This window comes from Tasmannia lanceolata, unplaced genomic scaffold (assembly GCF_043159265.1).
Source record: "Tasmannia lanceolata isolate RefF3 unplaced genomic scaffold, GAP_Taslan_0.1 ptg000003l, whole genome shotgun sequence".
NCBI classification, from domain to species: Eukaryota; Viridiplantae; Streptophyta; class Magnoliopsida; order Canellales; family Winteraceae; genus Tasmannia; species Tasmannia lanceolata.
Genome location: NW_027518680.1, coordinates 39,386,776 through 39,530,954, shown reverse-complemented (window position 1 = coordinate 39,530,954; position 144,179 = coordinate 39,386,776). Strand labels below are relative to the sequence as shown.

At 39.2% G+C, this 144,179-nt stretch overlaps 3 protein-coding genes and 1 long non-coding RNA gene across 5 annotated transcripts; 2 read left to right on the top strand and 2 right to left on the bottom strand.

Annotated features, from left to right (window-relative positions):
• Positions 1 to 25,795: 25,795 nt before the first annotated feature.
• Positions 25,796 to 27,135, bottom strand: LOC143862290 (glycosyltransferase BC10-like). The gene has a single exon (XM_077373311.1). The coding sequence runs from the start codon at positions 27,041 to 27,043 to the stop codon at positions 25,901 to 25,903; it is 1,143 nt and encodes a 380-aa protein (XP_077229426.1). The 5' UTR covers positions 27,044 to 27,135; the 3' UTR covers positions 25,796 to 25,900.
• Positions 27,136 to 66,287: 39,152 nt separating this feature from the next.
• LOC143854489 (uncharacterized) lies at positions 66,288 to 107,156 on the top strand. Of its 2 annotated transcripts, XR_013237536.1 has the most exons (6): positions 66,288 to 66,652; positions 66,887 to 67,043; positions 67,150 to 67,264; positions 67,576 to 67,690; positions 75,368 to 75,434; positions 106,701 to 107,156. It is a non-coding gene; the product is annotated as an uncharacterized LOC143854489 (long non-coding RNA). The 2 variants fall into 2 exon arrangements; XR_013237532.1 differs by lacking the exon at positions 75,368 to 75,434 and having other exon boundaries at positions 66,291 to 66,652.
• Positions 107,157 to 107,313: 157 nt separating this feature from the next.
• Positions 107,314 to 109,384, bottom strand: LOC143854479 (early nodulin-like protein 11). Its single transcript, XM_077364482.1, has 2 exons — positions 109,068 to 109,384; positions 107,314 to 108,094 (listed from the first exon to the last, which is right to left on the bottom strand). Exons 1-2 carry the CDS (start codon positions 109,249 to 109,251, stop codon positions 107,490 to 107,492), a joined length of 789 nt encoding a protein of 262 aa, XP_077220597.1. The 5' UTR covers positions 109,252 to 109,384; the 3' UTR covers positions 107,314 to 107,489.
• A 12,197-nt stretch (positions 109,385 to 121,581) lies between these two features.
• Positions 121,582 to 122,187, top strand: LOC143869763 (uncharacterized). The gene has a single exon (XM_077376321.1). It carries the CDS (start codon positions 121,582 to 121,584, stop codon positions 122,185 to 122,187), a length of 606 nt encoding a protein of 201 aa, XP_077232436.1.
• The last annotated feature ends 21,992 nt before the right edge of the window (positions 122,188 to 144,179 follow it).

Below are 144,179 nucleotides of genomic sequence, written 5' to 3'. Positions count from 1 at the left end.
AAAGATTCAGAGAGTTTGGGACTCACAATCAACAAGTGCATAGTGTTCGAAAGGTAAATCGCAGCACTAAAGTAGTACGAAATTACGTACCTTGAATGACGAATATATATCCCTTCAACAATTTCTAAGGCACAATACTTATCCCAAACAATGGCATTCATATCAATATATAGGCTTAGGATAGTGGCCAAAGCAATGGTTAAGACCTCCCAAAATTAAGAAACATACTTCAAAATTTTCAATGGGTTCGGAAGTCCGACACTATTCATAGGACGCCCGCAGCACTATTCATCGGACACCATGCACTATTCATCGGACGCCTCTGTACACTTTTGGGTTCTCGGTTTACTATTCATCGGACGCCCGAAACACTACTCATGACCGCTTTTTGCAAAAAATCCAGATTCTTTCCGATTTTCCCAAAACTTCAACGGACCATAACTTTTTCGTTTTAGCTCCGATTTGCGCATGGTCGGTTCCGTTGGACTTGTATCAACGAGAAAAATCCATCTAAATCAATTCTACACCCCGAATCGCTATGAATAATTAATGTAAAATAATCTAATCTTTTAGGCTAAGCTTTCTAAAACTAATATTCTATGACATAATGGCCAGTCTTGGGTTCGTTAGGGATCGAAGGCGATACCAAACCCATGGAATCAAAGATCAGTCAAAGGGTTCTTATTCCAAGTCATATCGATCACAAATCATATCTTTTAAATACTTTAATCCTTATTTTAGTGTTCTTAACATGTTAAATCTTATGTAGAACACAAATCTTACCTTGATTCGCGTTCTCTCTTCGTGAATCGCGTTCTTCCTCTCTTTCTCCTCGTAGACCTTCTCTTAGGGCTACAAAGACGGTTTAGGGTTCTTAATCTCTCTTAAAGTTGTATTTATAGGCTTTTCTAAAGAAGCCCTAATTCTAATACAACTCTAATGACAAAATTACCCTTGATTCTCAAGGGGGACGAATTTTAAAGGGAGGGATATTTTGGGTATTTACAATCATAGCTAAGACAAAAATGCAAATCCCATGTTATTGTCTCATTGCCATAGTTTGAGACCTCAATCGTCATCCTTCCAATTCAGCCTCTTGAATGTTTTATCGTCTCCTTTATCATCTTCATAATTCCAAGTACCTCTCTAAAGCAAACTGTCCTAAATTACCCATAATTCATGAGTGAAAGTCAATTTTGTTCACTCCTTCTCAAGTGTGCATTTGACAAAGTTGCTCGGGCCGACTGATGGCCTTAGGATGATCAAGTCTTCGATGCACTTCCTCAGCTATGGATTCTGCTACAACACCTGCAGGAGATGCTTCTGCATCACTTTCCCCTTCTTTGGAGGAATTCGACCTCGAGTTCCCGTACCCTTGTGTATGGAAACCCCATCGGGATAAAAAAAATGAGGACAATCTGGTCTCGATTATTGTGATTCCTCCCTTTGCAATTCTCCTCATTTACTCTCGATTATTGTGATTCCTCCCTTTGTAATTGTCCTCATTTACTCTTCCATGTCTTTCATCTTCTTCTTGATAAGAGACAGTATGTATGAAAGACCCCATCACCAACAACTGGGTATCAATGTGTAGAACATATGAGGTAAAAGGCTTGTGGTTCTCTTGAATGGGATATACTTTGTAGAATTACTCGTGAGGCATGCTAGAATCTATGGGTAGCAACCTTAGAGCTTCACACTTTGTTATTTCAGCCCCATCATTAAGAAATCCATGATAAAAGGCTTCCGCTTTGATGGCGCCCAAAATCCGACTGCACGTACTAACTTGGTCAAGCCTGTGATCCTGCGCTCACAGAAAAAGCGTCAATGGGCCGGGAGTTGTGGCTCCGGGAGGCCACTTCGACACTCAAGTCAGAGATGGGCAACACAGACAAGGGACGATGAACAGGAAGAGGGCCAGGACAAGTTACCGGACCGGTGAAGGGAAGAAAACTGGATTCGATCCTTTTACTTGAGTGTGTTGACACCCTTTTATAGGGGAGGAGACCCACGATGTCCATGGCGCCAATCGTGCCTTTGATTTTGTCCACATAGGGCGTGAAGGGCGGCGGTTGTAATCGTGAGGATGTGATTCCCTGGAATTCTGGGCGGCGATGGGGCGTCGTGGTCGTGGCGGGAACTTTTTGAATTTGTATAGAGCACATTGGGCGTAACGGTTACCCGGATTAGTCGCTTGACGGCGGGATTTTCGCTGTCGTGTCTGATGCTTTTTTAGCATCGGTACCAGTCTTGGAGAAAGTCATAGGTGGTTTGTTGAAGTGTGGATCGGATGAGACGATTGAGTCGGTACCGATAGTTCCTTTATATGAGTTTATGTTGAACCAGTTGTGCACCATGGTTCGGTGTGAGGGTCGGTACAGGGTATCCGATTTTACACCTAACATGTTGCCCCCTACTTTCTTGTCCCGTTATGAGGGTCAAGGAAGTAGTTGAGTTTTTAAAAGGTTGCCCAGTACTGACCTCTGACTTCGGGCCAGGGTGGAGGAGCTGGAAGGAAAGAATGAGGCTCTGGAAGCCCGGTTGCGAGAGACATCCAAAGGCTATACGAGGGTCGGTTCCACATCTCCTGGCCCCGAGGCTCCTCCAGAGGAAGATCCGTTGGAAGAAGATCCTGAAGAAAACCCTGAGGAGGATCGGAGGAGGACCTAACCATGTGATTGTGCCATCGTCATCAGTATAATCCCGATAACGGCACCACAAGAATCAAGCTTCCTTCCGGAGAAAAGAAGATTTTGCCTAGTGGGTGCTGTGGCATGAGGGAGCGAGATGGCGATGCTGAGGTCCAACACTCCGCGTAGGTCGGTGGAGCCTTAGGCGAATTAATTTTCTTTGATTTACTGTAGCTCGGTAGGGTTCTAATTGTGTAGAGTTTCCTTTGCTTTTTGTAACTGGCCTAGAAGTCCTCATTTTGTAAAGGTTTCTTCATAAATAAAAGATAACTTTTTGTAATTTAGACCGTCTTTTCCTTGAGCGCTCTTTGTTCATCAATCGGGTCCGAGATGCGGACGAAGTTATCTTTAGTGTGTGTGGATCTTCGGTACCATGTAAACATGTTGCGATGAATGTTGGTTCCGTATCATACACTTGGTTTTGGTGTTTCTGTCGAACGTCGCTGAATGATCTTCACGAGCTTCGGTGCCGGGGGGCATTCTACGTTTATAATTATTGGGTGCAGATTGAAGTGTCATCCAGAGGTCCTTTGAAGGGACAGGTGGGAGATTCGTGACTCTTCAATTCTAGCATAACTGCGGTTTGGCGCCATGAGTCATGATGGCGAAACGGCGCATTTATGGCCCCAATAAACTTGTGCGAGTTACGGAGTGTCAAACTGTGGTTCATCTCAGTGGGACATGACCCTTTGGTTTCCCGTCCAAGGGTCTATAAAAGCCCACCTATTTCATTTGCTTTTTTTACTTTTTCTTTCTCTATTTTCCGGCGAAGCCTTCTGAGTTTTCCGGTGAAAACGTTCTCTTTTCAGACCGGTTCCCCTCGTTCTCCTTTTACCGGCGGTTTATTTTGAGTTTTCCTTGACTTAGGAGAGTTCGTTCGTCACTGGGAGGAGTCCATTCATCGTCAAGGGGGGTTTCCCTATTCCGGCGAGCTTTCTCGCTTTTCTCACTGGTTCGTCTCCTCCAGTGGGTTTTTCGGCCATCTTTTCCTTTCTCCGGTGCTTCTTCTTCCCCAATTTTGCATTTCCTTTCGTTACTTCCTTTTATCTTCAATCATGTCTGAGGGAACCAATTCCCAAAACCCACCGAGGAGTCTGTTAGGCTAGCAGAGTCATCTTCCTCCCCTAATGCTCCATTGGAGGAAGAGGAGGATGAAAGTATCTAGGTAGCGTCCTGCAGGAAGAGGCGTAAGGTGAGGGAAAAGAAAGATAAGGAGGTTGTTCCTGAGAAAGTGGGAGTGAAAAAAGGGAAGGAGGCCGCCCCTGTTTTGAGGAAAGTAGGGCCTGCTAGGAAGAATGCGGTATCTCGTAGAAAGGCGGTACCGAGCTCACAGACTGCCCTAGGGAGGGCGGTGGGTCGGGTGCCACACCTCCTCACGAACCACTTGAGGCAGAAGAGTCGATACCGATCAATCCTCCGATGATAGCGGCTCTGTCGGTGGATAAGAATGATTCCAGGCTGCAACCGATGGAAGTCCAGGCCCAACGCCTTATGCAAGAATTAGAGGACCTTCATGAGCCTGTCGTACCCCACGAAGTAGCATTCCGCCCAGATGAGGCCATGGAGACTAATGGAGTTCTCAAGTCTTCTGACCTTACACGTATCAGGAGCAAGAGTCAAATTTCTGAGGAGTACCACATTCGGCTCCCGACTCCTGATGAGCGGGTCTGTTGTTGTTCGGTGGAGGGAGAGACAGCCTTTTACCATGAAGTCTTCGAGGCCGGCATTCGGTTTCCTCTCCCAGAGATCATGATATCATCACTCTTCGACTTTTTCGGGTTAGCCCCGACCTAAGTTTTCCCGAATGGGTGGAGAGGTTTGTTGGGTTATGTGGCCAAGAGCAAGATGGTAAAGGCCCCGATGTCCCTTGATATCATCTGCAAGTGATTTGGCTACATGCCTCATCAAGACCATGAACATGTCTATTTGCTTCTTATTACTATATTTACTTAGGCATGTATTTGTTTATCCAATGGGAGAAAAGGTTTTTAACAAAAAAAAGGGGGGGGGGAGGATTTTCACCTGTTTTATCTTTTTCCAACCTTTTTTATGTGACTAAAGGGGAGAAGAATTGTTAATTGATTATGGATATGCACATCTGCTCACCCTTTCAATCTCACTTAGTATTCCATGAATTTGTTTCCTCTAGTCACCATGATAGCACTACCTATGCTTATCTTGTGCTCATTGTTCTAAGGCTTCAATTAGTGCATAAATATCTTAATCATCTTAATTATGATAAGCATATATTGAGGGGGAAGCACAATTTGCATAATTGTTTTATTAAGGGGGAACCTCTAACCCCATAATCAATTTAGGTTTGTCATTATCAAAAAGGGGGAGAATGTAAGCCCGATGATACATCCCTCTCTTGTTTTTATGATCAACTAACCCAAATTGATGATAGTCTACTAATGGTTTCTCTCTAGTGTTGTGTTTTAGACAGGTTATGTTCATATCAACACTTGAAGTAAGAACTGGGCTAGTCTTGGAGAAAGTCAAGTCTTAGTGGTCAACCTTCAAGCCGGATGGTCTATCAAAGAATCAAATGAACCACAAGCGCAAGAACAAGGTTAAAGACTATCTCAAGATAAGAAGAGGTTCATGCAAGAGCCCAAGAAAATTGAAGATCAAGAATACTCAAGGTTCATATAGTTTAGAATGCATTGGAGTCCTCTTGGCATTTAGTGTTTGCATGAGTTAGTATTTTCAAAACTCTTTGAAACTTATCTTTACAACTCATAAAAGGTATTTGAAAACACATGTACAAAGCCCAAAGACCATGGCTCAAAGTCCCTGTAGACACCCCATTTTGACCGTGCCCTAAATCTCTCTTGTTTGAGCAAGACCCCATCAAATCAATGAGGTAGGGTCCCAAATTTCACCCTAAGCTAGCTTAGAGTCCCAGGAAGGTCCCTACAAAATTTCGTCAAAATCCGAGAACGTTTGCCTAGCGAACGAGCCGAGAGAGGACCGTAGTGTAAACCAAAAAGGGGGGTGGATTATCTTGGATGGGGCCTAACCTAGGCCGAATGGGAGAAAGGTTACGGGCGCGCCATATCAATTTTCCGCGTGCTTATCAAATTGTAGTGCCATTATCAATTTTCCATATTCCCTATAAATAAATAAAAAATTCTTTGACAGAGGCGGATTTCCAGATCTGAGAAAAGAGAGAGAAACCCATTTTCTCCGATCGTCTTCTCTAGCCGGATTTTCGCCGGATTCCAGCCATTTTCTGTCAGATTCTCCTTCTATTCTTCATCTTCATTTCAGCCATTTCATTTTCCCCTATGGTAAAGCCTAGATCCAATCTTTGTGATCTAAAATCCGGCAGATCTCCACTTCGATTTCCATCTCCAACCGGATCCGATTCATCTCTTCCACTTAGCCACCACTCCCCTCCCCCATCTATAAAAGCCAAGAGCATTCGAGAAGAAGGATTTTTTTTTCTCGTTGGCTAAAATCAGAGAGTGAGAGAAAATTCCCAATTTCAAACCCTCATTCGAAACCCTAGTCCTTTTTCCGAACGGAATTTCTCAGATTCCGACGTGTTTTCCATCAAATCTGTTTGCTATCATCATCTTCATCTCTTCTTTTACATTTTGGGGATTTGGAACAAACGAACACAGAGAAGTTAAGGTTTTAGCAGAGAGATTTGAGTAGATGAGGAGGAATTGAGAGTAGAGAGAAAGGATCTTTGGTCTCCTTCTCCGGTGGCTACACCGGAATCCTAACCTCTGTCATTCTTGCTCCGTTTGACCAGATCCATTCTCTATCATTGTTCTTTATTAATTTTGCAAAATTCATAGATTCGACTTTGCCGGAGCTCCGATCTTTTTTATTTCCAATAAATCTGGACAGAAATTCCAGTTTATTTTATCCTTCCGGCAAGTTATTTCTTCTTCGGGAATCCTCTGCAATTTCCGGTCATTCATATTCGCCATCCACCAGCTTCAACAAGGAGAATCGCATTTTATTTCGAGTTTCAATTCTGCAAAGGTAAATTTCTTCTCTGGCGCTGTTTATATTCTTCTTTGGTAATGAACAACATGTGCTTTCTCTTGAATTTGTGGCTTAATTTTAGGTAAATGATAGTAGCCTAATGAGGAAGATAACTAAGGCTTCATTTACATCAACTGAATTCATTTGTTAATTGCTCAGAAGGCCATTTATCAACCAATTCTTTGTATATGAGAGCAGCCCTTATACGAATTAACTGAACAAAACGGAAATTAATTAGGGGATGATATGTGTGGCTGGCCACATGTAAAGATTGGCTAATAAATGCCTTCTCTAAAAAAAATTTAGTAAAACTTGAATATAATGCTCAGTTTTTAGATGAAAAGTGCTTGAAAGATTGGATATAGAATTTGAAATGAAGAAATGAAGTTTCATGTAATGGATGGCAGGGGAATGATATTAGCATAATCATGTCTAATTATCTACCCGGTTTAAGCTTGCCTTATATAATTGCTACCCATTGATTCAGTTCAATAGCACACAAGTGTTGTTTGTTTCACTTTTAGTCAGAAAGCTATAGCGGCAACCATGATGCCTAGGCTTCTGAGGGTTGTTTGGATCAGACTCACTGGATTTCATGAAAAGGCCTCTTAGGCACCGTTTTCTGATAGGGGGTTTATATGTAACCTTATCAGATGGAGCTATGCTGAATTTTTTCCTTGAACTGTTGAATAGAATTGAGTTGTTGATGCTCTGAATGTTACTGTTAGTGTATGCCATAATGGTTGGTGATTGACTCTTGGGATGATTTGATCTTCTCTTGGAGCTCCCCTCCTTGTCGCTGGTCTCCTTAGATTTTCCATCCTCGTTGAGCTTGTAGCCCCTATGAATATGCACCGAGCCTTCTCTGTTTAGGGCTTCAGATCCTGCAATCATGGATACTCCTTTATTTTCACCTGTTAGAGTTATAACAGTTATTGCTTGTTCGTCCAGAGGCTGCTTTGGGTGCCCTGTGGACAAACTTTGAAATACCTTCCCTGATATCCTTCTACAGAATGGGTGCTTTTTCCTCTTGAGACATTGAAGCTCTCGGTTGCGTTTCACTGTCTGTATATCTTTCCTTTCGGCTGGTGAAAATTTTGTCATTTTCAGCTGACCTTCGGTTCTTGCTTTTGGATTTGATTCCATTGCAAGAAGCTTGGGGTCCGCATTTTCCTTTGGCTCTTCATACCCTCCCAGCGCTTCTTGGGCAGATGTAGATGCAACTAGTGGTGTGGAGCCTGATAACTGTATTGGCTCCATCTCCACCTTAGCCGGCTGAGAAATTGGTTCTGTTGGGAGACTGCCCCGCATTTCTGATCGTGTTTATGCCTCTGGCAAAGTTTCTGCCTTAGGCTGAGGTTCTTGAAACACTGGCTGAGATGATATAGGCTGAGGCTGAGTTTCCTTAGGAGAGGCTGGTTTGAGTTGAGGGGCAGATGGCCTAGATGGTGATGGGAGTTGAGAGTTTCTCTGACTAGATGGTTGTGACAGAGAAGCTGTTGGAGGTGGTGATTGGGGCTGAGGTACAATTTGATTTGCTGGTTCTGATTGAGAGCCTGTGCTTAATGGAGATGGTGGCTGAGATGCCGTTTGAGTCGACTGAGAGGCATTACGAGATGGAGATGGTGGCTGAGATGCCGTTTGAGTCGACTGAGAGGCATTACGAGATGGAGATGGTGGCTGAGATGCTGTTCAAGTTATGGGGTTACAACTGAAAGGGCGATGAAGGCGTTAGCCCAAGCCCATCATTAGGGGACTTGCTCAGTCCAAGTAGCACTCCCCTCTTCTTTTCAAAAGACTTGACCAGTCTTTTATATGTGTATCCCTTAGACATTAAGTTTCCTTCTATCATTACAAGGGCAATGAAAGAGACATCTTGAGCCCACGTAGGAGGCTTGCTTAGCAGATAGTCAATACCCTTTAGGGAGACAAGCTATGTCTCAATAGAGAGTCATGTTCTTTAAGAGACAGGCTTTTGTCTCATTAGTGAGTCACACGTAGGAGGCTTGCTTAGCCTCATCATTAGAAACTCTCTTCTTAGTTGAAGACCAACTTGGTCTGGTAGTTGTCCTAATCCTTTCATCATTGCAGGGGCAATGATAATGATACTTGGAGCCCACCTCTCTTTTAGGAGACTTGCCTAGTCTCATTAGCACCGTTCCTTATCTTGCCTTTCTCTAAAAACATGCCTTGTTTAGATAGCACCCCCTTTTAGAGTCGCTAGTCTAAAAGAATCAGTCTTTTAGCATAGGAGTCTGTCCTTAGCCAGAGAGTCATTGTTTCAGGAGTCAGTCCTATCTCATAGGAGTTAGATTTCCGTTCAACCTCACGTCAAGTCATGTGATTTTTATCCGCTCCTGCAAGGTATAAGATGTTGTCCAACCCTTGCAGAGTTGTAATTCTGTTCTTTTCCCCCCGCAAAGCATAGGATGATGTCTAACCTTTGCAAGATATTCAGGAGTTTGTCCTACCCTTATGATGATAGGAATTTGTCCTCTTGAGTCAAAAGCACTTGAAAACAACAAAATTACTAAAAATATCTGAAAAACCAAAAATCTCAAAAATCTTAAGTCATTCGGAGTAGTTAGGAAAATCTATTCCGAACTACGTTGGCTTGATCCTCTTCCACGAGGTACGTAGTGCAGCTTGGGATTCACATCCCAAGTCCAGCCAAACCTTTAAAAAATAAACAATTTTAAATCTTCCAAAAATATAAAAATTCTTCAAAACCATTTCAAAAAAATCTTCCCCTAGAGTTAGAAGTCTGTCCTAGATATTTGGGGTGTTTTAGAGTTAGGAGTCTGTCATGATTTGTTGATATGGTGTGTCATGTCGTGTGAGTGTCCCTAGAGTTAGGAGGCCTCGAATCGATCGGTTAGATATTTAGTCGAACCGATGGCTAGACTAGGAAGCATATAGTCAGCCCATGGTCTTCTTTAGGATGCACAGCGTAGTTACACATAAGATGTAGGACCTACCTGCATTAGCTTAAGGCTAATCAACTTGCATTAGTTATGGCATATAGAGAGTCCTGAAAATTACAATTCACCTGAACTTAAGCAATCGTGTAAAAAGCTTTAAAAATCAGTCGAGTCTAGTGGATCGAGTCTAGGATAGCGGTTCTAGATGGTTAGGCATCGTAGTTAGAATAGGTCATCAAACTACGTTGACTCAGATTCTTCCCGAGGCTGGGATACGTAGAGCAGCTGGGATGGAAGGCCATCTTGGTCCGAGTCAAGTCCTGCATTAGAGTTTTAGGATTCGTCTTATCCAGTCATGTTTAGAGTTGATTTGTGTTTGTGTGTTTTGCTGTGTTTTCTTACTTTCATGTACAGATCCTATACTTTTAGCTGCAGCATGCATGTGTTTGCACACCAGAACTTAGACACCAGTTAGGTATGACATTCATAACCTAGCTATTCTTAGGCGACACTTCTTTCATTTCTTTTATGTATGCTTATTATTCATCTCCGAGATATGCATGATCAGATAGACGTCTTCTCGGAGATATTCGTTCCCATTTTATATGACTTTCACCCAAAACTCTTCAAAATTATTAAGTAAATGGCATAAGAAACCAGGTGTTTGCACTTGGGCGGACGAGGTGCTCTTCGGACCTTCCAAATTCGTAACCAGACACGAACCATCTTTTATATCTCTGGTTATCCGTTGCAACAGAGCATAGTATGGGATCCTGGGCCCACTTCCTTGGATGCGACTCTTCTTTGTTTAAGGTACTCCTCGAATCTGGGTTAGTCCCCGAATCGAGAGGTATCTCACCTTTTATCGCCACTCATGCTGTGAGAGGCACTTCTTTTGAGAGTTCCTTAGTAGAGCTCTCCATTCACGTGGATAATCCTGAGACTTCATGTGGGGCCCGTCCCCTGCCTCTCTCAGATCGAGGTCCACAGTCCCTTAGATCAAACTTTTAAAACTAAGTTTTTAACATAGAGCCGGTCGACAGGGCTAGGCCGGGCGACCGCGGAAGGCTTGCTGGTGTGGGACCTGATCCCTTGAGAGGGGGCGCAGCCCGCCTCCCTATTGGTTTCTCATACCCACACGAATGGCGTGTGCCTTTTTATTATTAATATAAGTCATCTTTTCTGTAAACTTGGAATCACTAAAGCAATCCGAATTTCACAAAAAAAAAATAACTAGAGTCGCCACCTAGGTAAGAGACCTAAGACCCATAAGTGACACTGCAATGATCTGCGATCCCAGAGGTCTAGATTCGTTACCTGATTATGAGAATGGAAGGTATGGTGGATTACCACCATATGCACCATTCTCGCCCGGTAATCTGGTCTTCAATTCTGAAGGTTAACTCACTTAAATCTCTTTTAAAAGGCTCATTTAAACTCTCTTGATGGGCAAACTATGGGATATGCATCCTAAATGATCTAATTTCAATGTGGTTCCTAGATGCGTCTTTTGAATATCTTAAATTGGTTTGATTCGATCTAGGTGAAAGTACTCCTAGAATCTAATTTTGGAAAAAAATCCTATGTGATTTGATCAATTTAATTTAGGGCTTGAAAATGATAAAGAAATAAACAAAATAAAACCCTAAAAACCCTACTGAAGGTTGACTCGTGCTTGGTTGTTGTCCAAGCATCCAAGCTGCCTACGTACCCAAGCTTCACTGGGATCATAGTCAACGTAGTTCGGTGGCCTAAACTAAGCTACATGCCTTAGACGTCTAAGACACTGATCTAAACTGGACTGACTGTTTTAACAGTTTTCAAGACATTATTTAATTCTTGTTTAAGTTTTACTATCTTAGGACTTCATCTAAGATGCTATATGGTCTTATCTAAGTACAAAACAACCCTTAGACTAATCCAGGTGGGCCCTACATCCTAGGTTAATTAGGTTTGTCCTATAGGAGAAAAGGGTTAACTAGTGTAACTAAATATATGGCCCAATTGCTATCAATAACAATCGACCATGATGAGGCTGGACTCCTAACTCTAGAACACCCTAAAACCTAGATTGTGACGTAAGGATTCCTAAAGAGGGCTCTAAAGGTTCCTACGAGATAATACTGTAATCCAACGGTTCCAAAATGACTTAAACATTGATTAATCCAACTCAATTTATTAAGTTACTGATTTTTGGTTCTCTTAAGGGTTCCTAATGTCTAAAATTTAAGAAAAACCTAAGGCTCTAAGGGTTAACAAGTTTCTTGCTTAGGTTGCACTCATGGAAGGAAATCGTGCTTTCTACACTTATACAATTTGGCATATAAGGTATAATATCTTGTTGCCTCGTATATTATCAAGATTTTTGTGGACAACGACCTCGGAGCCAACAACATATTATAACTTAGATACTTAAACCGTACAGGATAGATCGCAATTGGTAAACGATTATGAGTACAACCTATGCACCTAAAAGACCAGAAAAGCAAATTTTAAAAGGAAGCTGTAGAATTTTAAGGTTTATGTTTAAGTGCCTTATGGATTAGATGCATATTGAGAAATTAAGATGTTCTGAAAATTTTTGTGACTTTTGGATTTAAATTGGCTTTTTAATGAATTTATCAATTTCAGACCAGATTGTGATTTTACAAAGAACACATACCAATTCTATTCCCAATCGACTCCAAATTTCATAGAAATTCAATAATGACAAAGTCTGACATTCAGGAAATTGTTATGATTTTTGGAATTAAAATAAATCTTTTATAAGGTTTTTTCTAAATCTGACCAGGTAGTAAATTTACAAAGCAACATATATAAATCATATTCCAAATCAATCTAAAATTTTACAACCACAAGATATTAATATTATAAGCCTACTGTAAAACTTTCATCGATTGTTATTACGATTTACCACCAATTAAAAATCAAACAAAATCTATCAATTTTGAAAGAAAACCAAAAACACATATCAATTCTAATTCTAAAATCATGAAAAATTCACAAAATATCAAATATGAATCATTTTTTTTCCAAATTTCAGAATTAGAAGATCAGAATTTAATAGAAAAAATCAAATTTTATTGGAAAGATAGCCACTTTATGCGCAAAACGAAGTTGTGATTTTAAAACAATGAAGGAAATTGATTTTTAGAAATTTTCTTCCACAAAAACTGTTAAATAATTATAATATATTATTCTGGAATGTTTCGTGATTTTTCAAGCTCATTTAATATTTATTCGAATTAAAACAGACCTTAAATCAATTAAAAATCATATTAAATAAATTCAAACAATCACAAAAAATTTTGAGTGATCTGGAAATAGTAAAAAACTACTGGACCCAAATTTGACCTGTTGTCCTATAGATTTAATTTTTTTCATCAAAAATCACTCTTTTATAGGCAATTGCTTGAAGAGCGATATCGGCGTCAAAACGAGCCAATCTTGGCTGGAAATTTAAATTTCCAGAAGTTTTTAATTATTTTTTAATCTCAGAAAGAATCTGATTTGAAGAAAACTATTGATTCAAACCACTTGCTTTCAAAATCGGATTCAAACCCATATCGAAAGAGCTTTAAAAGAAAATTGATTTTTAAATCATAGAAAATTAATTTTCCAATAAAAATCTGAATTTAAAAAGAATATGATTCATATTAGATCAAGTCAAAATTTTATCCAAAAATACATCCATATGCATCATCTATGAAAGAAAACCCAAAAACCTAAACTTAGCATGCTTTTTCTAGTTCCTAGTTTTCAAGGGAGACTAATATTAACCGTTGATCGCTTTTTCTTGTCTCTAGGGCTGGTAATCCAAGATATACGCCTTGACCAGCCCTTAATGCACCGTAGGAAACCCGAAGATCGAAGAATAATTTCCAATATGTTGTGTGTTGAAGAAGAAGAAGAGAAATCCAATAGCACTTTGTGTAGAACACTTGGGGAAGAAAAACCAAAGCACTCACAAAGGGGGAAACGAATTTCCTTGGGAGAGAGAAGAGTGGGACAAATTTTCAAGACCCCTCCAAGGGTTGGGTTGGTTGTTTATATATAAAAAGTTAGGTTTGAAAAAGGAATAGTAATTCTCAACGTGAGAGCTCTTTCCTTTTGCTAGTTTTCAATTTTGTTCTTTTGCTTTCTTTCTCTTTAGTTACTAAATTAGATTAGCTTCTAATTAGGATTACTTGCAAAGCAAGGCATGCCATTTTGCATAAGGTAGATCTTTCAAGACTCTTCTAGAAGCTCTCACACAATTAAAATAATATATATATGAAAGATTCCCGTGGCGGTTTAAATTTTGAAAATAAAAAAGGACGCCCGATAAGGGTTCGGCCAACCACGCCGGTCTGGCAAAAGAGGCATTAAGACCTGTGCAGGGTAGGTATTCCTACCCAGTTTATTACGATTTTTCCCCTAAACGGTCCTAAACGAACTTAGGCTATTTAAACATCATCAAAGACCTTCTTTTACACCTTTTGAGCATTGATTATTGAAACCCTAGAGCTTTCTTCTTTGAAAATCAAAAGGAATCTTCTTCAAACCTCTTGTGCATTAACACTTGCATTCATTTCTTGTCAAGAGGGTCCCAAGAGCATTTATTTTCAATCATTTGGAGATTGTGTGAGCTTGAGAGTTGTATTCGCCTTAAAAAGGCTTGAGAGCTTTGTTTTTCTTTTTCTTCCTTGTATTTGGAGTTGTGCTAGAAGCATTGTCTTTCTTCAAGGCACTGTGCAACGAAGAAGAGCGTCCTCAGTGGCGGATTGTAGAACAAGGGTGTGTCCCCTTGTGGAGGTGGAGTGTGCTTGTAACGCTTTGTGAGGCAGCGTTGAGGAGTCTCACCGTAATGGAGAAAATCCCAAGGAAAGACCAAGTACTTAGGTAGTGGAGTAGGTCAAGTTGTGACCGAACCACCATAAATCGTCGTGTAGTCTCCTTGCTCCCTCTTTCTTCCATTTTGGTGTGATTGGTAATCTCTTTCCATTTTCTACTTTGATTATAATTTGAACAAGGGTTATAACTAATTAGGTAAATCTCATTTGCCCTAGTTATTTAAGAAGAAAATTTTAAAAACACCAATTCACCCCCGTCTTGGTTGTTGCCCTTTGGGATTTCAGTAACCACAGCCGTTTGACTCGATTGTCACTTTTGTAGGATTTTTGCAAAATATCCCACGCTGTCTCTACATTCGGTATTTTTCCAAATATCGATTCTTCTATGGCTTGAAGAATCGCGTACAGTGCTTTCTAATCCTTTTTCCACTTCTCCACCAATGAATCTTTCTCCTCCTTTTTCAGTGCTTCAAATACTTCTTGATTGGCCACTTCGGTGTAATCATTCTCCACCAAATTCCATATATCTTGAGATTTAAAGAATACCTTCAATTAGACAGACCAATAGTCATAATTTTTCCCTTTCAGCTTTAGGAGTTGCAATTGGATCGAAGGGGTTAGGATGATCCTATGGAGCTGATTTTTGGTACACCCCCTATCTATCATAAGGCCTTTAAAATGAATGCTTTGGATCACCTAACAAAGTGGGCCCCCATGTGATTGGGGAGCTTAAGCGCACCATAGGTTTGGTGCACTTAAGCTCACCAACAGCTTTCTCATATATATATATATATATATATATATATATATATATATATATATATATATATATATATATACAGAGAGAGAGGAAAGTGATCCTGAGCTCGAGCTGAGATAAGCTTATCTGAGCTCGAGCTCAAAAACAGTGGCCCCACATTTTTGGGGTGATCCAAAGCATTCATTTGGAAGGCCCTTCCATGGATAGGGTGTGTGCCAAAAATCATCCCTTTAGGATCATCCTAACCCTGCCATTTGTGGAGGGGAAAATGGGCAGAAGCATGGACACACAGTGTTTGTCCATTTTCCCCTCCGCCTTTGATTGGGTTAGGATGATCCTATTGATCTGTGGTGCACACCCTATCCATGGAAGAGGCTTCCAAATGAATGCTTTGGATGTCCCCAAAAATGTGGGGCCACATGTGTTTTTGACCTCGAGCTCAAGAACACTTTCCTCATATATATAAAGCCAGCGATTGGTCTCTTTTTGTGGACCCCGCAAAGGTGGACCCGCCATAATGTTTTCATGAAGTTCTTTGTGGATTGGTGTTTGATGTATTTTGCTAGATACAAAATATGATACATGTTTGATCTATGTCTAGCAAGGTTTGATGTGTTAGATCTTCTAGTTGTGGATGCTAAGTGCATATGTGTGTTCTTGCACTTAGATGGATTTTTCTAAAAGATTCTCAATAAAGCACAAAATATAGTCTAATGAGAATACAAAAGTGATTTACTTTTAGACTATAGCATGGAAATGATGTGATCGTTAAGAGCATAAGAGTATGGATATCCTTTTCAAAAAAAAATAAGAGTATGGATACACCTTTAATAAACAAGTGCAAATATATGTATCCAAGTTCATGAATTCAAGTGATGTTTCATTTATGCTCAAACAGTCTAGATACAAGGAGTTTAACATTTGAGCCATAGTATATAGAGAGAAGATTCATATGATATAGCAATTAATGCACAACCCCATATATTATTAATTTAAACAATAAATTAAGTGGGAAATTTTGGAACCCAAATCAATTTGGTTCCAACCAAGTTTGTGTGTGGGAGTATGTCTTTTCTTATCTACACAAACTTGTTTGATTTCACAAATCTAAGTCTACACCTGGATTTGTGATGCCCTAATCTACCACAATATGAACATGAATAAGCATGACAAGATGAAGAGCAACTAGAACCACAAGAATACATATCTGAACATATATGTTGGTCTTTATTTTCTTGTAATCTTTGGTTCTTTAATGAGAGTTCTTCATTTATTAATTTTATCTCATTCATTTAACTTTCAAAGCAATTTGTTTGTTGAGATAAATTAGCTTTTAATTTTTCTTCATTTTCACAAACAAGTGTGTATTTTTCATTTAAATCTTTATTTGTGTTTGCAAGGCTTTCCTTTTCTTTTCCAAGGATATTGCACTGTTTAATTAAGTCATCATTTTTGTTTATCAAAATTTTGCTCAAATGACTTAATTTTTCATTTCTTTTTAAACTTTCATTAACTTTCGATTTTAAATTTTCAATTTGCTTTTCTAAATCGGAAATTGAATGTTTGAAATAATTTTCCTTTGCAAAAGATTTTTGTAAAGTCTCTTTTTGTTCAAAAGCAATATTTTTTTCATTTGAAGAGAGACTATCATTTTTCTCATAAAAGTTTTCAAGATTAGTCCAAATATCTTTTGCATTTGTACATGATGAAATTTTATCAGAAGCATTAGAACATAATCCACAACATATTATAATAATAGCTTTTGAATTTAACAAAAATAATTTTGTATCATTTTAAGTGCATTTTCTTAGTATAGAAAATCCCCTTTCAATGACATCTAAGATGTCAAAGTCTATGGATTTGAGATAGGCAAACATTTTTACTTTCTAAGCCCTATAATTTGTTCCATCAAAGAATTGAGGAATTAAAGTGGATTGTCCAAACTCAAAATTCATTTGGATTGTCAAGGATCTTTATCTCTTGTAGATTTTGAATTTAAAAATATCTTTAAGAGCCTAAGCTTTGATACCAAATGAAATACGGGTGTGACAAGCCAAGAGGGGGGTGAATTGGTCAATTAAAAATTTTGGGCTTACTTTAGCATACATTCACTAACCCTTGTTAAGTTTAAACATAAACACAAATAGGGTTAGAGATTACCAATCACCAATGTGCAAGAGAAGAAGGAGAAGAGAGGCAACCACAAGGAACACACAATTTATAGTGGTTCGGTCTATCACAAGACCTACTCCACTCTTCCAAGTTTACCTCCTTGGGTTTCCACTAAAACATAAGATTCTTCAACGGCCGAATCTCAAAGCCGTACACCAACTTCTCCAATAAAGAGATCACACCCTTTCTGCATGAAGCCTTGCGAGGGCACACTCCCTCTTAAAATGATTCACCTTTCTTAGCGGGCCGAATCGGAGACCCTAAAAAATAACTGAAGAATTAAAAGATAAGAACTCTTAATGCCTCTAGATTAGGCGGATTACAACTTTGAAAGCTCACAAACTCTCCAAGGAGTGGATAAAAATGTAAAGCCTATAGAGATCCTCTTGAAAGAATGTAAAAATACAAGTTCAAAGAGGTTTAACCTTTCATATAAAAGTTAAGTTCAAGAAGATAGGATTTTTTCTTGGAAAATGTTGTTTATAAAGGTTTTTTATAGTGTATATATAGCCCACAAGGAAATATGACCGTTTGGGGATAAAACTGAAAAATATAGGGTTCAAAAAGTCAACCTGCGCAAGCCCCAATGGCTCTATTTCCAGGTCGCGGCGGTCTCCCGCCCTTATCAGGCTCTCTATTTGAATTTCAAATTTTATACCGGTGTGGTCGACCGGTCCTATGGTGGTCGCCCGGCGAGGGCAATCTGTTTGAATAAAAATTCGGCTCAAAAACACTATCGCGGTCGACCGGACCCAGCGCGGTCGTCCGCCAAGCCCAGCCTGGATGTTTTCTGGATTTCCAGGAAACAAGTCTATGGTCGTCGGGCACACCCCGGTCGACCGGCCCAATAAATTTCGAGATGCCCTGGAATTCCAGGTAGCATCCCGCGGTCACCCGGCATAGCCCGGTCGACTGGCCCTGAGTAAAATTCTATTTTTAACTTTAAGATCCATGGGCTTTGGGCTTTGGTCTTTGGGCTTTAGTTCTAGGTTTTCAAACACATTTTTGGGTGTGTTGATGGTTTTCAAAGATGTAAAAGGTTATGTATAAAAACCATTTGAAAACCATTTGAAAACCTTTTGAAAGTGCATTTAAATATAAAATCAAGAGGACTCTAAATACATTCTAAAAATGATACCGTTGAGTCTTCTTGGAATGTATTCGCTCCTTTGCACTTCCTTGGACTTCTTTGGCTTGAGTGAACATCTTCAAGTTGATATGGTTCATGTGACTTCTCCTCCAATCTTCAATGCATGTTGAATGGTACATGAGGTGTCACCATGGCATGTTCAACTCCAAGCTTCTTCTTGACACTTGCTAGATAACTTGAGAGATCTTTATCTTGAGCTTCTTAACTTGATCATCTCCAAATGGTGATGACTCCTATGTAGGTGCAAGTTCTTTTATCATGCATGAGTGTATCCACAAGCCATGTGTTGAGATGAGTTGTGTAATGGCGATTATGAGATGGAATTCCTGTATATGACACAATACCTCAAAGCAACACATTAGTCCATAAAAGCTAATCAATTTGGTTTGCTAGCATCAAAATAAGAAGGTAAGGTGAATGATTAACCCATGGGAACCCTTGGGTTTACAACCAATCATATTGGTTTCGGCAACAAAAACTTGCGACATACCTTGAACAAGCTTGTCGCCCTACTTGCAAGCTAAGTAGCTCCTGCAGTTCCACTTCCAATGTCCAGGCTTGCCACAATGGAAGCGTGCATCGTTGCCTTTGGTTGACTTTTTTCTTGAAAGTTTTCTTATTCTTAACCACTGGAACCTTTTTCTTGGAGGTTTGGCCTTTTCCCCTTCTTTCCCCTTCCTCTTCTTAGCTGAAGGTACATTATCTTCAGCTAAGAAGACACTCTTCTTATTTACCTTCTTCAGGTCTTCAGTTGACTGGAATTGGTTTAACAGCTCAGTCAATGTCATTGTTAACTTGTTCATATGATAAGTCATCACAAACTCATTGAATGAGCCTCGTAGGGAAGCAAGAACAATGTCTATATGCGTTTTTACATCCATGATGGCCCCCAAGATGTCGAGTTCATTAAGAAAACCCATCATCTTTAACATATGGTCCCTAACCGCCTCAACCATCTTAGTGGATAGAAGGCTTTTTATCGCAATCAGCCTGGCTGTGCGATTCTGCTCTCCAAATAATTCTTTTAGATTAAGCATTATTTCTATGGTTGTAGCCATTCCAACATGTTGTTGTTGCAGCACATTGGACATGGAGCCAAGGATATAACACTTAGCCATTTGATTATCATCAGTCCATTTCTGCCTCCTATCCCTTTCAACCTGTGGGGCATCGACAATAGGCTCTTCAGGTTCAGCAGTGGTAAGAACCCAGTAAACTTTCGCAGTTGTTAAAACCAGCGTCAAATTTCTTTTCCAGTCTATATAATTTGGGCCAGTCAACTTATTATCTTCTAGGATCCTAGCTAGTGGATTGAAGGAAGCCATTGATCTACATACAATAAAATAAAAAACATACATAAGTAACACAACCACATTTGAGTTCATTTAATTCATGACATATTTCGATCGGATCTAAGTTTTCGATCTACGATGGTACCACCCATTGTATGTCTCATTCACGGGTCCCTCAACCCCGTGAATCAAGAGAAATCAATGATTTCTCCAATGGGTATCGGAAACTTATCCAAATCTTTTGAATAAGTGGATTCTTCTAATCCATTATGTCTCACATCCGATTTACGTTTTGGCCTCCAAGCATCGCCTCCAATCCATTATGTCTCACACCCTTTGCTTGGTTAAGTTAGACCCACTGCCTCAGAAAACCATGCAAATCTACAAAGGCTTCTGCTTTGGCATGTGACCTTTGCATCTTCACACATTCCCTTTATCCCCATGGGAATCTAATGGTTACTCTAGCTAAGGGAATAGAATCGGCTTCTGCTTTGGCATGTGACCGTTCTATCCTCTTAACTAGCCAGCCATCAGATGGCTATGGAAGGCCATGGAATCTAATTGTTTCAATTTGGATTCCATTATCAACTTAATATATTTAAGAGGAAATTCTTATAGTGGGAGAGTGATAACAACATGTCATGCATGTTTCAACATAAGTAACCATCCAATGGAAACAAAAACATACATAAGAAAAACAAACCATCCACAAACCATTCATCACATGAATACAACCATCAAACCATAAACTCAATTTGGTATTTGGGTTCTAGGGAACTCCCACTAACCTTATTTGAATAAGGGTATCCCCAGAACTCAACGGTACCAAACCGAGGGTGAATTTTGGGCAACTTAGTGCTTTCGCACTAGGGATATTCGCCGACCTCAAGGAGAATCATCCAAAGGGGCAAAACTTAGATATATGCCTTATCATATAAGGCCATGTACATCAGCAACATTGATGTATAATTCCGTCCTTGGTCGAATCAAGAGCCGTCATCATCTGCCAGACCATCTGAAGCATCTCCATGCCACAGTTGATTTGATCCGTCTGTCAGCCTCCAAATCAACGATCTAATCGTCAACTGAGCTTATTTGAACATGAAATAAACTACCCTAGTGTCCTACACTAGCCTAGATAATCTATACATCATGATCAAATCTCCATAGGAAATCGGTTATTCGAACAACTACCCAGAGGGAGTATAACAATTAAATAAAATCAAAATTAATACATTGCGGATAATATGTAGAACAAACCACGAATGTAAATAATTAATATCCACATCAGCACATAAAACATAAAATAAACTCATGCTTCTAGTGCACAATTTGAGGTCCAAACTCCCTTTCTGCCCAATATTCACCTTAAGCGATTATTTCGCACTTTTAATAGGTTGAATAATTTTTAATTAATACACAACGATCCTGATTTCCTTTAGAATCATCATAAAACAATTTTATATGATCTGATAGGAAAAACCAAAATCTGTCCTGTACCGGGGACATAATCCGGATAGCATGACCTTTCGAATAATTTTGAGTGGGATTCAATTATCCGAAAGACCTATCATGGTTCTGATCTTGCTACAAACTCCCCAATACATTGTTTGAAAAATCCATGCCTGGGTTATAGGTTTTTCAAACTTGTTTGAGGAGAAAATCAAAAACCCATTTCAATTTTCGCACCAAATTTCAACAATTCCAACAAATTACATGTAACTTGAAAAATTCATATCTCCTAATCCGCCCGTCGGATTTTAATGATTCTTGATGCGTTGGATTCGTATTCGAGTGTACTATCCAACCATGTAAAGCGATCATCAGGAAAAATCCAGCAAGTAGATCATATTCGTTGTTTTCTAAAAATAGTCATATGTCTATTAAAGTCACATAACGACTAGGAACCTCGGATAGCAGGGATAAACGTCTGGGCTCACAGCGGGTAACCGCATGATCTATCTTTGGTTCGTTAGCTTCCTAATCTATTCCCTAGTTCGCTCTGATACCATTTGTTAGAAGGGTCGTATAACCCTCGGGCAAAATCGTTATGCGCAGCGGAATCAAATCGGATAGTATAATAATTATTTTTCAATTTCGCCCTTAGCCCAGGATTTCTAGGAACTAGATTATATTTAGGTGATAAAATAAATAGATAAAATCATACCTCTAAAGAAGTTATCACGAAGAAGATCGTCTGCTTGATCTACTCCCCGAATCGCCACGAACGAACTTTTCGCCGCGGACACCGCAACTTGATTCGATGGGATCCTTTCGATCTTCACATAAAGAATAGAATAATATTTATTCTATTTCAATAACTGATCTAAATCAGCCCTTATTTTGAATTGGGAATCTAAGATATTGATGGAGCTTTTGATCTCAAGTTATGTCTTTCAATGGAAGCTAGTTTTTGAACTGGAGAAGAAAAACAAGAGTGAGAAAGAGATGGACGTTTTTACTATTGTATGGAGGAACAAAAATTTTCACTCTCCCAAAATTTATTGGACGTTCCAATCTATGTAGTGTTTTTATAGAAATTCTATTTCTTGAATTTTAAATCCTAAAATCTCTCTCCTTTTATTTTATTTATAATACAAAACAAGTTTTATAAAAACAACTTTTGCAAAACCAAATGTCCAACAAGAGTTGGACGTTTTCTCCCCTTTGTAAAAGGTTGGAATAAGAGTTCTATAGATAGTAGACTCAATAACTTAATTCCAAAGATCTCTCTCTTGCTCTTTATCTTAAAACTAGTTTCCTTTTCCAAATAGATTTTCTCATATTAATAGATATATATTAACATGGGAGTTGTTTCAATAATTTTGGAAACCTTAATGGGACGTTTAGCAAAGTATCCCACTAAAGAAAATTCGTCCCATGTGGGACCCACATATAAAACTCCTTTTATATGAAATCTTATAGAAATATTAAAATAATATTTTCCCAATATTGGACGAAAGTCCACATGTTTCGGGGCACCTCTAACAGAACACTTGCATGGTCATTCTCTGGCATGGGTCTGTAACTATCGTAACAGGGAGCTCAATAGGCCCCTCAACCCTGACTAGGTCTCCAGTGAATCCATAGAGGGACCAATCAATTGCACTTGGATGGTCTTATCTAAGGCTCATCTTTTTAAATGCCTCATGGTACAGGACATTGATCGAACTTCCTTTATCAGTAAGAACTCTTTTGACATTGAAGTTCATTCTCACTACCATGGCATTATCTGGGCTAGATTAACATCATCATAGTCTTCATCAAAGAAAGAGATTATCAAGCCACTTCTGGGAGGGTTGATCTTCGGCTTCTTGCTCGGGTCGTGCATCGAGTTAATGTATAAAATAGCTCATGAAGCAATCAAAGAGCTGCCCTACTTCTCTTGCGTACCGTGCCCTTTATCTATCAAGTTCTTTCACACTAGGGTAGGGCGCTCAAGTGCACCTGATTGGCGTATGCCTTCCACCCAGCTTTAGTGGGGCGTCTGACTGCTGGTCCTCTGGTAATGGTTGTAATGACTCCGGCAAGAGTTGGTCGTTGCCTCTCTTACCGAGGTTCCAGAGTATGCCTGGGCTGGTCCTCTTCTCCAGCGCAACTTGGGCACCGGCGTTCATCTCTTGGAGTTTGGCAATTGTCTCTAGGAGGATTTTGTAGATATCTTTCGAGGTATCCCTCTCTATTAGCTTCTCAATTTCCTGCTTGAGGTGCCAAGACTCATTTGTGGTGTGGCAGCGGTCCTAGTAGAACCGACAATACTTGCTTGTATCGTGTTTATTATTGTTGTTGCTCATCATCCTTTTCAGCCATTGGAGGAGTTTTTGATCAGCGATTTCTAAGAGAATGATAGATACAAAAGTATTATGAGGGGTGTAACTTTCAAACCGAGGAACCGATCTTCGGTTATTGGTCGAAGATTGGTTGTCGTAGCAACGCTGCTTGCTTTGCCCATTGGCCGGGTTAGATTTATCTTGCCCTTTCTGCTTGTATCCTATCCGGGAAAGTTAACGTCTTTCTCCATAGCAAGAGCTTCTTTCGCCTGGGCGTACTTATTTGCTCGATCCAACAAATCTCTTACAGTTTTCTGCGGCTCTAGGGCCAAGGATAACTTTAAGTCACGATTACAAACCCCCATCTTCATTGCAGCCATAGCAATTGATTGCTCGACATCCGCAATTCGGGATAGCTCGGCAATGAACCAGCTTCTCTAAGATTCTCCTTTTTCATACTTAACTTCCATAAGGGAATCAGTGGGCTTATGCTAAGGTTTATTATTGGCAAAGTAGCTGACAAATTATTGCTCGAGCTCTTGAAAGGAGCAGATGGAGCCCGGTCGTAACCTCGAGTACCAGCTACTGGCATACTTCTTTAACAAGGAGGAGAAAGCCTTAATATGACATCGTATGAGACATCATAGAAGGTCATACTTTGATGGTAGTTCTGGAGATACTCAAGAGGATCCGTGGTACCGTCGAAGAATATCAGCTGTGATATCTTGAAGTCCGGCTGCATCTGTGCGGCCATAACTTCTGGAGTAAACAGAGAATCAGCTTCAGCTTCCCATTCATCAAGGAGATCCCTATCCTTGGGTTTGTTGATCTTCTACTGCATCTCTTGAATTTGGCGTTGAAGATTGTCGATAACCAGTTCAACTGGAGCTGTATCTACTGTGGCTTGGCTCGCAGCAACGGGATTGGAAACCACACCCTGATTCTGCACTTGAGCTACGACAGGACTAGAGGCTGACGCCGATGTTGGGAGACACCTCGGCGGCCTCAAGCTTATTGGGCTCCTTTCGGTAGGTGCCTAGTCTTCATGCTGAATAACCGGCACAGGGGGAGCCTCGGCTACATGTGGTCATGGATGTCTAGCCAACAGGGACGTGTTGGCGGCAGCATTGGCAGTGAAGACCAGGAGCATGCCAGTGAGGTCGGCCACATGCTTTAATAAATCAGTGAATTGCTCCATAGGTCAGGAGGGGGATTGAGTACCTGATGATAGAGACTCCTCCATGTGAGGGAGGTGGGCATCCCCTGCCGGAGGGGTCTGAACAAACCGGAGTTCTGAAAAGCTTGTTGACTCATAGTGACCACCATGCTGCTTGGACGTTAAGATTCCGACCCTTCAAATTATGTCTTGAAGGTACCATGGACGACGGCAATCTGTTAGTGCCGAAATCTGCTCCTATGGATGATACTCTGGAGGAGCTTTGATCGGTGCTCATCCTGTGCTGAAAGAAAACGCGTTAGGGCATCCCGAAGTTGGGAGTTCAGGAGACCACTTCGATGCTCCAGTCAAAAATTAGCACAACAGGAGATCCAAGAAGCATTAGAGCAAAGTAACAGAACTAAAGAATTGTAGTGGACTGAATGAGATGCGTACTTTTGAGCGTGGAGGTCTATTTATAGTAGAGGAGACCAAGGTAGTGTGGTATACTTGCCCATATGGGAGTGTTTCCTTATTGGTCGACTTCCCTATGGAATAGATTTCCAAGTTTATCTAAACAGGAACCAGTTTCCTCGTGGGAACTAGTTTCTATATTGGACCACCGAACTTCTAGGAAAGTTGTCGTGCTAGGTCTGGTATTTCCCTTAGGCACTTTCCATTTTATTCGGGGTTGCTATATGTGGAGATCAAAGAATCCTTCTTGCCCTTGTTATCCAAGAGACAAGTTCGATTTCTTACTTGGTTGAGGTGCCACGCACCTGCTATATGTGGAGATCAAAGAATCCTTCTTGCCCTTGTTATCCAAGAGACAAGTTCGATTTCTTACTTGGTTGAGGTGCCACGCACCCGAATTCTAGTAGGAGGAAGGATTTTACCCCTAACACCACCCTTGATAGTTAATCCGACAAAAGCATCTTAAAAAGTTGTTGCTGTTGGATCAAATATCAAGGGTGAGATGATGTATAGGATTTTGTTGGCCCACTCATCACATAATTTCTCCTAACTCTAAGGTGAGATAGAGTGCTTGGGTTAAAATCAAGGTTCTAGATCACTCTGGATCTCTTTGATTTATTGATTTAGTATAGTAATTACAGCATCCTTAATTACACAATGATCCCCTTTTCCCATATCTCATCAATCCCTGAAAATAACGTCATCCGCGATTTCCATCAACTTTTCGAGACCCTCCGGCGAAAATTTCCTCGCAAACAGAAACGGGTATTCCTCCGTCAAATTACTCCCTCCATCGCCATATCTCGGCCGATCTCCCCGGAGCGAACGAATAAGCTCCGGTCCCACCTGGGACTCATTGTAAGTGCGAGGATGTCCCCCATGGGTCCCTCTCCAATCCACATGTGTAAGCGTGGCAGGTACACACGAGAGAGGGTCCCGCATGCTCAAAAGCGTCGGAAAATAATGCTCTTCAGGATAACAAGTGGAGTCACTTTTACAGGGCAAATTAAATTTCCGCCACAGCCGTGTGTCGTTCACCACCAACATTGCGTGCCTACGTGCGAGCACAAAGAATTGTGACCCCACTCGGAAACTCTGGATCGGAACTTCGGGGAGCATAGTGTCCTCCCCTCGAGCTATGTACCGGGCCTTTATTCCAGGCTCGTCTTTAAGGATCTCTATGAAACTTTTTTTTGAACGGATGAGGATTTTGTATGTGAAGGGGAAGGAGTGGAGTGGGATGCATGTGGGAGAGAGGAGGGCGAACATAGAGTTTGAAGGGTCGTGGAGGAGGGCGTTGGCGAGGAGGCGGCGAGCGGCGGAGATTAGAGAAGGGTGGGATCGGAGTGTGGGTTTGGAAGGGATTGTGCGGTTTGAGAAGATACCCGTGAAGGGAGAGTTTTGAGGGTTGGATGGATCGGAGTGTATGTAGATGTTGAAGAGATTATTAGGGTTTGGGATGTGGGTTTGGGGATTTGATTGGTTTGGGAAGAAGTAGCGTTGCCAGAGAGGGGTGAAAGGGAGAGAGGAGGTGGTGAGAAACATGAAGGCAATTTTATTTGGGGTGGATGGAATTGGGTTTGGGTTTACATGAGAAGCTAGATGGAAAAGTTGAGCATCGTCTTGTGGTAGAGGACGGATGAAGGGGGTAGTTTTATTCTTGTTTTTGTCATTGGGAAAAGGGAGCGTTGATAGGCTTTTGTTACTGTTGCTGTTAGGGTTACAGATAGTGGTGATTGTTGTGGAGCTGACTGAGAAAAAGAGAGCGACAGGAAGGCAGAGGAGGAGGGCGCAACAAAGGGAAAATGGTGTAGGAGAGAGCATCTTGTCTTTTCTATGCCAGAGAGAGAGAGAAAGAGAGAGAGAGAGAGAGAGGGAGTGGGTTTTTAGCTGGAAAGCTCACCCCTTTACTTGTGTTAGTAAAAGGTTTCGGTTATAGTGTCACGCGAAGAATATGTGACGGAAGTTTGGCTTTTTGTACTAAATACTATCGATACTTGATGTAGCACGCTGCTTATATATCTTATTTACTGTGGCCCGGTTGACTCGGTGACTAAAATCGCCATCGTCGCTCCTCATGTTGAAACAATAAGAAGCGAAGAATTTCTTAAACTAAACGATAGTGTTATTGTTTGGGGTAAAATCCGTCCATCCAATGAACTCTTGACAGGTGGCCTCTACACCGAACTTAAAAAGTGCAGTGCCCCATAAGGGAGGTCGAATCCCATGAGGCGTTCTCAATTATATAAAGAAAACCGAGTCCCAAAAGGGAGCTTGAGGATCTCCAAGGTAAACATGGAAACCGACTCCTTACGGAAGTCGACCAATTAGGAATGACCCCAATACAAGTAAGTCCAAAGCTATAAATCTAACATCTAAGATCCCTGGATATTATTACTGCTCCTTTGCTATTTGGATTTCTCTTGTTGTACCGATTTCTTAGCTGAGCGTCGGAGGGTCTTCCTGGAGTCCAAGCTCCGAGACCTCTAATGTGTGTTCTTTGAGTGCAGGACTTGCACAGATCGAAGTTCAATCCAAGCTCATTCGACAAAGGTGGATTTGGCTCCGCCCAGGGGATCCTTCGATTTTCTTTAATAGGAGAACTCCTTCTGAACAAGATGATGACTAGGAGCCAGCAAACTCGGCAGGGATCTACCTCAGCAAGAGCACCTCTGACGAATCAATATCAACTCTTACAAATCGAGGTAACTGACCTTGCAATCCGAGCTATCGTCGATCTTCAACGCCAAATCCAAGAGATTCGGCAGAAGATCAGTGAACCGAAAGAAAAAGACCGCTTGGATGAGTGGGAAGCCGAAGCCTACCAGCCGTTCACCCCATAAATCAAGGTTGCATAGGTCCCATCGACCTTCAAGATGCCACATCTTGATTCCTATAATGGCACCACCGACCCCTTGGAATAGCTCCGAACTTTTCGAAGGACTATGCTCTTCCATGGAGCATCCGACGATATCATGTGCCAGGCATTCTCCTCGATGCTAAAGAAGTCCGCCAATAGCTAGTACTCTAGATCGTAGTTGGGCTCCATCTCCTCCTTCCAAGAGCTCGGTCGCGAATTCGTCGCCTATTTCGAAAAAAATTGTCCTCGCCATAAGAGCACCGATGCCCTCATGGCCCTCAACAGAAGGGAAAGGCGAATCCCTCAGGGAGTACGTCGGCCATGTAGACACCCCAATTTTTCCCAAGATCGGACTAACGATAGGTTGCCATGATGATGACTCTGACGATGATCATTCCGGCTCGATCCGTACTCTTAAGCCAAGAAGGTGAAAAAATCATTTATGAGCATGAAAACGGATAAATCCCGATGTCTTCTAGGCCATCCATTACCCTAGAAACCCAAATAGCCTTAGATTAGCCCTATAAATTCCCAGAAAGTCATAGAAAGCTGCTTAGAAATTCCAAGGGTATCCTTGGAAATTCCCGAAAACATCCTAATTCCTATCACTCAAAACCCTCTGTAGACACCCCCATTTTGCTACGCTTTAAAAAGCAAAAGATTCGGTAGTATCATCGAGTTTTGAATCCGTATTCAACATTAGATTAGGCATCCATGCATTTTAGGGTAGATTTCATTTTATTAGAAGAATTTTGAAGTTGATTCGCGATCCTAAAGGTCTCTAGGGGGTTCCTTTGGCCTCTGGAAGATAAAAGTTCAAGTTTCCAAGCAAATGAAAAAAACTTGCTATTTTTAGAATTTTCAGGGTTTCCCTTATTTTTGCCTATTTTGCACTGCAGGGGTATTTTGGTCATTCCCGATGTGTCGTTTGACCCCCGAGTTATATTTGAGAAATCTTGAGTCCGTTCATAAATTTTTGAAAATCTGCTATTTTTATAATTTCTCAGGGTTTTCCCTAATCTCGCCAAATTCTAGCATCTCGGGGTAATTTGGTCTTTTCCTGTGTAATTCTTTTGATCCCCGAAATATGTCTGAGAGATTATGAATGATTTCCTGAATTTTGAAAAACCTGCTAAATTTAGAATATCTCAGAAGTTTCGCTTAATTTGGAAATTCTAAGTGTTGAGGGCATTTTTAGTATTTTCAGGGGATACCAAATGATCCTGTTTAATATTGCTCACTGAAAGGACCCAATTTTAAAAGTTTCTATTTTTTAAGTTTGACCACAAAGACTTTCCATTTTTTATTTTTTCCTTTAGATGGGGAATCAATCCGAGTTATTCTGGTCGCATTTGGATGTCTAACAGTCAAATAAGGGCATTTTGATCCGAAAAGTTATTTTCCAAAAAAGATGGTCCGATCATGTGTGAGGGATGCACCATAAATGTCAAATGGGTTGGGTCCATATATAGAATGTTGAATTTAGAAAGATTTTATTGATTTTTTACGGAAAAACCCGAAACCCGTGTGAAATGACCCATTGGGCTAAAGCCCGCAAAGATGGAGCTCATGTGGGTTCACCCATATGGGTCAACCACCATGGTGGGCGGCCCACATGGTTGACCCACATGAGTTGAGCACCCAACCTTGATGATGTCACAATGGTGACATCATATTTGTTAAAAGAAAAATAAAAAGAATAAAAAATAAAAAAAAGGAAAGAAGGAAAAGATGAATGATTGCTTAAAAAGGTTTTCTTCCAAAGAAGCAATGTGGAATGAGAATAGCATGTCTTGATTGACAAGCAATTAAGATTGGAATCAAATCCAATTTGGAAACAAGAAAGAAAGAAAGTAAGAGGGAAAAATTGGAAACAAGCCAAAAAGGGAGCTCTCACATTGGAAATTACTATTTCTCTCTTAACCCTAGCTTTTTTTATATAAAAATCAAAGCAAACAATCCTTAAAAAGGTTGAAAAAAATCCAAATTCGTCATTTTTCTCTCTCCTCCCAAGAAAAAAAAAACCTCTTCTCTCTTGAAGTGTGTTCATATCTCTCAAGGATTCTTCACAAAAGGAATTCTTAAAATTCATTTTCTTCTTCAACAAATCACATATCAATGATCTTTGGGGTGTTCTTTGGGTCTTCTTCATCATATAAAAGGGTGCGACAAAGCGTATACCTCGGATCTACGCACCCTAAAGACAATGAGCGCGATCAACGGTAGGATCTTTATCTTTGTAATATCAAAAGTAGAAAAACATGCTAGGGTTTTACTTTTGATAGATCAAATCAATGAATTTTTCCTTCAAATGCCAGTATGTTATAATATAGATTATAAGTTTTCAAAATTCAAAATTTCACCAAAAAGATAAATTTCCTCCATTTAATAATGATTTTCTTTCGTTTTTTATTCAATATGGATTTAAATCGGATTATCAAAGCAAGTATTAGAAAAGGTGGGTTTCTTTAAAAACTGATATTTTCTGGGATTTATATAAAATAAAATACTACTGGAAACTTAATTTCCAATCGCGGTTTGGCCGTTTTAATTTTCATTCTATTTTTCAAACAATAACCCCGAAAGGGGTTATTTCTTGATGAATGAATCCAAAAGTATATCCAACCATGTCCAAAATTTGTAAAATCTTGTTTATAAACCAATGTTTTGATTTCCAATACACCCAAACATTTTTGAATTTTTTTGAATTTGTTTAATCCGGTTTTAAATTATTTTAAATTTTAGCCATTTTTAATAAATATCAGAATGTTTTACAAATTGATGAAACTCTCCAGAATTAATGTTCAATAATAAATTGAATTTCTCATGAAATCTTTTTTTCAAAATTTTTTTTTATTTGTTTTCTAATCGCTTCTTCATTTTACGTGCTGTAATTCGTTTTCGTATTAAATTAGTAAATTTTAGAAATTTTTCTTTACAAAATAGTAACTTTGGTTACTGGAATGTTAGATAAAAATTTTCAATTGGTTTTGCAAAGTTTTAATATGGTTTTGTAATTTATTTTAATAAATGGGTTTCAATTCCTACGAAACAAATTCTCCTTTTCTATTTAAAAATTGATTTTATGGAGGAGATTTAATTTTTAAGTTTTGAAATTTTGATAGAAAATTTTATAATCTATTATATATCTACTGAAATTTTTTATTTGATTTTAGGATACTATTAGGTTTGTTTTTTAAGTAATTCTTTTGTTTCATCCAATTTTTTTGTGAATTGTAATTGACATCAAATCGTAATAAAAGTCAATGAAATTCATACCGTAGTCTAATCTCATGATTATATTTATTCTGTGAAAGTTTGGATTAATTTGAAATTGATATGCTATAAGTTACTGTGTTAATCTATGAACTGATTTGAATTTGAAGAAATTGGAAATGGATATCAAATCTTAATAAAAATTCATATAAGTTTTCCAATAAGCTATAATAATCTAGATCTCTATTCTGTGAAAGTTTGGATTAATTTGAAATTGATATGCTATAAGTTGTTGTGTTAATATATAATCTGATTTAAATTTTGGAAAAATAGAAATTGATATCATATCTTAATGATAATTTATGAAATTATTTCAGTATGCTACAATCATCCATATCTTGTTACTGGAAAAGTTTCAGCTGATTTGGGGTTTGATTGCTTAGGGTTTCTGTGTAATCCTAGCAATCTGGTCTTAATGTTAATAAATCATAATTTAATAGCAAATCAACACAAAAGTCAGTAAAAACCTCAAACAAATCTTAACTTTACATCATGAATTTAATCCCTAACTTGTTTGAAACAGAAACCTTAGGGTTCATAGATCTCTATTGTAAATTAGCTATACCGCGATAGTTTAACTACCGAGATCGCAACCGTAATCGTATACTAATTGCGATTAATCCTGCATAATTGGAGTGCGTAAATTATAGTATGATATTGGCTCCGAGGTCCACTGTCCACGGAAATCCTGAGAAATATGCCAGGCACTAAGATACTATAATTTCCGTGCTAAATTATACAAGTGTTGAGAGCACGATTTCCTTCCATGGTTGCGATTCGAGGCCGAAACTTGCGAACTATAGAGCCTTTGATATTCCTTAGATGTTTAGGAATAAAAAATCCTCAAAAATTGAAAATCATTAAGTTTAACAAATCGAATTAACTCGATCCGCGTCTTAGGAGCCGTTGGATTACGGTCTCCTATCGTATGAACCTTTATGGCCCCTTAGGAACACTTACGTCTTGTTGTGTCCTAGGTTTTAGGGAGTACTAGAGTTCGGAGTCCAGCCTCATCACGGTCGTTTGCTATGGATAGCAACCGTGCCAATAGATCTTTTTACACTAGTCACCCCTTTTTTCCTATAGGACAAGCCTAGTTACCTAGGATGTAGGTTCACCTGCATTAGTCAAAGGGATGTCTTACACTTAGATAGGACCATATAGCATCTTAAATGAAGTCCTAGGATAATAAAATCTTCAACTTGAACTAAATAATTTCTCTTAAACTGTTAAAACAGTAAATCCAGTCTAGATCGGTGTCCTAAATGAGTTAGGCATAAGTAGCTTAGTTCAGGTGCACCGAACTACGATCGACTCTGATTCTAGTGAGGCTGGGATACGTAGGCAACTTGGATACTTGAGTGGCATACCAACCCCGAGTCGGCTCCACACATAAGTGGTGGGGTTTTGTACATTAATCCTTAAATTAAAAGTAATTAAATCACTTAGGACTTTTCATGAAATTAGAATTTTAGGAGAACTTTCACTTAGATTGAATTCAAATAAATTAAGAAAATCAAGATACACATTTAGGAATTACACTGAAATTAGATCTTAGGATGCATGTCATGTAGTTCGCACATTAATATAGAGTTAAATGAGCCATTTAAAAGAAATTCAACAGAATTAACTTTTGGAATTGAAGACCGATTATCGGGCAGGAATGGTGCATGTGGTGGTAACTCCCCATACCTTCCATTCTCGTAACCAGGTAACGAGTCTAGATTTCTGGTCATTTATGGGTCCTAGATCCCTCATCTAGGTGGCGACTCTGTCACTATCTTTTGCGTGGAATTCGGATTGCCTTAGTGATCCCAAGTTCACAGAAAAGATGAATTAAATCACACCTTGTTAGGCTCGGCGGCTTACCCCTGCCCTTATGGGTACTGGGTTGCACGTTTGTTTGCACCCTATGGCTTGGTTGCTGCATGCTTGGTTGGGTAATTAAAATCAATAATAAAAAGCACACGCCATTCGCGTGGGTACGAGAGACCAAGAGAGAGTATAGCGCCTCGCGCGCTCGCGACTCTCTCACGGGATCGGGTCCCACACCCTCCAGATAAATTTATCAGACCTCCAGATAACCATTGAACATCTCCAAATAAGCCCCGAAAAGATTCTCGGCAACACACGAAAAAATTTGAAAAATCCCAGTTAGACCCTAGAAAATCTCGATTAGACCTTAGAAAATCCTTGAAATTCCCGGAGCCAATCTCTAACCAATCATTAGTCCCAAAACACCCTTAGGACCATTAGAAAACCATAGAAAAAATCCCATGTGAAAACTCGAAGAAACTTTTTAATTTGATTTATGTGCCTATAAAAGGACATGTGCGGGCAATGCACTTGGGGGTGGTACCCAATTGCATTTGGTAAGGGAAAATCCTTGTCCCTAGTGCCTTTGAAGCTTGGGAGGATACTGGAGGAGGCCAGAACTTTGTCAAAATCCTCGGCGAAAATTTTCCATTCTAGCGAGTTTGCCAGAGGAGCTCCTCGAGGAGTCGGTGTTGGAAGGGTTGTAAACCCCAGCGAATTCACTACGCACAGCGGAACTAGAAATTGAGTAGAATAAAAACTTTCTCGCCAATTTTGCCCGTTAATACATGAAAATACCTTTGTAGCTCACCGTAATATCAGCCTATGCTTGATCTACTCCTCGAACGGCCACAAACGATCCGATGGCCGCAGACCCGGAAGTAGAAACGATGGATTCCTTTAAATTACGCGAAGGTAAGTTGAAGAACTTTTCTTTAAACATATGTACTGATATATATATATATATATATATATATATATATATATATATATCAGTACATTTGGATGGGAATTTGAATTTTCTTGATGGAGCTTTAGGTTTTCTCAAGACAACTTGAACTAGAATTGAAAAACTATGAGATAAAGAGAGATAGTCTGAGGGAGCACGAATTTTTCAGCCTTTTTTCCGCTCCAAAAATTGCTATGATAGTTTATATAGAGTTGGTTTCCTACTTTAATAAAATCCTAAAGTTTTTCCCACAATTTAACTCAAATTGGGAAAACTAGTTAAGTAGACTTTGAATATTGGAAACCAACATAAAGTGGGAAGCTATGGAGGTTTCCTACTATCATCACGCATGTTCTCAACCTTGGAAAAACGTGCTTTGCTTGGGTTGGGCATTTTTGCATGTGGGGCCCATGCTTATGCAGTTGCATTCCCTCTACAAATCTACTGGCCAAATTTTGACTTCATTTTTTGGACTATTAGATGAACGAATTTGGAATGTCATAAACTACCAAGTTGTATCCCTTTAAAAGTTCTTTGAAACGAGTACTTACATACTCAATTTGGCCAAAAGGTCATAAATTTATGATTGTTTTAGTAAAATGAGTATATAAGCTAAAGACACACTTGTTATTTAGTTTTTCCAATTAAATAAACTTACTTCCTCCCAGCCAATGGGATAAAATCTCTATCCATATTATTCTATAATTCTCAAAATACCCCCAAGTTAAGAATGAACTCTTTGGGTATTCCAAATGTGTCCTACGATGTGTATACAAGGAACTACATAAATATTGTCCCTCGTGTCAAATGCGACGAATCTCATCCGTCTGTGCAATCTAGTAAATGCGGGATCCTTATCCAAATGATATAAATGGGTCATCCGAGTTATGAGTGGGATCGTTGTAGGGATCTGACGGTCGATCCTACAGAACCCAATCATGGGCCCCACTGTGATTTTGCTCGGCAGTAAATAACTACAATCGCATTGGATCAGTGGCCTCCATCGAGACGTAACCCTGAAGATGACCATTAAATCATCATACCCTTAATCACATCTAATATGTACAAGTCCTTTCTCCATTCTTCATCTACTGAGTTGGGTCCTACGGGGGGTGGACAACTGCTACCCCCTGGACCCACTAGTGGTATACCTTCCAGTCAAGCAGTTAGGGCCCGCAAATGCATTTGTAAAATCATCCTAAAAATATATTTTAATAAAATATTTGATAAATCATTTATCAAATCTTCTTGGCCAAGCTATCTTTATGGGCCTAGTGCTCTGACCGAAACTGTAGATTATATCCCCTTAAATTGGGGCGGAGAATTCCATGTCGGGTATCCCTATTAGCCTCGTGGGTTTGTCCAAGACTCTAGTATTACCCTCTGGTGACCATAGAAGACCATGGTTAGATAGACCAAGAATTAAGCCCAAGCCAACAAACCAATATGACCCCTCAGGTCTAAGGACATGTAAAGGGTCCTATCTGGTAGAATAGCCTTACTAACTCCTATCCACAAGCTTTTCTAGTGTGACCCTGTTCGGTGCGCAATCCCTATTGCCGCACCCATTCTTATTTCTTAAGGTCTATACCTAAGTGACTGAGATAAGCCACTCCACAATACGTACATGTAGACAAGACTGGTGCTGGTTATGTACATAAAGAGATGTCCAATCTTGACCCCAACCAGGAACTTTTAAGTCTGCAAAGAACTGGGATACCATATCTCCCTGCTCCTTAGGATCTGTGAATGCTTGAGCATGGTATTCTTACTTTGCTACCTAAGGACCAATATGTGACAAAGAGCAAGCACATGACACATTCAGTCATGTATTACCCATTAGATGTCATGAATTTAAACTTTTATTAATATTAATGCGACAAGATATACGAAATGTATTGGCTTTTAGGGCACTAACTCTAACACTTGGAGTGGCGCCCCCGTTCGTGAGGAGTGTTAGGGATTTCTCAGTCCCAGAGGTAATCGCTTCCTTTTCTCTTTCATTTCTTATTATTGTTTTCATTTTAGTAGCTTTGTAGTTAGAATACTTAGAGGAAATAGATGGAGCTTGGGGCTCCTTAGACCCCAATCCCCACGACAATTTCCCCATTTAGCAATAGCGTAGTTCCTTTACTTTACTCCATCTCTCTTCGCTCTCCATAGCCCTTTTTCAATCATCTGGTCCCTTCAATGGACTACGGAGATTGAAAGTGGACATTTATTGCTCCTAGGGTTTGGCAAAATGTTAAAGACAATGTTAGGGTCCTCTCTTTTAGGATAAGGCTTGATGTTGGTGTAGACACCCAATTTGTCAAGGTGGTACTAACTGAAATAAAAGTAGGCAACCCCAGAGGGGGGGGAATTGGTCAATTAAAACTTTTGCCTTAATTAGATGTGGTATTAAAATTATTTATCAATTTAAACAATTTAAATCTAACCCTTGTTAATCAAGCAACATAATAGAAATGGGGTTTAGATATTACCAATCACCATAGGCAAGAAGAAGGGGAGAAGAAGAGGCACACCACAATGGACAAGAGATTTATAGTGGTTCGGTCTATCAACAAGACCTACTCCACTCTCCAAGTTTTGCTCCTTGGGTACTCCACTAAAGATGAGATTCTCCACAATGGCCAAATCTCCAAGCTGTACACAAACTTTCTCCTCCTCCGAGGGGACAAACCCTCTTTGCTCCGGATTCTCCTTTCTTAACGGGCCGAATCAGAGACTCTCTTACAATCAAGCTTCTCCTTAAGGCCGAAGTGAAAACCCTCTTCTCAATCTTGATTCGCCTTTCATACCGGGCCGAATCGAAGACCCTCAATACAATGAAGAACTAAAATAAAAGAGAAACCCTCAAAGCCTCTTAATAGGCGGATTACAAAGATGATAGCTCTCACAAACTCTCCAAAAGATAAACAAATCAAAGCCCCATGGAGATCCTCTTGTTGAATGTAGATGCAAAAATCAAAGCAAAGAAGAGGATTAACTAAAAACCTTGGATTAGAAAGTTTGGCTCAAATAGATGTAAAATAATCTTGCAAAAGGTTGTTTAGTTAGTCTAGGATAGGGTATGAATAGCCCATTTGAAAATATGACAGTTTTGGGGGTAAAACCGTAAAAAACTGGGTTGAAAAAGTCAAGCCCTGTAAGCCCCAACGACTACTTTTCGAGAACGTCGTGGTCGACAGAGGTATCGCGGTCGCCTGCCCTATTGGGTGCACTCTTTTTTATTTTGAAATTTCTATCGCCGCGGTCGACTGAGCTTATCGCAGTCCCCTCCGAGACTAATCTGGAGTTTTTTAATTTTTGTCCAGATCCCTATCCGCGGTCGCCCGACCCTATGGCGGTCAACCGGCCCGACCATGCTGGATTGTTTCTGGATTTTCAGAAACACATCCGTGGTCGCCTGGGAGGCCCCGGTCGACCGGTCTTGTTTGAAAATTCAAGTTTAAATATAAAAGTTTCAGGGACTTGGGCCATGGTCTTTGGGCTTTTGTCCAAGGTTTTCAAACATGTTTTGGGGAGTGTGGATGGTTTCTAAAGATATAAAATTTATTCTAGTAAACCATTTTGAAAACTTTTGAAAGTGCAAATACATTTAAAAAAAGAGGACTCCAAATACAATCTAAAAAGATAAAACCTTGAGTATTTTTCGATTGCTTGGCTCCTCCACACTTTCTTGGACATCTTGAACTTGCGAGTGAACTCTTCGACTTGATTTGGCTCTTATGACATCCTTCATTCTTCAAATCATGTTGAGTGGTACATGAGGTGTCACCAATGCTTGTTCCACTCCAAGCTTCTACTGGCACTTGCTAGGCATGCTTGTGGGATCTTCATCTTGAGCTCTTGACTTGAATCATCTTCCAAAGATGATGTCTTCAATGTATATGCAAGCTCTTTGGTTCATTTGCATCTTGATCCGTAAGCCATGTGTTGTGATGAGTTGTGTAATGGCGATATGACATGTGAAATTCCTGTATAAGGCACACCACTTCAAAGCAACTCATTAGTCCATAAAGACTAATTAATTTGGATTTACTAGTATCAAAACAAGAAGGAAAAGGTGAATGGCTGAACCCATGGAAACCCTTGGGCTTACATTCTCCCCCCTTTTGATGATGGCAAACTAAATTGATTAGGAGGTAGGAGATATCAACATAATACACAAATAAGCATTCAATGATATAAACATTAGAGCATTGATCCCTCTCACTATATGCACAAGTGAAATGTAACAGTACAGAGCAAGTGGTGCATATAAGCTATTGACTACCTAATCAATTCCAAAATTCTCCCCTTTTTGGCAGCAGCAAAAAGAAAGGTTTTAATAGTTAAAGTTCAAACTATAGTGCCATGAATACTCCTCCCTATCTACTTATCATGGATATGATATATTTAAAGTGAAACATACATGATAAGAACAATCAAACATAGACATGTGAAATAACAGTGTGAAACACTCCTATGTTTGTGGATGGGCATAGGTAAAGGAATGTCAAGATACTATAAAGTACTTCTATTATCCATGAAACTACTGATGATATGACATTTAAGCTCCTCTAATGCTTATCATAAAGAGATTGAAGAAGAAAAATCAAGGATAGTGCATGATAAGCATTTTTTTATCTATACGATTTTCATTTAAAGCACAACAAATGGGGCAATGGACATTGTGAGCATATCACTATAGTCCATATAAACACAAATATAAAACAATTTGGCTCTCCCCCTAAGTATTGGTCATTGGCCTTGGGTAAATCTATAAGACAAGGCATGATAATACAAAATGACTAAGAATATGACAATAAGCGCATAGCCAAAGAAACTTATCATGGAAATTATGTGCAAATGACTTATAATTCACATGATAAGTTTATGAATTCATAGGAAATGAGATTGATCAAGTGAGATGAGGTCCTATGAATGAGTTTCAAAGATTTGCAGGATAAGGCGCAAAGATGGAAACTTATCAATGGCAAATGTGAAGACTATCATGAGGCCATTCAAGATAAGTTTGAAGCCTAAGAAGGATATAACACTGAAGCTCAGGCTAAGGGTACTTGTCATAAATGAGAGATGATCTAAGAACAAAGGCATAGGACAAGACCCAATTACAATACAAATGGAGCAATGGGGCTCCAAATGAGTGTACTTATCATATGTGATGTAGTATACATATCAAACACCATATGAGAAGATAGAAAGACAGATATTACATATAAAGCTCCCCCTTTGTTAGAGACTCATAAAGTGTATGAATCCAAAGAGCTGTCCAAAACAGAGTCACCAAGGGTTTGTGAAGTGAATAGTTGAAAAACAACCCTTGGGCTACATTTACATATTTGCTAAGGATACTCTATTGATATCAAGTGAGGTCGTGAGAAATCCTAGCAGCACATGCTCCCCCTAACTATGTAAATTTAATATATATATATATATATATATATATATATATATATATATATATATCAATTCAAGGCACATATGGCTAATACCATGGTTAAGATGCTGGCAAGAAGCCAAAGTAATTAGATGCATTAATTAATGGTGAGGGTACTGTCTCCTTCTTAACAAGTACGAAGGCTAAAAGCACCAATTGAGTAGCTTTTAACTTTAAGGTTTTACATCTTTACCATGCAGCTAATACCATACAAGGGGTGATATACATAAAGTGCTATACAAATAAAAAACAAAAGCACACTAAGAATAGCAAAATCAAATAAGTTTGATGATGCACACTATCCTAGGACAATCAACTCTATTCTAACGTGGAGACAACTAGTTCTTTTAGGTTTTCCTATAAGGACAAACTAATTTTCAGCTTTAGGGAATGTTCATTTTCATTTTCATGCTCCCTATTAGCTTGTTAGATGTATTTTGATGGATTAAGTTCAATTAAATGATCAAGTGTGATTATCAAAACACATTTTATTTTAATTTTTTCTTTTAAATCCAATTTTATACATTTCTCATTTTTAGCACACTTATGGCTTTTTAGTCATAATCTCATGATTTTAAAGATGTTCACAATCAATGAAATTTATGAGATACAAGTTTGGGTATATGATGAAAATATTTTCAAATAACTCAAACTTATGGTGATCTAGTTTGGGAGTCTTTACTATGATATACATATATCACATGTAATAGGCAAATGTGTGTGTATTTATCACTTTAAATCACATGCCTCTAATTAAGTGGATTTTGATGACATTTCATTTAATGATTCCACTTTAGTTTGAAGTTCACATATCTAGAATGGTTCAAGTTTTAATCATTTTGTGAACTTATCAATGTCATATATGGATAAAATAGATGTTCAAATATGAAACATACTCCATAGTGACAATGTATTTCAATGTGCACACTTAGAGATTTTACTTATATTTTTATTTTTCTAGTGCACATAAGATTGATGTGAAAGGATTTAGATAATCAAAGTTTCTTAATACTTTCCTTCCTCCAATCAAATTTCACTTGTTTGTGAGTTTTAAGTCAATTTTGGAGTTCTTTTCGACAAGTGATTTTCATATCAAAGAATGATCATCTTAAAGCTTTAAGAAATGATTAGTTCAATGATGGGAATATATAGCTTACAAGGATTTCTCACATTGAACCAAGTTTCAATATCCCTTAGATGATCTAAGATTTTTAGGTTCAAAGGGATAAATTTCAATAGTCAAGAGATTTCAAGATTTTCTCATAAATGATATATATCTTGGGCTAATGAATCAACTTATGAATTTCTCATGATAGTAACATTAGTTTTGAAAATTCAATAAGTTTTGTGTTTTGAACCAACCTTGTTTGCCTAAGAAAGTCCAATGATTGATTTTTTACTTAGACTTCATTTTTATGCATTTTCCAACATTTTTCTGATTTTCAATTTTCATTCTATTTCTTTTATGTTTGCTAGAATGACATGATTAATAATTCTAAACTAATGAAATCTAGCACTATCAAGTTTTATTTCATTTGAGTTCAAGTTTCAAGGAATTGGACTTAGAAATCTAGCTTGAACCAAACTAAGGTATTCCTATGAGTCAATTTAGGTACTAAGTGCATGAGAGAGTTTTAAGGGGATACCAAACACTTAGACCAATGAACATGATCATACCAAAACAAGAGTGTGTAATCTATTGTGCACAATAACATGAGTTTATAGAAATTAGTACAATATATCATGTTATCAATGATATGAACAACTAAATATAGATACATATAGATCAACCAAGATAAGTATATTTGTATCTATAGTACATTTTCAAAAAGATGTGATATTTGAGCACAAACATCTAGACATATGATATTCAATCATTAAAACAAGTCTAGTGTGGAATTCAAATGATTTAACATTTTAGCACAAACTAACTAGATGCAAGAGAGTTAATCTACATCTAGCATGCATGATCACAAAAGATATAGCTTTCAAGCGTAAGTGTAAATTAGATACAGAATGTTCCATCACAATTAACTGCAAAGTATCTAGTATCACATATAAATGATATAACACGAAGTACAACCCCTAACTCTACTAGTGATCAAGTAGGGGGTTTTGGAACCCAAACCATCTTGAGCCCAACCAAGTTTGTGTGTTGTAATAAATCTTTTCTAACCCATACAAACTTAGATCTCTTTACAAATCTAAATCTACATTTAGATTTGTAATGTCCAAATCTACCACAATAATTACAAGATGCAAATGAAAAGGTAAATGAGGAGCGAGATAAACTACAAGAGTGTTCACAAACATGTTTGGCTTTGTCTTCTTGTAGTGTATGGTTTTTCAAACCTAGTTCTTCATTTTTTATCTTCATTTCCTCTATTTTCTTTTCCAATTTCTTATTGTTTTTAAATAACTCTTTGCTTCATCTAATACATCTTGATAATCTTTTTCGGATACCAAGAGCTCATTAGAGATAGAGGTAAGAGATTGTTTAAGTTTTTTATTTTAGAAACTTCAAGATTAAGATTATTTTTCAATTTATCACATAATTCTAGAAGTTCGTTAATATTTTAAGGGTTGTAATCAACATTACAGTTGTCATTATTTTCTAAAGCCATCAAACATTTAACAATATAATTTTCTTCAAGAGAGCTCCATAATTCTCTAGCATTTTTACATGTGGAAACTCTACCAAGCATATTTGAGGATAATGCACAACATATAATAATCATAGCGAAATACAGGTGTGACAACCCAAGAGGGGGGGTGAATTGGTCAATTAGAAATTTTAGGCTTAATTAAGGGAAGATTAAAAATTAATCCATTTAATTAAGCACTAATTAGTCTAACCCTAGTTCAAATAGGTATATCAATAAAAGCTAGGATTTAGACTTTCTAATCATGCACATTTAACTAACCATTGTTCAAATAAATATTATAAATGCAATTAGGATTTATACATTTAATTCAAGTGCATTTACTAACCCTTGTTCCAATAAAACAATAAACAAGCCAGGGTTAGAGATTACCAATCACCACACGTGCAAGAGAAGGAAAGGAGGAGAGACAATGAACACAAGATTTATAGTGGTTCAGTCTATCACAAGACCTACTCCACTTTTCACGTTCACACGTGAGTTCCACTATCTCGATCCTCCTTCAAGGCCGGATTCACGAGCCATTACATGACCAACCTATTCCATTCTCAAGGGCCAAAGCAAAGCCTATCTGCACGAAGCCTTGCGAGGGACAATCTCTCTTACATGTCTTCACCTTTTTTAAGGGGCCGAAGAGGAGACCCTTGTCTTCACCTTTCTTAACGGGCCGAAAAGAAGACCCTATTCTTCACAATTCTTACCGGGCCGAAGAGAAAACCCTCAATGAAGAACAAATAAAAATAAAAACTCTCATGCCTCTTGATAAGCGGATTACAACTGTGAAAGCTCACAATCACTCCAAGAAAATACAAATGTAAAGCCATATGGAGTGCCTCTTGATAAGATGTTGAAATGGAAGATCAAAAAGGTTTTTGCTTCTGAAATAAAATGTTGAAGCTCAAAGAGAAATGTGATTTGATCTTTCTCAAATGGTCAAAAGCTTGTAGAGACAGGTTTTAATCATGTATATATAGTATATTTGAAAATATGACCGTTTGGGGTAAAACTGTAAATAACTGGCTTGAAAAAGTCAAGCAGAAAACACCCTAACTGCTAGTTTGCTCGACCACGACGGTCGACATGGCTACAGCGGTCGCTTGCCCCTATCAGGCGCCCTTTTATATTTTCAAATTCCTTACCGTCGCGGTCGACGGACCCATGACGGTCGTCCGGCGAGGGCTACCTGTTCGCTCAAAAATTCGACTCAAAAACCTATCCGCGGTCGACCGTCCCATTGCGGTCGTCTGCCAAGCCCAACCTGGATGTTTTCTGAATTTCTAGAAAATCAATAAGGGGTCGACCGGATTGGCCCGGTCGAGTGGCCCTATAAATTTTGAGATGTCCTGGACTTCCAGGTTCTATCTGTGGTCGACCGGCCTTGTGTGAGATTCCATTTTTAACTTTAAAAATCAAGGGCTTTTGGGCCATGGTCTTGGGCTTAAGTCCTAGGTTTTCAAATACATTTTTGAGTTTGTGTATGGTTTTCAAAGATGTAAAAAGTTAAGTATGAAAATCATTTGAAAACCTTTTGAAAGTGCATTTAAACATAAAATCAAGAGGACTCCAAATACATTCTGAAAATGAATACCATGAGTCTTTTTGAAATGTGTCGTCTCTTTTGCACTTTCTCGGACTTCTTCAGCTTGAGTGAACATCTTCAACTTGATATGGCTCATGTGACTTCTCCTTCAATTTTCAATGCATGTTAAGGTACATGAGGTGTCATCATGGCATGTTCAACTCCAAGCTCCTTCTTGACACTTACTTGGAACTTGTGGAATCTTCATGATGAGCTTCTTGATTTGAACATCTTCAAATGAGGATGTCTTCACGTAGGTCATGCTCTTGGTTCCTTTGCTCCTTGATCCACAAGCCATGTGTTGTGAAGAGTTGTGTAATGGCAATTATGACAGGAAATTCCTGTATACAACACAACACCTCAAAGCAACACATCAGTCTATAAATGCTAATCAATTTGGTTTGCTAGCCTCAAAACAAGAAAGTAAGGTGAATGATTAACCCATGGGAACCCTTGGGCTTACATTCTCCCCCTCTTTTATGATGGCAAACAAATCAATTAGGGAAGCAAGAGATATTAAACAAATAGATTAATAAGCATTAAATATAATAAACAATTAAGCAATGCTCCCCCTCACTATATGCATAAGAGTAATAAATGAATGTAAAGCATGTGATGCATACAAAATATGAACTACCTAATCAGTTTCCAAAAATCTCTCCTTTTTAGCAACAATAAAAATGTAAGGATATGCAAGTGAAAGTACAAGTGGGGTGTCAAGATAAATGATAGCTTATATAAGCTACACACCAAGTATATGATATTGCATTTAAGCTCTTATTATGCTTATCAGCGAGAAAACATAAGTAAAATGCATGATAAGCAAATTTTTTTTATTTTTTTTATTTGAAAATATATGCAAGTTAAGCACAATTATGGGGGGCAATAGATCATGTGAGCATATCATAATGATCTATATAAACATGAATATGAAACCATTTGGCTCTCCCCCTATGTATTTGTCATTGGCTCTAGGTGAAATCTATGTTGTAGGTCATGACAGAGAAAATGGTTAAACAGGTGAGTGATTTGAATACTTGGGCTTCATTTGCAACTTTTGATACAGATAAGTATCTACCTGAGCAAGGATATGGTCAAATCTATGACTTAACTTTTCAAGTTCACAAGTTGCATTGTGTAGGGGATCTCTTGACAATAAGCAGACAAGTCTCTTCCAGAGCAATGATATGCTCTGAACAATAATATAACCTTTTTGAGATGACTTGTTTCGTGCTCATAGAGATTTACACATCAAAATGAAAGCTCCCACTGACTATGTGCATCTAATATAAATGTTAGAGTTCAAGCACATAGGCCCTTGATTCAAGTTTAATCACCTTTAACCATTTTGAGTTGCTCCATTCAATTGATAGTCACATATGAATTAGAATGGATGATTATTAGATATGAGATATGGCAATGAAGAGAATATAGTCTAATAAACACGTGGATACAAGAATAAAATCAATGAGGTACATATCCATGGCAACCAAAAGATCATGTATACATAGATAAGAACCATAAAGCTCAATATACATGATCAAAAAGGAAGATTAATACCACATTTCTTTTATCACTTCAAGAAATGATAAAAGTGGTATTTGGAAATCTCTCGAAAGAAGTAAAACTGAACTTCTTTTCTTCTATCCGGAACTCTTCTACAGATGAATGTTTAGAAGAGCTTAGATCAATGCTTGACCCTTTTTTCCATGTAAGGGAGCATCTTTTGACAAATCTTTCCAGATTGAGAGATTGGGTACTTGTTTTAACTTTTCTCCTTCATCGAAGGGTCATCCTAGAGAGGATGATCATGAAGTGCACATGCCAACCTTTAAACATGAGTTTAATTTCCTTAGTCTCTGTTCATCCTTCACAGAGGAAGAACGTAGAGATGGACAGAGAAAAATTGAGTACATCAATCATCTTATTACATCTTGCACAATGGAATGAGACAAGTACCATAGATAAGCTGCGAAGAACATATGATTTGAGTGGAGTCCTCTGAAGCTAAAATCTTGGAAGAAATGATGGGACATGATAAGTTCAAAGAATCAATTCTCTCTCCCATGAGATTGTCATTGGCCTTTGATAATTCTTATAATGAAAGGCCTGACAATATATAATGGCTTAGGGAATGTAAAAGACATAGCCATTGGATCTTATCATGATAACATATTTTCATTAAAAAATACATGATAAGAGACTACTTCATAGACAATGAGATGATCATCTCAAGCATTGTCCAATGAATAAGGGTTCTAGAGATTTTTCAAACTCTAGAACAAGATACTTATCATTGGCAGAGATAGAAACATATAAGTCTATCCAAGATAAGTATAAGGCCTGAGAAGATATGGCACTGAGGCACAGGCAAAGGGAGTCATTACTCATTTCCTTAGAAGAATAGACACGGGTCCTAGGCCCTAGCCTAGGTAGCGACTCAGAGTTTCTCTAAACTTGAGAGTTAGGACTACGGTCCCGAGTCCGCAAGTAGTGCAGATCAAATAACACCCCTTATGTAAAACCCGATTGTGGTGATCCCCTGTTGTCTTGTGCAAATACGGGAAAAAACCGGCTCCCACATCCATACAAACATCTTCGCAGATATGCCTGACTCCTAACTTCATTAGGTAGCAACACATTGCAGAGCGATAACCAGACAAGTCATTACTTGACATTTCATTGTCTGTTATCGCAGGGCGAACGAAGAAAAGACCAGACCGTGAAACATGAAATCCGGTGATTTCTTACTTCTTTCTTATCTCTCCTTTAAAACTTTTCCAAACACTGAAGAAAAGACTAGACCATGAAACACTGAATCCGGTAAATTCTTACTCCATTAAAAACTTTTTTTTTCAAAAAGATGAAAGAACGGACCAAACCGCGAAACACGAAATCTAGTCATTTCTCCCTTTAATGAAAACTTCTCAAAATGATGGAAGAAAAAGCAAGATCGCGAAACACGGACCCGTCAATTTCTATCTTTATTAAAAACTTCAAAACGATGGAAGAAAAGACCAAACTGTGAAGCACAGACTCCGGTAATTTCTACCTTATTAAAAACTTTCAAAACTATGGAAGAAAAGACCAGACCGCGAAGCACGGACTCTTGTTATTTCTACCTTATTAAAAACTTTCAAAACAATGGAGAAAAAGACCAGACCGTGAAGTACGGACTCCGGTAATTTCTACCTTATTAAAAACCTTCAAAACAATGGAAGAAAAGACCAGACCGCGACGCACGGACTCCGGTAATTTCTACCTTATTAAAAACCTTCAAAACAATGGAAGAAAAGACCAGACCGTGAAATACGGACTCCGATAATTTCTACCTTATTAAAAACCTTCAAAACAATGGAAGAAAAGACTAGACCGTGAAGCACGGACTCTGGTAATTTCTACCTTATTAAAAACCTTCAAAACAATGGAAGAAAAGACCAGACCGCGAAGCACGAACTCCGATAATTTCTACCTTATTAAGAACCTTCAAAATAATGAAAGAAAAGACCAGACTGCGAAACACGGACTCCTGTAATTTCTACCTTAGTAAAAGCCTTCAAAACAATGGAAGAAAATACCAGACCACGAAGCATGGACTCCGGTAATTTCTACCTTATTAAAAACCTTGAAAATGATTGAAACAACTTCGATTGATTGACGGATTAGTAATATCTTGTCGAAAGTAATTGAAAATGCATGATCTTTGCCAAAGACAAGACTCAAGAAACTAGAAGGAATTTTCAAGCATTGACCTTTTTAAATAGGTGAAAAAGCATTCTGCCAGGGTTTGAAGATTGTAGAAGTAAATTCTAGACTCTGCTGAGGAAATAATTTTCTGAAAAGTTAACTTCAAAAGAAAAGAATTTGACTAAGGAGTCTGACTCAAAAGAGTGTGTTCAAACTTCTCTAGTCTCTATTTGATGAGAATAACCATCTCAAATATCATGGTATGTTTGACATCTTTTACGACGCAAGTTATAAAAGATGCCCCTAGTATGTTTACTTCCATGACAAGATTCATTGGAGAGCAAACTCAAAATAATAGGCCAAAGTCTTTCATTAATGAACACTTGGAGTTACAAAGCTTTTCTCATGAACACTTAGGTTTACAAAACTTTTCTCATGAACACTTGGGTTTACAAAAATTTTCTCAAGCACCAGAAACAGGCTCTGCTCAGAATTTTCCTTCATATCTACTGTTTGTTGATGCTGTCAATGGGCTAAAAAGCCTGCCACCTTCTGAACTCTGCTATGTGCTTCGCATTGTCCATAGGAGACACAAATTCCTTTTTTTTTTACATTTTACCTAGCTTTGAGAGGGTACAGACTAAACAACACTTCAAAAACTTGACCTCGACTCAACAAAAGAAAGACTTCAAAAACACCCCCATTTTGCTCCACTTTAGCCACCAAAGGCTCTGATTAGTTTTCACCATTTTGGATGATTTTTCATTGAAAGTTGAAGGTTCAAAGGGATTGGGTTTCGGAGGAGATTTTGGTCAATTTGGATTTTGGGTCCATCTTAAAAGACTTTGTTCATACCCTATTTACATAAAAGTGGGCCCACACATTGTTTGGAATGGAGATTTACATTTTCAATGAAATGTAGCTATGGGAGAGGACCCACTTTAAAAATGATCAAGTATTGGACCTACTTGGGCTTCGGTCAATGAGTGGAAACCACCATTCGACAATCACATGTGGGGCCCACTGATTTTCTAGAAATTAAATTATTTCATGGAATTCGACCATGGTGGTGGAACCACAATGATTTATTACATAATGTAAATCTAACATGCGGTGCCAATATCAATTTGCATAGTGCTATAAGTAAAAAATCCAAGTGGGAATAAGGTTAAATTTTGGTCAACTTGGGGATGGGGGCTGCCAGAAGACTTTTGAGTTAGGATTGAGGAAGGAATTACGTTTGTACAAACTCATGTAATGCTCGAATTCTGTAGAAGGGGTGCATGTTTGGCCAATTCAAGTGGGACTCACTAGAAATTAGTTTCATTTGAGGAGTCAATGAAATTATGTGTTTCCCTCTCTGGTTACAAAAAGACTCTAAAAGGCATGTACGGTGGAGGATTTGGAAGGTTACACTCTCTCTCATATAATATAGAAAGAAACTCCTCTCAAACTCTCTGCTCCATATATTTAGAAGACAATCTAGACCATTCTATAAAAGAGGCAAGCAGCTCTCCCTTTATTAGGGAGAGGATGAACCGAACAACACTCTCATTTGGGCAAGCTACTCATGTTGGAAACTCTCTTTCACTGTCTCTTATAAAAAGAGAATTCCAGCAACTCCTCTTGACATGGCAACTTAATAATTCCTCCCAACGTTTTTTTTTAGAAAGCTGCCAAGTGGAAGAAAGAATTGCCAATGTCCTTTATTTTGAAAGCGTGGGAGTGGCATTTAGGAAAACCAAGATAGAAGGTTGCTAAATTTAAAAGGTTATGTGGTGGAATGAATCGAGAACATTTCCTAAGATTGCCATTTGAAGGAGCTAATAGGATAGTAACCATATGTCACATGTAAAGTGAATCATTTGATGTCCAAATTGAAGTAATCTAAGGGATATAACAACGAGGTTCCTATTGCGCTGAATAGTGAATAAGAGTAAAAAAAGAAAGTGAAAGGTTGGGTGTCCGTTTTGATTTTTTATAAGTTTCCAAATGAGCAGGGTTGCAATCTTTCCAAAAGGGGCGAGCATGGAAATCTTGGGAATAAAGAAAATAGCAAGTCATCTTCTATAAATGTGGACGTGTCCACAACAAGAAGGGATATATACTAGAACTCTCTTTTCTCTCTCTCTCGCTCTCTCTCTCTCTCTCTCTCTCTCTCTCTCTCTCATAACAACCCTCTCTCACCCTCATTATAGCCCTTTCCCATTCATCCATACAAAGCCACTCACCATCTTGCATAAACATGCATATATCCCATGTCTCCACAGCCCTTATCATCTAACATCCCATACCATACATCATACATCTCACCATCCCAAAGCAAACTACTCTTTTTCTCTCTCATCACTAATATATTTTCTCATTATTCCATCATCACCAACGTTATCTAAGCTCTCTCCAACTTTTACAATTTTACTTCTTTTATTTTTCCTTTTATCTTTTATTTCACCTATCTCTATCTCAACAAGAACCGACCAACCATCATCCAACCCGAGGTGACATCAAACGAAGGAGGAAGAGGATTCAGCCATTGCTAAGAGGAGATTTTGAGACTAAGTTTTTCCATCTTTTGTTTTTATTTTTTTTTATTTTACAATTTCAAGTTCCAATTCAATGTAATCCTGTTACAATCTCAATTAAAGAAGACGTTATTTTTATTTCTTTTCCTTACTCAATTTCATAGATGGCATTATATTTCTTTATTTTTGTTTCTTTCACTTTCTCCATGAGTAACTAAACCCAATCTACTTAGGGTTTAGATGAAGCCATGGGGAAGGAGAAAGATTATTAATTAAATTCAATGGTGTGAAGTAAAATAATATATAGGGCTTTATATTTGTGACAACCCAATTATTCATGCCATTGGATTTCACCCTTTCGTATGAATAATTGTTGATGAACAAATATAAATTCTTATATAATCAACAACGTTGGATAGTGTACTTGATCAATTACTCATAGGAAATGACATCTTTTGATCTTATCTCCCATTGACCTAATTCATTACTTATACGATTCAATGCAAAGATTGTTTTAATTATTAATCCTATCTAAACCCATGGTGGATTCTAATCCTAAGTAATCTTTTAAATTAAATTTTATTCGTCTTAAAAATCAAATTAAGTTTTGCACTAGGTTTCCAATCTATTTTCCAATCAAATTTCAAATCAATATAGTGTAGTTTTGTAACCAATTGTCTAATTAATCTAGGCTTTAGATTTTGGTTTCTTAATCAGGTTAAATAATCGAATTTCTTAGTTAACTAAATTTAGAATTTTTGGTTAAATTAGGTAGTTAGTGAAGATCCTTTGAATAATTGTGCATTTTGCCTAAGTGTAAAAGTTTATACCTTAACCGATCTCTTCCCTGAGTTCGACCCGTATCTACACTCGATTCGTGCACTTGCAGTTAATTTATTAAGATAAACAGCAACCCATATAATCACATTCCTGGGATAACAATCATGCACCCTACAGGAATGTCTGCCTTATGGTTAGCGCCACCTAACCTAATGTGGACCCCGATCCGAGGATGATGAGGAAACGAGTCCCTACATCCTCTAGATCTCCACAACGTGAAGGAGGGCTCTACCAAGGAACTCTCGAAACTCTTACCACCCTCACAGCATAGCATGAGTGGCGATATAAAAAGAAAGAGATACATCCTGATCCGGAGCCAGGGCTCGAAACCAAGATATATCTAAAAATAACTCAGAGTCGCCATCCATGGATACGTTATGGAACCAAAACAAATGCTCTGTTTGCAATAGATAACCAGAGATACAAAAGGTCCGTGCCTGATGACGAATGGAGAAGGTCCGAAGAGCACCCCCAATTCGCCCGAGTGCGAACACTTGGTCTCTTATGCCATTTTCATTAACTCCAAAGAAGTTTGGGTAAAAATCATGTGAAATGGGAACAAATATCCCCGAGTGAATGTCTACCTAATCATGCATGACTCGGGAATGAAATAATAAGCACACATAAAGTAAGATAAAAGATGTGTCACCTAATCACAAATAGGTTATGAGTGACATGCCTAACTGGTGTCTAAGTTTTGGTGGACATACACATGCAAGCTATAGCTAAAGGTATAGGTCTGCATAAGAAAGTAAGAAAACACAACAAAATATATAATATAACAACGCAACAAATCTTAAGACTCTAAACGATTTAGCCCGAGTCCTTGGATGGTCTGATGTTCATCCAAAGAAGTCTACGTACCCCGCCTCCATGAGAATCAAGGCAACGTAGTTCTTCGCGCCTATTCTAAGCTATGATGCCTAAGACACCTAGACCTCTATCCTAGACTCGATCTAAAAGACGGGACCAGTTATTAAAGCTTCTTGAGCGATCATTTAGATTTCAGTGGATTGTAGATTTTAGGACATCCTATATGCCCTAACTAAATGCAGGTTAGCCCTAAGCTAATGCAGGTGGTTCCTACAACCTATGTGTAACTAGGATGTGTGTCCTAAGGAAAACAATGAGATCACTAGCGCATTCTAGACCTAGTCATCAGTCGGCAATGTGAATCGCCAACTGACCGGACGGAGGCGCTCCTATAACTCTAGGACAAACCCATAACTCTTAAACAAACACAAACAAGCACACAACAAACAAATACAAACAAGCACACAACAAACAAACAATTCACCAGGGACAAACCCCTCACTCTAAAAACTCTCTATCTAGGACAAAGTCCGAACTCTAGAGGAAGATTTTTTGAAAACAAGGATTTTAAAGGTTTTTGAAGAAGGTTTAAAACATTATTTACAAAAAGTTTGGCTAGACTTGGGATATGGATCCCAAGCTGCACTACGTACCTCGTGGAAGAGGATCAAGCCAACGTAGTTCGAAACGAACTCTCCTAATACGCTATAAAACTCAACACTTTAGCTTTTTTTTAAAGGTTTTTGATGTTTTCAAATGTTTTTGAAGTGCTTTTATATTTTTGACATTTAAAAAGTGTGTTAGCACCCTTCAGCTAAAGGGGATCCGATAGAAGAGCCTCCTTACCCACCATATCCCGGTAGAGTAATTTAGAGGAAAACGGGATCCCTAAAGCCTAAGGGGAAAGAAATCAAAATATGGGGGACTAAAATCCCAAAGAAAAGAACAATCTCGAAGAGAAGAAAATAAAACTAACGAGCCCTAATCAATCTCCAAAGGAGACGATATCTAATCTGCGAGGGAAAAAACCTAAACAAACGAGAGATGAAAAGCTTCTAACCCTAAGGGTAGACTTCTAAACAAAGGGGACAGACAAAAACCCTATAAGAAGAATTACTAAACAATCAGTAATTGAGGAAGGGTCCTAACTAGTTAAACACTCTAAGAGGAGGGAATCCCTTAACCTACGAAAACCCTAAGGCAGGAAGGGAAGAGGCTGGCTCAAGAAACGTTCCATCGTTGCCAAACCTAAGAGAAGTGTTCCCAAAATATGATGGAACACCGAAACTCGAAGAGGATCCCAAGGAACGTATGAAGAACAATCCCGAAAAGAAAGGAAACCCCTCAAACCCTGCGAAGATCCTAAGATGGAGAAAATGATAAGAAGGGCAAGGGGTTGGCTCAAGAAATATTCCGCATCGCCAGGGCCAGACAGAAAACCTCTGAAATTGATGGAAAATATAGGAACCCTGAGATCTAAGGAAAAATCTTAAAATTGAGAGAAGCTTCGAAAGGGAAGGAAAGAGAAAGCTAAAGGAGGGCTCCAAATAACCTCATCATAGCCCGCTCCATCTTCTAGAATAACAAAACCAGTCATGCCGGAGACATCATCTACTTAACACATGCCATTTTCAAATCAAAATATAGAAACCAAGGGTTAACTCAACCAAAGAAAAGTTCAGAAATATATGAAAATGCCAAACTCCAAGAATCTACAAATGCTCCAAAAATAAGTGAAAACAAATCCATCCAGTAATACCCACAACATAGGGTAAAGAAACAAAAATCAAGTGATACACACAAACAAACCCTCGACATGGGGTCTCCTGTGAAATCAGATAGTACTCATACCCATGACATGGAGTAGAGCAATAACCTGATTTCCTACATCAGTTAAGTATCCATAACTTCACAATCCACTTACAATAGAAATTAAACCCCAGCTTAGATCCAAAAACCAAGTTAAAATCAAATCCATTGACTAATATTGCAATATCTAAGAGACAAAGTGAACAACCATGCGCTTTCAATAATAACAGAGAAGTTAGAAATGTTACTGGAGTTGAATAAATTCAGCTTGCCGACAACAGAGATCGGAAAATTGTTGGTTGGATGGCGGTCAGATCTGGGTTTCGGGACAGCGGAGGAGCTCGCCTTAGTTGATCGCCAGAACTGGTGGTGATGGCTTCTCTCAACCGACACTCCCAACCCCAAAACAGAAGAAAGACCCATTTTCAAGAGATGCAGCACAACCCTCTCTTTTATTCTCTACTTCTTCCAAACTCTATGCCCCCAACCCTCTTCTTCTATTCTTCTTCCTCTTAAAATCTGCCCAGAGGGAGACAGAAAGAGAGCGAGAGGCTTAGCAAAATGAAAGAGGCTTGTGCTGATGGTTGAAATCAAAAGGGCTGATGATGGGGAATTTGAAATGGGTTTCAAAGAGGTTTAAAGTGTTGGCTGTTGGGGAAGAGAAGGTAGCTGTTATGAAATAAAGGAGAAGAAGAGGGTTTTGGTTGGATCTGAGATGGAGATGTAGAATAAAATGGGTTTGGGTGACGGAGAGGCCGGAGGAAATGGTAAACTTCGAGGTGAGCTTCATCGGAGCTCCGGCTAATGGATCGGAGAAGAAGGAGTTGGGTTTTAAGGGGCTGCGAAGAGGAAAATGATGGAAATGGAATGGGTTTAGGGAAATGGGAATGGGGTGGTAGCAGAGGTGGCTGAGGGTGGAAGTAGTTGAAGATCGGCCGGATTCCGGTGGAGAACCCACCGGAGAAGATGGGTAGAGGGGATCGGATTCTCCTCTCCCTCTCTCTCTCTCTCTCTCTCTCTCTCTCTCTCTCTCTGTTTTTCTCTCTTTTTTTTTAACAGAGAAGGGTTAAAGGGCCTGGGATCAAATAGAGATGGAGGTTAAACTGGGTTTGGGTAATAGTGGTGGAGCAACTTGGAATCAAGGTGGTGGAGGTGGTGGCCTGAAGGGATGGGGGTAAGGAGATGAAAGGGGTTTCGATGGATTTTGGAGGGGTGCGGTGGCAAGGGCGGAATCGGGCGGAATCGGGTTAGGGATCATCGGATTCCGATCAAGAATGGTCGGAGAAGGTGGTGGTGGGTGGGCGAATGGTGGTTTCTGAGAAGAGGTTCGATGTAAATGAGGGCTAGCAAGGAAAATGATAGAGATCAAAGAGGAGATGAAGATGGGGTTTGATTGGATGGGGTTGCCGGATTTAACGGGGTTGGCCGGCGGGAATGGGTTGGTGGAGAAGAAGAGAGGGTTTGGGTTGGGGGAAAGAGGTGATGGAGAAGAAGCTGGGAAATGAAAGAAATACAGGTTGATGGTGGTAGAGGTGGTGATGGTGATGGCGGTGGAAGTAGAAAAGAAGAAGAAAATGGGTGGCTGCTATGGATGGTCGGAGGTGGCCTCTCCCTGCAACTCTCTCTCTCGCTACGAGCGTAGCTTGCGGCTAGGTTTTTTTTTCTTTTTTTTCTGAAAAATGGGGACTTCCTTTAAAACCCTAATCCTAGTTGCCTTTTAAAGGGAAATGATAAATTGACACCCCCTTTAATTTCCTATAGACAGCCCTCCTCAATTGTATTTATAATTACTCTTTTAATCTCAGAGGGGTGCTTGGGTAGAATAGACCCCTAAGAGAAATGATATATTTGACCCCATTTATTCCTTGGACAACCTTCTCTAATGTATCATCTCTTCTTTAATTCACTTACAGGGCACTCCCTCTTGGATGACTTAACCCCCTATCTGAATTTGCATCGCGACACTATCGAGGCTTGCTCACTAGGCGAATCAGCTCAGATCTTAACGAAATTTCACAGGGACCTTGGTGGGACCCTAAGCTAACCTAGGGCATAATTTGGGACCTTAGAACACTAGTTTGATAGGGTTTCTATCCTAACGACTCTATTAGGGTTCGGTCAAAATGGGGTGTCTACACCTAAAGACCGACATTCTAGTTTAATCTTTTCTCAAAAATTAATCTTCAAAGGTCATGATTTCTTCTTAAACTTTGACCTCTCATTCATTCCCGATTTTGACCAGCATTCTGGGTCAAAACATGTCTGAGCTTTGCTCAATAATCATTTTATTCTTTTCAACAGGATTAAGACCTATTCTTTAAAACCCTAATTATTTTCGCTAAATTCTTTCTGGGGGTATTTCCTCGTATTCAATAAAGTCTTAAATCATAGGGGCAGACCTAATTCTCAGCCCCTCACATGTCCAAAATTATAAAAATCAAAAAATCATGAAAACACAAAATCCAAATGCTGTTCAAAGTCCAGGCAGGAGATCATCGGACCGCTCATTCAGTTCTTCCCTCTGCAAGAGCTTACTAGTCTAGTTATCAGGATTGTCGCTTCCAAGTGGAAGAAAAAGAAAATCATTCCAGTGCTCGAAATGGCTGCAGCACGTGGAGATGAGGTTGTGACAAGTTACTACCACTGCTCGAGAGGGATGTTCTTCAGAGGACTCTAGACCTCGATCTCTGAGCCAGCCCACACAGGAGACATAGGATGTTGTTTTCTTTTCCTTTTCCTGCTTTATCGTGTTTTTTTTCAGCCTACTACAGGCCATGTAAAAAGGAAAGGAAATGTAAATAAATAAATAAATATCTGCATAAGGTTTGGTACTTATATCAATCTTTTGTCTAAAACTAGTTAATCTTTCATATGAAGCACGTAATGACTACAAAAATGATGCCTGAATGGATTCAAAGCTACCAGCTACCCAAGAGTTCCAAACCCATCGAGTGTATGAATTACAACGAGCAGTTATTCCCTTTGTTTGAATCCATCCAAATAGACTAGAATCTCCTATAAGCAACAATAAGATTCTGGAATCCCCGGCATCACATCTTCCGTTTCGGTCTTGAAGAAATTTGTCCAACTTTCAAAGAGTGTTGCACTCTATTATAGTTCCACGATGATGGACCCATTATCCGTCTTGAACTGAGGTACGGATCAAACAATCTCTTGTGCCACCGATTGGTTTGTATGCCATGGCAAGACCCGATCATCTTCATGACACCAAATGGCGTCTTTGCTGAAAGACTCATCCAGGCCTATGCTCCAGTTGGAGACTTGGAAGACTTACTGTTACAACAACGTCTTCACAAGGCCTATATATTTTGTATATATGGCAAGTACCTTGTATGTCAGAATTCCAACCTAGCTTCCCTTTCCATCCTTAGTATAGTCGATCATTTCTCTGAAGATTGCAATCCTGTACTTACAATACTTGTAGAAACCTTCAATGGACTTGATCATATCTTCCAATATCCTCATCTTCCATTTACAGGGTGTCCAACCCTGCTCTATATTTGACTTTGTCTAAAGCTCCGCATTGCAATCCCTCAACCTCAAGTAATTGCCTCCATTTGTAACTTCGAATCAGGGAGCCATGTTGTCCATTTCAAAAGAGAACTCTCATGGGCTACTTGGTTAGCAACCCGTACGAATGACGGCATTTCTTGGAAGCTTAGAGGTCCTAATAGGGTCACCATAACCACTTTTAAGACCAGTTATGTTCGTCTCCTTGGCCTCTGAGATACTTCTTTCTACACCCCTCACCGGGTCATGCATCAATTCGGAAGTAGGCAACAACCTTGGGTGCCCCTCAAACGATTTCGTTCACCAGAGGAATTCGATGCTAGGGTAGCTAAAATTGTGTTTTTGGCTTGGCAAAAATGCAGAGTGGTCATGATCCATGACCTTTTTGTTCCTCGCAAGGACAGGATACATCTAGAGTACTACTCATCGCTTCGCCTTGAATTCCCTTCCAATACTAGGCCTTCAGATTCCTACACCGATTCAAAGGTATTGGAGCTGCTCAATCTCTAGAACCTCATGAACTTTTGCAAAGCTGGAGTTTATAGAACCTGCCATAAATGACAGAGGAGAAGCTTGCATTGAATTTGTAGAGGAAGATTTCGCCGAAGCAGAGCAATGATGGGCCAACAACTTGGTGGGATACTTCCTCGGAAGAAGACCCTTCTTATCCTTAAGGGAACACCTCACTCATACATGGAAACATAAGGGAAAATTAAGCCATATGCTCTCAAAAACGGGTTCCTCTTCAAGTTTAGTAACCCGGAGGATTGTTCTCAGGTGATTAAAGCCAACACCCACAACTGCGGAGGCTGGTCTCTTCTCTTACGAAGATAGACATCGGATATTTCTCCCGAAAAGTTAAGCCTTTCCTCCATGCCTGTATGGATCAGACTTTTATGTTTCCATTTAAAAATTTTGACCCCTTCTGGTTTGAGCAAGATAGCTAGCGAAGTGGGTAAGCCCCCGTACATGGATACTTAGACAATGGAAGCCTCAAGACTTAACAATGCAAGGATTTGTGTGGAAATCAATGTCAATTCCCCCACTTCCAAACCATATTAAACTAAACAATCCAACGGGGACTCTTCTTCCCCACATTGAATATGATTGGAAGCCTCTCAGGCATGCACAACCTGTGAGAACTTCAATCATACATCGAAAACTTGCCGAAGAGTAGAAAAGGGGAAAGAAATCCACATGAGGAAGGAGTGGAGACCTGTTTAGAAGCAGACCCTCCAAGCTTCTGCAGATACATCAAAATCAGAAGCAACTGAAAATCAAGAGTAAAGACATAGTGGAGACATGTATCTGAACCTACCAAAAGGCAGTGAGAAAGCAAAATTCATGAATAAACCACCAAGATCTCCACGGGCAAAATCAAATGGAGAAACAGTTTCTTAGCGTTGGAAATCTCTGATGATGGAATGAAAATACTCTCACTTGAGACAAAATCTTCTAATAATATGGAATCATCAGAATCAGAGGATGATGACCAAGATCATATCTGCAATGACTCCTCAAATAGTGAAGATGATCTAAAGAAACATAGGATCCAAAATCATCCGTTGAAGATGAGTCAGGGAGAGACAAAGAGCCTTGGTAAGAATCTCGAAAGAAGAAAGTATCATGGGTGGATGAATGCCATCTTGTCACATTGATCCTAGTTTAGCAAGAGGAAAGTGGAGAGGGTCCAGACTTGGGGGATTCTGAAATCCAAGGGGTGATGGCAACGCAAGAGGGGGGGGGTGAATTGGGTTTTAAAACTTTTTGCCAAAAAACAATGTGGAAGCTAAAAACAACTGCAAATTAAACCCTTAACCACAAATGAAATAAAAATCAAAATGCACACCACAAAATAAAGAGCAAGGGTAAAGAGAGAGTGCACTGAGATTTTTAAGTGGTTCGGTCCTGACCTCGGACCTACTCCACTCCACCAACACAATCCGTTGATGGCTTCACTATGGATTCCCTTAATGGCGGGGAATCAACCCAATTACAACTTGGCTATGCCTCGAAAGACTCGCCACGAAAAAGGAGAAAGCTCCGCGTCTCCAACACTCGCTCTTGGGATGGCTACGCATCCCTTCACACTCGCCAAATATACAATGATCTTTTAAAGGAAGAAAACTAAAATCCCTTCAAGAGGGTTACAAAGGATGGATAAAAGATGTACAAATATAAGCCTAATCCACTTCCTTGCTTAGAGATGAGAGAGGCACTAAAACAAGTTTGATTTTTTCTTTTTAGATCTTCAGGTTATTGCAAAGAGATGCTTTTAAAAGGTTTGGATAGTGTATATATAGCCCATTTGAAAATATGACCATTTGGGGGTAAAACTGTAGTAATTTGGGTTCAAAAGTCAAGTCTCGCAGTCCCCAACGGCTATTTTGCCAGACCGGCGCGGTCGACCGAGCCACGGCGGTCGTCCACCCCTATCGGCCAAACCTTTTTAATTTTAAATTTCAAACCGTCGCGGTCGACCGAGCCAGTGGCGGTTGCCCCGGAGGTCTCCCTTTTTTATTTAAAATTCGGCTCAAAACACTATCGCGGTCGACCGACCCTTGGCAGTCGTCCGCCCCAACCATGCTGGATTGTTTCTGTCGAAACAGAAACATATCCGTTGTTGACCGGATCACCCCAATCTACCGGCCCGCTATTGAAAGCCAAGTGCTGGATTTCCAGCACGGCTTCCGTGGTCGTCCGGGATACCCCGGTCTACCGGCCCTGTATTAAATTTCATTTTTACTTATAAAAAATCAGGGTCTTAAGTTTTCAAATACATTTTTCTAAGTTTTCAAATAGATTTTCAAGTTCATTTTAAAACATTGTTAAGTGCCTTTATCATCTCTAAAAAAAAAAGAGAGGAGAATACATTCTAAAAAGACTTGAAAAGCACTTCAATCTTCTCTTGAACTTTAAGGCTTCAAGTCCATCATGGATCATCTCTTCCATTCTTTTGGTTTCACAAGGTCTTCATGAAATGCTCCAAGCCTTCATATTCCTTTGGCTTCAAATGATCTTCTTCATTTGGTTCATGCCACGATCCATGCCATTTTCCTTGAGTTTGGTGTTTGATTACTTGATTTCTAATACATGCACTTAAACATCAAACACATTAGAAATACAACACAAATCAACTTGTGTTTGGAATCATCAAAACATAGAAGATTGCCAAGGTGGGAACCATTGGGCTTACAAATTCAAATGTATCACACACCACGACTCTGAAGTTGAACTTCGGCAGAAGGTTCCAAATTAGAGTGGCATAAGACGCTCCCAAATACCCCAACGTGCTCCCATTGAACTAGTCGATTGGTATTGAGCACTTTCAACTTGTGTTCTGTTTTTTGTCTGTCCAAAGTTTTTGGATCTCCCACTTTCTTGTTCTGAGTTAGGGATGTCATCTTGTACCCATGAATGTAACATTTTTTCTCTTTATCTAATAAACTGGTAGGGGTCCTTGCCAAAACCCCAGATTACCCATTAAAAAATTATTGCTCAAAAAAGGTTCATCGTTGCCGAACATGGCCTTCATTTCTTTGAGGGTATTTTAATTATTTTTCTAAGTAAAGGCCCTTGTCGTTTTAGTTTTCCTCTGCAACTTGACGGCAAGTGATCTTTTGATATAAAACTACATAGAGGTGGTGGCCTTTTACATATCCTCTCAGGTGAGGTATGTATTTAAGAATATCCCCAATAGCATGAGTGCCTATATGTCTTTTGGAAAAGCCATGCAAAATAATATGAATTCGTGGATAGGGGACTCGGGGAGGTTGCTTTACATAACGACATGAATCAAATATATGCGCACATATCAAGTGTAGGCAAAATAAAAATCTACGGTTGGGGTGAAAGAGGGAAAATGATGGGATTCCCAGACAGGAAGCAGTCATGTGGATTTGTGGGGGACACAATAAGCCCAGCAATAATCCTTTAAATTATTGAAGAGAGGTAGAGAAGGAAGAGGGAAAAGGATGGGTGCTTAAGAACCCATTTCTAGCTAGAAGAAAAGAGAAGTGAGCAGCTTTAGCAAGGAGTGATTTAGGGATTTGACTGCCCTAACAGCACATCTGTGAAAAGCAAAGTTGGATTCCGTTTCGCCCTAAACTTCCGAGGAAGAAGAAAAGACATCCGTGGAAGGTTGTTACATAAATTAACATGGGAAACTAACATGGGACTCACAAATTCAAAAAGAGAGCAATCAGACAGAAGATGGACAGATCTTTCAACCGACATCACAACGTCGATTGTTGCTCGATTGTGTCTGATTGAATTTCATGCGTTTTGAAGCGTATGTAAGCAATGGTGATTAGGTTGTTCCTTCACTTCTTCATCACTTCCCCAATGCCAATTCTCATGGACCATGTTGGCTAGGACGAATGTTCCAATTGCTTTCTATATGATCTTATCTCACACAAGTCTTACCTCATGCAAATCCTAGAGCTAAAAGGTTGACATTGCATTGCCTCGGAACAAGAGTGGTTACTATTGCACCTGGATGAGCTCCTCTTTTGCTTCAATATTGCACCTATTCTGCTTCAATATTTTCTCTCCTACGAAAATTGACTTACCGAAGATCCAAGGTTTCAAACTTTCGGATCATGTCACGACATTCGTCTCGCGTCCTACTTCTAAAGATTGCATTGTTTTTGTGGTCAATAACCGTGTTACTCCTATTGCGAACACTAGAGTCGTCATGGAAGTAGAAAATGGGAGACACACTTATCGCTCTCATCAGCAATTCAAAGTCATAACATGTGTTAAATATATTGCTAAAGTTGAGCTTTTATATTGTTTTGATTCCAAGCAGCGAAAGATGGTTACTTACTGTTGGATATAGTGTCTTCATTTCCCTTGCTGTCAACCAAGGCTGGCCCTCTACCAGCTTGATGTCAAGAATGCGTTCCTTCATGGTGACTTGCTTGAGGAGGATTACATGGAGCAACCTCCAGGGTATGTTGCTTAGGGGGAGATGTCATCTTCAGTTTGCAGGCTACGCAAGTCCTTGTATGGGCTCAAGCAGTCTCCTAGAGCATGGTTTGGGCGCTTTAGTGATGCTGTCATGGGATTTGGCATGCGGCAATGTGCAGTTGAGCATTCTGCCTTTAGTTGTCTTTCTGATGCAGGACATGTTCTCCTTATAGTCTATGTTGATGATATTATTATTACAGGCAGTGATACGATTGGTATATAGAAATTGAAGACCTTCTTATTGGCAGAATTCTCCACAAAAGACCTTAGTCGCCTACTGTATTTTCTAGGGATTGAAGTAGCTTATTCTGGCAGCAATCTATCACTTTCTCAGGAAAATATGTGTTTGATTTGTTAGAGGAGACTGGATTTGTGGGAACAAAGCCTGCCGGTGTTCCTATGGATCCAAACACCAAGCTGATTGCAGAAGAGGGAGACTTGATGGATGACCCTAGCAGGTACCGTCGTCTGGTTGGGAAACTTATTTATCTCACTGTTACTCGCCCATATATCTTTTATGGAGTTGGGGTAGTTAGCCAATTTATGAGTGCCCCTCGTACTTCTTACTGGGCAGCCGTAGTTCAGATTCTTCGTTATTTCAAAGGTGCACCAGGAAAAGGTTTGCTATTCAGGAAAAATGGGCATGCCAGAGTGGAAGGATTTAGTGACGCGGATTGGGTAGGATCTCCAGCAGATAGGAGATCAACCACGGGTTATTGAACCTTTGTTGGCGACAATCTGGTATCGTGGAAAAGTAAGAAACAAGAGATAGTTTCAAAGTCTAGAGCTGAGGCAGAGTACCGAGCTATGTCTCATACTAGTGGGGAGCTTCTTTGGTTACGGTCTCTCATGTCAGAGATTAGTTTCTCTGCTACTTCTCCAGCTCAGCTCTACTGTGATAATAAAGCTGCAATTCACATAGTCACCAATCCCGTATTTCATGAGAGAACCAAACTTATGGAGGTTGATTGCCATTTTATTTGCAAGAGAATCCAGAAGGGCGAAATACATGTTTCCGATCTGTGGACCAGTTAGCATATATTTTTACCAAGTCATTACCTAAGTCAAAGTTAAATGATATTTGTAACAAGCTGGGAATGTATAATATCTATATTCCAGCTTGAGGTGGAGTGTTGGATATAGTGTATTGCCTAAGGGCATAGTTGTCATCTTTTTGTACTTATCCTATTTAATAGGGAAAATGACCAAATAGAAGGGGTTTCTACTGACTATGACATTTGAAGAGGGGTGTTTTTTAAATCACCAATCAAGAGTGCATATGACTAAAATACCCTTGATTCTCTCTCTCTCTCTCAAATCACCTTTTGAAATGATTATATTTAGAATACAAATCCCAAAACCCACCTTTTTCTCTCTTCTTCTTCTTCCTCCCACCTACGTACATATGAAAAATCCAAAAACCTCCATTTTTAAAACCCAAAAACCTCCATTGTTAGATGCCAAAAGCTCCATTCTATTGCTGAAAACCTCATTTTTAGATGTCAAAGCCTCCCTAACCCTTCATTGCATTGGAAAACGCCTCCATTTACAACAACTATTGCAAAAACACGTTATTAGATTCCGAAATCGCAAAAATCTTCACTAGAAACCACCATTCCATTGCACAAAGCCTCCATTCAATGGAAAGGTGTGTATTTCTAGCCCTCTCCCTTCTCTTTCAATTATAAGGCATGTTTATAAACTTGAATGAAAGTTTTCCATGTTAAACTACTGTTTTCCACTTTATAATCATTGTTATTTTACTGTAAACCACTAATTTCTTAAGTTAAACTACTATTTCACTATGATAAACCACTACTGAAGTGGGTGTTTATAAGTAGTTTATATAGCTTCTTTGGTTAAGAATCCTCAGTAGTGGTTTATAATCCTTAGTAGTGGTTTATAATCCTTAGTAGTGGTTTGTTAAGGTTTACCAGTGGTTTAGAGTGTTTATAATTAGTTTATAAGGATTAACAATGGTTTAAAGTGTTTATAAGTGATTTATACAGGGTGAGCAGTAGTTTATAGTGTTTATAAGTGGTTTATATAGGCTTATCAGTGGTTTAGAGTGTTTACAACTGGTTTATATAGGGTAAACAGTGGTTTATATAAGCCTATCAGTGATTTAGAGTGTTTATAAGTGGTTTATATAGGCTTATCAGTGGTTTAGAGTGTTTATTCATGGTTTATACAGGGTAAGAAGTAGTTTATAGTGTTTATAAGTGGTTTATATAGGCTTATCAGTGGTTTAGAGTGTTTACAACTCGTTTATATAGGGTAAACAGTGGTTTATCTAAGACTATCAGTGGTTTAGAGTGTTTATAAGTGGTTTATATTGGCTTATTAGTGGTTTAGAGTGTTTATACATGGTTTATACAGGGCAAGAAGAAGTTCATAGTGTTTATAAGTGGTTTATATAGGCTTATCAGTGGTTTAGAGTGTTTACAACTGGTTTATATAGGGTAAACAGTGGTTTATATAAGCGTATCAGTAATTTAGAGTGTTTATAAGTGGCTTATATAGGTTTATCAGTGGTTTAGAGTGTTTATACATGATTTATACAGGGTAAGAAGTAGTTTATAGTGTTTATAAGTGGTTTATATAGGCTTACCAGTGGGTTAGAGTGTTTACAACTCGTTTATATAGGGTAAACAGTGGTTTATCTAAGCCTATCAGTGGTTTAGAGTGTTTATAAGTGGTTTATATAGGCTTATCAGTGGTTTAGAGTGTTTATACATGGTTTATACAGGGTAAACAGTGGTTTACAACGTTCATAAGTATTTTATATAATCGTAGGAGTGGTTTAGAGGATTTATAAGTGTATAATATATGGTAAACAATGGTTTAGAGTGTTTACAAGTTGTTTATATAAGCCTACAGTGGTTTAGATTGTTTATAACTGGTTTATATAGGCTTAACAGTGGTTTATAGTGTTTATAAGTTGTTTATACAGTATAAGCAGTGGTTTATATAGGGGTAAGCAGTAGTTTAGAGTATTTACAAGTGGTTTATATAGGGTAAACAGTTGTTTAGAGTGTTTATAAGTTGTTTATACAGTGTAAGCACTGGGTTAGAGTGTTTATAAGTGGTTCATGTAAGCCTAGCAGCGGTTTAGAGTGTTTATAAGTTGTTTATATAAGCCTAACAGTGGTTTATAGTGTTTATAAGTGGTTTATATAGGCTTAACAGTGGTTTATAGTGCTTATAAGTTGTTTATACAGTGTAAGCAATGGTTTATAGTGTTTGTAAGTGGTTTATATAGGGGTAAGCAGTGGTTTAGAGTTTTTACAAGTGGTTCATATAGGGTAAACAATGGTTTAGAGTGTTTATAAGTTGTTTATACAGTGTAAGCACTGGTTTATATAGGGGTAAGCAGTGGTTTAGAGTATTTACAAGTGGTTTATATAAGGTAAACAATTGTTTAGAGTGTTTATAAGTTGTTTATACAGTGTAAGCAGTGGTTTAGAGGATACCGGAGAGAGGTGCACGAACCTGCGGGGCATTGTGACCCTCTAATGGACGGTTGGGATCATCCCATGAGAGAAAGAGGGCATTGTGGCCCTCTAATGGACGGTTGGGATTGGGATCATCCCATGAGAGAGAGAGAGGGGCATTGTGGCCCTCTAATAGACGGTTGGGATCATCCCATGAGAGAGGGGGCATTGTGGCCCTTTAATGGACGGTTGGGATCATCCCATGAGAGAGAGAGAGAGGGGGGGCATTGGGGCTCTCTAATGGACGGTTGGGATCATCCCACGAGAGAGAGAGAGAGAGAGAGAGAGAGAGAGAGAGAGAGAGAGAGAGAGAGGCATTGTGGCCCTCTAATGGACTGTTGAGATCATCCCATGAGAGAGAAAGAGAGAGGAATTGTGGCCCTCTAATTGATGGTTGGGATCATCCCATGAGAGAGAGGGGGCATTGTGGCCCTTTAATGGACGGTTGGGATCATCCCATGAGAGAGAGAGGGGGCATTGGGGCCCTCTAATTGATGGTTGGGATCATCCCATGAGAGAGAGAGAGAGAGGGCATTGTGGTCCTCTAATGGACTGTTGGGATCATCCCATGAGAGAGAAAGAGAGGAATTGTGGCCCTCTAATTGATGGTTGAGATCATCACATGAGAGAGAGAGAGGTGAGGTGACGATATTTTAAAAATGAGGGTATTTTTGTCCTAAACCCATGCAAACCCGTCACTATCACTGTATATTGGTTATTTTCAAGTCTTCCCTCTTCAAATGTCATAGTCAGTAGAAAGCCCTTTCATTTGGTCATTTTCCCTATTTAATATAAATACATAAGTGAGAGGGAGATTTTCCCAACTCACTTTTCTCTTCTCTCTATTCTCTCACAACACTTACAATTCTTGTAACAAGACTGCAGTGCCTACAACTTCCCCATAAAACCAAGTGTAAATATTTCACTATCTCAAAAGGATTATTTAAAAGGTGTAATCAGTTGTAATAGAGGCATAAAGAAATGGTTGAATCAATTTGGAGAGGAGACAATGATCTAGATATCGTTTTGTGGGACAAGCCTAGTGTGGGAAAAGGAACACGTTTTTATTCCTAATCATGGCGAAATGAGGATACTAATGATGAAAAGAAGCAAAACTATCACTTGAAAGCTGTGTTGGTGGAGCCGCGGTTCATTGATCTCACGGAGACTGATAGATGGTTTGTTTAAGGAGGGAGAGACATTGTCTGCCTTAATAGTTTCTTCACTATTTTTTTTAAAATATGATTAAATTATGTTTTGTTTTAGTTTTTAAACCTTGCTAGATTATGATAATCTTGGTAACGGATGTATGATGAGTGTTTTTTTTCTTCTTTACTTCTAAAAAAATTAGTGATACAGTGATTTGATGGTTTTCTGTGTTCGGGTTCTTTCTTTACTCTGTTCTGTATCAGGGGAACATAGTGTAAAAGGGGGGTGTTTAGTTCGGTTTTGTATGGTGAGTAGAAAGATGCCGAGGCCTGGTCCAAGGCCATACGAGTGTGTTAGGCGAGCTTGGCACTGTGACGGACACAAGCCCATGAGAGGTTTTCTCATCCAAGAAATATTCAGGTGAGGGCTACGTAGTTTCTTTTCCTCGTTTCAATCTTTGTTCCCCTTTCTCTTCAGTCCACCATGTATCTGTCTGTTTCTCAGCCCCTGCCATGTGTTTGTGTAGGGTCGTCAATGAGATTCACAGCTCGGCTACCAAGAAGAACAAGGAATGGCAGGAGAAGCTCCCCTTTGTGGTCTTGAAGGGAGAGGAGTTCATGTATTGTAAAGCCAATTCCGAGGTAACTTCTCTCTCACATTCTCTCCTGTGTTCTCTTCTTTCTCATTTTTATTTGGGTTTTTCCTTCTTGTGTGAAACAACCAATTACTCTGGAGATGGCGTTATTTAATCTTTTATAGTTTATTAAGACTCCCCCTCACATGTGGCCTATACGTGGGACATGTGGCCCCTCTTTTGGGTTGGCCATTACATGTGGATTTTTAATATCAGGGAGTTTTGAATGAGGACCTTTGCTCTGATACCATGTGAAACAACAAATTACTTTATTCATCTTTTATATTTTAACATCTTTGGTCTTTCCCTCATCTGTAGTGAGACTATATGGAACTTAAGACACTCTTGGAGAGAAGCAACGAAACCATTAATACGATAATTCAGAGGGATGAGAGCCCTGAAACTGGAGACCTATTGCAGCCTTGTATTGAAGGTACCCCATTCTTAACCTTGTTCCTATTCTACTTCTTTGTTTCCTTGTCATTGCCCAAATAATTTACTGGTAATCTCTCAGTTTTACATTTAATTAGAATGAAGTTGCATTGTTGCTGTCGAAATCTTTAAATCTGTACCTTCTTCGTCGTTATCCTTGATCTTGTTAGGAAAGGAAAAATGGGTGTGAGAAATCTGTTTTGAATGAAAGGCTGTCAAAGGGCTCGATATCCATTGTGGACTAAGGCCTGGCTAATGTTTCTAGCCTGGATTTAAGGCAACATTGAATTCCTATAATAGTGTGGGCACAGGCTTGAGTATTAGATGCAAGGTCCAATGCACCTTTTGATATTAGCATCCAGTTATCCAGCTTGACTTATTTAAGGAAGAAACCATGCCAACATTTTGAAAGATGTCTGAGAAGATATTGTTTTATATGAGACTCCGCTATATATGATTAGTCTGTAAGCAAAGGTCATCTGAGGTTGGGGATGGGCCTATCTAAATATTGGCAGTTTGAAAGTGGGGCCAAGCCCAATTCCACTCTTTGATGCCTGTATTTTCAAGTTTAGATTGTTTGAAATACATAGATTTTTTTATTTAATTCCCTCCTTATTTTTTCTCCTGCTTCTGCTGCCCTTAATCTGGGTTGCACTCCATGCAAGAATCTACCGAAACCTCTGGTGCTCCTAAGCTTGCTTCCCACACAACCTATGAAACGCCATCTCGTTTACTGCCTCCTCAATCTGTTAATTCAGTCCCAAATTCCACTCCTCAATTTGCATCATATTACTAGATTGTTGTAACACCCGCACCCATTAATTCAACCCATTTGGATGCAGAGTCTAGCAGTCCCATTCTCCATAATAAACCAATGCCTCATGACCAGACAAATTTGCTACCTAGTACTTGTTGCGAGTTTCCACTTTTCCCAGATAACTTACAACTTTCTTGCCAAGATATATTGTCATTTCCCACGGAAACTTATCCTTCATTGAATTCAAGTAGAATGCATCCCTTATATTATAGCACTGACAATCAGACAGTGAAGCCACATTTTGATTTCTCAAACCTACAAAATTCAAATTGTAAGTCATTTAGTTCGCCTTGCATCCAGCCCGTTGCGGATGCCAAAATGGATTTCTTGCAGAACCAACTCGGTTGTGACAATGGCCTTGATGCTTCAACTAGAACTCAGAAGTCATTGAATTTTTGAGGCACATCTGAGAATCTACCCGACACGGGATATGACATATCGTTGTGATTGGGGCTGCTACTAGCTCCATCTTTAAGCGCAGAGAATAGTTGTACTCTTGACTTTGAAGATGTGGGTTCAGTAGTTCTCGTGATGGGAGCAGCTACTGTGATTTATCGCCAAGTACAAATGGGTTCTATTTATTCCCAATTGACACTTTCGATGGCCCCTTCTGGCTCAAGTAGGGGGAAGGTGCATGTCAGGGAACCTGTTAGAAAGCGCAAGGCATCCACCAGTAATTCTTTGGAAAATGGGCTGTTCTCCTGGCAGCGAAAGCCTTCAACCAGTCAGTTTTTTAATAGAAGAAAGGGGCGAATTTTTTAGGAAGTCCCACCCAGCATATGGTATTCCATTTTTTATTTTTTTACACAAATCTTCAGTTGACTTTTTCGAAGAAGTTTTGTTTTCAAAGCTTTTTTGCAGCCAAGATGTAGTACTGTGTTGCATTTATGAAATGTTCAATGCTGCTCAACTATGAGATTGAATTAGAGCCTGTTACCCTCTTGTAAACTGCTCCTCAAATTCTGTCTATTGGCAGTTCTTTGTAAATGTATAGAGATGCCTGAATCACTTCATACTTTTGTATTCTCTCTTGGATCGTTGAGTATCTTCAGCAAGCTCTTTGTGATAATTGGTAATGTTCACTCTTAAACTCCCTTAGGGGCCGTTTGGATACGCGGATTCTAGAATCTTGGGTTTCCTCTGCTTTCCGCCAAGGGAGAGAGTAGGAGATCATCCCCTGTTTCCAGGTTTTAGAAATCTCAGTATGGGGGAGAGATTTCTAAAACCTGGATTTCTTACTTAAACCCTTCATCTTCAACCTACTTTCCCCACAAAATTTTACACCGCCTGGATTCTAAAATCCACTTATCCAAACAGCCCCTTAATGTACAAGGTTCTTGCCGTCATGAGTCACTATCTCATTTTAGCATTGCTTGATCCCCGACTTTCAACTTTCAAGCCTCATACTTGCACTCTCGGGTTATAATATCAATAGTTATCCATGGAATCAAGTTCTTGGTCAGAAGTATGTTGTTAGATGATGTGGGAGTCAAAGTTTCCTGTCACTAAAATGGGTTTTTTCTTCATACATGTAACGGCCACTCATGTTAATATTTTTTTAAACAAATCTAATGGGTCTTCATAATAATGTATGGTAGGGCCCACTTAGAATCTAGATAATTAGAAAACTAAATAAACATGATATTTTACACTTCAAGCACTAAAAGGCTATGGAAGGAATTAAATCAAACAATAAAGGACGATTTAGGCAGCACAATGAGTGGAGAATCACAAAAAGGATCGAAATCCCTTCAATTTTGGTCGTGCGCAACTCCCAAAAAGGGAGTGCGCTGACCCTTTCTCTCTCTCTCTCTCTCTCTCTCCACGTTTTGGTTGGGGAGGGGTGTCGTTATATAAAAACCAAATAGAACGAAACTCCATTAGCTCTAAGGAAAGACTCAAGGAAATCGACGGATATCGTCGCCTCTCACTTCTTCAATTATTCTTCGACCCACTCCTTGGACTCAAGTTTCCTCATTTACGAACGCTCCTCCTTCCACGTTCTCCATACCAGGTTGGCAAAATTGGGTTACACAGCAGTTGTGATAGAGATTATACCAATATTGATTACCAATTAAAACAACAGATTTAAATAAATGTGTATATGTTAGAATCAACAAACCAAGATAAATAATAGAAATGAATGTTAAATAGAGACATGCTAGAAACAGTAAATCCATAAGGCACAAGAATCATTTAAGGATTGTTAAAACTAGAAGAACGGAATAGAAATCGAACTATATCAACAAAAAGAAATCTGAAATTATTTACTACATTTCTAATTTATCATTATTGATCTATCTTTTAACCAAGACACTTCAGCTCCTATTAGCTTGTTGTCTTTGCCTACACGGTCCATTCGGCGGAGATGTTTTCCGATAGATCATACCGCCTAGAGATTTATAGTCTTCATAGGATTCCAACATCAACGAGGAGGTTGCGCGATCCTCCCAAGTTGTATTTTTATTTATTTAACATCCTTAATTTCCGGGGATGGCTCTATGGCCTCTAGGGTTGCAAATGAACCGAGCCGGCTCGCGAACATGTTTGGGTTTGGCTCGTCAAAAGCTCGGCTCGGGCTCGTTCGCTTACTAAACGAGCCGAACCCGAGCCTAAAAATTAGGCTCGCCAAATAAACGAGCCGAACTTGAGCTTTGTATAGTTCGGCTCGGAAAAGCTCGCGAGCTTTTTAGGCTCGGTTCATAAACGAGCCGAGCCGAGCCGAGCTTTAAAGCTTTGATTATGTTTGTTTTTTATATATAAAATAAAAGAATGTGGGTTGCTTATCACAAATGAAAGTTTGGCCTAGTGGTTAAGGTGCTGGATTTAGAGGGGAACTGGGTTCAAATCCCGCAAATGTCTGTTTTTATCATTCTTGAAACGAACCGAGCTTAAGCTCGGTTCGTTCCACTTAACGAGCCGAGCCGAGCCGAGCTTTTTCGAAAACTAAACGAGCCGAGCCGAACATGAGCTTTCATAAAAACTAAACGAGCCGAGCCGAACATGAGCCTTCATAAAAACTAAACGAGCCGAGCCCGAACACCCAAAGCTCGGCTCGGCTTGGCTCATTTGCAGCCCTAATGGCCTCCCATCACCCTTCCCCATTTTCGTCCTCATTTCTTCTTTCATGTATTTCTTTCTTTGTCTTCTTAGTCTTTTAGTGTACTTAAATGAGGGTGGTTATTGGGTTCACATCTTAATAAGCAATTAAAATTCTAGATGACATATGGTTGAACAATTTAAAATAAGTTAACGAAAAGTAAATAACATCTAACATCATCCACAAGTCAATATTACTATTGAATTAATTGAAATACCATACTGATGAGGTCTAGCTATCACCTGCCTTGGTTTATGAAGTTAAGTATTTTTGGAAGTGGTCCTGATGTGGAAGTGAGAGGCGATTATCCTGGAGTAAATTAATGAACAGAACGATGTCAAATAATCCTAGGTTTAATGTTCTCACAACACACCCACAAACAAGTCCCAAATTGACCTGTTTTGGGACTCGAACCCCACTCTCTCTAACACTACTTTCCTCTCCTGTTTTGGGACAAAAGATACCCTTAATTTAAATCACAAGTTGGGCCTATTTTGGGACCTAAATGTCATACATCAGTAGGGTGTAAGTCTGGTCCGATTTGGACTCAAAATACTAATACATATAGAACAAAATTCTGGACAGATTTGTGCTCAAGTTTAAGGCACATAAATAGTATCAAATCTGGGCCTGTGTGTGTTCCAAAAACCCACACACCAACAACCCCAAAATCTGAACAGTTTTTGTGCTCCAAGGTGGGGCACACAACACTTTATCAAACCATTTTTTATTCATTTATCTAGAGCTGATAAACGAAGAAAAATATCTGAATCATCTTGTTATAATTGATTATATAGGCCTTACTACCAAAGAGAACACATGAAAATCATTTGGTACTAATGACCAGATACACACACAAATATATATATATATATATATATATATATATATATATATATATATATATATATATATATATATATATATATATGAGGAATGTGTTGGTGCGCTTGAGCGCTGGAATCAAATGGTGCGCTTGAGTGCACCAATCACATGGGTCCCACAATTTCTGTGAGGATCCAAACCATTCATTTGCAAGGCCCTATCATAGATAGGGTGTGTACCAAAAATCAGCTCCATTGAATCATCCTAACCCCTCCAAAAGTGGAGGGCAAAAATGGGCAGATTTGTGGTCTGTCCATTTTGACCTCCACAAATGGATGGGTTAGAATGATCCTATGGAGCTGATTTTTTATACACACCCTATCTATGTAAGGGCCTTTCAAATGAATGCTTTGGATCATCCTAACAATGTGGGCCACATGGGTTTGAGAGCTCAAGCGCACCATAAGGTTTGAGAGCTCAAGCTCACAATCCTTTTCCTTTATATATATATATATATATATATGAGAAAACGGTTCCTACACATATGTGTAGAGCGTTCTCTACACACTAGCTTAAAATACAGTGGGGGCCCACATTGTTTGGGTGATCCAAGCCATCCATTTTAGAGGCCCTCACATAGATAGGGTGTCTACAAAAAATCAGATCCATAGGATCATCCTAACCCTACTATTTGTGGAGGTAAAATGGATGTCTTTAAACCTTCACAAATTAGTCCATTTTTTGCCTCCACAGTTCGAATGGTTAGGATGATCCTATGGATCTGATTTTTTCTGGACACCCTATCTATGTGAGGGCCTTAACAATGAATGGTTTGGATCACCCAAATAATGTGGCCCCCACTGTATTTTAAACTAGTGTGTAGATAACTTATCTACACATATGTGTAGGAACCGTTTTCTCTCTCTCTCTCTCTCTATATATATATATATATAATACCTACAACAATAAATACAACTACAAGGTCATTTGATCAAATACAACTGTAGAAAACCTATACTTGCAAATAAAATCATACTTAGCACCATAAACCTGGCATCCACAATTCTTATTCCAAACAAATTTAGTCTTAACCACATACAATTAAAAACATGAATAGTCTGAAACTCAACATGAACGCCCCGACCACCGTGTAGATATTGTTCAATTCTAGGCCGCAGCCCTCCCCGGTTTTGTTTTTCCCACAGAAAACTCGTCTACATAGGGAAGGTGGGGGGTCTACACATATAGCCCAAGAACTTTCTCTCTCCGCTTCCGATGTGGGACTATTACAATCTTATACCTATAGTAAATAAGAATAATCTTTCAAATGTGTATATTTTGTTCAAACAGTCCTAGTGATGTATATATTAGATAAAATGATCCTTATCATATGTGAAACGAAGTCAACTTAGTCTTCTTCAACCTCCGTCGAAAAACAAGTGCATCAATCCTTTTAGTTAGATCTCAATCGATTTCTACCCATGGATGTGTAAAAAAAAACAGCTGAAAGCAAAATAATAATAGTAATAATAAAGAAGAAAAATGATTTTTTTTTACAAACCCTACTTCATCAGTACTATGAAGAAAATAAATTTCATTGAAAAATATGGTACATCAGTACCATGTAATGTGAAAGAGATGAAAGTAATAATTTTTTTTTCTATAAATGATAGACCAACAATACATCGGAAATAAAGAGATTTTTCATAAAAAAATGAAATATAAAATACATCAGTGCTTTATATGTATGTGTATGTATATATATATATATATATATATATATATATATATATATATATATATATATATACATATATGTATGTATATATATATATACATACATTCCAGTGATCTTGCATTTGTTTACTCCACTAGTTTGGTTAGATTTATATGTTGGAAGGAATAAGAAGATCTACGAGTGTCACTTCATTATTTGGTCATTTCTATGTGTTGAGAATAACTAAATGACTTTCGAGTATTTCGTACATTTTTGGAAGTTCTAATACACGTGAGACAATCAAAATATTCAAAATATTTTGTTGTCAGTTGTATAAATAGATATACATCAAATGATTTATATATATATATTTGTTATGAATTTTGAGTATATATATAACCCAAATATCTGATAATCCTTTCAATACTCATATTTCAAAGTCGTTTGAATCAAATAATTTCATAAATGCAAATTTTTATTCTTGTCAGTTCTTTGATTCAATAATTATATGCACAAATTTATTAGTCCTCTATAATTATGCATGTTTAACTACTGACTTTCGACTATTCTTTTGGGACAAATAATTTCATTTGTGAGTATAGGTTTTCAACAGTTGTATTTAATCAAATGACCTTGTATTTGTATTTATTGTTTTAGGTACTATATATATTTATGTGTAGTAACTGGTCATTAGTACCAAATGATTTTCATGTGTTCTTTTTGGTAGTCAGGCCTATATAATCAAATATAACAAGATGATTCAGATGTTTTCCTTCGTTTATCAACTCTAGATAAATGAATAAAAATTTGGTTTGATAGAGTGCTGTTTGCCCCACTTTGGAGCACAAAAACTGTTCAGATTTTGGGGCTGTCGGTGTGTGGGTTTTTGGAGCACACACAGCCCAGATTTGGTACTATTTATGTGCCTTAAACAAGAGCACAAATCTATCCAGAATTTTGTTCTATATGTATATGTATTTTGGGTCCAAATCGGACCAGATTTACGACCTACTGATGTATGATCTTTAGGTCCCAAAATGGGCCCAACTTGTGATCCAAAGTAAGGATATCTTTTGTCCCAAAACAGGACAGCAAAGTAGTGTTAAAGAGTGTGGTTCGAGTCTCAAAACAGGTCAATTTGGGACATGTTTGTGGGTGTGTTGTGAGAATATTAAACCTAGGCTTATTTGACATCGTTCTGTTCATTAATTGACTCCAGGATAATCGCCTCTCACTTCCACATCGGGACCACTTCAAAAAATCCTTAACTTCTTAAGCCAAGGCAGGTAATAGCTAGACCTCATCAGTATGGTATTTCAATTAATTCAATAGTGATAGAGACTTGTGTATGGTGTTAGATGTTATTTACTTTTCGTTAACTTATTTTAAATTGTTCAACTATATGTTATCTAGAATTTTAATTGCTTATTAAGATGTGAACCCAATAGCCACCATCATTTAAGTATACAGAAAGACTAAGAAGATAAAGAAAGAAATACATGAAAGAAGAAATGAAGACAAAAATGGGGAAGGGCGATGGGACGCCGTAGAGCCATCCCCGGAAATTAAGGAAGATAAATAAATACAAATACAATTTGGGAGGATCGCGCAATCCCCTCGTTGATGTTGAAATCCTATGAAGACTATAAGTCTCTAGGTGGTATGATCTATTGGAAACCATCTCCACGGAATGGACCATGTGGGCAAAGACAACAAGCTAATGGGAGCTGGAGTGTCTTGGGTTAAAAGATATATCAAAAATGATAAACTAGAAATGTAGTAAATAATTTCAGATTTCTTTATGTTGATATAGTTCAATTTCTATTCCGTTCTTCTAGTTTTAACTATCCTTAATTGATTCTTGTGACTTATGGATTTACTGTTTCCAGCATGTCTCTATTCAGCATTCATTTCTGATATTTCTCTTGGTCTGTTGATTCTAACATATACACATTTATTTAAATCTGTTGTTTTAATTGGTAACCAATACTGGTATCGTCTCTATCACAACTGTTTTGTAACCCAATTTTGCCCACCAAGTATGGAGAACGTGGAAGGGGGAGCGTTCGTAAATGAGGAAACTTGAGTCCAAGGAGTGGGTCGAAGAATAATTGAAGAAGTGGGAGGCGACGATATCCGTCTATTTCCCTGAGTCTTTCCTTAGAGCTAGTGGAGTTTCGTTCTAGTTGTTTTTTTAGGACTTTAAGTTATGTTGAGTTTCAGACTATTCATGTTTTTAATTATCTGTGGTTAAGACTAAATTTGCTTAGAATAAGAATTGTGGATGACAGGTTTATGGTGCTAAGTATGTTTTAAAAAAAAATGAACATTTTGATAGGTTTAGTTGCTCGTAGCGACCCGTTAGATTGGGTCATTACAGTACATGAGTGGAAGGGTCAAAAGCTGTTAGGCATGACGTTATTGCCTCCCTTTAGTAATATCTCTAGATCTTAATGAGAAAAATAACTAAATATTTTCACAAATTACGGAAAATATTATAAAGCATAGGAATGAGAAATCGTACTGAAATTTGTAGAACATCACCTTGAGACCATAGTTTTGATTGTTTCCAAATTATTTCAGCTTGATTCCTGATTTGGGTGCGCGTGGCCATTTACATTATTGCTAACTTTAGGAGATCCCTTTTGTGAATCTCTTTCTTGATCTTAAAAAGGTCTTAGTAATCTTAAAACTCGACCAGATTTTCATAGAATCGTTCTGCATAATCTACAAAGATTGTAGTTGATTTGCTGAATGTGATTGTTTACTTATTGATTTGAATTTTCAGTACTGAAATAACATCACATAGATAAAATGTCATACCTTAGGCGAGCAGATGATAAGCGACGTTTTTTTTTGCGAATATCAGCTAATACACCTGTTCTGTACCGCTTAACAATAATATGCATTTTGTAAGAGAATCTTGAGAATGCAAGGACCATGTCAACATCACTATCCGGACAACTTTTGAAATAATCCCTTTTCGTGGTTTCAAGTTTCCACATTGTAAGTTTCTTTGGATATGCTATTTTTAGAGCTTACACATAAATTAACTCACATACGTGTATATATATAAATATATATATATATATATATATGAGAGAACATTTCCTACACACTTGTGTAGGAAAGTTACCTACACACTACCTTAAAATACAGTGGGGGCCGACATTGTTTGGGTGATCCAAACAATTCATTTGAATGGTCCTCACATAGATAGGGTGTCCACAAAAAATCAGATCCATAGGATCATTCCAACCCTACGATTTGTGGAGGTAAAATGGACGTGTATAAACCTTCACAAATTAGTCCATTTTTTGCCTCCATAGTTTGAATGGTTAGGATGATCCTATGGATCTGATTTTTTGTGGACACCCTATCTATGTGAGGACCATTCAAATGAATTGTTTGGATCACCCAAACAATGTGGGCCCCCACTGTATTTTAAGGTAGTGTGTAGGTAAGTTACCTACACAAGTGTGTAGGAAATGTTCTCTCTCTATATATATATATATAATAGTATATTCTGTAACGTTATCATTTAGGGCACGTTTGGCTACCCTGAATTGTTTTTCATGATAAATCGGTGTCTCTAAGTGGAGATGAGGGTGAAGGGGCTAAAAATCAGGAGACAAAATACAGGAAACTAGTGTCTCCAAGTGGTAGAAATGGCAAAAAATCTCGAAACAAACTAGTGTCTCAAAGTGGTAGAAGTGGCTAATTGTTTCCGGATTTTTAGGCACTTCTACCACTTGGAGACACTAGTAGTTTCTTGTATTTTCTCTCCTAATTTTTAGCCACTTCATCCTCATCTCCACTTGGAGACACCGATTTATCATGAAAAACAATTCATGGTAGCCAAACATGCCGTAAATTGCATGGACGCATTGGCTTGTTGGGTTTGCTTGGGTTGGACTATCTGAAACCATGTATCTGTATTTTATTGATAAGAATATATTTGGGAACATTATCAAGTGAACCCATGGACACATTGCCATTTTGGTAACAGGTCTGCTATATATGGCACCTTGTCTCATAATGTTAATGTTGGAGCCTTTTCAAAGTGTGATGCTTCATATCATAAGGTGTAATACCTATGAGAACCCTCGTGTGACTCCAAGTCAATTTTTTTATCCCTCAACGCTTATCTTTATTTCGTTCTTTTTCTTCCAGCTTCCTCCGTCTTTCTTTCTTTTCTCTCTTTTCTATCTTCCAAATTTCTTTTTCCTTTTCTCTAATCTTCCATTCTTAACCGAACAATTCATCCACCAGCTATTCTCACCAGCTACAACTGTTGTAGATTTATTACAGATCTATGACAGATTTTTCATTCCCGAACTGTCATAGACTGTTGAATAACATGTATTAGGGTAGTTTAGTCATTACTTGTAGTCTTAGGGGTATTACAGTCATTGTACATTGTTGCCCTATTTGGGGCCTATATATATACATCATATACATTAAGAGCTCCCTAATGGGGACTTCCCATCATCTCTATTCTTCTTCTTCCTCTTCTAACCCTAGCCTCACTTTCTAACTTGGTATCAGAGCAAAAGATCCGAAGGGAAAGAAGGAAAGAAGAAGACTCTACCCCTCTCCCACGTCTCTCTCTGTCTCTCGTCTGTGTGTGTCGCGTGTCCCCATCCTCTTTATTTTTCTCTGTTTTGCGCATGTAAAACCCAAAAATTTTCTGTGATTCTCTCTCCCTAATTTTTCTCACCCAAATTCCCGAATATTTCTTTTCAAAATCCCTAATATATCTCTTGTTTTCCTTTTTTTATAATCGCATGATGGGTGTGACCTTGCGATTAAGAATATGATTTCTGTCTTGCAGTTATCCATCATCGTATGCTTCATTCCTTGCGATTATATAGTTTTCCCTCTTTGTTGTGCGATTATAATTTGCGATTAAATGTTTCCACTTTTGCGATTAAATATCAGCATGTTGCGATTAACTTTGTCTTGCAACACTTGCGATTAACTTTGTAACCTCCATCTTGCGATTACATTGTTTGTCTCTATCTTGCGATTACCTTCTCAAGGCTAGATCTTCTGATTACCGGACTATACTCCTCCTTGCGATTACACCTTATGATTAAGCTTTTTGGGTCTTGCAATTAAGCATGATGCGATTACCCTTTATTTGATTTATATCTTGCGAATAAATCATCATCTTTCAATTAGTATTATTTGTGTCCTCAAATGTGCGGTTACTTTTTATTCTCTCTGTGTGTGATTACTCACCTAACCTCTCTCTCTCTCTCTCCTGGGTTTTATGGCCTTTGTGTTCTTCTTCAAGGCGCCCACCAAGTGTTCGATGAAATGTCCGAGAGAGATGTGGTGCCGTGTTTGTCTTCGTTCCTTTGTCTTCTTCTTCAGGGAACACACTAAGTGTTCGATGAAATCTCCGTGAGAGGTGTGGTGCCTTGATTGTCTTCTTTTCATTGGAAGTTGAAGGTATTCGGCATTCAACTAGACGGGGAGTGTTGATATGTTCTTTTTCTTGGGGTTGTCCTCTTTTGTTGCCTTTTCTTGAGAGGGAGTGTTAATGTTATCTTGGTGTGTCTTCCTTGTTGTCATCTCGTCTTGTTGTCTTCGGGCTCATGGAGTCTTGCTCGAGGGAGAGTATTGTTGGTGATTTTTTTCTTTGCCTTCTTCATGTTGTCATCTCCTTGATGTATGTCACCACTCTTCGAGTGTCAGTTTCATTCTTTAGTTGTTTCTTCTCTTCGTGTTCTTGGGATAACTTTTACGCATTCATCTTATTTTTCCCACCACATTCATCTTATTTTTTTCCTGGGTTTATGCCTTATCTTCACTGGGCGATGGTTTCCTCATCGTTAGTCGGAGTGTCCCCATCGACCTAGTCTCACCGAGTGATGGTTTCCCTATCGTTGGTTGGTTCTACGAGCAATGGTATCCCCATTGTTAGCTTGTTCTTCGGGAGATTTTATCCCCATCGTTGGTCGGTTAACTTTTTCCTTTTCTTCTTTCTCTCTTCAGGCAACGATGTTTATGCCGTCGACCTTCTTTCCAGGTGATAGTGTCCCCATAGTTGGTTGGCTCTCTTTAGGCGACGGTTTCCCGTCGACCTCTCTTCAGGTGACAATGTTCATGACGTCGACCTTCTTTCCAGACGATGGTGCCCCATGGTTGGTTGGCTCTCTTTAAGCAACAGTTTCCCCATCGACCTCTCTTCAGGCGACGATGTTCATGCCATCGACCTTGTCTCTAGACGATGATTTCCCCATCGTTGGTTGGTTATCTTCTCCTGTACTTCTTCTCTCCAGGCGACGATTTCTCTGTCGACCTTGTCTCCGATGGTTTCCCCATCAGTGGTTATCTTCTCTTGGCATTGTGCTACACGGCTAATGTCTCTTCCAGCCAGTGCTACTTCGCCGATGTTCGTTTTGCGCACCTTTGGTGTGCCTATTTTACTCGTTGGACCGTTGCTAGTTCCTGCCATGGCGCCTCCATTGCTCGTTGATATGCGAATTTGTTCGTCGTGGTGCTCTCATTCAGGGAGAGGCCATGTTTCATCGCTCTCGTTGTTGTGCTACTTTAGGGGGAGCTACTCTTTTTTTACAGCCGTTGATCTCGATGCTGTCTACTGTGGCAGTTACGACTTTTTATTATGCTTTTCATTATGTATTCACCATACCAGCTTGAGGAGTGTCATACCAAGTTGCATGTGTGTATGAGCTTATTATACTTTTTGTTATTTTTAGTTGGTTGTTGTAGTCTCCTTTGTAGCAAGCTGGAGTTCTATTACCATAGTATAGACACTCCAACTTGAGGGGAAGTGTTGAATAAAATGTATTAGGGTAGTTTAGTCATTACTTGTTGTCTTAGGGGCATTACAATCATTGTACATTATTGTCCTATTTGGGGCCTATATATACATCATATACATGAGGAGCTCCCTAGTTGAGACTTCCCATCTTCTCTACTCTTCTTCTTTCTCTTCTAACCCTAGCCTCGCTTTCTAACACAGACCTTACAAATTTTCTAAATCTTTCACTCACCAGCTATAATCTGATTCAATTCCGTTACAGATTCTTTCCCTTACAGTTTTACCCCAGGGGCTAAAAACTGTTTCAATAATTCATTTCAAATCTATTCCATGCCTGTCAAAAATTTCTTTTACAGGTTATTCACAGATAGTTGTTACAGATTTCCACTATTTCTAATCCTTTACCTAAAGCAAACCCTGTCCCTACCAAAATAACTCCGAACATCTGCAACTACAATATTATCCAAACTTTGCAGCAATTGTCCTATTTTTTCGACTAAACAACCTGTGAAGCATCAAACCATTCCTATATCCCAGCTCCTAAACCCTTTATCCAGTCATATAACTACTCTAAACCGATCCCATATCGTTTACCGTCAGCTGTTACACAGTTTTAACCTCCCAAAACCCATTACAGTTCACATTAAACCCACTGTAACCGGTAACAGTCCATATAAGAACCTGTGACGGCTATCCTTCTGATCATATGAATTATCTCCAAACATTCCACACATCAGATAAAGCCCTGGTTTATTCCTTTATCCAATTTAACGGATCTGTTCAGATCTATCAACCTCATTAAACCCTGTAAGAAAAGTACTGATTTCCTACCCTAAATTTATATTAGTCTGCCCCATAAGCCCAACCTATTCCGCCTAACCTATTTGACCTAGATCAAAGTCCGACCTTGCGGAAATTTCTTTCAGTTTGCTGTCCTAAGTAACTGGTAACAAAAATACATGAATAATGATCTTCCATTACCCGACCGGCATCACTGACAACCCTGCATCACCTGCAACAGTCCATAAAGTTTTACCTTACGATCAGTTCCTATTAGATCTTATATCTGTCCCTAAACCTGAAACCTATTGCCCTACCAAACACCCAAGAACTTTTAGTATAACCAGATCTGTCAAAAATCCCGAATTTTAACATACCTACAGATCTATCCAGAACTGTGAACCTACAACAATTATAACAGTCCACCCTTATCCCTGTTCACCTCTACATAATGCCTGTGCATATTACCAAATGGCCTTACCTAGCTATGTCAGATACCCCATGCCTTGGCTATCCTACTCTAATTGATATCAGAGCTTCGGTTCCCATCATAGCAACCTACAGGGATAGGCCTTAACATCCTATGCTAATTGATATCAGAGCTTCAGTTCCCATCATAGCAACCCACAGGGATAGGCCTTAACATCCTATGCTAATTGATATCAGAGCTTCGGTTCCCATCATAGCAACCCAGAGGGATAGCCCTTACCAAGCAAGGCTTTCCCTGCCTAAGATGGAAGAATTACGTTTTAAAGTAATTGAGAGCCTAGATGGATTAAAGTTCACTTGTGAAGAACCAGGAATTCCCCTACTCCAAGAAATGAAATTGCAAAGGCACTTGAGGATCTTGAAAGACAATGTAGAGGTGATCCCACTGAAATTTCAACCGATCACAATGATAGGCAAGAAAATATTCCCAATCTGAAGGCGAGCCATAGGCTTTCCGAGCAATGAGTCCAACAGCAGCAACCACCTTGGGTGAGTGAGATGTTAGAATGGGAACGACAGAGCTTTACTAATCCTACGGGAGACATCACTAGAAGAGTCCAGGTGGCAGATCCCGACTTCGATGACGACCTCAATCCACAAACTTTCGTTGGTTGGCTTGTTGCCGTGGTTGAATATTTTGATTGGTATGATTATGTCATAGGATTATGATGCAGAGCGGGTCCCAGCCAAAGATTGTGGGTAATATTTAGCGTAGGGTAGCTATTTTCTTTTCATCATTTTCATGTAATAGGGCATGTGCTTGTGTATGTAATAGTCCATATGAGGGGTAGTTTTGTCCTTTTATGCTAGTAGTGATTAGTATAAATAGGGAGGGTTTTGTCATGTTAGGGGACTTTTCACATAACATTGAATTGGAGAATTGGGTTTTTCTTCTTGGAGGAATTCCAAATTATTTTTATCTTTGGAGTTTTCGAGGAGCGATTTTCCGAGTGATAATTCCGACTCTTGGACTCCTCTTATCTTCCCAGTTGCAAGTAGATTTTTACAAGCCCTTAAAGAACTCGATTTCCTTTTAATCCTACTGTTAGCTTTGCAAAACACTTTGGTTCTCAGATCCTTGCTACAAGGTACCTAACGACTTTTTCCCTTTCCCTTGGGTCTGCACTAATGGCACTATGGATGTGGAAAGTGACGAGCAATAAGAACTTTTTCCTTTGAAATCCTATTATAGAATACTACATAAATCATGATATTGGATTTCGTTAATGTTGCTCGAACTAGCACCCTTTTAATGCTCTGAGTTGAAAGCACACATGTGGAAATGAATTGGACCGTATGCTAGTTGCTTGAATTAAATCGTGTGAAAGCTCTCCATAGCAGCATCTGATTTTAAGAGCGTAGAATCTTTTGGTATGTTCAAATTCAATTTGGCATTGAAATTACTAGGTGTTTGTTAGAATTCTAATGTGAGCTCTAGGTTGAAGTTGGATTGTTGACCTACTAGAATACTAAAACTATATTCATTTGCCCATTCATTTATCTGTGTGTCCTAATTGATATTCACACTCTTCAAATCATTTATGTTTTCACTTTGGAAAAACCCTCCATCAAGGACTTCTTTGCTGCTCATGACAACATTTCTTTTAGTCACATCCTTAGAAGTGTAAGCCCAAGGGTTCCCAACGGTTCATACATTCACCTTTTCCTTGTTGTTTTGATGCTGGCAAACCTAAATTAATTAGTCTTTATGGACTAATGTGTTGTCTTTGAGTGTTGTCTTAGACAGGAACTTAACATGTCATATCGCCATTACACAACTCAACACAACACATGGCTTGCGGATCAAGATGCAAAGGAACCAAAGAGCTTGCACCTACATTGAAGACATCATCCTTGGAAGATGTTCAAGTTAAAAAGCTCAAGTTGAAGATCCCACAAGCATGCCTAGCAAGTGCCAGTAGGAGCTTGGAGTTGAACAATTCTTGGTGACCACCTCATGTACCATTCAACATGCTCAAGGAATGGAGGACGTCACAAGAGCCAAAGCAAGTTGAAGAGTTCGCTCGCAAGTTCAAGATGTCCAAGAAAGTGCGGAGGAGCCAAGCAATCCAAGAAGACTCAAGGTCCTATCATTTTTAGATTGTATTTGGAGTCGTCTTGATTTAATGTGTTTGAAAACCTTAGACAAAAGCCCAAAGACCATGGCCCAAAGTCCCTCGAATTTTATATTTAAAATTGAATTTTCAAACAGGGCCAGTCGACCAGGTCATCCCGGACGAGCACGGTAAGGTGGCTGGAAGTCCAGCACCTACCGGAATTTAGTGGGCCGGTCGACCGGGGCTTCTTGGGCGACCGCGTAGGTGTTCTTGGAAATTCAGAAACACTCCAGAATGGTTGGGCCGGTCGACCGCCATATGGCCGGACGACCGCGGATAGGGATCTGGACTAAAAATAAAAAGTCCAGGTAGCTCTCGCCAGACGACCGCCATGACTCGGTCGGCCGCGCCGGTTTGAAATTTGAAATAAAAAAGAGAGCGCCCGATAGGGCGGGTGACTGCTATGCCTTGGTCGACCGCGCCGGTTCGGAAAAGTAGCTGTTGGGGCCTGCGCGCAGTTTGACTTTTTCAACTCCGTTTTTTTACGGTTTTGCCCCCAAACGGTCATATTTTCAAATGCGCTATTTATACCCTATCCAAACACAACTAAGTAACCTTTTGGTACTTCATTTTCAAATCTATCAAGCCTAAACTTTAAAATCTAAAGGTTCTTTAGTTTTTCCTCTTCATGCTTTGATTTGTGCATTTTCCATTCAATAAGAGGATCTCCATAGGCTTTACATTTTCTATCTTTGGAGAGTTTGTGAGAGCTATTATCTTTGTAATCCCCCTATTAAGAGGCTTGCGAGGTTTTTTTATTTTCTTGTTCTTCATTTGTATTGAGGGTCTCCGATTCGGCCCGTTAAGAAAGGTGAATGTGGAGTTTTGAGAGGGGTCTTCGATTGTATTGAGGGTCTTCGATTCGACCCGATAACAAAGGAGAATCCGGAGCTAGAGGGTTTGTCCCCTCGGAGGTGGAGAAGGCGTGTGTAAAGCTTTCAACATTAGTGGAGTACCCAAGGAGCAAAACTTGGAAGAGTGGAGTAGGTCTTGTTGATAGACCAAACCACTATAAATCTTGGTGTCTCCTCTTCTTCTGTTTGCCTTCTTCTTGATGATTGGTAAATTCTTTCCCTTTGCATTTATCTTTAATCTATATTAACAAGGGTTAGAAACTATAAATGATTGGTAATATCTAAACTCTAATTTCTTTGTCTTGCTAAATTAATAAGGGATAGATATAATTAGCTTAAAATTGGTAAATTGATTCTAATCACATCTAATTAAGCCAAAATTTTTAATTGACCAATTCACCCCCCCTCTTGGGTTGCCACACTTGTATTTCAAGAAGAAACTTGCTCATTGTTTCATCTTGAAAACCACTTGTTCTTGCCCAAGTATTTTGGTTTGGCTTACAAATTGAAGCACCCTCGATCATGGATCTCGATTAGTACTTGGAATCCAATTTACTTTGAACTCTTCCCATCTTTTCGAATATAATCTTTTGTTACCTTGTATCTTATAATTCATACACCAGAGGCCTACATCAAGAACTTTTGGATCTTCTGCTCGGACTCAAAAGCTTCCCTGATTGTTGCTACGTCACTAATTAACCAGTCTCTTCTGTCAGCTCTACATCAGATTACCATTAAAAAAAACACAAGATATGTCAGAGGACTGGACAGTTAGATTTTCCAAGATGAAAGTGGTTGGAGATGCTAAGGTTTGGTGGAGGAATCACCCGTTGTTCACTGGGTTGACATTAAAAAACACCTCAAAAGTAACTCCCATCTGATTCCCATGATGAATTATACGATCAAATGGTAACTTTCTGACAAGGTGCTTGTTTCAGTGCATGCAAGCTTTAACGAATTAACCATTAGGTCTGAAACCTTCGAACAACTCTTTTTTTTAAAATTTGACGGAAATTTTGATTGATACTGTGAAATGTACATTGGGGACCAGAGGTCCCATCTAGAATTACATAGTATCAATAAAGCATGGCTAGAAGCATACTTCTTAACCATGAAGAAAAGCAAATTAAAAGATCAGGATAATGTCATACAACATCTAACCAACTTCACCTCTCCTTCTTTGCTAACAACTCACTGCCAAAATTTCTAACATCAACCAAATCATTCCTCCACAAGAGAAATAAGACTCCCACAAAAACAGCCGCTAGGAAGCTTCCTAGAAAAAGCCTCACTAGGCGAAAGCCCGTGGTCTCTCAAGCCAATAGAGGACTCTATCATTCATCCCACCTGGAAAGCACTGAGGCCCACCTTCTAAACCAATGAGACAGTAGAACATCAAGACAAATGCACCATCAAAGAATACTATAGACCTCCTTAATGACCCATCAGGAGATAAACAAGCCACCAGGCAAAAGTGCCTCCGCAAGCGAAAGACCGGAGTCTCTCAAGCCAACGATTGACTAAAACGATTGGTTCCACTTGGAGAACTTTAAAGCACATCTTCCGGACTTGTGATGAGCAAAACTAACAGATAACACCAAACCTTCTAAATAAAACTAAATCCAGCCCCCCGATTACAGAAAAAAGCCACTAAATTAAGCCACATTGAAACTTCAAAAAAGACAACAACCCTCCTAAACTCACTCTATTCCAGAGGTACTCCTTCTACTCAGAAACTAGTAGTCAGAACCTTCCAATCCCAAAAACCATAAAAAAGACTCTTCATGATCCCACCGAGGACTTATCACCAAAAGACAAAACGGCCAGAGAGCAGCAAGAGAAAGCACAAAAGACCCAACCAAAAGATATTTACAAAAACAAAAGAAGGGGGAAAACTTTCTAATTACTAGGGTCAGAAAACCCACCCTTTTCCTTATCTTGAATTTTGTTTTCTTCCTTTTCCTTACATTTTTCCTCTGCTGGTTGGTCTTCTAGCCCTTTCCCAAAGACATCCCCTATTGTCAGGAAATTGGCCATCTCATCGGCTGTGTTGACTCCCTCCTCAGCTCGACAAATCATCAATTTCTCTGAAGAACTTACCTTAACCTTCTCTCCCGCCTTTGCTCGGATACCCATCGCTGCCACCTCTCTCTCTCTCTCTCTCTAAGGCCTTCTTAAAAAACGGAAGCTTGTATTTTGGGCCACATATTTCTTTGACATTTCTCTTTCCAGTTAGAAGAAAGAATTCTTCTATATTCTTTCTGGCATCTGCCTTGAATTGCTTCCAGTCCTTCTTTAAGATTTCCATTTCTATTTTCCTTAGTGTTGGGGGCCCTTCATAAGACCTCTCTCCTTACTTTTGGTTATTTCTTACTTTCGTCTGTTGGTTCCTCCCATCCAACCTTCCTTTTCCCTTTTCTGTCAACCCCATTATCTTTACCTGATGAGTTGAGTTTTTCCATAAGACTTTGAGTTACTGAAGAACAGTTTTTCTTCTACTTCTTTCCTGTTTTTTGGCGACCCTGAAGCTTCCTTTTAAAAAGAGATAGTCCTCCTTTACCCGAAGCGACGTTGGTTTGTGGTAATGATTATTTCTCTGGGGTTGAATGCCACCTCTCGAGAAGGAAACTTATCCTTTACGGCAGCTAATCGAATTCCGCATCTAAGAGACACGTTTCCTTCGGAAGTGACACATGCTCTCCTTGGCCTTATTAATTTTCCTTATTATCTTTTTGGGCTCTCATTAGATTTTCTTGAGCCCATCAAAAATCCTTATTGCATGTCCTTTCCTTCTTTGAAACGATTCTGATAGCCTTCGTTTGGAGGACATTTATACTGGGTATTAATGCTCTCTGAAAATCCATATGATTGGATTTTCCTGTTTTTCTTTTTTGACTCGTCGTACGAGTCCCTTCTTCCTGTACGAGTCCCTTCTTCCTGTGGCTTGATCTGTGATACCCAGTTTGGTTCAAATTTAAAAGATTGGAAAAACAGTTCTTTTTCCTCCCCTGCTCCTTTTCCTTTGCACACTCGGATTGATTTTTTCTTTGGCAATGGCATGTCGGTATTGTGCTTATCTTCCGCATCTTGAAGAGAACTGAAAATTTCTTCTTTGTTTGCTAGGCACTGGTTTTCATTATTTATCGTCCCTTCTTCAACCTCCTCAGTATTTATTTAGAAGCTTCTTGAACCTCCCTTAAGGCAGTGAAAGGAGTCTGGTATTTCCATTCCGTGGATAAAACTTTTGCGGAGGCATAATTCATGCAATGATCATGATTGCTCGTCAACTGAACTTCGATTACCTGCACAAAGTTCTTCCCCAAGGCCTCAATTGTTGATGGGGTCCATGCATGTAGCGGGATATCGTAGAATCTTATCGATCTAGCTTTCATAGTAGGGGTGAGCATTGGGTTCCAGGGTTTCAACGAAGAGAGGAAGTCACCAAAAACATTGTTTCCTCTATCAAGGATCCGTTTTGCTTTGGATTCCGACTCAAAGCTGAAAAGGACTAATAATGGGCCAATGTGGAAAGGTTTTGGTAATTGGAGCATATTCCAAAGACTTTTAGCACTTAACCGTACCTCTTCCGGGCTCCATTTGCTATTAGTTTTGGTCCCACCAAGCATCTTCTGAGAGCCAATGCTCAATCTTCAACCTGCTTCATCGGGATTCTAATTTCCGGTGGGCCTCTGCAGAATTTGATCGTATGGGTCAAATCACACGACCCTCCTATGGGATTCCTTCCTCGAGCACCTTCCTTACGCCTCATCAGACACCTCCGACAAAGGCTGCGACTTCCAAAATTTCTATACCCACAGCCTTGGCATTTCCAATCCGACTGGTGTGAGGCGGAAGTTCTACGGCGCCACTCCCCCCATGATCCAGAGCTTCTTCTAATATCTTCCTTACAGTTTCAAGTGAGTGATTCCCTCGCATCCTTGTTTTCCGAGGCTAGATGCAGATAGGGATGTAGCAGCTCAGTATAGCTTTTGGATGCTGAAGGAGTAACTAGCCCTAACCTCTGAACAACTCTTACAAACCCTTTCTCGCTTCAAGGCAATGGGTTGAGATCCTAGATCCAAAAAGAAATGGTTACTCAACTAATACAAACCCTTTCTCACTTCAAGGCTCGGTTGAAATCCGAGATCCAAAAAGAAATGGTTACTTTGTGTTTCTATAATCTAGATGATGTTTTCCGGGTGGCTTCAAGGATGGGAAAGAATGAGGCAGTCTACCATGAGGAGATTCACTCCCCATGAAGAATCTAACATAATAAAGGACTTTAGGTATGGGAATAAACTCCAAGCCAGCATCCAACAATGCCTATCAGTCCAGACCTGGCATAATAAGAATCGCGCCAGCAGCACCACCTACAAGAAAAGGCTCTAGCAAATGAAACCGTCAGAAAGAGCGGTAGTAGGAGCAATTGCTTCAAATGTGGAGGCAAAGGTCATCATTCCTTCTATCGCTGCTCCAAGAATCTAAATATCGGTATCAAGGAGGATGTGGAGGATATGATTGGGGATGATCATAGTCTAGAGGCCAAAGAGTTCATTGATGATGACGACGGACTCCTGGATGAGGTCAACATGTCCCTTGCATGTGTCATCAGATGAATTTTGACAGCAGCTGAGGAAAAAATGGAGGGTTGCTCTGTACCATCATCTTCCACACATTAGTCAAGAGTGGAGACAATTTTAGCAAGCTTATCATCAACAGAAGAAACATTTTGAATGTAGTCTTAAAAGCTACAGTTGATCAACTACAACTGACTGCTCAACAACATCTACAGCCCTACAAGATTACGTGAGTGTACAAGGCAACAATCTTGGCAACCCAGCGAAGTTTAGTTAACATTTCTTATGGTTTTTAAAAAGATTTTATTTGGTGTGATGCTATTTCTATAAGGGCCCGTTTGGTTGCCGAGAATATTTTGATTTGGATTTCTCTCACATTTGCAGCCCTTTTTGCATTGTGATTTGGATCCCGATCAAATCCTTGTATTTCCAAATCAGCGTCTGACAGTGAAAAAAATCAGATTTCCAAATATAATGTGGAAATAACTAATTGGAAATCCACATATCTGGCAGTTTCCTTCCACCCTCTTTGCTCCTCAACCTCTCCCCTCCAATAGGAAGTATCCCCCTTACCTCTCTGTCTCCCTCAACATGAGCTGGCGGATCTACTCATTTTGTATTCAAACTCAATTCCAAATCCAAATACAAAATATGAGGTATTCAAACGGGAGGTATATGTTACACAATTCCTCCTAAGCATCATAGTTGTATGACCAAGATGTGTACCAATTTGGGAAGGACAATACTTGCTCCTTTTTGTGTGGCTCTAAGCCAATGTTGTTGGAGGTTTTTAAGGGTCATAGCAAAGAGAAGCCTAAAGCTCTTGTGCCGACAAAGAAAACTCTAAATCTACGCATGAAGAAACAGTTTGAGGTAGAGAGGAAGGAGATCAGAGTTAATTTATGCGATCTTTACTGAAGAACTCACAAAGTTTTTTTTTTTTTGAATGGTAATAATTCACAAAGTTATATGAACCATCACCAGAAGTACCACCAGTAGTTAAAGTATTGTCGGACTTCTTGGACATGATTCCTGAGAAACAACAAGGTAAGTTGCCTCCTATGAGAGATGTGTAGCATGCAATTGACCTGGAGCTAGGGTCACAATTGCCTAACCTTCCAGCATGTCGCATGAACCCGATCGAGCAAGCCGAGCTAAAGGGACAAGTCAACAAGCTACTGATAAAGGGCTTCAATCGTGAGAACTTGAGTCTATGTGCCATACTAGTTCTACATACTCCTAACAAAGACGAAATTTGGAGAATGTGCGTTTATAACAGATCTATTAACAAGATCAAAATCAAGTACCACTTTCCCATCCCATGACTCAACGACAAATTAGACATAATGGTGAGATTTTCCATCTTTTCAAAGAACCATCTCCGAAGCAGGTGTTATCAGATCCAGATAGGACCAGGCGACAAGTGGAAGATGACATTCAAAACAGATAAACTCTATAAGTGGCTTGTCATGCCATTTGGCCTTTCCAACGCTCATGCAATGACAAGCCATTCAAACCTTACATTGGGATGTTTATAGTTGTTTACTTCGACAATATTCATATTGATGGTAAATGTAAGGAAGAGCACCTCTCTCACCTTCAACAATTATTAAGGGTTCTTCGTGAGGAGAAACTTAAATGCTAATATGAAGAAGTGATCTTTCATGACATAAAATGTAATATTTTGGGTTTTAATGTATCTTCTGAGGGTGTAGAGGCTGATGCTGAAAAGGTGAAAACTATTCTACGTTGTCTTGTTCCTACTAATCTGTAGGAAGTGCAAAGTTTTTATGGGTTAGCTACCTTTTACAGGAGATTCATTAGAAACTTTACCACGATCATGGCACCCGTTACAAACATCATGGCACCATCAAGTAAAAAATGACGGAGACCACTGTGCTTTAGTTATCAGACTTCTCCAAAGTCTTAGATGTCTGTTGTAATGAATCGCAAGTTGGTCTCAAAGGAGTCCTGTAAGGTCATCAAATCGCCGACCATAGTGAGAAACTCAACCAGACCAAGAAGTTCTCCACATACGATAAAGAGTCATGTGCAGTAGTGGTCTAGACATTGTGCCAACAGGGACATTATCTAATTTTCAAGGAGTTTGTCTAACACTCCAATCACCAGGTGCTTCGCTACCTGAGTTCTCAGAAGAAGCTCAGTCATCGACATGTTAAATGGGTGGGGGTGGAATTTCTGCATGAATACACCTTTTTAACCAAGCATCGAGCGGGTGTAAAAAATAAGGCTGTTGATGCCTTAACCGCAATGTGTACATTTGACACTCGATGACCGTTTACATAATTGGCTTCGATCAACTAAAGAAGCACTACTCCACATATATAGACTTTGGTGTCATCTACGATGAATCATTGCCGGGAAGCAAGAAAGGGCCACAGATGCCATAAATCATGATGGGCATCTTTCAAAAGATACTTGCCATTGTCTTCCAGACACACTATTTGATCAAGTTGCTTGGGAGCTGCATTCAGGAGGCGTTGTAAGGAATTTTGGTCGTGGTTAGACCATGGCCATGGTATAAGATCGGTTATTTTGGCCCAGCCTTATGAACCATGTCGCCCAAATCATTCAACAATGCCGCACCCACATGTTAGCGAAAGGGCGAAAGCACAACATGGGTTTGTACATGCCACTACTAGTTCCAAACAGACACTGGCAAGACCTCAATATGGACTTCGTGCTTGTTGGGTGATCATCTGGAGAAAGTTGTAAACTGAAGTTTGGGCGACCTATTCCAATGCTTACCCGGTGATCATATGGCAAGATGGGATCAAATATTATCCATGCCAGAGTTCTCTTAAGCATGTCAATCAACAGATCTACGGGAAGGAATCCTTTCAACGGGTCATGGTTATCCATCCACGGAGGCTCATCAATCTCACAACTTTACCTCAAGAGGCTAGAACCAGTACTAAAGATGGATGATTTGATCGACAAATGCACGAACAACAAGATGAAGTGTGCAAACAAATAAATCTTAAGACAAGGGTAGACATACATCGTCACCCTGTAGACCTTCAAGAAGGGAACATGGTCATGGTTAGGATTAGACCAAGGTGATTTCCTAAAGACGCTTTCAAGAAGCTGAACTCACGGAGTGCGGGTTCGTACAATATATTAAGAAAGATTAGTTCAAACACTTATGTCTATGAACTCCTTGACTACATGAGAATCAATCTGATTTTCAATGTCGATGATCTTACTGCATACCAAGAGTTTATCGAGGATGTTCTCAATGATTCCCAATCTGCACCACCCGTCCAATGACTATCATTCGTTCCTAAAATTCAATAGGTTATTGGGGATTCTCTGAACGAGTAGGGTCTACACGGAAGATTCCATAATGGAGTGTCATTATCAATTAAGGAGTGCCACATTTACGAAGTGTCATTATCACTGGCATAAATCTTTAAAATAAAATGATAACATAAGGTGACAACATATCATTATAAGTGATCAAAAGAGAGCCACCTATGACATAAATTGACATCAGATTACTTAAGTAACCAAGGGGTGCACACCATTTACTTCAAAATTTTCGTTGGGCTTGGAGGGTGTTAATTTCCATGTTAAGTTAGGATACTTCTTATACGAGTCCTACTTAAATTCAAGGTTTCAGTTTTCGATTTCGGTATGCGTTTCAGTCATGACCGAAATGGAAGCATGTAGGTTTTGGATGGAAATTTTGGTGAAAATCCTATAAAAAAATTTCTTGAACCGGTGAAATTCCTATCAAAATACGGAAACATATGGAAACATATATGCAAATAATGAACAGTTAAGATGAAACTTCATGAATTGCTAGAATAAGCGCAACTATGCAAATACACACTCAAAAACTAATCACCTAAGCCAAAAAAAAAAAAAAACTATAATCTTGTCAAAGTATATTGTATTCTATTGTTATAAGTACAGAAGGGTACATTGGCCTTTTATCATCATAATAGTAATAATCCATATGTTAGTCGACCTAATTGGGGGCCTACAAACTTTTTTCCCCTCGACAATCACTCTCTCTCTCTCTCTCTCTCTCTCTCTCTCTCTGATCCAGATGTGCCATGACATCGTATTGGAGCCTGTGATCTGATTTTGCTTCTATCCCAGCATCATTTAAGAGGGCGGCCCAGTGCACGAGGCTCCCTCAATTGCAGAATCTGGGGAGGGCTAGATGTACGCAGCCCTCCCCAGACTCGCAATGGCTCCATTGTGGGGTCTGGGGAGGGCTAGATGTACCCCTGCTTTGCAGAGAGGCTGTTTTCGCGACTCTTGAATGGAGCATCATTCAAGGGCAAATCTGAAAATAATATATTTGTTTCATCTCTAAATAGATCGGATCACACTCTTTTCTTCCCTTCATTCTCTTGTTCTTCCTTTATTTCCTTTTTTTAATCCTAGATCTGGAAATGATTGCCTCAAAACAGATCTGATCATCTCTTTGTTTCCAAACAGATATGATCAATTGATTATCTCCTGCGTACTGCCCCTAATCCCTGCACCTAAACCCCCTCCTTTGTCTCACAAACCCAAAATCCTTCACTAGAAGTATTGGACTCAAATTGCACTTTTTTGATAACCTTCATTATCGGTTAACCTCGAAAAAGCGACCTATACCGGCCTGTAACATTGGTCTTAGGACGGAAACTTCAGCAACTACTAGCATCAAAGAAAACAATTAACTTCTCATCCATTCCTTGGATACACTTCAGCCCCAAACCTACTTCCCTATGCTATGTTCCATACATTTCCAAAATATACATGGGGACCTACTCCACTTTTAAACTAGGGGTGTAAGGCTCTAATACACAACACCCGCTTACCCACCTCTATCGTAAGCTATGACGAGTAAATGCAATACCGCTCGAGGTTCTATATCGACACCTTCTACACTCCTCCTTGTTGCAGTCAAATCATAAGCAAACTATTTAGATAGACAACATGCATGATACCCAATCACCATAAGAAAACATCAATTTTCATTCATATTCAACTGTCTTTTTTATATTATAAAATTATATTAAAAGAAGAAAAATGAGAGAAATCCGAGATCGAAATGTTCAACACAGAATGAGAACAAGAACTAAAACTACAACAGAATCCCAAACAAACCAAAAGTGGAAGAAAATAAAAAATCTCCATAGATGCCCTTCCAACATGCTCTTGAGCAAATCTGTTCGCATCACAATTTGCCGATTCACGACATGCTAGAAGCATACTAGGAAATCTGCCACCCTATCCTGAATCTTATCAATCATATGCACAAATCTCGATGGGAAGGGATGGCTATCGTCCATCCACCCAATAACATTAAGTGAATTTCCCTCTACCACCAGCCTCCCTAGGACAGTTGTTTCAAAAATCTTGTTGCCCTGTGAACTGCCCTCAACTCCACTTCATTAGAATCTTTGATATCAATAGGTCCAGAGACAACCCACCTGGTAAGACTCCTCGTCTTAGAGAACTCCAACTCCAGGAGGCACCGGATTACCCAAACTCGAGCCATCAAAGTTATTGAGCGGCCAGTACCAGGAGGAGACCAATGAGGAGAAGGGACCTCCTCCATCTTTCCACTGAAGCATATCTCTTATAGAACTAACTGAGATTAGAATACGAAATGAACCTAACACAAGGGAGGATCTTCACCATGGAAATGTGAGCGAGATAATGTTCATATAAATGTAGATTAATCTTTTGACCAATTAAAAACCCGGTCATTCCTTTTCATCCAGATAACCCATATAGTAGCCAACGTCACTGCTCTCCACAATATCCTCTCCTCCCTCGGCCAAGTGGCAAATGACCATCTATCCAAGAGATCAGAAATCCTCATGGAAAAACCCATACTACACTGAATCTTTGAAGAATACGACTCTAGAACTCTCTTCCTACCCTGCAATGAAGGAAAATGTGATCCTCTGATTCACCATCCTCCACACAAAGGGCTCAGTAGTCAACAAAAAGCATTTTTTCGGTTTCAGAGGTGATCGAATACCAGGATCCTATCTTGGAAGGCAGACCACCCAACCACAAACTCTGGGGGACCAAGAATGCGCCACACTCTAGTCAGGTGCAAAGGACTAAAAAAATCCGGTCGTAGAAAGACGATATTGAAAATCCCAGACGAGTACTAGATCCAAACCATTTTATCCTTTCCGATCTTCTTGATATTGCAGGAATCCAAGATGTCAAACAAGCGTGCCTCCGAATCGCTCTCTATCCAAATCCTGTCCTTTTTCCTACCTTTCATATTCAATTGTTTTCAAGTCCAATAGGTCTTTTCATATTTGTTAGATGAGTTATGTAGTTTGTATATTAGGCGAAGGGTATACTAGTCAGTTCACTATGTATAACTAGGGGTGCAACTTGGGTCGGGTTGAACCCGATTTTTGGGCGGGTTGGGTTGACCAAATTCGGGTTGGGTTCGGGTCCGGGTTGGGATTTGGCAACCCGACCAAATTCGGGTTGGGTTGGGTTGGGTTGGGTTGGGTATCAGGCAACCCGACCCAACCCGTAACCCGACAAAGAGTAATACACGTTTTTTACTTTTTGTACTTTGTAGCTTCTGACGTTTTGTTGTTTCTTTCCATCCTTTGCAAATATAATAATAGATACTTATCAAAAACAAAAAGTAAAGGGCGAAAGTCACTAAAGTAAAAACCCTAACCTAGAAGAGATCTCAACCGCAAGATTGAAGCATGCAAAAATCGATTGATTGGATGATCTCAACCTTCTTTTTTCTAGACTAAACACCCGCATATCCTTGTGATTGTGATTGTCATGTTTTCCTCGCATCATTTATAGTTATTTAATATGTGCATGTGTTCTAGTAGTGTTTTACTGTTTTTTTTCCTTTGGTTTTGAACTTGGGTGCCATTTCCCTTACTAAATATGTCATCTGAAATGTCTAAACCAGACCCAACTTGGGAATTCGGGTTGGGTTGGGTTGGGTTGGGTTCGGGTTAGGGAAAAACCAATTTGGGTTGGGTTGGGTTAGCCATCCCGGGTTGAAAGTTGGGTTGGGTTGGGTTAGGGTTGGAGGTTAAGCTCCTCGGGTTGGGTTGGGTTGGCCTCAACCCGACCCAACCCGACCCGAGCTGCACCCCTATGTATAACCCCTAGCAAGCAGTAGATTTATATATATATATATATATATATATATATATATATATATATGTTAACAGGTCTTTAGGTCTTTATTGTAATGTCAAAGGGCATACTTGTCTTTGTACTTCACTCTTTATTATTTATATTACATGAGTGAGGGGGAGAACCCTAACTCAATCTTTTCTCTCACTCTTTACTTTCTCTATTTTCTCTACATCTCTCAACATGGTATCAGAGCTCTAGAGCATGGATGCCTAGGGGCATTTTTTTTCTTTTCTTTCCTTCTTTTTTCCCTAACCCTAACCTTAACATCCACCTCCATCTTCTCCATCCCTAACCCTAACCATAACCCCTCCATTCTTTGCTACAGTACCCGCTACAGTAAATCGCTACAGTACTGCTACAGTGAATCGCTACAGTACCGCTACAGTAAATCGCTACAGTATCGCTGCAGTAAATCGCTACAGTACATCACTACAGTACCCTCTTTCCCCCACTCTTCCTTGCCCTAATCTGATCCATCATAATCTCTTCTTCTTCTTTTGGGTCATAGCTATGCCCTAGATTTTCTTGTTCGACTTGATCACTATCTTCATGGTGTTGTTCTGGATTTGTACTTACATCATTGCGATGTTTGTGGCTCGGAGTTGTCTCGACTTTGTCTTTATGTCATGAGTCTATCTCATGCCTCCCTAATGCATATGTTGTCCTCACGAAGCCGCGGTCTATTAGCTTGCTTATAGTCTTCATCCTTGTCTCTACTTGCTCGTTGTTGGTCCTCTTCAGTCTTCTTCCAAGTCTCTTATGGAAGATACCCCTCATATTGAGGACCCTACTATTCGTACTCCAGCTATGGCTACTAGTTCCCAGCCGCGTCAGGCTGCATCGTCGTCTTTGTCTTCGGTGGATGCGTCATTCCCACCGATTACCACTTCCCGTCTTGATGGATCCAACTATTTGACTTGGAAGATTGCTGTGGAGACATATCTGAAAGCCCGACGAAAGATTTCTATTATTCGTCGTGATCCCCCTCCTGAGACTGACCCTACCTTTGATGATTGGGATGTAGATGATGCCCTTGTTCGTACACTTCTATGGCAGAGTATGACCCCTGCCATTGCTAGCACCATGATGGATCTCCCTACTGCCAAAAAGGTATGGGAGCACACTGCGGCATTATATTTTGGTGAGGGGAATGTCGCTCGTCTCTGTGACACTTATTCGCGCTGGATGGGGTGATTCTACAGTCCATGATTACTACAGACAGTTTGTCTCCTATTGCCAGCAGCTAGATGCTCTTATGCCTCTCACGACTGATCTTACCACGGCAGCCAGACAGGGGGATCAGCTCCGTGTTGTTCATTTCCTTGAGGGTCTTGGACCAGAGTTCACTCATCTTGGACAGCACATCCTTGGGTCTGGTACTGTACCCACTCTTCAGGAGGTATTTTTACGAGCTCAGCAGTGTGCACTTGGCATTACTGTTCTTACTCCCGTGGATGTCTCGACTACTGCTGCTTATGGAGCCGCTGACCGCCCTTCCTGACGAGGAGGCATTTTTGGTCGTGGTCGTGGTCGCGATACTAGCCGAGGCGGACATGGCGGCGGCCGAGAGGGTGGCCGTGGAGGTCGAGCTCGGCCCTATTGTACTCATTGTAGGCGTGAGGGTCACTATCACGAGACATGCTTTGATCTCCATCCTGAGCTGCGTCACACTCCATATCCTCGTGAGGGCCGTACTGCACATCTTGCCCTTCCAGATTCGCTTGCTCTTATTAACAGCCCCTCACAGACACCACTGGCTACTCTGACCGATCCGATGGTCGTCTCTCGTGCTGACCATGATGAGCTACAGCGTTTCAGGTCTGCCAGCCGCCCTCCTACTGCTGGTCTTGTTCAGCCAGGTAGTTCTCCTGCTTCGTTCCTCTCTAGTTCTAGCTCCCGGATTATTGATTCGGGAGCATCTCATCACATGACAGGTATCCAGTCATCTTTACATGATTTTCATCATGTTGTTTCAAGTTCTATTACTCTTGCTGATGGGAGTACCTCTCCTATCACTGGTGTTGGTAGTTGTTCCCCTTCACCAGGCATTACATTATCATTTGTGCTCTGTGTCCCCAAGTCACCTTTCAGTTTACTTTCTGTTAGTCAATTAACAAAGCATCTTCATTGTTCTATCTCATTTTTTCCTTCATAGTCTTTTTCAGGATCTCTCGACTGGGAGGACGATTGGCTAGGGTCGTGAGGTGGATGGCCTTTATCGTCTCGACTGCACTCCGTCTCTTCCGATTCTACATGGCTCAGTCGATGCATACCAGTGGCACTGCCGTCTAGGTCACCCGTCTATGGAGCGTTTACGCAGGATTTCCTTCGTTCCTTCTTCATCTGTTAGGTCTTTTCAGTGTGAGGCCTATGAACTTGGGAAGCCTCATCGTGTGCCATTTCCCTCTAGGACTATTAGTCGGGCTTCACACCCTTTTGCTCTTGTTCATTCTGATGTATGGGGTCCTGCGAGGACTACCTCTTTATTTGGATTTCGCTATTTTGTGGCCTTTATTGATGACTATTCACGTATGACATGGACTTATTTAATAAAAGATCGTTCTAAAGTTTTTTTTGTGTTTCGTGATTTCTATGCTGAAATTAGTAATCAATTCTCATGTGTTATCCAATGTCTTCGCACTGACAATGCTAAGGAATATTTCTCTTACTCAAATGGTTTTTAGGAATTCCTCTCTTCACGAGGCATTCTTCATCAGTCCTCATGTGCTCATACCTCTCAGCAGAATGGAGTGGCTGAGAGGAAGCTTCGCTCCTTGTTAGATGGGGCCCTGACACTGCTCTTTCAGATGCGGGTCCCTAAGACCTATTGGGCTGATGCTGTACTCACAGCATGCTACCTGGCGAATAGGCTTCCCTCTTCGGTCCTTGGTGGCACCTCTCCGTTCTCGATTCTCCGTCCTACCTCTGACCCTTTCCCTCTTACACCTCGAGTTTTTGGCTGTCTCTGTTTTGTCCACGTTCTTGGGTCAGGATTAGATAAGTTGGATCCTCGGGCCCAACGGTGTATCTTTCTAGGTTACTCTCGGACCCCAAAGGGTTATCGTTGTTACAGCCCTCACCTGCGACGATCCTTCGTCTCGGCGGATGTTACATTCTTTGAGACTCAGTCATTTTTTAGTCCATCCATCTCGTTGGATCCCTCCCCCTCTACACTTCAGGAGGATTCCTTGCATACTCCTGTTCTTCCTCTTCCGGTTCTTCCTGATCCCATCCCTGTTTCTACACCTCCGGTGTCCAGTTCCTCCCCTACAGTTGATTCTACTGTTATGCCGACGTCAGCGCCTTGTGTAGTCCCTCTACCTCCACCATTGAAGCAATATCAGAGTCGGACCAAATCTGTTGCTCATTCAGCCCCTCCAGAGCCATCATCATCTCAGCCGGAGATCTCCACTTCTGAGGTACATTCAGACTCTCTCATTCCTCTCGCACTCGGTCTCGCAGCACTGCTTATCCAATTTCCTCTTTTGTGTCTTATGACTTTCTCACCTTTCGTAGTTTTGTTTCGTCTTTGTCCTCTATTTCTCTACCTAAGACTCTACAGGAGGCACTTGATCATCAAGGCTGGCGGGCGGCTATGGATCTTGAGATGCAGGCCCTTCAGGCCAATCAGACATGGGATTTGGTCCCTCTACCATATGGTGCTCGCCCCGTTGGTTGTCGCTGGGTTTATGCAGTCAAGCACCTTCCTGATGGCACAGTTGAGCGCCTTAAGGCTCGACTTGTTGCTAAAGGGTACACGCAGACATATGGGATTGATTATGGCGAGACTTTTTCACCAGTTGCAAAAATTCCTTTTGTCCGTGTCCTACTATCCCTTGCTGTGAATCATGGCTGGCATCTTCATCAGTTGGATGTAAAGAATGCCTTTCTTCATGGTGATTTGGAGGAAGAGGTCTATATGGAGCAACCTCCTGGATATGTTGCTCAGGGGGAGAGATCTTCTCTTGTTTGCCGTTTGAGGAAATCCATTTATGGTCTCAAACAATCTCCGAGAGCCTGGTTTGGGAAGTTCAGTGCTACACTTATTCGCTTTAGCATGAAGCAGTGCGCAGTTGATCACTCCGTCTTCAGTTTTCAGTCTCAGGCTGGTTGTGTTCTTTTGATAGTATATGTCGATGATATCATTATCACTGGTAGCGATACAGGTGGCATTCAGAGGCTCAAATCCTTCCTTCAGACAGAGTTCTCTACTAAGGATTTGGGTCGTCTTCGGTATTTCCTGGGCATTGAGGTTGCCTATTCGACTAGGGGTATCTACCTCTCACAGAGGAAGTATGTTCTGGATCTTCTTGATGAGACAGGTTGTTTGGGAGTCAAGCCTGCCTCAACTCCTATGGACCAGAATATGAAATTACTCCCTGAGGAGGGAGTCCTGTTAGAAGATCCAGGGCGATACAGACGGTTAGTTGGTAAGCTCATTTATCTTACTGTTACACGTCCAGATATTACCTTTGCAGTTAGCGCTGTTAGCCAGCATATGAGCTTACCTCGCACTTCACACCGGGCTGCTGTACTTCAGATATTGAGATATCTGAAGAGTTCGCCAGGTAAAGGGTTGTTATTTTAGAGGCATGGGCACCAGAGAATTGAAGGATACACTGATGCAGACTGGGCAGGATCTCCGGCTGATAGGCGGTCTACTACAGGATATTGCACCTTTATTGGAGGTAATCTTGTTTCATGGAGAAGTAAGAAGTAAGATGTCGTGTCTAAATCCAGTGCCGAGGCAGAATATAGAGCTATGTCTCATACGAGTGGGGAACTCATGTGGCTACGTTCCTTACTTTCAGAGATTGGATTTCCTCCTCCTTCTTCTTCTCCAGCTCAGTTATACTGTGACAACAAATCCGCCATTTACATTGCCACGAATCCAGTCTTCCATGAGAGGACCAAACATATTGAAGTGGATTGTCATTTCATTAGAGATTTGATTCAGCGAGGCTACATATCTCCCGTGTTTACCAGATCTAAAGATCAATTAGCAGACATGTTCACGAAGCCTCTAAGTAGAGCTAAGTTAGTTGATAATTGTAACAAGCTAGGAATGTTAGATATCTACATTCCAGCTTGAGGGGGAGTGTTAACGGGTCTTTAGGTCTTTATTGTAATGTCCAAGGGCATACTTGTCTTTGTACTTCACTCTTTATTATTTATATTACATGAGTGAGGGGGAGAACCCTAACTCAATCTTTTCTCTCACTCTTTACTTTCTCTATTTTCTCTACATCTTTCAACAATATATATATATATATATATATATATATATATATATATATATATATATATATAGGGAAAAGTGAGTATGAGTGGCCCCTCATATAAGCTTATATGAGGTGACGGCTAGAAACACGATGGGCCCACATTTTTGGGGTGATCCAAACTATTCCTTTGATAGGCCCTGACATAGATAGGGTATGCCCAAAAAATCAGCTCCATAGGATCATTCCAACCCTTTGAACTGGGAGGTGAAAATGGGCAGTTATAAATTTGCCCAATTTTTTCCATTTTTCACCTCCACAGTTCGAAGGGTTGGGATGATCCTATGCTGCTGATTTTTTGGGCACACCCTATCTATGTCAGGGCCTATCAAATGAATGGTTTGGATCACCCCAAAAATGTAGGCCCACGTGTTTCTAGCCGTCACCTCATATAAGCTTATATGAGGAGCCGCTCAGAAACATCTTCCCCCCCCCCCCCCCCACACACACACACACATATATATATATATATATATATATATATATATATATATATATATATATATATATATATATATATCGGAAAAGTGTTGCCACTCGGTCTTGTAGCGAAGCTTATCTACTCGGTCGGGTTAAATACAGTGGGGGCCCACATTGTTTGGGTGATCCAAACCATTCATTTGAAAGTCCCTTACCCAGATAGGGTGTCCACAAAAAATCAGACCCATAGGATGATCCTAACCCATCCAACAGTGGAGGGAAAAATGGATGTTGGATGGGTTAGGATCATCCTATGGGTCTGATTTTTTGTGGACACCCTATCTAGGTAAGGGACTTTCAAATGAATGGTTTGGATCACCCACACAATGTGGGCCCCCACTATATTTAACCCAACCGAGTAGATAAGCTTAGCTACAAGACCGAGTGGCAACACTTTTCCGATATATATATATATATATATATATATATATATATATATATATATATATCATATTTTTGAGAGGGCTCGATTAACTCTATCTCACTTTTCTCCTTCTCTATTCTCTCACTTCTCTCTTCTTTTGATCTCTCATTCAACATGGTATCAGAGCCCTATGGTTATTGTGCAACTTTTCTCCTAAGAAAAGGAAAAAGAACCCTAGGGTTCCCCACCGCTTCCGCCCTTGCCCCCCTTGCACCCATCCTCCGCCAGCCACTGCTACGGCCCCCTCCCCCTGCTTGCCGTGCACTCTCGCCCGTTGCCCTTGTGCCCACCGTCCGCCGTCCTTGCGCCCACCATCCGTTCATCTGCCGCCCATCTCTAGACTGAGTTTTTTTCCTATTCCCCAATCTTTTCAATGGCCCGATAAATTTTCGGATCCTCTTCCAGGGGAAATAGTGCTGGTTGTTATTGTGGTGTTAGGGTTCTTATGCTTCCAATAAGTAGAACATTGTCTTTTCTTCTGCTTTACCTTCGTCTGTTGGACGGAAATCCTCGTGTCTTCCATTTCTCCTTATGTTTGTCTAAATCTTGATTTGTGATTTTGTGAGATATGTCCATGTATGGCTGCCTCTTTTGTTTCCCCCTCTATCGAGATTCAAAACATTCAGGTGACATCCATTAAAGTTCAATGGCGAATGGCTCCAATTATCCACCATGGAGAATGACTGTTGAAACCTTTTTTGCCCAAGGAAACGTTGAATATATCTAAAGTGATCCCCCTGATAGTGAAGATAAATCCTATAGCATGTGGAGATAGGAAGACGCGGTGATCAAGACTCTTCTTTGGAATAGCATGGAACCCAAGGTCACCGGACCTATGATGTATCTTCAATCATCCAAGGACATTTGGAAGGGAGTCGAAACTCTGTATTCAGAGTCAATAACAGTTGGTGGTGTTCTGGAAGGGGAGATCGATGATCAGGTAGAGCTGTTGAAATATATCCTCATCAGAAGAGTATGTGATGAGATCTAGTCTATCGAATGAATGCACGGCTGGGCAGAGCAAACCTGGAATGTGAAACTACCAAAGAGCAGAAAAGGATCACCAGGAATGAAGTACTTTTCTTGCTGGATTATGATGCAACTGCTACAAGGATTAGAAGATTGGGTGGCCCAGCTCTAGGAACAAACTGGAAGCGCTACTTCCACGGAACACAGCCATGAAGAAGGGGTCAACAGCGATATGTATCAGATTCTTTGGCATCCCATTTCACGTATGGACGTAGTCCACAATCAAAGCTTTAGAGAAGGTTTTTGGCCTAGTCATAGAAACAGAGTTGGCAGTTGAAGATGGTAAAAGTAAGGAATATGCCAGAGCAAATGTCCTATCACCAGAATGGGCATTCTTACGGTTTTCAGTGAGACATTTTGTGAGGAAGATTGTTCTCAATCGGTGTCTGCAGTGAATTTTGGGAGGAGATGCAGATTCCAGCAGAATACACCAAACAAAAGCAGTTATGCAAACCATTCGAAGGGGTTAGAGGATCGCAGGAAAAGATTACTACTACCCCATGTCCATGGAAAGAGCCCAAGAGACCTTTATCCAAGCCTATAGGGGCGATATAAATGGGGCCAAATTGGAGAAAATTATCAGTGTATGCATAGCACAACCTGGCGTAGGAAGAATTTGATGGTGACTGGCTCTTCATCCATCAGATCATCATCTTCAGTACCTTGCACTGGTTCTGTAATCAAAACCGTCCATTCAAAAGACGGTATGGCAAATTTTTCGCTCTTCTTGATTCTAAAGAATCTCTGCCGCTCCTTAAAGCTGCTGTGTCGTCCAGCCTGTTGCATGCCCCCTCCCAGTCAAAGGTCTCTGGCAAGCATCATGTTAAAGCAAAGAAAGTGCGTGTTTGACCATATGCTAGGAGTAAGGTGGCACTTTGTCCTTCGAAATCGGCCCACATTATCTCAGAAATTAGCTATCTTTGTTCGAATTTGTGCCCGGTGTTCTCTCATGTGAAGAGGTCAGTCTATGATCAAGCTGACAAGTTAGCGAAAGTGGGAGTGGAAAGGGAAGCAGTGGAGATTAGTGGCCTTTAACTGGTTTGTGGCACATCTCTCCATCCCCTTGGTAGTGGAGGGAGACTCCTCCAATGTTTTAGCTTGGGCCAGTAATTCGACTCCTGGCCCTTGGAAATAGTCAAGCATTATTGCCGAAATTTGTGTTTGTTATAGGATCATCAACCCTCAATTCTCCCACATGCTGTGCTCTGCCAATGGGGAAGCAAATAACCTAGCCAAAGATGCACTTTGTCTTGTAGCCGTTTGGCTGGGCTGGGCTTAGCTTTTGTAATTTTTGGGGCTTCAGGTATTGTGGCAGTGTCGGGCAGCATCTTGTCTCCGGTACGGAATTACAATCAGTTGTAATTTCAGTTGAGAATTAATTAAGTTAGCATTTCAAAAATAAATAAAAATAGTTGCCTTTAAGTGGTAGTGGGATTGCTGTTAGTGTTAGCGAGGTGGTTAGTGCTGTCTGGATTTTTGCTGCTGTGGTTACTGTTGGGAATGTCTTCTCTCCATTGCTTGTATTTAAGCTGTTACTTTTATTAATAAAATTTGTTCTCTAAAAATAATTAAACGAAGATTTATTAGTTACATATTTTACTGTTAAAATAAAGGAGAGGAGAAGATTTATAAGCAATGTTTACATGGATGGTCTATACCAGAAGAGCCTGCATCAGCCTACCTTGTTGGACCGGGAGTTGTTTTGTAGTCATCCCTCCCCCAATGTAAGGTAGTGCAGCTTCTTCCAAGGCTCTCACCCTAGCAATTCATGTCACGCATGGCCTTTCAAGTCAGAGCCACTTTACATATGAATTGCACCAAAAATGAAATTGGGTTGAACACTCAAATGGACCATAAGGTAGCATATTGCATTCTGGTCTAACAAAACAAATCAATTTGTTGAATTATGACAAATGGCTAAAATGTGCAAGTGTAAGATTTTGTACATAATTAGTAAAGGAGGGATGCACTATCTTCTTAGAACCCATCTTAGGTGAATGAACTCACCCTGCTGGCAACTGGACAAATGGCTAAAATGTGCAAGTATAAGATTTAGTACTATAACTCAACTCAACAAACCCTTGTCCTAAATTGGCTGGGGTCGGCTAAATGAATCCTTTAGAAAAATTTCATGAAGAATCTGAAAGGAATCTATCCGGCTCTAATCCTGGCTCTACTTGGGTTCTTCTACGTGGATCATTTTTTTCCATCCTATCCTATCCAAGGTCATGTTCTCTGTTATGTTCCTAGCTATCAAGTCTTTCCTCACTGTTTCTACCCAAGAGTTAGTACTATAACCCACTAAAAAAGAAGGATTTTGTACTATATTAATAAAGGAGGGATGCACTATCATCTTAGAACCCATCTAGAGAATGAACTCACCTTGTTGCCGCCGACTGGTTGCTTGCAACCTGACATGATTTGTGGATTTGTGCTATTTTATGGATGATTGGAACAAAAGTTTCTTTATCTTGTGCCATAACGTTTGGGTTATATGAGTGAGGGACATGAATGATTGGGTTAATGATACTGAGATAACCTCAACTGACTCTGATTTCAGCAATCACAGACTTCAGCACCTTTTGAGTGCTCCAGGATGTCATACTTGACCTGATGCAACATATTATCATGCATAGGCATTTCAATTCTGCACTTGGATTACAAAGGATTCTCTCCTTGATGACAAGACGATGTTCATAGAGGATCGCTGTTCGCATTGAGCTTTCTCTTGCTCTATTGGGTATGTGATCCAATTCTTTTATTTAGAAGAGAAATGTGTTAACGTTTGCTCAAATCTTATTTTTAAAGAAAAATAAATAAATGTCATGATTAGACTTGGTCAATTTGATCCGGGTAGATTTTTTCACCTTCTTCATGAAAATTTTCTAAAGGATTCATTAGCCGACCCAACTAGTTTGGGACAAAGGCTTAATTGAGTTGAGAAAGAACAAAAACAAATCTTTTTTTGTTTTGAGACACATTTGCTTAAATTTGAGTTATCTAAATGCTTGCATTAGTTGTGTTTTAGTTATTTATGATGTCTTGAGGATTGCATACTTTCATGCCCTTTAGGAGTGCCTATTTGCCTTCGTGATTCGGATTCAGCTTCTATCTTGATAAAAGAAGCATAATCCAGAATAACCAACTATTTATTCTGCGTGTCGAACCTTGGGAAACATAAAAAGCCTACAAGAATGATCTATTTCTTAAACTCATAGTCTATTACAAATAACCGTTATTGTTTCATAACACTGGGAAACATCAATGAATCACCTGTATGTTTCTCTTAAGAAAAGTACACAAAAAGATAGAACTTGAAAGAAAACCAGTAGTCACACCATAAACTTTTCTAAAGGAAGAAGGTGATGGCAGAGACGACGACGATAGGCAGGCCTGCAACTCTGAATCCCGCAGCGAGCGAAGAGGCAGAACTTGGTGGAGGTGGTGGCGTTGAACTTCCGGGAGTTGGGGACGATGGGGGATTGCCAGAAACTGATGGCGGTGGTTCAGATGCTGGTGTGGATGAAGGGGTAGGGGCAGATCCTGGTGGCGAAGGTGGTCCAGATACAGGAGGGGATGAAGGGGCAGGGTTAGAACTTGGTGAGGGTGTTGCACCTGCCATGGGTGGGGATGAAGGAACAGGGGCAGAACTTGGTGAGGGAGTTGGACTTGCCACGGGTGGGGATGAAGGGACAGTGGGGGAACTTGGTGTGGGAGTCGGAGCTGCAACGGGTGGGGATGAAGGGGCAGTGGCGGTAACATTAATGGTTACCTTCTGGCCGGCAGGACAGTGCCCGGTGAATGTGCAGATGTAGTAGTGGTCGCCGGTTGAGTTGATAACAACGCTTGCCGGGCCGGTTGTTATACGTGAGATGGGGCTTGTGCCATTGCAGGCATCGTAGTTTGCCCTCGACACTTGGGTCACGTCGTGGGTCCCAGTGACAAAATTGAAAACTGCAAATTGAAAACATTCACCCAGATCAGTCGTTTTTCTAAATGATTGTATCAGAAGAAATTTTCATGGTCTAATATCTAAACAGGCTTAAAATTAAGATAATTTTCGTTTCTTATATTTATTCTCTATCTTGATCTTCACTTAATATAGATCACTTAGGAATGAAGAATAGAGAAGAAGAGGGATCTTATGCAATATTGCCATAATCAAGTCTGATTCAAGTCTAAATGGACCCTAGAAAATATTCCACTGATTAAAATCGGGGTTTATGGGTAAGACATGGTGATAAAGAATGGTTTTCCCAATAATCTTGTGCTCCTCCAAACAAACCCTAACCCAGAAAGTCTCATCTCTTAGACTTGGTGCTTATAGCTCTGTCTTTGGTCCAGATAGGTGAAGAAACCATGGACAGAACAAATACAACGCCGAGAATAAAGAGCATCAACAAAATCATTGTCTATAAATCTGAACAAACCCGAAGTCTAGCAAAATGCCATTTTTTAAAATCCGAAACATAAGCAGAGAAACGGGTTATCTGTCTAAAAAAGGCCTTCCTAAAGTAAAGGATCCGATGTATAAATAAAGGATCTGTTTTGACATGAAATGGATATCTCAGTCCATTTCTGAATCATACAAAGAAAAGAAAGATTCAGTTATATTTTTCATATGGGACTAAAAAAATTGAACAAAGTATTAAATATTTTCGAGTTTTCAGAATTTTAAAAGAAAGAACAAATGGTGTCTAATGCCTAAAAATGAAAAACAAGATGGGTTCACAAAATAGTTCTTATTAAGATCCAATAAAACCAATATGACATCCTTTGAAAGTGCTATAAATAGGATCTATAACAGATCCTTAAATTTATATTAACAAAAAAGAAGAAGAAAAAAAAAAAAAAAAACCTATGCTCAAAACATGTGGAGATAACAGAGATGATGAAGATAAAGTAAAAAATAACTCAAATATCTTACCTAGAGTATCGCCCACCATGAACGTCTGACTGGCAGCCCAAGTGGTGTAGGTCGCAGCTCCCCCAGGAGGGACAGTCCACCCTAGACTTTGTCCTCCTACAACATGTCTCGTCTGAGCTGCTGTGCAATGAAGCAGAGCAGATATAACAAGTACACACCCAATCAAACCCTTCAAGAAAGCCATATCTCTCTTCTTTTCTTGATATAGCTTTCTCTGTGTTCACAGATCGCCCCTCTCTCTCTCTCTCTCTCTCTCTCTCTCTCTGTGTGTGTTTTGGATTGAACGGAAATGAAGGAGTAATTGTTGGGGGTAAAGAGAAGAACACAGTACTCTTTATAGAGGCGAGCTACACGATGGGAAGGTTCGGTGTTGGGTGGATTGAGTGTAGCCATTGGGATGATGACACGTGTAAGTTGTGGTAGGAACGATTTCAGAGAAATTTGGCACCGTTGTTGACTACTGTGGCGGAAAGGTTCCATTTGATAACCGCGTGGGCATGTGGAAACGCATACTAGTCGTCCTTTTTGGGTTTGACTGAGTCTTATTGCTAATCCAAATGACAGAAATACCCTCTCCTCAAACCTAGTTTATCAGAAGTAATACTATTTATTCACCCCTATTTTTCAAAATGGACTGGACAGCCATACCATAGGATGATCCAAACCGTCCATTTGATGGGCCACAGTGTAAATAGGTTGTGCCCCAAAAATCATTTTCATAGGAACATCCTAGCCCTCCGATCTATAGAGAAACTCCATATGAACAAACCTCTATAGATCGGATGGCTAGGATAATCCTATGGAAATATTTTTTGGGCACAACCTATTTACATTGTGGCCCATCAAATGGACGGTTTGGATCATCCTATAGTGTGGGCTGTAAAATCCATTTTTAAAATTAGGGGGTGAATATTGTAATAGAAGGGGGTGAGTTTATCATTGCCCAAGTAATATCAAATACATCAACGAATTTATACTTGTTTTGAATGTCGCTTATTTAAATTGAAATGGAAATGATATCTGCACTCTGCAATTTTGGTAATGGCACTCCTTACTTTACTAGACATTTCTTTATTTTTTTCATTGGTGGCTACTACCCTTTTGAGAATTGTAAGTATTTAACTGCAAATTATACAATTAAACGAAGAGAGGGGTGCCATTTATAAAAGGAAGCAGTTGGGATATCATTTCCCAATATAAAATAAAATAAGCGCGTTTTATTTTTTTAAATTTTTATCTAATTTGAAAAAGGCATTGTTCTGTCTTTCTTCACCCATGTGGCTCTTTTTAATTAAGGCAATTCGAAATATTAAATTTTAAGTATGTTAAAAGTTCCAAAGTGACTCCCCCACCTACTTTTTGGGGAGAAACATATAAAAACTTTCTTCAGTTCGTCGAAGTATGCGTCTGTTCGACCGCTGTCTAATGTAAATAACGGAGTCACCGCGGTGGGTGAGGGGCAGGGGGTGCGCGGCGTTGGGGTTATCTATCACTTGTGCGCTCGGAGATATATATATATATACCCATTGACGTGTTAAATGGACAATAATTTTCCATTTTATCTTCTCCTATATATATATATATATATATCCCCATTGACGTGTTAAATGGACAATAATTCTCCATTTTATCTTCTCCTATATATATATATATATATATATATATATATATATATATATATATATATATATATAGAGAGAGAGAGAGAGAGAGAGAGAGAGAGAACATTTCCTACACACTTGTTTAGGTAAGTTACCTACACACTACCTTAAAATACAGTGGGGGTCCACATTGTTTGGGTGATCTAAACAATTCATTTGAATGGTCCTCACATAGATAGGGTGTCCACAAAAAATCAAATCCATAGGATCATCCCAACCCTACGATTTGTGGAGGTAAAATGGACGTGTATAAACCTTCACAAATTAGTCCATTTTTTGCCTCCATAGTTTGAATGGTTAGGATGATCCTATGGATCTGATTTTTTATGGACACCCTATCTATCTGAGGATCATTCAAATGAATGGTTTGGATCACTCAAACAATGTGGGCCCCCACTGTATTTTAAGGTAGTGTGTAGGTAACTTACCTACACAAGTGTGTAGGAAATGTTCTCTCATATGTATATATATATATATATATATATATATATATATATATATATATATATATATATATATATATATATATATATATATATATAGAGATAAGTGTTCCTACACGGCCGTGTAGATAAGCTTATCTACTCCTCCCTTAAAAAGTACAGTGGGCCCACTCATTGTGGATGATCCAAAGCATTCATTTGATAGGTCTTATCATAGATAGGGTGTGCCCAAAAAATCAGCACCAAAGGGTCATCCTAGCCCTTCGTTTTGTTGGGCCTTGTAGAAACAGAATGGACGCACTGTGTAAGATGCGTAAGATGCGTCCATTCTGTTTCTACAAGGCCCAACAAAACGAAGGGCTAGGATGACCCTTTGGTGCTGATTTTTTGGGCACACCCTATCTATGATAAGACCTATCAAATGAATGCTTTGGATCATCCACAATGTGTGGGCCCACTGTACTTTTAAAAGGGAGGAGTAGATAAGCTTATCTACACGGCCGTGTAGGAACACTTATCTCATATATATATATATATATATATATATATATATATATATATATATATATATATAGAGAGAGAGAGAGAGAGAGAGAGAGAGAGGGGGGGGGAGGGGCTCTGATGTCAACATTACAATGTTTTAATAACTGCATTAACCCAGCCTGTCTTTTCTTAGTTTGATTGATTTGTGAGATTTTTTCAATTTTGTTGGGAAGGGTAATGTTAAATTCGCACCCCACTGTTCGATAATTTGCACCCCTCTATGCGGTAGGCTCTACCGCTTTTTAACGTCAATTCACCTTGTCCTACATGGGGTGCAGATTTATCATTGCCCTTTTGGGAATTTTAATAACTATGTACAGCTCTTTAAATAACAAAGAAAATATGAGTTGGGATTGAGCCTCTAGCTCAATGGTCAAGGCGTAGTTCTTCAACCTAGAGGTTGGAGGTTCAACACCAGCCTAGTTACCAAAAAATAAAGATAAGATAAGTTAGTGCAATTATTAAAACATGGTTGTGTTGATATCTTTTGTCTGTACATAAAAACATGGTTGTGTTGATATCTTTTGTCTGTACATATTTATTATTAGTACCACAGTTAGTTCAACTGTGGTACTACTTAAAGTTTAAGTTTACTTAAATGGACCAACCGTCGTACGAATATACACGCACAAGTAAAAAACCCCGTACGATGCACGGGCCGACAAAGAACTGTACGGACCACATCATAGGTTGATTCAAAAATCAGCCCCATTGGATTGTCCTAACCCAATTCGAGGGGGGGGGGGGGGGGGCAATGGACAGACACTGTGTGTCCATGTTTCTGCGCATTTTTTCCCTCCAAAAATGGCAGGGTTAGGGATCCAATGAGGCTAAATTTTGGGCCACACCCTATCCATGGAAGGGCCATCCAAATGAATGCCTTGGACCTCCAAATAATGTGGGCTCGCACCCTATTTTGCAAGAGAGAGAGAGAGAGAGAGAGAGAGAGAGAGAGAGAGAGAGAGGCAGGCGGGGTTTGCGTGGGGTGGGTGGGTAAAGCTAAAAAAGACTCTAATACGTGGTGCAACTGAAGCGGGTAGATGAGAGAAGAGGTGTGCTAGCATCACTTGGCATATGTGATTTCAACACCTCAATTATATTGATCTTTACCTGAACATTTATGTCCTGCTCATTTTGGGTTTGGAGAATTGATTTTGATTCCATGACTGATTATTGTACTAAAAATTAGTCCTAGTTCGTTCGAGAATGTGAAAACCAATTGTGACCCGAAAACCTATTATTGGACTCAAAATTAATTTTGAGTCCAATAATAGGTTTTAGGCTGACATCGGTTATCACAATCTCAAACGAACAAGGCGTTATTGTTTCTAAATTTTTTAGTAATTATTTCATCTTACGCATCCCTTTGTGGACATTTGGAGCTCACAATCAGTTGTCACAATCTCAAACGAGCAGGGCCTTGTGGTTTCTAAATTTTCTTGTAATTATTTCATCTTACTCATCCCTTCGCCAAACGAGCAGGGCCTTATGGTTTCTAAATTTTCTTGTAATTATTTCATCTTAGACAATTGATTGGGTTATCAATAAGAATTTTGGTGTGCAAAAGTGAAGCTGCCAGAGAATGATGTAGATTACATTCACACTGGGTGAAATAATACCAAAGCAATGAAAGGAGACTTTTGGGTTTTTTTTTTTTTCGTCAATCTAAAACACTTCCAAGTTCCAACATGTTAAATTTAAAATACTTTCCTATTAATCGTAGCAAGACTTTGGTTTTATGACCTTGACTTATTTTGTTTACGGAAAAAGTCTAAGAACTAGAAGGCCGAGCAAGGACAAATGACGTAACAGCAATATGAGGAGAAGTCTAAAATTAGAGAAGTTGCAAGTCTTTAGTCTTTAGAGCGTATGCCCGGTCGGTTTGATTGACTATCTGTACAAGGAAGTTTCTTGTTCGACTCGACTTCAATATATCACGGATCTTTACTACAACTTCAATTATCACGAACGCGTTTCCTGTCACGTGTAACATGAATTCATTATCAATCCGCTGGCGTCATGCAAACGTAAATCTACATTAAAATTCGCACCTCTTTAGGATAATTCGCACCATTCTAAAGGAGGTATGTGACAGACTTTAACGCTTTCTAACATCGATTCTTTATATTGGCACTGGCATGTTTTGATAATTGCGCTGACTCAGCTTGTCTTCTCTTCTCTAGTTGGTTCGGAGAGCTTTTTCGAAAGCTCATTAATAAATCGACCCCATATAGGGCAGTGCTTAGAAAGATGCCGTGAGGAGAAAGAGAGAGACATGGGGTCGATTGAAGATATTAGGGGGTCAATTTATCACTGCCCTTTCAAAATTGTAATAACGCTTGACAGCTACTTAAACAGAAAAAGACAATGTCTGTCAGTTCAATTATTTAAACATGGTGGCCCTAATATCAGCAGCATATAAGAATTTTAAATTTCCTTGAACATCTATAGTTTCAACGTTATGATTTGGGAATACTGAGTCGGAGGCAATTGTTTGAAAAAAATAAATGCCCATAAAGGGATTGGCAAATTTTTTTAAAAAAAACTGTATTTTCTAGAAATTATATGGTGACTCGCATTCATCATCGCTTGTGCAATTAATTTTCAGGTCTTTGAGAGATTAGCTTAAGAATTCATTGTACAAATTTTTTGAGAGTATTTGTGAGTTACAAATTGTATATTTGCCTTTGTGAGAAGGCTTTTAGTTCATTGTACACATGTCACTCCATCATACTCAATATCTTAGCCATAATCGCCCACGATAATGAAGAGTAATAGATAAGGCATAAGACGCCAGATCGCGCCACGTGGCACCCTCGAGCCGCCCGAAACATGAGCCATGATCATCCATCATTACGATTATAGAAAGGATTAAACGCAAGGTTAGCAAGCCATGCACGCCACTAATCCTCTACGCCCAGACTGCAGCCTAATAAAATGAAAGAAGATCTTCACCCCCAAAATGATTAACGTCCACGTGACGCCCAATGAGGAGGAATTGCATGCAAGCAAGAAGGATAAATACGTGGCCAAACTCCTGAGAAAGGGGATCCAATCTCTTCTGGCCCGGGAGAAAAGAAAAACCTCCCCATACTAGAGGGCACCATTAAAGGCAAGCTTTAATTGCCCATCAAAGTGACCATATCCAAGAGTAAGCATGAGAAAAGGGTGCGGGATGCCCGCCCCCTCCTCTCCCCAGATCCCTTAGCCAACTCGACCACCCCACTAACAGAAATAGCCTATGTTTAATTCTGGTAACCTGGTCACCCCCTCCATTAATATTGTTGTACGATTGAGCTGGAATCTGACTTGGGTGTCGAAGTGGTTGTCCGGGACCCACCCCGGACCCCTGACTCCTTTGTTTGTGATTGTAGATACTAGACAGAGGCTCTCTATCCACCGCATGATCACATACCCGGATTTCGGCACGATCATATTGGTGCCATCTGTGGGACTCGTTTGAACTCGAATATCTTGCGACGATGAGAAACAGCAACCCACAGCAGGAAGGTGGAGTGATGACTAGGAGCCAAGCTCAGCACGCAGCGACCAACGCCTCCATTTCTCGGGAACAGAATTCATGTTCTTCTGATCCACCGCTGCCGCCTCAAGCGCACCACAAATGGTTCCCACCATAGAAATGTTCAACGAACTTCGCCAAGAAATCCTACAATGATCATGACGACCTTCTTGGTTGTTGACGTGCCCTTCACCTACAGCGCCATCATCGGGCGTCCCGCCCTGAGGGACCTGGGAGCGGTGGTCTCCACCCCCCACCTTAAAATGAAGTTCCCTACCTTAAAAGGTGTGGGAGAGATACGCGGGCAGCAGATGGTGGCGCTGCAATGCTACTACTCCAGCCTGAAGGGAAGTAATGCCCCGATGGAAAATTTCGCGATTGGCAGCGAGGACCCCAGGGAGCGGGCCCGTACGGTAAGGGGCAAGCCTATCAAGGAGTTAGATTCAATCGCTTTGCATGAAGATCACCCTGAAAAGACGGTCCAAATCGGTTCCTTGCTCGCAGGTGATTTCCGAACCTAGCTAATCGACTTCCTCAAGGCTAACGAAAATGTTTTCACATGGTCTCCATCCGACATGCCGGGCACATGGTTTTAAATTTCGGCCGAAATCCAAAATTTTGGATTTCGGTGGGGACCGAAACCAAAATTTCCCAAAATTCCAAATTTCGGTCAAAAATTTCAAAAATTTCGGTCAGAAATTTCGAGAAAATTCCATTAAATTTTTTTTTTTTATCAAATTTCAGAATTTCGGTCCGAAATTTCGGAAATTCGGTTTGAAATTTTGAACGGAAGTACCAAATTTCGGCCCGAAATTTTGGATTTCAGTGGGGTCCGAAATTAGTATCGACCCACTAACCCGCCCGACAGAAGAAAAGAAACTTTGCCACGGAAAGACAAGCACACATCAAGGCCGAAGTCAAAAAGCTACTGCAAGCCGGATTCATCAGAGAAATTTGATACCCCGAGTGGTTGTCCAACATTGTGATGGTTAAAAAGGCCAATGGTAGTTGGCGGGCGTGTATAGACTTCACCGACTTGAACTGCACATCGTTCAGCTAATCGAAGCCACCTCCGAGCATGAGCTCCTCAGCTTCCTGGAGAGATTCTCCAGGTATAATCAGATAAAGATGCACGAGCCAGACATCCCAAAGACCGCGTTCATCACTGACCAGGGCTGATACTGCTACACGGTGATGCCGTTCGGTTTAGAAAACGCCAGGGCCACTTACTAGAGGCTCGGCAACAAATTATTTCATAAACAGATAGGAAGAAACGTGGAAGTATACGTGGATGACATGCTCATGAAAAGTCTGAGAGCCCAACAACACATCGCCAATCTCAAAGACACCTTCAACGTCTTACGACGATCGCAAATGAAGCTTAACTCGGCAAAGTGTGCCTTTAGGGTGACTTCAGGGAAGTTCCTAGGCTTCATGGTCAGCCAAAGAGGAATCGAAGACAACCTGGAGAAGATCCAGGCTATTTTGAACATGGAAGCGCTTACGAACGTTGTGGAAGTTCAGTGGCTGACAGGGCGGATTGCCGCCCTCAGCCGCTTCATGTCCAAGTCCGCCAAAATATGCCAGCCCTTCTTCAAGCTCTTGAAAAACATACAAAAGTTCGAATGAACCCCCGCCTGCCAAGAAGCATTTGACTCCTTAAAGCAATACCTCCAGGCTCCGCCAGTACTAACCAAACTTGAGTCGGGAGAAGAATTGTTCCTCTACCTGGCTATAAGTTCGACTGCCGTAATCGCTGTCCTGGCCCAACAAAATGGGAAGTAGGAACACCCAGTGTACTATGTGAGCCGAGTCCTCCACGGTGTGGAGGTCTGATACCAGAACATCGAAAAATTTGCCTTCACCATCGTCATCGCCGCCCAAAAACTCCGTCCGTACTTCCAGGCTCATACCATAGTGCTCCTGACGAATCAGCCCCTGCGGAAGATCCTACAGAAACCCGAGACCTTGGGATGACTCATAAGCTGGGCTGCTGAGCTGGGAGAGTTCGACATTCAGGTCCGACCGAGGCCGGCCATCAAATCATAGGTCCTTTGGGCTGGGCCGGAAGGGCACAGGAAGTGAAAGAGGTAAAATCAAGGATGATGTCCTAGATAATACCCTAGAACACTTCCCATGAAAAAAAGACCTATCCTTTATAAGGGCAGGAGGGTCCATTAACTCCGAACTGATCACTCGAGAGGAAGATGACCTACTTACAAAAAGGTTGCCTAGGCACCGTATCCTAGGGGGATGCGGTAGAGGCATTCCTTCTCTCCGGCCGACATCGCTACTCTAAAACAGCAACGCCCATACAAAGGAAAAACTTACTGCAGAATCTCCAAACATGACCCACAACCACAAAAATGGCCAGGGGCCCTAGTGAAGTCATACGAAAAAAAAGAAAAAGGAGGGAAAAGAGAACTGAGAAAAAGAAAAAGGGAAGGATGGCTTACGGATAAGGAAGCACTAGAGTCTCCCTCTTATAAGGAAAGAGGGGGCTCTTGGGCTACAAAACGAAGCGACACGTCCAACACGTGTCCTTCCACTACTGGATGGTCAAACAGTGCGTCATAATTATGCCAGGATCCCTTGAGAAGACACCGCCGATCAAATCGCCTCGCCGCCCTGTATTCCCAAGATTCTCATAATTACCCTCGTCATCAGATTCTATGACCGGTTAAAAGAACTTACTCCCTTGAATGGACCAAAGGAGTAGAAAGGTATTATGATAGGTACAAAATATGGCGAGGCCATAGGATCTCGCCACATGTCACTCCATCATACTCAATATCTTAGCCATAATCACCCGTGATAATGAAGAGTAATAGATAAGGCATAAGACGCCAGATCGAGCACGTGACACCCTCCAGCCGCCCGAAACATGAGCCATGATCATCCATCATTACAATTATGTAAAGGATTAAACGCAAGGTTAGCAAGCCATGTATGCTACTAATCCTCTACGCCCAGACTGCGGCCCAATAAATGGAAAGAAGATCTTCACCCCCAAAATGATTAAGAACATCCATGTGGTGCCTAATGAGGAGGAATTGTATGCAAGCGAGAAGGATAAATACGTGACCAAACTCCTGAGAAAGGGGATCCAATCTCTTCTGGCCTGGGATAAAAGAAAAACCTCACCAGACTAGAGGGCACCATTAAAGGCAAGTTTTAATTGCCCATCAAAGTGACCATATCCAAGAGTAGGCGCGAGAAAAGGGTGCTCGACCCCTCCTCTCCCTAGATCCCTTAGCCAACTCGACCAACACACTAACAGAAATAGGCTATGTTAAATTCTGATAACCTAGTCACCCCGTCCATTAATATTGTTGTTCATTTATACGATTGAGCTAGAATCTGACTTGGGTGTCTAGGTGGTCGTCCGGGACCCACCCCAGACCCCCTGACCCCTTTGTTTGTGATTGTAGATATTGGACGGAGGCTCTCTACCCACCGCACGATCACAGACCCAGATTTTGGCACGATCAGGTATAAAGCTTCAGTTTGGGGTAGACATCATATCAACCTCAGAGGAAGCTTGGGGAAAAGCTTGTAAACGGTTTGATCTTTACCCGTAAGAAGATCTGAATAGGGGAGCCACAAGGAGGAGATATCCTTGTGAGAGTGAACGTAGGCCAAGATTCGGCCTTACCACTATAAAAAGTAGAGCACACTTTTCTATCTCTTCTCTTTATGTTTCTTGTGTGCATTAAGTGTTATCTCCTAGTTCCTCAATTTGAATTGTTCTAACTTTTTACCGTAAAATTGTTTCAAGGAATTTTTGCCAAAGAGTCCCTCTTACAAAGAATATAAGCTACATAGTCCCCAAGAATCTGATATTATCCACCAAGTATTACTTTTAAAAAATCATTGCCAGAAGGCCCCTAAGCTAAACTACCGTTACCTTTTGTTGTTAAAACTTTCCTAACCCCTTAAATGACTTCAAGCTAACAATCAGGCGTGCCTAGCTTTCCATGAAATTGTATACGAGTAATTTAGTTATAGGACTCCAAAAATTTTAAAGTGGGCCCCAAAATAACTTTTGGGTAGTATGATCCGAACCCCTTGATTAGTGAAGGTATTTTGTACTCAATATTTTATAAACTCTTTGAACCGTCTATTTTACACCAAATGTATTTGAAGGATACGATCTTCCTGCGAAGAAGATTATTGGGGGAAGATGCATACCTGGCGGGTAATAAGTAATAACAAATAAATGGGTCGATCATCTAAATATATATGTGCTCCACTTACTTTTTGTAGCCATATATTTACACACCTGTCATATAAAATCTACTTTATGAGATTCACTAGTAAGACTATCTTGACCTTTTGATTTGAACTTATGATCTGACCGGTCGTCATTGGGAGATCCAACAAGTTTAGGTTTGATGGCGAATAGGGGCCTTAGTGGCAAGATTGAGGTGTGCAAAAATCAATAGCTAGCTTGAAGGCATCTTTGGGTATCCTTTTCTCCTCCAGAATCATCTGATGGGAGTAGCACCTCGCCTAGGTCATTAACTATGATTTTGCACATTCATGCCCCCCTAAAGGCATTGCCACATCATCACTTGTGCCTTTGGCTTTAACTCCATTCTCGTCTAACATGTTATCATGAATATGAAAATCATGTGGTTTAGGATGTTTTCTCATTGCACCGTACTACTCCATAGTTGTTCACCTTGGCCCACAGGGAATATCAGACAATATAATAGTGGGCAACCTGACATTTACACAAATAACCAGTAATCGACAAAGTCAATTACTAAGGTCCTCTTATAGCGAAGAAGTCCACAACAGTTTAGGAAGCTTGCCCCGATAGGACTCTTTCCTTATTGGGTGATTTCCATGGAGATAATTACCATGTTAATTGGTTTCTATATAATTACCGATATTGGAGGAAAGTTACCGCCCTTTACAAGGACTTCCCCTTGAGGCATTTTCCTTCTTGGAAACGTTGCAATTTAGTAGGAGGTTGGAGAATCTTCCTAGATCTCTCTATCTTTAGGAGACAAATTCGGTTTCTAATCCGGAGGTAGTGCCACTGTAAGCTCAATGGTTCAAGGATCACCCGTGTTTTGATTGATCCCAAACCCAAATTGATTAGAATTTATAATCTAATGATTTGCTTGTTAGTACTGTTAATCAAGTTCATGTCAATATGAAATTACTCCACAAGCAACTCAAATAGAAAGTCTCATGACAAGCACATCAATGTGTCAAAGAACTGTCGATGATGAATCAGAGAGAGAGAGCAACCTAATGAAGATTCAAAGTCCAAAGCATTGAAAGCTCACAAGTTGAAGACCCTTAGACCTAGCATGTGTTTTGCACATTTTAGAATGCAACTCACCTCTCCATAGGTCTTATTGGTATTTAAGGCTCAAATAACATCTTAAATAGTCATAACACACCTGAAGAAATCACTACATGAACCCCAAAAGACCGAAAAAGTATTTAAAAGATAGTTGCAAAAAATGGTTGGTTCAGACACCAGAAGCCCGACGGTCGGGTCGGACGCCCGAAGATAGTATATTTCGATTTTTAATTTTGTACCGGCTAGTTCTTTGGACTTCTGAATGTCTTCCGGGAGACTTCCGAACTAGCCGTTGGAAGTGTTAAAAAGACTAGTTTTTGTGGTCTCTCTATATAAATGCCTCTCCTAGCTCATTTATTTTTCTTCCAACCATTGATTATCAATTACCAAGCCTTCAAACAACTTGTGATTCATTACTTTGGCATTAAATACCTCACAAACCCTCTTGAGCCTTGACTTTACCACTTTGAATTTTGAGAGGATTTGAGCTAGGAAATTTGTAATCGTTTTGAGTTTGTGAGAGAGCGTCATCATTGCACTATTTGCCTACTAAGAGGCACAAGAGAGTACTTCCCCCAAAAAAAAAAGGCACAAGAGAGCTTTTCTTTCTTCTTCAAATACTTGTAAAGAAGGGTTGTTACCCTTGGAGAGTTTCAACACTCGGCGTTGTAAAGAGGCCTAGACTCTGGACGTGGTGTGGAGTCCAAATAGTGGAAGAGCCCAAGGAGATAAACTTGGAAGTGTGGAGTAGGTCTTTGGAATAGAGAACCACTATAAAATTAGTGTCCGTTGTGGATGATTCACTCCTTCCTCTCTTCTCTTGGTGATTAGTAATATCTCACTTTGCTTGTTTTGAATTTCAAATTAACAAGGTTAAAATTGTTTTTCAAAAACTAAATTACACTTGCAAATTTTTAATAACCCAATCCACCCCCTCTTGGGTTGCCTTTGAGATTTCATTTGGTATTAGAGCTAAAGGTTCTTACATATAGATTTTTATTTCAAAATCTAAAAGAGATAAAGATCCATGGAAACCTCTTCTTCCCAAATCGTCGAAGGTCAATCTACATCTACGCCGCCATTCTTCAATGGTACCAATTATGGTCATTGGAAGGCTAAGATGAAGATTTACCTTAAAGGACAAGAATTTGGCGTTTGGAGAAGTATAGAAAAGGGATATGAAGAACCCTTCACGAATAGTGATGCTTGGAGTCTTCAAGAAAAAGCCAACTTCACCATGAACTATAAGGCAATGAATGCCCTAATTTGTGCTCTATCCTCGGATGAGTTCAATAGGGTATCCAACCTCAAGTCGGCTAGAGAAATTTGGGAAACTTTAGAAGTGACCTATGAAGGAACCACACAAGTTGAAAAGACTAAAGTAAATCTACTTGTAAGTGATTTTGAAGCATTCAAGATGAAAGATGATGAATCTATTTCCGAAATGTATACTCGATTTTCGAACATCATAAATGAGTTGGAATGTCTAGGCAAACTCTACTACAATGAAGAAATGGTGAACAAGCTACTAAAATCACTCCCCGTAGTATGGGATCCTAAGATCCATAGAAAAATCAAAGGACCTAGACATGATCAAATTGGAAGAGCTTGCGGGCTCACTCATTACCCATGAGATGAAAATGAAGAAGAGAAAAGATCTACAACAAAATAAAAAAGATGATCCTAAAAAGAAAGGAATGCCATTCAAAGCCAAGATGGATAGCGAAGATGAAAGTGATGAAGAAACCCTTCAAGATTCGGGAGAAAGTCTTGCGCTCCTTGCCAAGACATTCCGTCATCTCTCAAGAAAGAAGAAAGGGAGCTTCAAAAGAGACAAGACACCAAGGAGAGAAAATGACAGAAAAGAAGATGATCAACCTCAATACTTCCGGTGCAAGAAGGTTGGACACATTCGTCTAAATTGCCCCATAAACAAGAAAGATGATGACTGCAAAAACAAGAAGAAAGATAAGAAGAAAGGATCGAGTGTCACTTGGGATGTGTTAAGTTGCTCATCGGAGAGCGAATCAAGTGATCAAGAGAATGCAAATGTTTGCTATATGGCAGTTGAGACTCACCAATATGAGGTAAGTAATGAATCAAATGGTCTTAATGAAGATATAGATGAATCCTTTAGTTATGATGAATTGTTTAATGCATGTGAGAAATTTTAAGAAGGATTGCTTCTTGAAGTTTCAAAGAATAAGGGTTTGAGAAAATCTATTGAAAAAATAACTAAGGAATTTGGTATTTTAAAGAAAGAATTGGATTTGCATGCTACAACTAATGAAAAAACTTGTACTAGAAAATAAATCACTAAATGAAAGGATTGATAACCTTATTGTAAAAAATAAAGAGTATAAAGACGAAAATGATAAGGTTTATGAGGAACTTGAAAAAATTCATTTTGAAAACAAAGAGTTGAAAAGTGATAATGAGAAATTACAACTAAAGTTTGCTTGTGGTAAAAGCTTTCTTGTGAGGCCATCGATTTGTGAGACCATCAATCTCACACTCACATAAGAGTTCCTCATACATGCATACTAGCACTAGCACATTTGTGCCCACTTGTCATTATTATGGAAAGATTGGTCACTATAACTATGCACGTAAAATAAGAAAATTTATTAACTATCAATATGTGTGGATTAGAAAAGATGAGAAATATGGAACTAACATTGAAGGACCCAAAAAGATTTGGGTACCTAAGGCATCGATTTAAATCTTTTTTGTAGCTATGCTTGAGCGATAGAACCTCCATGGACAAAAGGTTCTTAGATAGTGGATGATCAATACATATGACAGGGGACTCGTCCAAATTCACATCAATCACCATGAAAGACCAAGGCAAAGTAACTTTCGGTGATGATAGAAAAGGAAGGATCACTAATGTAGGTACTATTACTTTCAAAGACCTCACTATTTTCAATGTTTTTCTTGTTGATTGCTATGTTCTACTTAGTATTAGTCAATTGTGTGATGTAGGAAATGAAGTTCTATTTAAAAATGATAAATGCATTGTTAGGTGTGCTCATGGCAATAAGATAGAATTTATTGCTGAAAGAATTGATAGTATTTACACTCTCATTCTAGAAGAATTAAATAGTCAAAATGTTAGATGTCTTACATGATTTGAAGATAACTCTTGGACATGGCATATAAGACTAGGTCATGCAAATATGGAGTTGATTTCAAGACTTGGTAGTAAAGAAATTGTTGATGGTTTGCCTAAACTAAAATGTATTAACGACCATGTTTGAGAGCTTGTCAAAAGGGAAAATAAACTCAAGAATCCTTCAAACCCAAAAATGTTATTTGAACTTGTAGACGCCTACAACTTCTTCATATGAATCTTTTTGGTCCTATGAAGACTTGTAGCATTGGAGGAAAAAGATATGTATATGAAGACTTGTAGCATTGGAGGAAAAAGATATGTATATGTGATTGTTGATGATTACTCTAGATATACATGGGTTTTATTTTTGGCAAGTAAAGAAGAAACATTTAGAATGTTCTTTAAATTGTACAATAAAATTCAAAGAGAAAAAGGCATAGAAATAACCATGATAAGAAGTGACAATGAAACTGAATTTGAAAATGTTAAATTTGAAAACTGTAGCACTAAACATGGAATTGAACATAACTTTTCTACACCTAGGACTCCTCGACAAAATGGTGCTGCCGAGAGGAAAAATAGAGTACTTCAAGAAATGGCAAAAACTATGCTTAATTATTACAACACTCCAAGGCACTTTTGGGCCGAACCCGTTAATACGACTTCTTCTGTAATCAATCGAGTAATGATTATGCCCCATACACATAAAACACCTTATGAACTTTTGAAAGGAAGAAAACCAAACATAAGCTACTTAAAAATTTTTGGGTGCAAGTGTTATCTCTTGAACATTAAAGACTATCTTCCTAAATTTGATCCAATCCAATGATGGCATCTTTCTAGGGTACTCTACCCAAAGTAAATCATATAGAGTGTTTAACAAGAAAACTCTAATGGATGAAGAAGCAATACATGTTAAATTTGATGGAACTTATGGTGTATCTACACCTCTTAATGATGATGAAGATCAACCTAATCCTACACAATCAAATAATCAAGAAAATTAAGTGTAACCCCAAGGGTTCCCATGGGTCTAATCATTCACCTTACCTCTTGTTTTGATGCTAGCAAAATCAAATTTATTAGCATTTATGGACTGATGTGTTTCTTTGAGGTGTTGTGTTGTTTACATGATTTCAGGTCATAATCGCCATTACACAACCCCTCTCAACACATGGCTTGTGGATCAAGGATCAAAGGAACCAAGAGCTTGCACCTACATTGGAGACAACCTCATTTGAAGATGTTCAAGTCAAGAAGCTCAACATGAAGAATCTACAAGTTCCCCAAGCAAGTGTCTAGAAGGAGCTTGGAGTTGAACATGCCATTGGTGACACCTCATGTACCATGCAACATGTATTCAAGATTGGAGGAGAAGTCACAAGAGCCAAACAAGGTCAAGAAGTTCACTCACAAGCTGAAGAAGTCCAAGAAAGTGCAAGGGAGCTGATACATTCCAAGAAGACTCATGGTAAACACTTTTAGAATGTATTTAGAGTCCTCTTGATTTTACATTTAAATGCACTTTCAAAATATTTTTAAATGGTTTTTATACTTAACATTTTACATCTTTAAAAACCATCAACACACCCAAAAATGTGTTTGAAAACCTTGGACTTAAGCTCAAAGACCATGGCCTAAAAGCCCCTGAGTTTTAAAAGTTAAAATGAAATTTTATACAGGGCCGGTCGACCGGGGTGTCCCTAGCGACCCCGGCAAGGTAGCTGGAATTCCAGCACTTGTGGAAAAATGGTAGGCCGGTCGACCAGGTTAGGCCGGACGACCGTGGAAATAGTTCTGTTGAAACAGAACATTCCGTCATGGGTTTGAGCGGGCGACCGCCGTGGGTCGGTCGACCGAGATAGGTTATTGAGCCGAATGTTTGAGCAAACAGGTTGACCTCGTTAGGCGACTGCCATGGGGCTGGTCAACCGCGACGGTAAGAAATTTGAAAATATCAAAGGGCGCCCGATAGGGGCGAGCGACCGCGGTGGCTCGGTCTACCACGACGGTCGGGTAAACTAGTCGTTGGGGCTTTCGCAGGTTGACTTTTTCAACCCATTTATTTACAGTTTTACCTCTAAACGGTCATATTTTCAAATACCTTATATATACATGATTAAAACCTATCTAAACAAGCTTTTGAATATTTGAGAAAAATCAAATCCCATTTCTCATTGAGCTTCAACTTGAAATCAAAAGCAAAATCCTCTTTGAACTTATATTTCTACATCTTATCAAGAGGCAACCCATAGGGCTTTCTTTTGCTTATTTATTTGGAGTGATTGTGAGCTATAAATGTTGTAATCAGCCTATTAAGAGGCATTGAGGGTTTTTCATTTTTTTTGGTTCTTCATTGAGGGTCTTCTTTTTGGCCCGGTAAGAAAAGTGAAGATGAGGGTCTTCTCTTCAGCCCGTTAAAAATTGTGAAGATGAGGGTCTCCGATTCGGCCCGTTAACAAAGGTAAATCATGTAAGAGGGAGTGTCCCTCACAAGGCTTCGTGCAGAAAGGGTGTGTGCCCTTTGGAGTTGGAGAAGGTGTGGTGTACGGCTTAATGATTCGCCATTCAAGAATCCTATCTTTAGTGGAACATCTAAGGAGGAAAACTTGGAAGAGTGGAGTAGGTCTTGTGATAGACCGAACCACTATAAAAATCTCGTGTCTTTTATGGATTACTCTTCTTCTCCTTCTTCCTTTGCACGTATGGTGATTGGTAAACTCTGACCCTAACTTATATTTATGCTTTTGAATGAACAAGGGTTAGTAAATGCACTTGATTGAAATATATAAACCCTAGTTGCATTATAATGTCTATTTGAATAACGATTAGTAAATGTGCATGATTAGAATGTCTAAACCCTAGCTTTCATTAATATATCTATTTGAACAAGGGCTAGATTAATTAGTGCTTAGTTAGTGGATTAACTTTTAATCTCCCACCTAATTTATTCTAAAATTTCTAATTGTCCATTCACCCCCCTCATGGGTTGTCACACTTGAATTTCATTTGGTATAAAAGCTAAGGCTCTTAAAAAGGTTTTTAAATTTGGAAAGATTTTTAAGTTTAAGAATCTACAAGAGATAAGATCCATGACAATCCAAATGGATTTTGAAAAGGCCGATCCTCTCTAATTCCCGTACTTTGATGGAATGAATTATAGGACTTGGAAAATAAAAATGTTAGCCTATCTCAAATCCATGGATTTGACATCTTAGATGTCATTGAAAGGGGATTTTCTTTCCAATAAGATGTATTAAAGCAAAATCATTTTTATCCTTGGAAAAGAAAAAGAAAGCCTTGAATGCACAAACATTGAATTTGTTGAAAAATATAAACATGTTTGTGAAAATAAAGAACAAGTAAATGAAGAACTCTCATCTAAGAATCAAAGACTACAAGAAGAAAAAGATAAGCATATTTGCTTAATTTTAAAGTCTTGTGATTCTATTTGTTCCTCATCTACCAATTATTATTCATGTATTTATTGTGGTAGGTCTGGACATCACAAATCTGAGTGTAAAGTTAGATTTGTGAAATCTGACAGGTTTGTTTGGATAAGAAATGATACACTCCCACAAACAAACTTGGATGGAACCAAAGGGATTTGGGTTCCAAAGATCCCATCTAAACTAATTAGTGAATGTGTTAGTTTATAGGTTGTGCTAAAATGTTATATCATTCACATTTATTCTAGATACCTCAATTCACTGATTTATTTTTTGTATCTAGATTATATGAGCTTGAATGATCACATCTTTTTCTTGTTATAGTCTAAAAGTAATTCAATGATATATTTTATCTTAGACTATATTGTTGTGCTTTATTGAATATCTTTTTGATAAGCCTATCTAAGTGCAAAATCACTTCACTTGTACACTTAGCATCAACAAAGTAAATCCACAATAGAAAATTCAAATGTGAAAACCATATGTGTGCTCTCATGAAAGTCAACCACCCTTTTTGCCCTTAAGTTCAAATTGATCTTTCAAGTTCATTCCTTTCATTCTTGAACTCTTGTTAGAAAATTTTTGGCTTTTGCTAGATCTTGGTATATTCAACGTAGGTAGAATATCATTTCTAGCAAGATTGAGTGTTAAAAGCCACATCTAAGGAAATTCACTCCAATCCTTTCTTAGACTTCTGTTATTTCCTCGGTAAGTAAGTATGTCTATTACTATGCACCTAGTTGTCATTTATACCCATTCTTATGTGGTTAATGATTATCATTAAATGCATAAGAAATCTTGATGGGTTAAAATTGATGTGTTCCAAAAAAGGCTCAAAATGAATATCCTCTCATGATTAAGATAAAAATATCTAGTCATAGTAGTTTATTTTGGAATGCATGTGTCCAAGGTGTTTATCACTTGATATTCTCTTAAAATCCTTGGATTATTTTCTACTGTTCTAAATGAATATTTTCTTTATAGAAAATTAAAAATGAGTCTACATTCAATTTATGAACTCAGTTGAGTAAAATTGAAAATGTCTAAGGAATCTAGTATCATTGTTGGGCAGCTACTCACTGTAGTGATTATCATGTAACACATTGTAATGGGAACACATATATCCCACACATTTTGGTTTTCCATGGGCTTTTGCACTTTGTGCTTAAATGCTGTATCTTTAAATCGTGGTTTGTGGATGTAGGCATAGATGTTTGGACCATTATCCTTGTATCCAAACATCGTAGACTATCCATGGAGGCTTAAAAGGTCATATCTTGCTCATGTTTACCCATAAGTGATATATTATCACTTGCATGAGCCATGAATGTCTCTCTACGATATGTACTCTAATAATTTATTCTTTGTCTGAGTCTATAAATTTGTACTAAATTGATATATTTATATAATCTATAGTTATTTCCCCTTATATAGTATTAGCTCATGGTAAAGATGGTAAACCTTAAAGTTAAAAGCTACTCAACTGGTGCTTTTAGCCTTCTTACTAGCTAAGAGGGAGATTGTACCTTTGTCTTAATTAAAACATCTAATTACTTTGGCTTCTAGCCAACATCTTAACCATGATAAGCCATATGTGCCTTGTGTGTTATACATATATATTATATGCACATATTTAGGGAGAGCATGGTTTGCTAGGTTGTCATCTCCTTTGGTATCACATAACTACCTCTAGCAATCATGCATTTGTAGCCCAAGGGTGGTTTGTCAATCATTCACCTTTAAATCCCTTGGTGCTTTTGTGTAGGACATCCCTTTGAATTCATACTGTGTGTGAGTCTCTAACAAAGGGGGAGCTTTATATGCATTATCTATCGTTTCCTTCTTATCATATGTGAAGTTGATATGGGTATCACATTACATATGATAAGTGCACTCATTTGAATCCAATTGCTTCATTTGAGTTTGAGAATTTGTCTTATGCTTACATTTTGAGATCATTTCTCATTTGTGACAAATTTCTTAGCCTGAGCCTTAATGCCTTATCATCTTAGGTTTTATACTTATCTTGGATGGATTCATATTATATCATCATTTTAAATGATAAGTATCTTGTTCTAGAGTTTGAAAAATCTCTAGAACTCTCCTTCGTAGGATAGTGCTTGAGTTGAACATTTCATTGCCTTTGAAGTAGTCTCTTATCATGTGCTCTTGAAAGTAAATTCATTTTTCATCATGATAAGATCTAATGGCTATACATCTACATTCATATCAATAGCCATTGTGTATTGTCATGCCTTGCCTTATAGGTTTATCAAAGGCCAATGACAATTGGTTGAGGGAGAGCTGATTCTTTGGGCTGGCAAAGTATCCTTCTTAATATCCTTGAGTTTCTCATGCCCCATTGCTCATCAGCTCACTTGTCTGCGAAAAAAAGACCAATTCAGATAATTGGCTTTTCACAGCTTGTCTACGGTACTTGTCTCCCTCCATCGTGCCAGATGTAATAAGATGGTTGATGTACACAATTTTTCTCTGTCTAATCCTATATCTTTCCACAGTAAAGGATGAACAGAGACTAAGGAAATTGGTAATTCATGACTAAAGGCTGGCATGTGCATTTCCTGAATCCTCTTAAGGATTATGTTTTGATGAGAGAAAAAGATTTAAGACAAGTACACAGTCCCTCAAACTAGGAAGATTGTTAAGGATGCCAACATTTTGGACAAGGATGAAAGGATCAAGCTCTTATTGAAGTTCTTCTAAACATTCATCAGTAGTCTTGTATCTTAATCGTTTCCCTCTTCGAAAGTCATCCCGTAACTCATTTGACAGAGTCAAAAGGCTTTGTGTGAGAGCTCTAACTATATGTAGAGTATTGTAGAGCTCACTAAATTATTTTGAAAAAGAGTTCCGGAAAGGATGATGTGCAGTTCAGTTTTACTTCTTTCGAGAGATTTCCAAATGCCATTTTTTTATTTTTATCTCGAGAAGAAACAAATCTGCCATTTCCAAGAGGATTCTTAATCTTATCCAAGGCTTCCTTAAAAACCTTCCTTGCAAGGTATATGCTTATCACTCATTATGCCTAATCTTTGTAAGCATATCCTTTGCAGATTCATAGGTCATAGAAGTGCTTTACAGTAATCCACTTCATCTATGCCCATTCTCAAACATAGATGTGCCTTAAACTGCCAATCCACATGTCTATGTTTGATTGTTCTTATCTTGTATTGTTCACTTTAGACATCTCATATACATGATAAGTTCTTTGGGGGAGAAATCATGATATTATAAATTGATCTTTAATTGTAAAATCTCTTCCATTTTTTGTTCAAGTATATTGAACTGCTTTATCTATATATACATGTTCCATTATTTGCCATGGAAATGGTATTTACTTATCTATTTTTGTATCCATGGGCATTTTTATATCAGACCATATCCATTTCATTTGGTATACCTTTTGTCTGATATTCCTCCATTCACATTTTAAACAAAAAATTTTGTTGAATGGATTAATAATGAATGGTCTAATAATGAATGGTCAAAGGTGTAAAATGGCAACTCAACTATGTGCTTGAGCTATTACATTTAGTCCATATGCACATAGTCAGGGGGAGCTTTGATTTCAAATCTCTAGGGTAAGTAACTTGTGCTTAAAACGTTATTTTATAAGTTCAGAGTATATCCATGCTCTGGAATAGGCTTGTCTGCCCATTGTCCAAGAGCTCAAAGTTAAAACCCATCACATTTCCAACCATTCTACCTTGTCATGCCCTAACATAGGTTTCACCTAGGGCCAATGACAAATACATAGGGGGAGAGCCAAATGGTTAAATATTCATGTTTATATATACCATTGTGATGTGCTCACATGGTTTATTACCCCCCTTAGTTGTGCTTAATTTGAAAATCCTTAGATCAAAATAAAAAAAACTGCCTATCATGCATCTTACTTTGTTTTCTATTATGTTAAGCATCATATGAGCTTTAATGACATATCATATACCATATATATATCTTACATAAGCTATCATTAATCTTGACACCCCACTTGCACATTCACTTGTATATCCCTACCTTTTTGTTGTTGCCAAAAGGGGAAGAGTTTTGGGAATTGATTAGGAAGTCCACATTGTATATGCACCACATGCTTTACATTATCATTTTATACTTGTGCATATAGTGATGGGGAGCATTGCTTCATGGTTTATAGTATTTAATGCTTATTCATCTATTTGTTTAATATCTCCTACCTCCCTAATCAATTTGTTTGCCATCATAAAAATGGGGAGAATGTAAGCCCAAGGGTTCCCATGGGTCTAATCATTCACCTTACCTCTTGTTTTGATGCTAGCAAACTCAAATTGATTAGCATTTATGGACTGAAGTGTTGCTTTGAGGTGTTGTGTTGTTTACAGGATTTCATGTCATAATTGCCATTACACAACTCCTCTCAACACATGGCTTGTGAATCAAGGATCAAGGGAACCAAGAGCTTGCACCTACATTGGAGACATCCTCATTTTGAAGATGTTCAAGTCAAGAAGCTCAACATGAAGAATCTCACAAGTTTCCTAAGCCAGTGTTAAGAAGGAGCTTCGAGTTGAACATGCCATTGGTGACACCTCATGTACCATGTAACATGCATTGAAGATTGGAGGAGAAGTCACAAGAGCCAAACAAGGTTAAGAAGTTCACTCACAAGCTGAAGAAGTCTAAGAAAGTGCAAGGGAGCTGATACATTCCAAGAAGACTCATGGCATACACATTTAGAATGTATTTAGAGTCCTCTTGATTTTATGTTTAAATGCACTTTCAAAAGGTTTTCAAATGGTTTTTATACTTAACATTTTACATCTTTAAAAACCATCAACACACCCAAAAATGTGTTTGAAAACCTTGGACTTAAGCCCAAAGACCATGGCCCAAAATCCCTTGAGTTTTTAAAGTTAAAATGGAATTTTATACAAGGCCGATCGAGCAGGGTGTCCCGGGCGACCGCGGTAAGGTAGCTGGAATTCCAGCACTTGTGGAAAAATAGCGGGCCGGTCAACAGGATTAGGCCGGGTGACCACGGAAATAGTTCTGTTGAAACAGAACATTCCGTCATGGGTTCGGGCGGGCAATCGCCGTGGGTCGATTGACCGGGATAGGTTTTTGAGCAAACAGGTTGACATCGCCGGGCAACCGCCATGAGACCGGTCGACCACGACAGTAAGAAATTTGAAAATATAAAAGGGTGGCCGATAGGGGCGGGCAACCGCGGTGGCTCGGTCGACCGCGACGACCGGGCAAACTAGCCGTTGGGGCTTTTGCAGGTTGACTTTTCCAACCCAGTTATTTACAGTTTGACCCCTAAACGGTCATATTTTCAAATACCTTATATATACATGATTATAACCTATCTAAACAACCTTTTGAACATTTGACAAAAATCAAATCCCATTTCTCATTGAGCTTCAACTTGAAATAAAAAACAAAAGCCTCTTTGAACTTGTATTTCTACATCTTATCAAGAGGCACTCTATAGGGCTTTCTTTTGCTTATTTCTTTGGAGTGATTGTGAGCTACAAATGTTGTAATCAGCCTATTAAGAGGCATTGAGTGTTTTTCATTTTATTTGCTCTTCATTAAGGGTCTTCTCTTCAGCCAGGTAAGAAAAGTGAAGATGAAGGTCTTCTCTTCGGCTGGTTAAGAATTGTGAAGATGAGGGTCTCCGATTCGGCCCATTAACTGTAAGCCCAAGGGTTCCCCATGGGTTCATTCAATCATCTTGTTTTGATGATTAACAAACGCAAATTGATTAGTTGTTTATGGACTGATCATTTGCCTTGAGTGTTGTGCTTCAGACAGGTCCTACACAAGTCAAATCATACTAGCACGCACCTTGTTGGCCTATGCTTGAAGATGAACCAAACACAATGGCAAAGGAGCTTGGAACATACTTGGACCAATCACACCTTGGAAGTACCAAGGAGAAGCTCATCATCAACCATCTCAAAGCATTGAACAAACAAAGGAAGTTCATGAAGGCCAAAGGTGGAGGATCAAGAACCTAATGCAAAGGACCAAGGAGCTTGTACCACAACTTGAAGATGTCAAGCATGGAAGCTCAACCATAGAAGATCCCAGCTCAAAAGAAGAGTTCAAAAGAGTGATAGAAAGGGTAGAATGTATTCCTATCTCTCTTGCATATTCTCTTGTCAAGGCACATTGTTTAAACCCCTAAAAATATGTTTTTCAAAGAGACTAACACACCCTTTAAGGACTTAAATGGATAAGTGAATGGCCATGGTGGTGTACCAACATGTTGGGACCCATATGGCATTCAACACAAGAATGAACAAAACAGAGTTCCGAAGCAACAACCTGGACCAGCAACTAAATCCTATCAAAACTTATTTAAAATATTTTCAAATATTTTTGAAAATATTTTTAACAGATAGCTCTCATTTTTCTCATATCCGTAGAGTATAGGAACATCAAAATCCGACGAGAAATGAGGGAGATATGAATTTTACAAGTTCGACACTGTTTGCTGGAAACCAGTCTCGGAACTCCGAGAACATTCTCGGAGCTCCGAGCTCGAAACTCCGAGAACATTCTCGGAGCTCCGATAAATGCTCTAGATTCTAAAATTAAAAGCTCTGTTTGAATTCTCGGAACTCCGAGAATTTGCTCGGAACTCCGAGAAATGTTTTTCTTCGAAAAAATATAGTCGTTGGGGTGCAACGGCTAGTTGATTTTTTGACCCAGTTTTGACTGTTTTACCCCCCAAACGGTCACATGGAGTTGGGACTTTATATATACCCATTCAAGGGTCCAAAACACAAGAGGAACATTATCCAACTTCAAGAAACCCCTAGAAAATCATTTGTGAACTATTTTTGGGTAATTTCTCTCACCAACCTCTTGTGCCTTGATTTGAGAAAATCATTTGAGATTGGTTTAGGCTTGAACTTGTTTATTCTTGAGAGCATCCTTGGAGCTACAACTTGTAATCAAGCCTAGTAAGAGGCTAATACTTCTTCTTCTTTATTCGATCGGTGGCAAGGGCATCCGTTGTTTTTAATTCCCTTGGGTGAAGCGCTTAGAATTCGGCGGAGAAGGAGAGTCATTGTAAAGGTGGAAGGGCATCCTTATTTAATTCCCTTTGAGTGTAAAAGCCTTGGAGCCGGGCGTCGTGGAGGTCTTAATAGTGGAAATCCTCAAGTGCGACCTTGAGTAGAGTGGAGTAGGCCATTGGCCGAACCACTATAAATTATTGTGTCGCTTGCGTTGGTATTTCTCGATTTCTCACTCCCTCTCTCACTCTCTTATTTGTGCTTGTCTTGTTATTTAGAATTGAGTGAGTTAGCATTGCCATCCAACGTGAATATCTTTACATTGCTAATTAGCCCACTAAATCTCCTAATTAAGTTGGTTATTTAAACAAGGGTTTTTAAGCTTATATACATTTGTGAAAATTGGTTAAGCTTAACTAATTCAACTTAATTAACCAAGGGATAAAACTAGGGTGAAATTTAGAAAAAGTTTCTAAGAGGCAAAAGTTTTATAAACATCCTATTCACCCCCCTCGAGGTTGCCAAACCAAGTCTCTACTTGGATTTCAATTGGTATCAGAGCTTGGGCTCTTGATTAAGACCCTAACCGGTTAAGTGTTAAAAGATCAAATTTTTTGGCAACTTAAAAGATGTGATCTAGACTACCTATTTTGGATAGTTCGGATTATGGATCATGGTTGATCCATATGAAGACATACTTGAAAGGTCTAGATAAAGATATGGTAAAGATAATTGAAAATGGATTTATTTTAAATGCTAAATCTAAAGGATTAAATGAATATAATAAAAAATTATCTTTACTAAATACAAAAGCCCTAATTGCAACATGTTGTGCATTACCACCACACATTTATGAGAAGGTATCCTCATGTACTAATGCTAAAGAGATTTTAAACAAACTTGAAAAATCTAGTCAAAGTGAAATCCTATGCTTAAATGGAATAATTGAGAAGTCTAATGAAAATGCATTAAAAAATATTGATTTCACATTTGAAGAACTACATTGTGCTTTTCAAGATTTGAATAAGAAACTTGAGGATCAACTAGTTAAGAATACAAACTTGAAAAATAATTTAGCTAGTATTAATAAGGAGTTTAGGGAAGTAAAAAAAGATCATGCACATCTTAGTGAAGAAAATGAAATGCTTAAAAATGATTTTATTGAATTAAGTGAAACTATTGCATCACTAAGAGAAGAAAACCAACTCCTTAAAGAAGAAGAAGAAAATATAAAAATATTTCCATCTCTTGAATCAATCAACTACAAAATGAAAATCAATGATTTGATAATCAAGAATGAAACATTAAGGTTGGAAAATCATAAGTTACAAGAGGATGTAAAATTCAATTACCATCATGATCACTCTTGTAATTCATCATGTTCATCACGTCCATCTACCTACTCTTATGCATCTTGTGACTATTGTGGTAGATTTGGACATTACAAGTTTAAATGTACATTTAAACTTGTAAAAAGTAGTAAGTTTGTTTGGGTTAAAAATGACTTATCACCTAGGACAAACTTGGAACCAAGATGGTTTGGGTTCCAAAACCCCTAACATGATCTATATTGTGTTTATTTTAGATTAGGGGATGTGCTTTAATTTAATATCATTTGAAAATATATTTGTTGATACAATGTGCTTGCTCTTGTTTAATTTTTTTTTGTATCAATACATGTTGTGCCTAAAATTGAAAATCCTTTCAAAACATGTGTATATAGATATCATATGCTTATATTTGCTTAACATATATCTATATATATCACCTTAAAATTCAAAGTCTATATGCTTAAATGTAATTAATTTGAGACTTTGATATGATGAGCCTAATTGAATATCATTTTGAGTTTCCTAGTTTAAGTGCCCACATATACTTAAAAATCATCATGCACTTAAAATATGTCATTCGTCCACATGACAACCACAATAGAGCATTCAATGTGAAAATCATAAATTGATCCTTATAGAATATACAACAACATCTCTTGCCCATGTGTTCAAATTAAAAGCTTCAAGTACATCTTTAAAATTTGAACCCGTTTTGGTAGTTGCTAGGAGTGAGGCTAATTGATCACATCATTCTAGAAAAATCAAAAGAAAAGAAACCCATAGGTTTTAAAGCTTGAACTTAAATGAAATTATTTTTGGCAATCAAATAGTATTTGAGCAAAAATTGAGAAAATGCCAAAGTACTATTCTTTGAACTTTATTTTGGATAAACATGTCACTTGCTAGACAATTGAGTATTTAATTGCTTTAATATATCATTTCTAGCAAAACTAAGGTATTAGATGTTATGTCTAAGAATTCACTTCAAATCCCTTCTTAGACAACTTTTTGTGCCCTAGGTGAACGAACATGCACCTAGTTGTCCTATCAAAACCCATTCTATTACATGCTTAATGATTTTCATCAAATCTAATAAGAATCATAGATGGTTTAAAATTAGTGTATTTCCAAAGAGCTTTAATTGGATAATCTCAGGACTAAGATGAACCTTAATATGTATAGATATGTTATATGTATTTTGTTCAAGTAGTCATGAAAGTTCATAAATGGAATACATATGTCCAAGGTAGTTTGCATCATTTGATACATATATATTATAAAATTCTTGGATCTTTTCCTAAGTTCATAAAAGGATATATATTATATAAGAAAGTTAAATCATGAATCTAGATTCAATGTATGACTTGAAATGAAAATATCATAGAAATCTAGAATCATATTTGGGCATTTACTTGAGTAAAATTAAAATTCACTACGGTGGTTGTATGTATTAGATTGTGATGGGAACATGTGCCTCCCACACATTTTTTGGTTTTCAATGGGCTTAGGCACTTTGTGCCTAATGCCTTGTCATTTTACATGTGGTTGTGGATGTAGATGTAATGTTTGGACCATACACATTATGTATCATGTCATTTGTGTCCAAACATGGTAGATTATCCATGAAAACCTTGATGATCATATCTTTCTCATAAGGTATACTCTCACCTTCATGAATTATGGATGTCTCTCTAAGACATGGTATTTTATTGACCATTCTCACTATGTCTTAGTCCTATAGAATTGAACTCAGATTGGTATATACATATTCTATAGTTATCACCCCTTGTTTGATTATATTTACACATATGAGATGTTAAGCCTTAATCTTAAAAGTCACTCAATTGGTGCCTTTAGCCTTCTTAGATTCTAAGAGGGAGATGGTACATTCACCTTAATTAAAATATCTAACAAATTGGCCTTGTGCCAACATCTCAAACATGAATAGGTATACATTTATATGTGATCTCTCTAGTAGTTATGTATGTTACATACTTAGGGAAGTAAAGCTTGAATTTAAAATATATATATATATATATATATATATATATATATATATATTATATCACATTTAGGGGGAGCATGAGCCAAAGATTGAAAATCTTTTGTGCTATGCTTGTTTATCATTATGAGCTAGACTATGGCTATCATTTTATCATGATAAACCTACACTTGGAGAGTAAGTGTCATTGTAGCCCAAGAGTTGAGTTTAACTTGGTATCTTTTGGAAAATATATCCAAAAACCTTTGGAGTCTATGCAAGGACATCCCTCTGGATTCATGCATTGCATGATTCATTTTTAAAGGGGGAGCTTAAAGGTAAATTTGTCCTTAGTTACTTATCATACAATTTCTAATGTGGTTATCACCTCACATATGATAAGTACACTCATTTGAAGCATGATTGCTCCACATGGGTTGTTCGGGCTTGTCTTGTGCTTTTATGTGTGTTTTAGAGTTTAAGACAAGAAGCCCATAGCCTAGGTTTTAGAGTCATATCCTTCTAGGCTTGTGACTTATCTTGGATGATCAAATATGATATCATCTATTCCAAGAATAAGTTTTGGTGGCCAAGTATTTTATTGCCATATCTTTGGCCTATTATGTCATGTCATGCCTTAAATCTTAGGTTTATCTAAGGCCAATGACAAATACTAAGGAGGAGAGCTAATTGTTGCTATCTTTATGTTTATATGGATCATTATAAGATGCTAACACTATCCGTTCAAATATTTCCTCACTAATTATGCTAAAAATTACATATCATTAGATTTTTTTTTTAAAAAAAGGGGGCTTATCATGCTAAACTTTAAACATGCTTGTTTTCTTTCATGATAAGTAAAATAAAAGCTTTAACTTGCTAATCTATTATTATATTACGGGTCATAGGGTAAATTTATATTGGATTTATATATATACTAAGATATACCCTAAAAATTTGTGCTAAATTTGGAATGTCTCTTTGTTTTTTCCAACATATGCTTGATTTATATTAGTTTATTCATTTCTTATGTTATATGCTCTTATCATGCAACTATACTTTGGATTATCCTTTAATTTTAATTGGTAACTCATGATAAGTAGTTAGGGGGAGCATCATATTTTCATTAAATATCTTTGATGTTTTATGTAATTGTGCTTAATTGCTTAATCCTTCCTTTTTGCTAATGCCAAAAGGGGGAGAATTTGTATAATTGATTAGATCCATTACCATATGCATTCTTGTATTATAACTTGTTAAATATAACTCATGCATATGTTGAGGGGGAGTAGTAATGATTAATTTGTCTATCTTATCCTCATAAGAGGTTCCTCCCACCTATCTAATCAATTTGGTTTGTCATCATCAAAAAGGGGGAGATTGTAAGCCCAAGGGTTCCCCATGGGTTCATTCAATCATCTTGTTTTGATGATTAACAAACACAAATTGATTAGTTGTTTATTGTAAGCCCAAGGGTTCCCCATGGGTTCAGTCAATCACCTTGTTTTGATGATTAACAAATACAAATTGATTAGTCGTTTATGGACTGATCAGTTGCCTTGAGTGTTGTGTCTTAGACAGGAACTTGACATGCTTGACATGTCATATCGCCATTACACAATGCAACACAACACATGCTTGAGGATCAACATGCAAAGGAGCTTGAACACATTGGTGGCATCATCCTTGGAAGATGTTAAAGCAAGGAGCTCAAGTGAAGATCCCACAAGCAATCCAAGAACCACATTGAAGATCAAATGAAGATTGGCTCAAGAGTTCATTCAAGAGAGTGTTCAAAAGGGTAGTATGTATCACATTTCTCTCTTGTGTTTTCTCTTGATCAAGGCACATCTTAAAACCCCTAAAATATGTTTTTCAAAGAGACTAACACACCCTTTAAGGACTTAAATGGATAAGTGAATGGCCATGGTGGTGTACCAACATGTTGGGACCCATATGGCATTCAACACAAGAAAGAACAAAACAGAGTTCCGAAGCAACAACCTGGACCAGCAACTAAATCCTATCAAAACTTATTTAAAACATTTTCAAATATTTTTGAAAATATTTTTACCAGATAGCTCTCATTTTTCTCATATCCGTAGAGTATAAGAACATCGAAATCTGACGAGAAATGAGGGAGATATGAATTTTTCAAATGAAACACTGTTTGCTGGAAATCCAGGCTCGGAACTCCGAGAATTATTCTCGGAGCTCCGAGCTCGGAACTCCGAGACCATTCTCGGAGCTCCGAGAAATGGTCCAGGTTCTAAAAATAAAGGCTCTGTTTGGATTCTCGGAACTCCGAGAATTTGCTCGGAACTCCGAGAAATGTCTCGGAACTCCGAGAACACTATGAATTCAAAAAAATATAGCCGTTGTTGTCCAACGGCTAGTTGAATTTTTGACCCAGTTTTGACTGTTTTGCCCCCCAAACGGTCACATGGAGTTGGGACACCATATATACCCATCTAATGGGTCTAAAACAATAGAGGAACATTGTCCAACTTCAACAAACCATAGAAAATCATTTGTGAACTATTTTTGGTTAAATTCTCTCACCAACCAAACTCTTTGTGCCTTGATTTGAGAAAATCTTTTGAGATTGGTTTAGGCTTAAACTTGTTTATTCTTGAGAGCATCTTTGGAGCTTCAACTTGCATTGTAGCCTACATAGAGGCAAAGCTTTTATCTTCTTCTTTATTCTATCGGTGGCAAGGGCATCCGTGTTTAATTCCCTTGGGAGAAAGCGCTTAGAACTCGGCGGAGAAGGAGAGTCATTGTAAAGGTGGAAGGGCATCCTTATCTAATTCCCTTGGAGTGTAAAAGCCTCGGAGCCGGGCGTCGTGGAGGTCTCAATAGTGGAAATCCTCAAGTGCGACCTTGAGTAGAGTGGAGTAGGCCGTTTGCCGAACCACTATAAATCTTTGTGTCACTTGTGTTGGTATTTCTCTATCTTTCTCTCCCTCTCACTTTCTTATTTATTTGTGCTTGCATTCTTACATATTTGGAATTGAGTGAGTAGTTAGCATTTTGGTTTTGATTGAATATTGGTACCTTGTTAACTAGGCTATAAATCACCTAATTAAGTTTGCTAATCAACAAGGGTTTTTGAACTTATATTAATTTGTAATATTGTTTAAGTTCAACTATTTCAAACTTAATTAAACAAGGGATAAGTCTTGGGTGAAATTTTAGTAAAAGTTTTCAAAAGGTAAAAGTTTTATAAACATCCTATTCACCCCCCCTCTAGGTTGCCAAACCAAGTCACTACTTGGATTTCATTTATGGACTGATCATTTGCCTTGAGTGTTGTGCTTCAGACAGGTCCTACACAAGTCAAACATACTATCACGCACCTTGTTGGCCTATGCTTGAAGATGAACCAAACACAATGGCAAAGGAGCTTGGAACATACTTGGACCAATCACACCTTGGAAGTACCAAGGAGAAGCTCATCATCAACCATCTCAAAGCATTGAACAAACAAAGGAAGTTCATGAAGGCCAAAGGTGGAGGATCAAGAACCCAATGCAAAGGACCAAGGAGCTTGTACCACAACTTGAAGATGTCAAGCATGGAAGCTCAACCATAGAAGATCCCAGCTCAAAAGAAGAGTTCAAAAGAGTGATAGAAAGGGTAGAATGTATTCCTATCTCTCTTGCATATTCTCTTGTCAAGGCACATTGTTTAAACCCCTAAAAATATGTTTTTCAAAGAGACTAACACACCCTTTAAGGACTTAAATGGATAAGTGAATGGCCATGGTGGTGTACCAACATGTTGGGACCCATATGGTATTCAACACAAGAATGAACAAAACAGAGTTCCGAAGCAACAACCTGGACCAGCAACTAAATCCTATCAAAACTTATTTAAAACATTTTCAAATATTTTTGAAAATATTTTTAACAGATAGCTCTCATTTTTCTCATATCCGTAGAGTATAGGAACGTCACAATCCGACGAGAAATGAGGGAGATATGAATTTTACAAGTTCGACACTGTTTGCTGGAAACCAGTCTCGGAGCTCCGAGAATTATTCTCGGAGCTCCGAGCTCAGAACTCCGAGAACATTCTCGGAGCTCCGAGCTCGGAACTCCGAGAACATTCTCGGAGCGCCGAGAAATGCTCCAGATTCTAAAAATAAAAGCTCTGTTTGAATTTTCGGAACTCCGAGAATTTGCTCGGAACTCCGAGAATTTGCTCGGAACTCCGAGAAATTTCTCGGAACTCCGAGAAATGTTTTTCTTCAAAAAAATATAGTCGTTGGGGTGCAACGGATAGTTGATTTTTTGACTGTTTTACCCCCCAAATGGTCACATGGAGTTGGGACTTTATATATACCCATTCAAGGGTCCAAAACACAAGAGGAACATTATGCAACTTCAAGAAACCCCTAGAAAATCATTTGTGAACTATTTTTGGGTAATTTCTCTCACCAACCTCTTGTGCCTTGATTTGAGAAAATCATTTGAGATTGGTTTAGGCTTGAACTTGTTTATTCTTGAGAGCATCCTTGGAGCTACAACTTGTAATCAAGCCTAGTAAGAGGCTAATACTTCTTCTTTATTCGATCGGTGGCAAGGGCATCCGTTGTTTTTAATTCCCTTGGGTGAAGCGCTTAGAACTCGGCGGAGAAGCAGAGTCATTGTAAAGGTGGAAGGGCATCCTCATTTAATTCCCTTTGAGTGTAAAAGCCTTGGAGCCGGGCGTCGTGGAGGTCTTAGTAGTGGAAATCCTCAAGTGCGACCTTGAGTAGAGTGGAGTAGGCCGTTGGCCGAACCACTATAAATCATTGTGTCGCTTGCGTTGGTGTTTCTCGATTTCTCACTCCCTCTCTCACTCTCTTATTTGTGCTTGTCTTATTATTTAGAATTGAGTGAGTTAGCATTGCCATCCAACGTGAATATCTTTACATTGCTAATTAGCCCACTAAATCTCCTAATTAAGTTGGTTATTTAAACAAGGGTTTTTAAGCTTATATACATTTGTGAAAATTGGTTAAGCTTACCTAATTCAACTTAATTAACCAAGGGATAAAACTAGGGTGAAATTTAAAAAAAGTTTCTAAGAGGCAAAAGTTTTATAAACATCCTATTCACCCCCCCTCTAGGTTGCCAAACCAAGTCTCTACTTGGATTTCATTAACAAAGGTGAATCATGTAAGAGGGAGTGTCTTTCGCAAGGCTTGGTGCAGAAAGGGTGTGTGCCCTTTGGAGTTGGAGAAGGTGTGGTGTACGGCTTGGTGATTCGCCATTCAAGAACCTCATCTTTAGTGGAGCATCTAAGGAGGAAAACTTGGAAGAGTGGAGTAGGTCTTGTGATAGACCAAACCACTATAAAAATCTCGTGTCTTTTGTGGATGACTCTTCTTCTCCTTCTTCCTTTGCACGTATGGTGATTGGTAAACTCTAACCCTAACTTATATTTATGGTTTTGATTGAACAAGGGTTAGTAAATGTACTTGATTGAAATATATAAACCCTAGTTTCATTATAATGTCTATTTGAACAAGGGTTAGTAAATGTGCATGATTAGAATGTCTAAACTCTAGCTTTTATTAATATATCTATTTGAACAAGGGTTAGATTAATTAGTGTTTAATTAGTGGATTAACTTTTAATCTCCCACCTAATTAAGCCTAAAATTTCTAATTGTTCAATTCACCCCCCTCTTGGGTTGTCACACTTGCATTTTATTAAGTAATTAAACAATTGGAATATCTACATTTAGAAGGTATTCTCATAAAAGAGGTAGAAGTAAAAGTAGAATAAACTTCTAAGGGCAATAGAATCATGTCTAACCATCCTAGTACCCAAATCACAGGAGAAAACACATAAGGAGTGAGAACTAGATCCCATTATAGGAATGTGTGTGCTCACCTAGCCTTTATATCTCAAATAGAGCCTAAGTCTATAGATGAGGCCGAAAAAATGAGTTTTGGATGATAGCTATGCAAGAGGAACTCAACCAATTTGAAAGAAACAAAGTTTAGAAGTTGGTTCCTAGACCTAGTGATCATCCGATTATTGGTACTAGATGGGTCTTTAGAAAAAAGTTAATTTAACATGGGGATATCCATAGAAACAAAACAAAACTCATAGCCCAAGATTTCAACCAAGAAGAAGGTATCGATTATGATAAAACCATTGCTCCAGTCGTCCTATTAGAAGCCAATAGGATGCTTCTTGCATTTTTCTGTTACAAAGGATTCAAATTATATCAAATGGATGTCAATAGTGCATTCTTAAATTAGTATATAATGGAGAAAGTTTATGTCAAACAACCTCGAGGTTTTTAAGATTTCGTACACCCAAATCATGTCTATAGGTTGGACAAGGCCATATATGGTTTAAAGTAAGCTCCTAGAGCTTGGTATGAAAGGCTAAGCTCCTTCCTATTAGAGAAAGGCTTCGAAATGGGCAAAGTGGATAAGACCCTATTCATCAAAAGAAAAAAAGGAAGACATACTCATTGTGCAAATGTATGTTAGTAATACCATCTTTGGTGCCACTGATGAAAGTATGTGTGGAGAATTTTCCAAATGCATGCAAAATGAGTTTGAAATGAGCATGATGGGAGAACTCAAAACTTTCTTGATCTTCAAATACACCAATTCAAGAATGATATCTTTATAAACCAAGAAAAGTACACTAAAGAGTTGTTGAAGAGGTTTAGGATGGATAGCTCACCAATCAAGCCAATCCCAATGAGCACA

Bases quoted from the DNA above. Each gene is read 5' to 3' on its own strand.
- LOC143862290 (XM_077373311.1), bottom strand. From the start codon at position 27,043: ATGCTCTCTCCTACACCATTTTCCCTTTGTTGCGCCCTCCTCCTCTGC.
- LOC143854479 (XM_077364482.1), bottom strand. From the start codon at position 109,251: ATGGCTTTCTTGAAGGGTTTGATTGGGTGTGTACTTGTTATATCTGCT. The intron at 108,095-109,067 runs GTAAGATATTTG...TTCAATTTGCAG, and splicing joins CATGGTGGGCGATACTCTAG to TTTTCAATTTTGTCACTGGG.
- LOC143869763 (XM_077376321.1), top strand. From the start codon at position 121,582: ATGGAAACCTCTTCTTCCCAAATCGTCGAAGGTCAATCTACATCTACG.